We start from the raw sequence: 109,994 nt of genomic DNA, 5'->3' as shown, positions 1-109,994 counted from the left end.
TTAAAAAAGAAACAAAATAAATACAATTCAACAAACGGATTTAAACAAACAGTGTTGGAAGTTGCAGTGATCACGTGGAAGACCCAGATAGAGAGGGCAAAACAGAAGAATAACATTCATCAAGAAAAAACCCTGCAACATGATGAGACCTCATAGTTCAAATAGGGTTCCCAGAGTAGAATCGGTTTGTTTTCATATTCAATGTACATGTAAGGAAGCACTCTGGTAAAATACACAGTTCACTATCTGTGATATGACAGGATGGAGAAAATAAAACTTCACTTTAAAGTAATAATAGTTTTCAGGATTTAATTACAAAGATCAATGAGTCTTTTCCACGAGATGTGTTTCAAACGGACAGGAACCCATTTAGTTTGGAAAAGTTGTGACAGTGTTATGTCTTTTTTTCAGGTTTCACGGTTTAGAAAATGAAATTGTGACCTCGCTTCTTCTTCTTGTTCAGATGCGACTTGTGATTGTCGGCTGGTTCTCAGCTACTGAGCCTGAGAGGCAGGAAATAACAGATTGAAGAGTTATCTTTAATCACGGTGGAGGGACGTAAAACTGTGATGGATTATACAAATAGAATTTAAATTAAAAAATATATATCATGCTGGAGCTGAGATCAGTCATGCGGAGCTACAATAAGTCCAGTGATCCCCTTGATAGTCAAACCTGATGGAATCTTTTATTTAGATTCTCTAATCACAGCTAAGATTTACAATGATAGCTTGTTTCAGTATTGATGCAATACACCCCCTTTAATTTAGATGATACAACTTCTACATATTATTATTTAGCATGTTTGGCTTGTGTCATGACCTTACAACTGCAGAAGCTGCAAAATGCTAAATAATATATATTCCCATGCTTAAAAAAAATAAAAAGTCAGGAACACTGAAATAAAACTAAACCCTTCTAAACTAGATAAAATTTTAGGTTGCACGGAATTTATCTAAATCACATAATAAGAAAGGGTCGGGATCCATCTGCCCTTTTTCATTTCGGGGAATTCTTGGATTCCTGCAGCCCTATCACAAACGCTGGGGGGGGATGGGGGGGGGGGATGGGGGGGATGAGGAGCCTTCTTCCTTCATCTTAGGTCGGACTGACCTTGTTTTGTCAAGAGGTTCCTCCTTGAGTTCCATCCATTATCCATTATCCATTCAGTTCATCCTTTCATAGTCATGGGAGTGGGTGGGTGGGTGGGGGGGGGGGGGGGGGGCAGGAGCTGACATTGGGTGAGAGACTGGGGAGGGCGGGGGACCACCCTTGACAGGACACCAGCTAATGACAGGGGCAACATTTTTCTCCAATTAACCATTTCTTTGGAAGACAGAGTACATGAAGGAAACACACACAGGCCCAGGGAGAACATGCAAACTGGGATTTGAACCAGGAACCTTCTTGCTGTGAGGCAGTAGCGCTAACCACCAACCGCCATGTGACCATATTTCATTGACATGTGACGTTCACTGTCGATTATTGGAGTATTTGGTTAAAGCACCAGTGTAATGTGTCTATGCCATATCGTTGTGTTTTGCTGGAGAGGCGGTGGACTAGTGGCAGAAAAGTGGACTATGGGCAGAATAGGTCTCTGGTTCGTCTCCACGGAGAAACAACAAAAAGATGGATAGATCTGTCCAAAAATCCAAGAGGATTCTCCCTTCCCTGTCTAGTGCCCCTGAGCAAGGCACCTTACTCCCCCAACATCTGCTCCCCGGGCGCCGTACATGGCTGCTCACTGCTCTGTGTGTCCTGCACCAGATGGGTTAAAAGCAGAGGTTAAATTTCCCTACAATTGCATGAGTGTGCTTGTGTTTGGGACAAATAAATGTATCTTAATCTTCAGAGGACTCAGAAGCTCAGAAGTTATTTCTCTGTGCTGCAGAACATGTGTATTGGAACCTAAATGCACGAGAGAGAGAAACCTGCGGTGCTGCCTCAGTCCGACCTGCATGTTGCTGCATTGCCCCTGCAGTGGGACCAGGCCCCGGCCGCTGGAGAGAGGAAGCAGGAGTGGCACAGCTCTGCAAAGCCTTTTCCGGTCCATAAATGCTATGTTTATTTTTGAAGTTCTGGCCTGATGTGCTTTACTTCCTCAAACACCATCTCGCTGAAGAACGAAAATGTTTGGTGCACAAAGCCCGTGACAGCTCTGTCAGGGATGATCAGGCCTTTTATAGCCCTGGGAAGCAGGAGCCGGATGCTCAGCAGTTCAAAGAGCTTCGAGCCACGTGGAGCTGTGCAGGCAGAGTGATCATGTCAGCAGAAGGCTGAACTTCTTCCCTTTCTTTGCTGTGGAAAAAAAGAAAAAAAAAGTTATTTACGACATTGGTTTCTTTTCATGCCACAATGTGCTACACCGCTCAGCTCTGATGTACGATGGAAAAACCTTCTCAGCAGCACAGCAATTGAGTAATGTATAATTTCTCTGAACACATGAATATGGATATTTTTTTACTATTAGTTATTATGTTTTAAGCTTTAATGCGACGCTTCAGAGGTTTCCATTTCTATTTCGCGTAAAACACACACTTAAAGATTACACACTTTGCGCTTTCTTTTTGGTGCGACGGTAAATCACGAGGCTATAGACTCTATACTTATGTGTACTTCTTCCAGTAAGATGCCAGTCTGGATGTGGATGGAGATGCTGGGTGGCTTCCAGCGAGCTCTGTTCCACAGCTGAAGCCAGTTTACCGAGCCTGTCTTCACCACAGTGCACCAGAGGCCCTCCTTTGAGGTCGCCGTGCTTCCGTTGCACGCCGCTCCGAGCTGCTCGGGCCCTTTTAAACAATAACGCCACGGCCCGGCGCTGTCGAGAGATCAAAGATCACCCCACGCCTAACCAGCAGCTCGACACTCGGCCTATCAGAAGACATCTGGGAGCGGTTGGCTGCAGCTGTTGGTGCATGTCCACACCCCTCAAACAATCAGGACTCGGGGGGCCAGATGTGGAGCCCATCTCACGTAAGGGACAGATGTTTCTGCTCCTCGGAGCCGCTCACCACAAGAAGACGGAGGATGCTTTCTGAAGTCCTATTAAATTTAGACTGTTTGTGCAGCACCCGGGTTGGGTTTGGTGTCGTGGGATGTGCCACCGGCTTGTGGGTTGTCACTATTCAGCAAAGCTAATTGAAAACAGTGCCGCTTCCAGAATTGCTTATGGAAAACAGTACTCATCTTGTTTTGTTTTTGCCCCAGAATGGATGAGTGAGAACCACTAAACATCACCCAGTCTGACCCCGACTGATGCTATCGAGGCCGGGATGTTGTTTCTTTCTCATCTCGTACATAATGAGCACTCATATTGCAGCTCTAGGAGTATTCTGCCAAAATCGGATTCCTGCTAAAGCAGTTTTATGTTCACCACAGGGCAAAGCCGCGACATCTCATAACCTCTCAGTGACAAGTCTCAGCTGCTCCCCGGGGGTTTGGTCTGGGAGATTGTTTTGTGCGAAAGAAATACAGAGAAAAGTGACAAAACCACAGCAGAACAATGCTCCTATTGGACAGTTTAATGTGAAGCAATGCATCTTATGAAGTGATATATCCATCCTATTATCCGTGCTGTTTATCCTCTGGAGGGCCGCGGGGGAGCTGGAGCCAATCCAAGCTGGCGTTGGGCAAGAGGCTGAGTAAACACTGGAGAGGTCACCGGTCCATCGCAGAGACAGAGAGAGACAAACAACCATCCACACCTTCAAATTAAGAGTCTCCAATCAACCTAACCCCATCCTGCATGTCCTTGGGCTGTGGGAGGAAGCCGGTTTACACAGAGAACCCACAGCACACACAGGGAGAAGATGCAGACTCCAGTTATGTACAGGGCTATAACCACCACAACATGATTTCAATGCCAAATCTTTCAGAATATGTCACTATCCTGTCAGATTTTCCCTTCTATAAACCCACTTAGATTTGAAAAGGCGACTTTTAAAAATGGAATAAAATACATTTTTATTTAAATGTCATTTTAACAAGCTCTTATGGTCTTCTTATGTTCTTTTATATGAATTACACTTTAAACATGTATTTATTTTTATAAACATGTTTTTATTTCTATCATAATTTTATGTAAGGCACTTTGAGCTGCATTTCTAGTATGAAAGGAACTTTATACAACTAAGGCACAAACATATACCGCTTGCACAATGATGAAAACCTATTTTTCCATCTGACATAATACAAGCAAACCACAAAATAGAAGACATGCATGCAGGTGCATAACGGCAGAATTGCAATAGCGAGATAGAGGGAGACGCCAGCAGACAGTGAGAGAGGTTCATCACAGAGAGAATGTGCTTAAAAAGACGAGAACTGATCAACCATTTGTTCACATAAGTAATATAAAATCGGTTTTCCAACAGCTGCTGTGGATGGAGCCGCTTTAACTGACGATGTAGAAGCAGTGATGTCGTACACAGAGTGTAGTGGAATAATTCAATCCCCTCTTTCGCTCTCGTGAATGAATGTGCTCTTGTTCTTGTGTTGCCGGAAAATGGTTTGAGCAGAGAAGCCGGGACGTGAAACCATTTATAATGTTGTGCTTAAGACAAACATCTGCGTTCATAATCATGTTTCCAAACACAGCAACTTTTATTACCCGCTAATATTCGATATCAGCCAATCCGATCTCCGCGCCTCCATTCATCATGTCTCTGTCCCACGCAGAGCGATGAACATTGGTGCCGGTGGCTTTGTGTCCGTGTCCAGCCTCGTACCCGTGGACATGTAAAGTTAATGATACATAGACATGAAGATACTCACAGAGTGATCGCCGGGCTGACATATTAATGCACTGGATGTGATTCTAATAGCAGACCCGAGGTTGTCTGGAGAGAGTCTTCCGCTCCCGCCGGCTCCCTGCGGTGATTAGAAAAACACTTTGGGGGGATATTACACCCTGTTATTCTTTCCCTCCGCTGTCTCTGCCTGGTCCCTCTCTCTGCACACCATTAAAACAACATCTTTGGCCCGGGCTCGCCGTGCACGACATCGGAAGCAAAGTTTAGAGGGGTACCCTCACTGTGACCCCCCCCCCATCCTCCCCCTGTTCTCATGAATGAAATGGTTTTGTTCCCTGCATCAAAGGGAGGTTTTCTGTTTATACTGGCTTTAACTCCGTGTATATCTCTTCCTCAGGTTTTCCCCTGCAGTGCGAACCTGCAGCCGTCTCATCAGACTCGCAGGCCCCCGACAACATCAGTGCCCTTGTCCTGCATTTGTCTCGAAGTCTGGAAGTAGATGATTGCGGAAGTGTTGTGTTTGCCACTACTTGTGTCGTCTCTGGGGAGAGGTGGTGGACTAGTGGCAGAAACTTGGACTATGGGCAGAAAAGGTCTCTGGTTCGTCCCTGGGTTCGACTCCACGGAGAAACAACAAAAAGACGAACCTGGATTGATCTGTCCAAAAATCCAAGAGGATTCTCCTTACCCTGTCTAGTGCCCCTGAGCAAGGCACCTTACTCCCCCAACATCTGCTCCCCGGGCGCCGTACATGGCTGCTCACTGCTCTGTGTGTCCTGCACCAGATGGGTTAAAAGCAGAGGTTAAATTTCCCTCCTTGCATGAGTGTGCATGTCTGTCTGTGCATGTGTTTGGGACAAATAAATGTATCTTAATCTTAATTTTTGACATAAGTCTGTCCCGCAGCTGCCTGGTGGTCCTCAAAGAGACATAACGTGGAGCCATGCCTGCAGCCAAAGGCCTTTAAATCTCGCCGGACGGTCACCTGTCAGAGAGGTCACTGCAGCACTGAATCTTGGCCTCATTACCTGTGAGATCCTCTCCTCTAAAGACAGTAGATCAATGCAGAGCTGTGAGAGAGGCTACACGAGGAGAGTTCAACTGCATCCGTCAGCAGATGTGCAGCAGCAGCTCTTAATGACAGTGATATATCTCTGTGGGCACATGATGTTTTAATTATCAATGAATCTAATTCATTTGAGGCACACAAGGAAAATTCACATCTGAACGTGAGTCATTCTTTCTCAATTACTTTAGAAATGTGTTTTTTCTTTCCACCTTAATTGAAATGTCCTGATGTATGAGGTTAAAATGTCCTGAAGACAAATGTCAAGATAAAATCGTTGTCATGGTAAACTAACATATAGCTCCCATTCTCTTTGATTACATTTAATTAAAAAATAATAAAGAAAATACCTGGCTCCACATGTTGTGTGTAACATTTTCCATATGAAAGCATATACCACTTTAAGAACCACCAGCCGGCCTTTATTTTTATTACTTGCTTTAATGGCGATGGATGTTAATACAGTATGTGGGTCTGCACTGTGGTAGCCAGGTTGGGAAGCTGGTCTGGGATTCAACTAAGTGTTTCTTGGCAGGTTCCTTGGGCAGAACCAACCAGGAGCAGACCACACAGGAGACTCAGAGGATCGTGTCCCCCTCAAGGAGATGGAGGAAGCTGGTTGGGATAAAAAAGAGGTTTCCACCAAGGTTAAAAAAGTCTGAAGTGGATTAAAAGATAAGAGAAATCAGTGTGATAACGTGGCAGATACGTTTTTGATGCCTTGTCTTGATTTTTTTTTAATTATTGGGCAGTAAGTTTTATTGTGTATAGGGTTTATTTGATTTGATCTTTTCCCATTGAGGTGCATTGATTGATTGTATTTATTCATTGATAAAAAACACTGCATTGCACACATAACACACTGAAAACATCCGAGAGGATAAAAACACAACCAAAAGCCCAGAGGCTCATTTCCTCTAGAATAACACTTAAAACACCACAAGATAGAAAACAAAACAAGACAGCAAAAGACAATACAGCAGGGTATAAATAGCAGAGGGTGGGTTAGCTATAACAGTATTATATGTCTTTGGTCGTATACAAGTTAAACCAAAATATAATTTAAACATACTTCTGGATACTTTGTAACCACTTCTAAAAAACACGTTGACTGGACTCAGTGGAAGCTGTGGTCAGATTATATCACTGTACTGCTTCACTGTTGAGAAATGTATTTTGGAGCATTAGGCATTTGGATTGAAAAGACGTGACGTTTGCCAAGCGACCCCTTGTTAAAGGTTCAGTGTGTAGGATTTAGTGACATCTAGTGGTGAAGTTGCATATTGCAGCTAGATGAGCTCCAGCTAACGTATGAAGATCATTTTTAACTTCATCTATTAAATTTGGTGACCTTACTTATTCTATTTTGACAGATAAGTGCGTCTTTGGTTCATACTAACATGTAGAAGTTCCTTACTATGAGTGTTTGAAGTTCATATGCTGCTTTTAAGTTATTCTTAAAAAAATAAAGGCCCCAGTATACCACCCTGTCATAGACCCACTCATGTCCAAAATGTCCACATGAAAGAGTTCAAAGCTGAGATTCAAAGTTAATCAAGTGTTTGCTGAGCGTCAAGTTTTGCACCAGCTTTCATATGATTTGAAAAACGTGGTGTTTGAATTTACTGACATGCAGAAGCCAGTCGCTCCCTCCCTTGTGCATCTTGAGCTTCCCCCGCCCAACTTTGATCACACTATTACTGTATCCCTGACGACAGCCTTGCCATTTGTTAATTAATTGGCTACAGGCGTTGGCTCTGGGTTGCTGAGCCGATGAGTCAGAGAGCTGAGGAGAGAGAGAGACGCTTCAGGAAGAGGAGCTGAGTTCAGAAACCTCAGGGAACCATCAAAGGCTGGAAGGAGGATGTGGTTATTTACTTCATCTGACATTATAAAATAATTTCTTTCGCCATTAAAATGATTACACCGTTATATTTATCGGTAATTTCTGATGTGCGACTGTGCCTAGGTATTTTTAGTTGTGGCCTCGGCAGCTGGTTTACAGAGTGCTACTGATTATAGTGCTTGTGCAAACCCAAGCACATGTGGCTCGGTATCATAGCAGCTCGCTGGAGAACATCTGTGCATGACTAACTCTGAAACATGACATGCTGATGTCGGATCTTCCCATGGGCCGTTTATACATTAGATTTACTCGCCCTCACCTTTATCCTCCACTCCTCCCAGTGAACGTGCTCTGGGGCTCTGTGGCGTTGCTCTTTAGCTTTGTTCCTAAACTCCTGACAAGCATTTATCATGTTCCCTGGGACCGGCTTGTTTTACACAACAGGCCGCGTTGCATGCAATCGCGGCTTTTTCACTCTGATGATTTAAAGTCGCGGGTCATAACGGACCAGCTGTCCGAACTTCAGAAAAATGGCTGTTACATGGTCACAGCTGCGTGTTATTGCCCTTTCATGTCACACTATTCCTGAGATTCTCACAGTATAAATATAAGATTCCTGCAGCCAACAGCTGAGCCAACGTGAAGGACAGGCCTTTGGAACTCGAAGCCTCCTCCCCCCCCGAGGACAAACACAACAGAGACATCGAAGACAATGGAGAAGAATTTTATAGTATTTATCAAACACTTTAGTATCATTAAAAATCACTCAAGATCCCCGCCTGATGTTCTTATGCATTTAGTTGAATATTAATGCTCAGTATATATTTATGTTCGATTTTTCAATGCTCTCTGATGGAGTGAAACTACTCTGATTTAATTATCAAAGATAATCGGGGGCGTATTTTCATTACAATTCTTTGTGAAGTCTTTTATGAAACTACTGCATCGTAAATTTGAAGGATTTTGCACAGGGGACAAAGAGTTCAGAAAACCTCGAGGATGATTTCAGTTCCTTCAGGCCAACACATTTCAAATGGCTTCTGTTACTTTCCCTCATCAGTGCTGATGAGGGATTAGCTCTGTTACTTAATTGTCCAAAAAGATGCATATTTCCAGCTGCACTTCAGCTCTTCTCCTTGATTCCCGCTGGTGATTCTGCTAATAGCTGAATGATGGTGTCAACAGTACTTTCTTCTTTGACTGTTAAACTGTTTATGATAAGCACTGTATATCAATATTGTCTTTTTATTCATCATAACACATATAGTGATTATCAATACCTTTAATATGCATTGTCAGGTTGTCCAGTTATGACATTGTTGGTGGTTCGATTCCCAGCATTTTCCAAATTGTCCTTGTGCAAGATTGGGTAATATACTGAGTCTCTAGCTGTGTGTAAGTGTGTGTGTGTGTGTGTGTGTGTGTGTGTGTGTGTGTGTGTGTGTGTGTGTGTGTGTGTGTGTGTGTGTGTGTGTGTGTGTGTGTGTGTGAATCATGTGTGATCGATAAAGCAGAGCATATTATAATGTTATGGATAAAGATGTGTGTGAATGGGTGAATGTGGCAGAGTAAATAAATCCCCTATATACTGTATTTTTAGAAAACAAGTTCTGAGGCAACATCTTTTTCTGAATTGCAATCCTATGAAATAATAACGGTATCGTAGTGTTTTCCATGTGCCTTTGATTCATTTTCTTTCTCGAATTTTCAGTAACATAAATAAAAGATGGGAAGACGATGTGTAAATCTATATTTTTTTGGCTTCGTGCTCCTCCTTGATGAAGCTGTTCTGTGTTCTTGTCTCCATAAGGAACTGTTTACCCTCCATAACAACTCAGCCCTGTTTCTTGTTATGTAAATGTTTTCTCGTGAGCACGACCATATGGATCACATGACCCTCATTGGACAGCGTGTTGGTGATTCCATCCCCCCTCATAAAAAAATACATAACTGGCAAATTTACATTCTTTGAACATGTGTGTCTATTTCAGGCCGCAACTGCAGCACAAAGCAAATAAATCCCATCGATATCTTCAACAAGGAAACTGCTCTGGGATCGTCAAGGCAGCGGCATTGCTCAAAGGAACCTTGGCAACCTCTGGTTCATATGGAGCATAATGAGAGTGACACTTCTTTTGGCCACTGTGTGCATCGGGTCTGTTTTCCCACATGGATCTGATTTAAGGAGGTTAACTACATACTCATCATTTTCTTCTTTTTCCCTGTTAACTCAAGCGTGGTCGTGTGGACGACGTGGCTACAAATCTTTATATACTTTCCCCTAGTGATTATTCTTTGTCTGCATGTTGACGTTGATTGACAAGAAATTGTGAAATCATCTTTTTGTTAGGAGGCTACAGGAGTATAATTTATCGGCGATAAGAGGGTGTGGGTCATTTATGTTTCCTGTGGAACCAACTGAACGTTTCACCTCTGCCAAAGTAAATGATCACAGCAACAGACTCACGGGCGGAGAAAAATACTTTCCACTGTTATATGTTATTTCAGTTCATCCTGTCACTCCATATGTGTGATGTTTTGAATGAGCCCTTTTTTATTTTAGTAACACTGGCTGTGATCTGCTCGTGTGGCAACGCAGGGCGAGCTCAGTCAGCCGCTGCCCTGGTGAGGACATGAAGGAATTCGCCGAGGTTGATACGTGCTGACCCTGATGCTGATTGTTCATTTCAGTGCCAAAGCTCATTGCTATGGTGTGACTCAAAACTCAAAAAGTATAGAGTCAAAAGTTTCTCAAGTGACAGCATTGTGAAGTGGTGGAGTAATGGGATTAGAGAGGTTTTTTTCTTCTTCTTCTTCTACTCCTCAAAGAGGTGTTTGCTTGAACAATTTAATTGTTTTGGGAATTCCCGGGCATCCCTCTCAATGCGCCGCATTCCTTTCCCCAACAGCATAATGCATTCCTGGAGACTCGCCGTGATCTCCATCAGAATAAGTTAGACTCCCTACAATGTCTGAGGAATGTCGTCCTGCAGGAGAACGACATGTTGGACGGCGTGATTGATAGCGTATTAATCAGAAAGCATTCACATGTGGAGAGCCACCGAATGGTTTTGATTTTTGCTGAAGTGGGTGTCATTGTTCAGAGCCAGACGGCTTTAAACTGGGTAAGAGGCCGAAGCAGATTTCCTCCTGCAGTGGTAGTTCCAAGCCATGACTTTTTTAAAGGAGAATGTAAGATAAGATTTTAAAAATAAAAGATAAAACTCATCCACACACCGGGGATATGCAGTTGTTACAGCAGCAGGCAGGTCAGAATGAGGTAGACAAGAGAAAACATATATTAAAAAGGAAAGGTTATAGAATAAAAAAAAAAATGTAATAAAAAATGCTGAGTATGTACATTATAAACACTTTTCACTGTAGTAAGCACATTAATGTGATCGACATTCATTTATCTAAAACCTCTGGAGACAGGTTGAGGTGGAACCCTCATTTTCAATGGTGCCGAGGAACAATACAAATAATAAATGGTTGTACCAAATAGAATACGTTTTAACATCTTTATATTTAGGTATGATACAAAATGTTATATAAGACCATTAGCCAAATTAAAAGCAGTGACAGTTACAAATACTTTGGTTTTTAAGTAATGGAATCACTGAGCTTTCACGTTAAAAAGCAGGAGCAAGGTTTAATACCCAGATCACAGCTGAAGAAATCCTTTTTGCTGACACGCTGAATTATTCTCCTGCTTTTTTAGCAGAGTTCAGTTCCAGTCTTCCACTTACAAGAGGAACTCTCCACTAAACGGCTTCTGGGAAAATGCCAGTGGTGTTAATTATTTTAGTTCTTCTTCGTGCTGTCAAAAATTTCAGATGTCAATTATTTTCTCACTGACTGCATTAGTTTGTACGATCCTGTTTTTGTCTGTCCAATTAATCAAATTTCTGCGAGCCAGCAAAGCGAAGGCACCTCATCTCAATCTTGTTATGCTGACTGTGTGCCTCTTCTTGCAGTTTTTGTTTGTTATTCAGCATCTTGCATCTCCGAAATCTGTCAGACTCCAGTAAAGTGGAACCACAATTCCATTTTCCAATCCCGAAGACAAACAGATGGAATCCTGTAATGTAAAGGACACATCACTGCACATCACTGCACAAGGGTCATTTGAGTTTATATAACATTCTCTGAGGGCCATGTTTGAACACAAGTTCTAATGTGACGGCTGGAACCGCTTCTCTTTGACATCAGGTGTCTGATGTCAGATGGTGTTGATGATGACACTACTGGCAGCTGGTTATTAAGGTTTGGATCTGTTAGTCTTTTCGAGGCATGAGTTGTTGCAAGAGCAAGTTTTGAGATCAGAGAAGAAGACGTCAGTGTCTCCTCAGAATGAGAGAATCCTCGAGACGATTATGTCGAGCGGAGGGAGGTTGTTGTACTCTGAGCTCGTCAACGCTTGGTAGGAGGTCAGACACATCAGCTGGTGCCTTATGAAACGTTTCTCAAATGTCGTCCTTGATGCCTGAAGGAGTTCTGCTAACTTATCGTTATATGAAGGCCTCAGACAGCTGAGTAGGAGAAATTAACAGCTTTTCAGGGGCAACAAGGCAAATATGACTTCTGAGTGAGGTTTCTGCTTCTTGTTAGCTTGCTCAGTGCAAAACTTGAGTAAACATAATATTGTCTCTTGATGAAAACAACTCTGCAGACTATAGTTAATTTAAAAAAAGAGCATTTGTGTTTGCAACTCATCCAGTTCGGCTGCATGTTAAACCTGCTGACGCTCGTGACTGCCCTCTTTCCTCACTGAGAGAAGATCCCAGCAAACTTTCTCACTAACTTGTCTTTTACTTCATCGATTAAAAACAATTGTATTGTAAGAGTTATGTGTGTGTTTAACCATGACAGGCAAACAGTCAGGAGGTAACACCCTGACGGACATGTTATTCTACTGTATCATGTTATTTACTTTAATGCAGAAATTGTATGGCTGAAAACATCCCATTTGCTTATATGCACATATCTCTCTGATTTGTGTCTCCACAGAATGTGAAGTTCCTCACATCAGACCCATTGAATTAAAATGAAACACTATCAAATACAGCGTGAGCCTCTCGCTGTTGAAGGTTGTTTTTCCTTAATTACTCAATAGATTAACATATTTGGCCCATCAACTTACAAAATACAGGAAAAGCAATGGTGTTTCAGGCCACTTGTAACAGGAGCACAATATTATATCATTGTTAATCAGACTTTTTAGGATTTGTAAGCCACACAACCATGTGCAGAGAAGTCAGGGTCATTTATGCTGTTTATATATATATATAAAGAATAGTTTTGAAGTATGCTGGGTTGACAGGTTTGACGCAGTAACAGCAGAGTGACGCAGGGTCACCTCTGTAGGCAGCTCTTTCAAATATATATATAAATATTTGTCCCTTTCATGTTTTAAATTCATCTGCAGGCAAAATATAAGAGATATGGGACACGGAGCACAGCAAACTTTTAGCTTTATAGTCTGTTAATCTACTTTAAGTCTGTGTCCGAGAATTCACCATCATCATCATCAGCTGTACTTACTCACTTTATACCACCATGGTAGTTTCCATACTTTTCCACAACCAACATATATTTTTGTCTCCCTCTTTACATTCAAGATCTATTGGTGTAATTTTCTGGTGTCAGGAAGCTGTAGTGACACTAAACAGGAATCTATATAAGGTCTTTTACATCATGATTAACCAGCACATGACAAAGAGCTGGTAGTCACAGAAGTTTTCTTGACCAAATGAAAACCACATGTGTGCAATATTTCATATCTTTGGTCAAAACCTTGCAGCATTCGTCTTTAAGCACAAAATAGTGCATGGATCAGTGTGCTTTAAACCAGTGGAAAATAAAGTTGCTATAACTTCATTGTTAAAAAGTGTGCAAAATAACATCTGAGCTCGTCCCATTCACAGATTTTAAAGGTAACGTTCATCCAGCCAAAGATCATGTTTCCTCAAATGCACAGGATCTGGAGGAAATGGTCGACTGGTGCTTCTGGTTTGTGTTTTGTCTCAGTGAAAGTACAAGAGACTCGAGCTCGAGCTCCACCCAACCCCCCCCAAACCCAAGACTTAAAAACATCACCGGTCCATTGGGTTTTGATGAGGCTGCAGAAATGTGTCCTTTTCAGACACAAACTGAGTCAGCCCCTTAACATTTTAGCAGAATGAACAAATATGAGAAATACAATTTTGAGAAATAAAATCTACTCTTTATTTGGCTGAGGAAAAACTTGGATCTTGTTATTGGGTTTGTCTTTTGTCTAATACAATTTTTAAAAAAAGGTTTGAATAAGTGCTTTGGAAGAATGATTTCTTAATTTTTCTTGGTAAGGTAGAAAACCTAGAGAGACAATATTATAGATAAACCACTCAACTGTGAATCAAAAAAACTCCCAAGTTTGAAACCTTGTGCTCAAGTTTAACCGTTTTTGTTATTTCCTTTATTAACTTGATAAATACAGATCCATTTATGAGAACATCTTACTCTGTGTTGTAAATCAGCACAAAGCGGATGAACTCCTGCTCTGCTTCAAAACTTTGCTTTCCATGTCTTTTATAAATATCAGATTCTGGTTCATTCATGAATGTTGTGAAAAGAAAAAACATTTAGAGATATTCTCTTTTGTTACAAGAAGGCAAACTTGCAAATGCAAAAAAACAAAAACCTTGTGAGTGGAACAAACATGACTCAGACTTCAGTGATCTCTGGGTCAACCGTTGTGCACGGCAAAATAGAAATCGATAAAAAAAGATCTCGAGAAAATTACAAGTTTGCAACCTCGTAAACACAAAGAATTAGAAGGAAGACGTAGGAACAGCTGAATCATATTTAGCTTTCCTCTATTAATAATGCATGTGATGGCTCAATAATTATGGACCTCATTGACTGTGCTGCAAAGCTGCACTTAATGTCTTTCAGAAAGCATGGATCACATATTTATTCTTATTTTATTACGCTGTGTGTATCAGCTTGTCTGCTCTTTTGTTCTGGTTGATATGAACTCGTCTGGTAAAATTGGCTTGTCACACACTTAACTTTAATCTCCATTAAACTCGATCTGTTTATTATTTCTAAACTGGACATTCAGCGAGGCTGGAGGAGCCAAGCTGTGCGGTTTCCCCGGCTAATCCAAGTCAAATGTCACTAAAATAGCCATCACAGAGAAATCACCCAGACCACAGCACTTGTGATGTGGAGAGCATCCGACCTCAAAGTAGAATTGCAGATTTATTGACCATCACAGCACCTTGTTTTTCAAAATCTTTTATTCTTTTATTTTATTCCGGATTCACAGGAGGAGTCAAGATGCTTTCGACCGGCAGAGAGCAGCCTGGACTCTGATAATTGGACGGACTCATGCATGAAATAAGAACATAAAAAATTCATTGAAATTGTGAAAGTTCAACTTGGGTAAAATGAATGTGAATTGTGTTTTAAGACGTAAAGAGTAAAACAATAAAAAAGTAAGTTGTACTTTTCAATGGCACGAAAGGACTGATGCCAAATAATCAACAGATGCTCCTCTGATGTGCCGATGCAGTTGATCCACAGAACAATAACACGCTCGCTGTTGTTTTTGCCGTCAGCGAATGCATCAGGTTGATATTTTTAAATTTAGCTTTCGAGCATCTCTCCATCTTTCTTCATTTATCACCATCAGGAGAAAAGTGAAGGGATTCTGAGCAGGATATTTGACGATCAATTGTCTTGTCAACAGGCCGTGTTTACTGAGTTTAGTTTTTAAAGTTTTTGCAAAACAATTTAAATGAATAAACCAAAAGATAAGTTGCAATATAAAATGCATCTTGATAAGGCAGATTATTTATCATGTGTTTTGCTGAATAACAAACGGTGACAGATTATTGCTCCAAGCCTCGACTCCTGTTTTCTATACAACCCTGTTTTACATCTTTGTGCACTGACTTTCATTAGATGACTCATTTCTGTTTCATGCAATCTACAAATATGAGACTCTGTTCAGTCGCCTTCGCACAGTTTGCACTCGCAGCTATGTCGTGCGTGAAGAACACGATAATAACAACTGAGCATTTCAAGGTACCAAGGCTGCTCTACAAAGGTGGGGAAAAAAAGAATAAATCAAACTAACCAAGGACAGAAGATAGAAGCAGGAATGCTAGAACTATGTCAAAGCCTTTTTAAAAAAAAAAAGTTTTTAAAAAGAGTTGAGAGTTGGGACTCTTCAGATCTCACTGTATGTTTTTTTGGGGGATAGTGAACAGACCTAGATCTGAGGACTGTAGGTTCCAGGATAGAGTATAAGGGTGGAGGAGATCAGACAGGTACTGGGGTAGGTGAGGAGGGGGAAGAGGGGATAGGGTGGAGTTGATATGCTGCTTGTTCGCTGATGGCGTGGCTGAGGGTCTCTGCCACGGTTTCTATAATTAGATTATTGATTATATTACCACCAGGCACAGGGCAATTATAATCTATAATGTCTGTCTCCTAGTTTCACCAGAGGCATTAAAACATTTACGGTTCAGATATTACATTTGATCAGTATGATTGTCCCAGTAGAAGTAAAGCTGTCGGCTATTCTGAGGACGTGAGAGAAAAAAAAGTGTCATCTGATTTTGTGTGTCCGTGTGGTGTGAGGTCTGTGAGTGTGTGGCATGTGTGTGTGTGTGGGTGTGTGGGTGTGTGTCTGTGTGTGTTTGCCTCATCTACTCTGCTGTCACAGTAATAATGAGTAGCTGCCAGCACTGGATCTCATTCCACTTGATGATACAGCCGTTCACAGAGTGTGGAGACATATCTAGGTTACGCGGAGGAGAGGAGAAAAAAAAGGTTTAGCCAGCGAAAATGTTGAACTGTGGCGGAGGGGATGACTGACCAATCAACTTTTACCCCCCAAAAAGTTTGATTTCACTGATTCAGCACAAGCAGGATACAGCTACGTCAGAACTCTGCCAACTGACTGCTATACACTGACAGTATTTGTCTAATAGGATTCTATCACATTCTGATTGTATGCCTCCGTGCAGGTGACAGCCGGGGGCCGAAGGGAACTTTGTTTCCAGGTGGTCCGGTGTCCGTCTGTGCTGATGTGAACACAATATGTCAAGAGCGCTGTGAGGGAATCTTTACAAATTTGGCAAAAATGTTCACTTGGACTCACGGACGAACCGATCAGATTTTGTGAACATCCCAGCAACACCTCGAGGAAATTTCTCCGTTCGCTTACTGAGTAGATTTTGATGGTTGATGGTCCAAGGTCAAGATCACACTGACGCCATGAACATGATATATCAGGAACACCGTGTCAAAACCATGATACTTCACAGAAATACACTTAATAGCTTTATTAATTCAAATGAGTCTGAAAAAGAAATGGATGTAGACTGGAACTGCGCTGGTTAGAGGAGGCACCACCACAGGGCAGTAATTCTAATTTAAATATAATTCTATATTTAACTAAATAAACCCTGCAACGGTAACTGCAAAAGCAAAATGATTAGTTCCGGTAATTCACCACGCTTAAATTAATAAAACTATCAACACAGCAGATCCTCTTTATTTGTTCTTCAGTCTCTTTATTTGGTTATTTGCTCTTTGTTCTTAAAGCTAATTGAAAATGGTTTTATAACTTTCACAACTTAAAGGAATGGACTTGAATCAGGGTCACAGCTCCAGCTCCGTCAGACCTGAGCTCCTCTCGGTCGCTGTATGGAGGATTTATGCTTCTTTAAAGACTAACAAAATGTGAGGGAACAGTTTGGGGCGATTGTCTCCATGACAAATCACCTCAGGAGGTTTCTTGTCTCCCGGCATCTGAAGGCAAACACTGTCTGTGTGATAGCTGGGCTTACTGGTGATGCTGAGGTTTAGGTGTAGGCGGACATAATGTGAGCCTGTGGCCCCCGAAAGATATAAGTAGAGAGTGTTGATGTCAATTATATATTTATATTCAAAATGTCACTAACACCACTGAGGTTAATTCATCTGCACTGGAAATCACTGAAAGCTTCTTTATTCTGTGTGAGGAAAGGATGTGCTCTCCAGTTTTTTTATTAGAGAAGCTCAATTGTAACGAAATGTAATGAAATCATTTTAATAATTTAATAATTTTAATTTGATAGATAGATAGATGTATATATGTCTCTCTCTATATATATATAGATAGATAGATAGATAGATAGATAGATAGATAGATAGATAGATAGATAGATAGATAGATAGATAGATAGATAGATAGATAGATAGATAGATAGATAGATAGATAGATAGATAGATAGATAGATACATACATACATACATACATACATACATACATACATACATACATACATACATACATACATACATACATACATACATACATACATACATACATACATACATACATACATACATACATACATACATACATACATACATACATACATACATACATACATACATACATAGATAGATAGATAGATAGATAGATAGATAGATAGATAGATAGATAGATAGATAGATAGATAGATAGATAGATAGATAGATAGATAGATAGATAGATAGATAGATAGATAGATAGATAGATAGATAGATAGATAGATAGATAGATAGATAGATAGATAGTTAGATAATAGATAGATAGATAGATATATAGATGGATATATAGATGTGTAGAGATGGATAGATAGATAGATAGGTAGATATATAGATGGATATATAGATGTGTAGAGATGGATAGATAGATAGATAGGTAGATATATAGATGGATATATAGATGGGTAGAGATGGATAGATAGATAGATAGGTAGATATATAGATGGATATATAGATGGGTAGAGATGGATAGATAGATAGATAGGTAGATATATAGATAGATATATAGATGGGTAGAGATGGATAGATCTGTGATAATTCAAGTGAAACCAGTGCATGTTGAATCCTGCTGCTGATCTACACTTCCCTCTCGGGTAGGATGGTGGCACCAGAGTTCAGCAGTACCGTGCATGTGCTGCTGGGTCTGTGCAGTGTCTCCTGGTGGCCACAGCAGCAGCAGCAGGAGCAGGAGCAGCAGCAGCAGCAGCAGCAGTGTGAGAGGAGAGAGGAGGTCGATCTCCGTCACGTGTTGAATAAATTAGATCTGGAGCAGGGGGGACGTCCAGCTCCGCTCGGCCTCCTCACTCTGTTTGGTCTCCGAGCAGACACACACAACTGTGCGAGGAGCCGATGAGCCGATAGCTGGAAGAAGAAAGAGAAGAAGAAGAGGAGGAAAAGCTTTTTACAAGTTTGTGCTTTTTTTATTACTTCTAATCGCTTCGCCTGGAGAGAGAACTCAATCGGAAGGAAACTAATTGGGTCCCACCGGAGTAATCTCCTACAGACACCGGGGAAGGACTCCAGCTTCTTCTTCTAACAGGAACCAACCTGGACATGGATGTAACTTCCACGTTGGGCTTCACTGGGGAATACTGAGGAGAGCCTGGTTTGTGCTGTGCAACACAGATGAATGTGAGTATCTACCCCAGCAGGACGCACGTCTCCTCACTCCTCAAGGAACCCATGCTCATCACTGCAGTTTATCCTGCTCTTTACAACTCCCTCTGATCCAGAGTCTGCAGCAGATACGTCGCAGTGCATGTGAAACTCACACCAGGGTCTTTTCTCTTTTCGTGCAACATGCAGATTCTTTGAATTGTGCAACTTTGCAAATGACTTATTCAGCCGTTTTAAAAACATCGTGCAGAGTTCAGTCAAAGAACCAAACGGACGCATATCCATCCAGTTTCTGCATGAGTCAGTGCCTCAGGTTAATGTGAGTGCACAGCTGTCATCTTTAATGCCTTAACACGCAAAACTCTCCGTAAGGAAATCACCGGTTTGTGCAGATACATACTCGTGTAAGACATATTCGTGTTAGTACCATTACGCACAAGCACCTCTCCTGCTTTTACGCACGGACTTTACGCAGCAGCCAAATATTCTAACCGCATGTGTCACTTCTTCTAAGCCTCTCGGAGACATTCCTCTCACATTGTTCAACCTCGGGAGTTATTGTATTGTGTTGCCTTTCTGTCTGTGTGTGTCTGTCTGTGTGTGTCTGCCTCATCACACTCTCACAGACCGAACGATCACACGCACGTCGCGCACCTAACGATGCTGCTCGCTGACCGTGAAGAGGTGTTCCTCTCCCTCAATTAATTAATTAATTAATTAATTAAGTCGCCCCCGGGTTCCGTCACCGCGCACTTCTGCTTGTGAATGTGATGGTTGCCATGGTGCCGCTGCGTAATTACGCCGCCTCTCTCTCTCTCTCTCTTTGGCTTTTTCTTTAGACACAACACGGGGCGCAGGCTCCTCCTTTCTTTCTCTCTCTCTCTCTCCCCCACCAGTCATCAGTTTGAGGAGAACTGCTCTTGTGCAACTTTTAGTTAGAAGATCTTTATTCACATTGTTGCTCTGGAGCCGGATACTCTTTATTACAGCGACATGAGGCAAATGGAGAAGATCATCCATTCTTTACGATGTTAAAAGTGTTTGTGCCCTCGATCCATCCATCCTTAAATCCCTCATATCCATGTCTATACACTTGCTTCATTTCAGGGCAATTTTAACAATGGTTGCCACTTTCTCTGTTGAAGCCTCTCAGCTTTCAAGGATTATTGTCACTCTTTTTTCCACTCTCTGGGTTGAGTTAAGATGTGAAATTCACAGAGAGAAAACAAACAAACAAAAAAACGCAGCACTGATGGATGAAAACTCAAATTCAGGCCACCCCAGCTTTTATGAGCATCCAAGGATTATGTCATAAACCCTCGGCGCTGTGCATGAAGTAATCATTTCGCTGGTCTTGTCTTTGTAGCCTGCATGTGCTGTTGATGAAGCTCGTGTTCCCGGCTCCTAAAAAGGCATGAGCAACACAAGATATGTTTCTCCCAGGACAGCTACACTAGCACCAGCACAAAAAGAGTTTTCTGGTTGCCTTGCATTTCTGGAATCGTCTTAGACAGTTTTATTAATCTTTTTGTAGCGTCATCATCAACCGAGACAAACTCTTGTAGACACCCTTTAAATCTTTTTCATAATCCCAATCCCTCCCCGTCCTCCTCAGAGAAAAATGCATTCATCTTTTAGTACAGTAGTATTTGGTGAACTTTGACCTCAGCTCTAGTAATGTTGTGCAAACACTCCTTGCACCCCTGCTACTGTAACTCCGTGCACATGTGTTTTTCATGATGCAACCGCTTGTACTGCAAACGCAATATCAGATGGTGTCATCTTCAAAGACCTAAGGTGTATTCCTTTTATCTGGAACATCTTACTCAAACAGCTGGACTAACCCATGCTGTTCTTGTTGTGGGAAAGAGATCATCCCTCTTGTCACAGATCCTCAGCAGCCCCGAGCTCGCCCATGAAAAAAGTAGCCAGTGTGTTTTCCCAATATCGTGTTTGTTATGGCCGGGGATCGCGTGCGTATCTGAGGCGTGTGATGGCTTTTCCTGGCCCTCGCACATGCCCTGGGACCACAGTTTCAAAGACTAATGCAGAGCACAGAAACGTGGCACTAGTGAGAGGCAATAGTCTGGCAAACATTCAGAGCCTTTTTTCGTTTTGCTTTGTGCTAAGCCTGTCATCCTCATGTCCAGTCGATCTGCAGTTTTGTCTGTGGTTTCCATTATGGCTCCGCTGAGCCTCAGGCAGCCTGGCATGTTTTTGAAACCGCAGAAGTTTTCTTTGAGTTAACTGGAGTCATGACGTGGAATTAGAAGCTGGTTTTTACGTCGTCTGTCACTACAGTCGTCCCCCTTGGTCTGTTGGGGGGTGAGAATGTGTTGGTTGTGTTAATTAAAGCTGATTTACAACATTTGGGGTCAGATTTGTGATGATTTAACCTACTTTTATAGATTCTCTGGTTAGCACCACTTTAAATCTGCATTCAACTTTCTCAAACATTGCGTTATTGTTGTTTAAGATATTAGCTCAAGATAAGTTATTTAATATGCAGCCATTTCCCTTGATATGGCATGCCTTGGCCTGTGGTATGAATAGCAAATCAACTTTATTAATTGTGATGTTAAACAGTTTCTCTTACTCTGCACTGTTTAAAAACTATATTAGCATTTCAGTAGAGGTTTTGTAACGTGGGTTCTGGCTCACAGTTGGAGGCAGCGGTGTTTATTCAGATGTATTGTCTATTGTTTTTTTTTTTTTTCCAAACCAAAGGCCAGCTCGTCTTCATAATGTAAAAGAGAGACAAATATTACTTCCACGGGGAAAAAAAAAAAAAAAACATAAAAAAGCAAACATATTCTCAGCGATTATGAAAAGTGGTTACGGCACATTTTGCCAAACATGATGGAGACCACAGCGGGGGGGGTGAGGTAGAAATGTGCCCGGGATGTTCCCAGCTCTCACTGCTGCCATGGATTTCTATGCTGATTCCAGTCATGCTACTAGCAAAGTGCCCAGAATGATATCCATTGTATTCAAACAGAGGTTTCATTCTGCATGTAAATCCTACAAACCTTGGATTTGGTCGGTTGACTTGGTTCAGAGGATTCGAAAAGAAAGTGGGTCAAGCCACGGCTGCTGCAAACAATGAGGCGCACTTGAGGTGTTATACACGTGTGTTCTGGTGTGAGAAGGGGGGAAAAATGCATTTGAAGTTCAAATAAAAGATATCGGACTGTCCCCGGTGAAAGCTCATGGGGGTTAATCCTCCAGCACTTACATCATCTTAGCAAAACTCTCCACCAGTGTTTAACTACCAGTGGGAGGGACTCGCCATGATCTAGGACAATGATGCAAGGAAAACATCTGAATCCAAGCCACAATGGAATTGGCTTACTAAATACAACAGCTTTCAACCATCAGCGGCTATTCTGAACTGTTTTTTTCCCCCCACATTGCTTTCCCTGAAGCCCCATATGCACGAATAGGTTGTTGCCTTTTATATCCCAACTACTTACGGGCCTCTAACTCACAGACATGAAACTCTTGGTGATAGATCCCAAAGTGTAGTCGCGCAGTGTTTGTTATATATTTAGCGAGCGTCTTAGCATTTTAAAGTGCATAAACTTCTCTTTAAGCTTCCAGCCGAATCCTTTTTTAAAAACCATGTGTCCCTCTCAACCTGATATTGTGCAATTAGCCTCGCCGAGTGTGTCTGCTACATCCATTAGTTCTCTGCGGCTCTGCAGAGGTCCTCCGCTGCAGCTCAACCAGAGAATGCATTATTTCAGTTGTGGCATTTGGACTCAGGTTCTGGCCTTGAAAGTGATTCTTCTCAGCTTCGTGAAAGTGCATCCCCCCCGGTGTAGCAGAAAAAAGATTTAAACACTGAGGCTAGGATGTTTTCAGGCTGTCAATGATGTATTTATGTGTGTTAGCGAACAGCAGCACTCACAGTGCAACACAACATATGGCATGGAAGGGTGACTTTGTAGTGCCTTGCTTTATGAGCCTGTCGTTTGCGATTATTAGGGCCTCTGTGCAAGTAATACGACTCGGGCAGGAATTCAGCAGATTGATCCAGGGTTTATTTTTTTCTTCTCCTAACTGTTGAGGAATGAACCAGGATTCGAAGATATGTTAACAACACCTAATTCAAAACTAGCAATGCTCCAGAGAGTTCCTCACACACCGGGCTGAATTCAAAGCAATTTATGAGATTTAGAGTCAGGATCTTTCGGCGTTGCGCAGGCTGAAATGAGCTCTGGAGTCTTGTGCGCCGATGGCCCGGGTCCAGCAGACCTCAATTACAACGCGGCAAAGCCAGAAATGGGGAGAGAGGTAGACTGCGTGGAGCCCTTCAACTACCGCCGCACAGCTCCGTCACTCAAACACACTGTCACCGCCGCGGCCGAGACGGATCGCAGCACTGCGCTCAGCGGCACATGGGAGACATTTAGAGCACACGCACACACTTACCTCAACACGGACACACACATGTTTTGTGGACGTGAACGTTCTCGTGCAGGTATCGGTTCAACCACTGGGGGGAGCCTGGCAGAGCTCTCACTAAAACAACAACTTTCTAACAGTACAATGTGCTTCTGTATTTACTCTGAATTAAAGTTAATTACAAACTCAAAGTAGTAATGAATCACATTAAAACACTAGACGGGAACCACAGACAATTGGAAGCCTTCACCGACACAATCGTTTGATGTGTGCCAGACACTTGGTGGTTTTGGATTCTTCTGCAGATGGTGACAGTGTTGTTGAACAAGTTCCACATTGCTCCACAGTGTCTCTCCTTCTGCAGTGGTGTCTTTCCGTTGCCAGAGGGTTCCTATTGTTTGTGCAAGGAATTCTAACACCCTCGTTCCTATTAAATATCAATATTTGGATTTGATTTAACACTCGCAGCTCTTAATTCTCACCAGTTCTGGCAGATAGAAGTGTTTTCTTGGGGATGGTTAAATATTTTAAATGGTTCCCGGAGATGTGTTTGAAAGCTGCTCATTCCATCAGAGCTAAATGTGGTAGCAGCACATCAATATTAAATCCAGGACTCCGCCTCCCAGACTTTCATCAGAGTGCACTGCCACGGTGAGCGCACCGGGTCGGCTGACAAAAGTGATTCCTGCACCTTTATAATTGGAATCGAATCTCATCAGTCAGAGGCTCCCTGTCTGGGGCGGAACGCTGCAGCCTGTGGTTTTGATGTTTCCTTAGCAAAGGAGAGCTCTCTGGTATGCAGCAGGAGCAAGGTGTTGACTTATTAGGTGAACTAAGAAGTGTAGGAAAAAAGTTATACGCTGGGCCTATTGTATGTTCTGCGGTTGGGAGGAGAGCCCATAAAACATATGGGAAAGCATTTAGGGGCATAGACTTATTTTTCTTAAACTAACTTACCTTGTACACAGAAATAATACACCTTTTCACATTTTCTGCCGTTGTCAAGTTTTGACATTGCTCAGCTTTTTCCTCTTCTGTGTGTTTCCAGGTTTAAAAAGGCGGAGGCAAAATGAAGACAGCTGCCAAGGGCTTTGGGAAGTCTATTATGGCCCCTTGGCATCGTGAGGGTTGGTGGAATACGTGGATAGTGCTCATGGTGTACGTGGCCCTGGAGCTCGTAACGGTCCATTCATCGGTGGTCCTCGGGACCCTTGAGCTACAGCTGGACGAGGAGCAACCAGCGGGCACAATCGTCGGGGACATCAGCGCCGGGCTTCCTCCTGGCATCACAGCCTCCCTGTTCTTCATCTCAGACCACGAGGGAACAGGTGTCGGCAGTGATTTGGACATAGACGAGAGCACCGGCATTATTAAAACCGCCAAAGTCCTTGACCGGGAACTGAGGGACAGGTACAACTTTATTGCCGTCACCATGACAGGCGTGACCGTGGAGGTGACCATCAAGGTGAATGACATAAACGACCACGCTCCAACTTTCTCAAAAAAACGGACGACGTTTAAAATCCCTGAGCAGACGGCCATCGGGACGAGGTTTTCTCTTGAGCCCGCCGTAGATGCTGATAAAGGCCAGTTGACGACCCAGGGTTACATTATCAAAGACGGAAATGTTGGCCAGGCCTTCACATTGGAGACCAGGAGAGGCAGCAATGAGGTTCTCTATCTGGACCTGGTGGTCAACGCCGTTCTAGACAGAGAGAAAAGATCCACCTACACTCTATCCTTGGAGGCGTTTGATGGCGGTTCCCCTAAAAGGACGGATCAGATGACCTTAGATATTACTGTACAAGACATTAACGACAACGCTCCTGTTTTTAACCAGAGCCGCTACCTTGCTATAATATCTGAGAACCTCCAACCAGGAAGCAACATCCTGCAGGTGTTCGCCACAGACGCTGATGAAGGGGACAACGGGATGGTGCTGTACGAAATCAACCGGAGACAAAGCGACCCCGACCGTTACTTTGTCGTCGACCCTCGCACCGGTGTCATCACGCTCAACAAGCCGCTGGACTTTGAGATGCGGCGAGTCCACGAGCTGGTGGTCCAGGCGCAGGACAACTCCACCCATCCGGAGGTGACCAACGCCTTCGTCACCATCCACGTCAGAGACTACAATGACAACCAGCCCACCATGACCATCATCTTTCTCAGCGAGGACGGGTCTCCCAGAATCTCAGAAGGAGCTCAACCGGGCCAGTTCGTCGCCAGGATCTCCGTCACCGACCCGGACTACGGAGAGTACGCCAACGTCAATGTGTCGCTGGAGGGAGGAGACGGAAAGTTTGCCCTGACCACGAAGGATAGCATCATCTACCTGATTTGCGTGGACAAGATTCTGGACCGAGAGGAGAGGGACACCTATGAGCTGAGGGTGATGGCGACGGACTCGGGCACGCCTCCTCTCAGGGCCGAGTCCTCCTTCGTCATCCAGGTGACCGACGTCAACGACAACCCTCCTCTGTTCGACCAGCCGGTGTACAGACAGGTTATCCCCGAGGTGGTGTTCCCGGGGAGCTTTGTGTTGCAGGTGACGGCCAGAGACAAAGACCAGGGGCCCAATGGGGACATTAGCTACAGCATCCTGCAAGGCCAAGGTGCCTATTCCAACTGGTTCAGTATAGACCCCGTTACAGGGATTATCACCACTCTCTCCCAGCTGGATTATGAAAAGAACCCCACTCCCAGTATAACTGTGGTAGCCAGTGACAGAGGGAAGCCGCCCCTGTCCTCCACGGCTGTGGTCAACATTGTGCTTCAGGATATAAATGACAACGAGCCTGTTTTTGAGAGGAACTTCTACAATGTCTCCATCAAGGAAAGCACACTTCCAGGGACCTGCATTCTCGAGGTAAGACCTTTTTCTTTCCCTTTTATTTCATTCACAGTTTGCGAATGGGTCGGTTTTGTAAACACACTCCCACACTTTGACACCGAGCTCATGCGAGAGTTTGAACTCGGCTCAGGGGCATTTGTGAAGAGCATAATAAATGGAAATTTATTAGATAAATAGCCGAGGAATTTGTCCGACTTTGCCGATTCCTTTCATTCCTCTATGACGAGTAATTTAAACGGTGAAGTTATTTAAATTGGACGGCTTTAGTGGAGATTTACCTGTGTTTTTAGGCCAAGATGATCCCCTCCTTGGCTGTCCTGCCTTTCACCTCTCGAAAGGTTTCCAGGGTAACGGAGGCAGTGCAAAGTCCTCTGTCACCCGAGGCACAAAGGGCTTTTTCACATATTCGACGGCAGAGACAAATTCGGGGGCTTTATCCAAAGAAATAGATGTCACTTCACTCTCAAAAGGCACCTTAATTAGACAAGTTGAGCGTGAGAAAAAATGGCCACAGACGACAGGATGAATTAAAGTTCAGGCAAATTACAGCACCCGCTGTGACTGCAGGCCTTTTTCATTAAAACCTATTGTTTTGTCAAGTCGTTTTTTTTGGCCGTCGTATTAAGGAGACATCAGTTAAGTCATTAAGTAATTTCTTTTCAGTTCACTTCAGTGTTATTTGTAAAGTGCCAGATCACAACATACGAGTCAGAAAGACTTTTTCATTCTTCTGGCCAACACAGAGGTCCATGCAAGCTCTATTCCACAAGCGTCTGCAGGAGTATTGCATGGATCAAGGAGTGCTTTTCACACAGAGGGCCCAGCAGACAGGATCTTGGCCGGGGGTTCGGCCTTGGGAGAGGGAGGGGTTGGAGGCAGACGTAGGTTTACACCGCGACTCTTGGCTCGAATGCAGAAAAAGAAGCTACGAGGGCTTCTTATGGGAGGTCCCCTAATTATAAATCATAGGGACCACAAGGATAAGGGGGAAAAAATGGGTGGGGGGGGGAAATGCACCGAAGCTGATTATGGAATTTGGAAAGTGAACCAGAGAAGAATTAAAAAATGTGTGTTTTGGAAAACTGCAAAGCTGCGACCATCACTCTTTCCAATGTGGGCTGAAGTTCATGTTCTGTGAAAATATCTGCAAGCCCTCATTTTTGTTTCTCTTTCAAACCGGAGATGGTCAGACTTTAGTTTTGCCTCCTCTGCGTCGCGTCCAGCAGCTTTACTACCTGCTTTCAAGCAACTCCTGAGCAGGACAGGAAGTAGTAGTTCTACTCGGCGGTTCTCCCTCCTCTCCCCGGTCGGCCTGGATGCTGCAGACGTGTGTTTGGCCGGCCGTGTGAGAACAGACTGCTCTTACTCCGGGTGCCAGAGCTACATCCAAACATCTCAGCAAGACATCTCATGTCTGCCTTCTTTTTTTCTTCCTCTCTCTCTCTGGCTGAAATTCCCAATCCCCCCCACCGTATCCGATGGTGTCCAAAAAGCCGCTACAATATGTGTACTGTGATCATTAATTCAAACATTTGAAGTGGCTTGATTTTTATATTTCTTTCTCCTCAGCAGGACACCAGAGCAGCAGGTCGTGATTATTCTAACGTAGTCTGGCTGCTCGGCGCTGCGCCTGCAAAATGTTGTCACTTTCCGCTCGACATCATTTGGTTTATGGTTGACATTATATTTAGATGTTTGGGGGGGGGGAAGATAACTAAAAATAAGGACTTAAGCATATTAACACCAATCAGTCTTGTAATCCAATATGCATGATCTACTGCTAAAGAAAATAGGTCATCCCTGAGAGGGGAAATCAAATACGACATGAGAAACAACATTTGAAGAACCACAAGCTCCGTTGTGGAATGCGTTTCATGAGCCATTAGTAATTCTAGTCGCCATTATTAGTTTTCAAACTGTGTCCAACTTTACAAGTTGTCTGGATTGTGCAGCAGTCAAATATATTTTCTCGCACCATTTTCTTTGCTCTATTTCAGTGTGGGTTGGGAGTGTGCTTCAACCTGGAGGATCTGTTTCATTGTGTTCTGCTGCTGGGTGTAATGTGTGAGGTTCGCACAGAACAAAAAGATCAAAAAACTAAAAACTCAAAAATTACTTCAAGCTCATTTAATTCGGTCATTAGGCTCAGAGGCTTTTGATTTCCTGACACGGAGGATGAAGAGTAATATTACATGTCATTAGGGATAATGAGACCCATCAGCCAGCCTTCGTATTTCCAAATTCTGTAAAACAAAGCCTGGCTGTCTTGGCTTTGAGAGTTATTCGTCATTTCATCTCTCTCTGTGTTATTCCACTTACGAATTAATATTTCCTTTCCTGTTGGTTATGTCCGAATCCCACGTTGGGGAATAATTTGCACCTCGTAGCGTTGTGGGTTTTTTCGGTTGGCTTGGAGTGCGTCTCGGCTAAGAATTGTCCCTCTGTCTGTTTTGGGGGGTCGCTCTGGCTCCAGTCGAAAGGCGAGAGGGGGTCTCCCGGCAGCTGAGGGGGAAATGAGCCCTGACAAGCGCTGGCATGAGTGGCGGAGGTGACATTAGCAGGGGGGCTTCCTTGTCTGTGTGTTGGTCTTTCCCTCTCCAAATTCTTATCTGATTTCCCTTCATTTCTCATTAGGCGGCTGTGAGGACAGGGCCAGACCTAATTTTCAAAACCTGCCTCCCCCAACTCCTTGTTCTTGACAAAATGGGCAGCTTGTCATCGCCGCGGCAACCTGAGACCAACCCTGATAGTTGCGAGTGAAGGAGCTAACATTAAGCTATTTTTCTTTCTTCAAGCCGTAACTCAGACTTTTGCATTTATCTGTTTCTTTGCCACCCAGAGGGCTTCCTCTCTCACATATGATGAGAAGATTCTGAGTGTGATGCATTCACAACCTAATGAAAATCTCCCAAATGTTCATGCGAAAGTATGGAGTCTAGATAAAGCTTCTGCATTCGGCCATTATTGCAAAAAGCTCTTCAATCGTTTCGCCCTTCTTTGGCGTCTTCTGGGTTTATGGCTTCTTTTTTTTAAATCTTGAAATACTTTTATTTTCATTCTCACATAGGCTCCCTCAGGAGTTTTTATTCTGGGGCTTGCAGGAAAGAATCCTGAGAACAACTGGAACATCTGCGTTCTCACATACAGCCTCTCCGGATCATTTCAGGATATTATCCTGGTGATATTGTGCTGGATTCTCATTCTTCCTGTGATCAACAATGCTACGAGCCTGCTAGTCTTTAGTTTAGATAACTATAGATGCAGTCTTTTCATGCAGGGTTACATACAGCACATATACAACTGCAACGCATTCATTATTTCACGGAACTTTTTAAAGGCAGCCTAGTTGAAAGTGGTACCTCAGTGAAGTGCTACTCCGAATCCCCTCCCCCCTCCAACATAAAAGCAACCCGTCTACAGGGGGAAAAAAGAATACTGATAATTGCCTGAGAGAGAAAGTATGAAAGATTGAAAGATGTGTTACTTTCACAGCCGAGTTTCCAGAGTCTTTTTGTAGTGTAGTGACCACCTACTGGTAACCGCCAGGCAGGTGCTAATAACTCGGATTCCATTACCTAGCGTCCTTGAGCCTGATGTGTTACCAGATGAGAAAAAACATGGCCGTGTACCGAGGAGAGATTTTAGGGAAGCCTGCATTTTTAAATATACCCTGCGTTTCTGCAATCTGTGCCTTTTTATTATTTTATGTTTGCAGGAACACCTAGTTTTTTTTTTGTACATTCCCCGAAGAACAGATTCATCCTTTTGTGTTTAAAACAGAATGTTCCCCTCTCAAAGTAAGTTGGTGAAGTCGAGAGTATACGGCGCGTGGGATTTGAAGCAGAAGTTAGTTTGTTGTTGTCTTCTGGTTTATTTAAACAAAAAAAGGCCACTCTTGGAAGAAATTTAATATTTATGTTTTGCAGCTCTCTGCTCCTCCACATAAGGAGTTGTAGCTGTTACTCTTAAATTTCAACCTTATGTTCCCAGATGTTCCCAGTGTGGTGCGTAAAAATAGCTCATTTTGACTTTCGCCCACACGAGATTTCTTCAAAACAACCGTGTAAAGTTCTGTGGTTTTTGTGACCGAAGACGACACCTGCCGGCTCCGGTTCTCTTCTCTACACGGCCACTTGTTTTCTCTGTCCTGAACTTTGACAATGTCCCATTGTCGCTGTGTTTACAGATTATCCAAATACGAGTTTTTGCAGATTAAGTGAGACCAAATGGAGATCAAAAAAACTAAATTGCCCCTTTCATCCTGGTATTATGGTACAAAAAAGTTGTAATAAATTCTTACCAGACATGTTTCTGGGGATGGTGTGTGTAAAAACAAAATGTTCACTTGTCTGTTTTAATACCAGACTTGCCCGTCTCCCTCTGACGTTGGTTTAGCTTGAGGCAACTGTGCTTTTGGTCTCCTCTGTTTCTCTTTCCCTTCGCTAACTACCAAGCTTTGCTGTGTGGCTCTGCGGTGTAACAGTATTTTCAGAGAATGGTAAAATTGCAGGAAACTGGATGTGCTACTTAATGTGTTCGCAAATGTAATACTTCCTTGAACACTTACTCCTGGGCCTAGCAGGGGCAGTGGAGCGAACATAAACACCGATGTACATCTGGATGGAGTGTGGGTGTTCAGGTCAAAGTTGCCTTGCTTGAGACAGCTGAGCGCATTTTATTGTGCTCGGCCGTCCATCAGCAAATCCACAGCATCGCTCCTTCCAACACGAGAAAGAAGAGGAGAAAGTTGTGGTGAAAATGTTAATGGCAGAAGGCTGAATAAAGAGTCCAGGAGGAAATGTCGTTCAGGAGAAAAAAACAAATCTGTGAGTTTGAACAGCGAATTTGCGGATTGAAAATGTTACAGCTGGATTTGTTCTACGATTCAGCAGAAAGTTGAACAAAATACCACAATATTAGACATACAAGACAGAATACAAGACATATTCAATTTGAAATAATATAAAGTAGAGAAAAGCAGCAAATCCACGTGCAAAATATCTTCCAGCAGCAGCAGCAGAAGTTCTTTATGTTAAATAGTTGATTGCTTTGGAATATTAAAAAGCTTTCTTGTACTTATTTATCATTCAAATACACCATTAAACAGTAAACTCAGCATATGTCCTGAAACTATCACCTGCTCAAACATGCCTTAACACTTCTTTATTGGTTGCGGTCTGCTGTGCGAGTGCTGAGGTAAAGCGAGCCGTGTTTACTTGACTTCAGAGTGACCGTAGAAGGTCAGTGCAGGCGGTGATGCAGCCGCGCAGATTGTTGACTGCGAAGCCAAAGTTGAGAGATAAAACGCCGGCTGGGGGGGGGGGGGGTTTCCTGCCCACATCTGGCGGAGAGGGGAAGATGGGCTTATGTATCTCTCCCACAGGACAAAGAAATTTCATTACGCTCTGTCTGCTGCAGGTGAGGCAGACGTCTCATCGCCAAGTTTCTCTGAAGGAGTGTGAGTGTAGAGTGAAAGGAGGGCGAGGGAGGGAAAGAAAACAGAGAGTCTCCAGAGGGACAGTCGGCCTCTGGCAGCTGTGACACAGCTTCGACTCAGCAGCTGGATCCAGCTGTTTGGTCCTTCCTCTAACATCTCTCCTCTGACTCTGTGGGGTTAGCTCTCCCTCACTCTTCCTGTCCCTTCCTTTCTTTTTGTCTCGCTGTTTCCCGTATCCCTGTCCATGCAGGCTTCTTATCTCTTACCGGTCCCCCTTTCCCACACGGCCGTGTCCTCCTACGTGATCCGATTACACCTCCTCACCTCCCTGCGGAGCGGTGACATGTGGATCGGAGCAGGTGAGAGCAGAACCTCAGCCTGCCTGGGGATGCTCCGGCCTCCCTGCAGACGGAAACACACTTCCTTGAAGGTCCCAGCCCGACCAGGCCCGGGATTAACCAATTTGATGATGCAAGAAAAAAGCGGGTTTGAATTACCGACACGGTGAAGTCAGGCTGCAGGTGTCTTTGCCTTCAGCGTCACGCGGCCACTTTGTTTTATTCCGGCTCCAGATGAGAACTTTGGAATGACCTTTTATAAACAGAGACAAGTATTCCCTTTGCCTCTTTGCTCCTTTTGAAAGGAAGCGGATGGGAAAGGGATGAGAGACCGAGCGGCTCGCTGTGACGAGGGCTGCCAGGCCTTCTGCTCTCGCAGCCCGTGGTCCCCCCTGCACATGTGCGCGGCAGTTGGTGCCGCCGAACAAGCTGGGCATCAGGAAGCATCATCTGCTCGCGATATTCATTCTGTTCCAAAGCAAATCTGTGCTAAATCATTCGTCCAGTCTCCAGCTGTCCGGCGGGAGCCACCAGACCGGAAAGCAGGCGCTCGGCGACAGATTGCTCGGGAAAAAAGAAAATCTGTAACCAGAAATGTAGATCCCGAACAAAGGGCAACAGAGCATTATCCTGTGGAACGATTAAGTGGATGTATGGTAATGGTCGATACTCAGTTGCCACTATGTTGCACATTACATTCACAAGAAAAGTGCCTCCTCCAAGAAAAAGCAGGCCCTATATATACACAGCCTTAGAATATCTCAACCGCTGAGCAAATCGTCTCCATATCCACAACTTCACTGTTACAAGGAATGCATCGCTTTCGTCTGCCAGCAACCTCAGCCCCCCCCCCTCTTCCCGCTGCAGCCATGCTGCTGCACAGTCTGCCAGTTGAAATAACGGCTGAGAAGAATGTTACTGAGCCCAACGAGCACATGGAAAGAGTGGTGCGTTCACTTACCGGCCATGTGGTCAGATCCTTCTATTCCTGCTCTCAATTAGATCAATGTTGGCGAACAACCAGGTCTGATTTGGAAGGTAGCAGAGTGTAGGGATTAGTCAAAACCTCAGAACCTCATGTGAGAAACAGGTGAGAGTGGGGAAGATGGTGGTAAACCAGAAAAGCTAAAATACAAACAAGGCCAGGGGTGAAGATGCAGACGCCAAGGCTTCTTCTGTGTGTGGTCGGGAAAATGTGGGACCCAAACGGAGGCTTTTTGAAGGAGGATGTTTTGCAGATGCTTGTTAGTAGTAATGATGCTGTGAAAGCTCTCAGCTCCTGTGTGGAGCAGATCAGTGTTCAGCGCTGGAGTTTGAACTCCGGTGCATCTTTGGTACTGACTCTCAGCAGGCTCCTTGTATCAGACAGTTTTTAGACTTTTTAATAATATTTGGCAGTTTCTTTAACGTGAATTTGATTCAGACAAAGTTCTTGCTGTTTTAAGATGATGTAACGTTTTTCATATTGGAGGTTATTCTCTTTTTTGTGGGAAGTTGCAGAAATGATCATTTAGATATGACACTCAAACTGCTATCAGACAGGCCCTGAATTCCTGATAATCTCAGAGTCAAATACTTCCTCTGGAGTTTCTCGGGCCAGCCCCCTGGTAAAACCTATAGGGTCATGTCTGCTTCAAGTGATGCATCACAGCAGGAGTTTCTCTGGAGGAGTCACCACGAACGAGTGGGCAAGTTGGTGATGATTCAAACAAGGGACGGACGCAAAACTGAAAACAAAGCAAACTCCAGACCCCATTGTGCTGACATTCTCTGGAGTCATGTCTGAAAACAAATCTACTTAAATGAGTCCTAATGGTAATGGTAATGGTATCGAGCAAACGTTTCCAATCATATCGCCTGAATTTAAGTGAGTAAGTGGTTTTTGGGACCTTGTACGACAGAGGGAGAAAATAGCAGCAACAGGGCGAGAACAACAAACCATAAGGAGAAGGAGGTTAGTGGCGAGAGACGCTCCACTTTTACATTGCGGTGAGTTGAAGTTGTCTGTCTTGGCTTCAGACTGAGAGGCACCCGGGCCCGCTCCAACCAGACTCCCAGTCTGTGTGTACTGATGCTCCACGGTGGTCCACCCTCACTGTCGGTTGCATATCTCCAAGCCTTCGCCACATCGACCAGAAACGCCCCTTGTGTGTTATGAGGCGGGACATCTGTTATGCCTTATCTATTCCAAGGTAATACAACCACCCCTGCAGATTAGTTGTAATAGGGAGACAACTGCGTCGCTTAGCGCTGACGTCCCCGGCGCCAAGAGCCCGGATGTTATTAAAGATTTAGCGGGAGAACTAATTACCACAGGGTTAGGTGCCTCATCAATAAGGCTAATTTGGTCTGGTGCTGCAGAGTTTATGTTGAGAGTGGTGTGCTGCTGCTTTCAACCGGCGTGTTGAAAGGCCAAATCTTTGTTTAGATTGTTGTGTTGCTGTGAGGAGCCCGGAGGGAGCTCGGGGAGCAGTGGGACTCGGCTGTAATTAGGCAGCGCTGGTATGCAGGAGTGCAGGACTCGGGACGTGTGATGTGGTATCAGAGCGGGCGAACACAAAGCCACACACCGGGGCAGTGTGCGTGTGCATGTGTGTGTCTTTGTGTAGACATGGTTTTTAGGGGTGGAAGAAATTCTCTAATCAGAGCCCTGAGTTCTTCCCAGATCGCCTCACAAATGCATCTTGTGGACTCCAACGTCTCAACAAAGGATTCTTAGGAGAAAGGAACTTTGTGGTGAAGATATGATTTTCTCTGCCCATGGATAAACTAAAATGATGTGCACCATAGTTTCCCCACCACCTTTGCATTAGAGCGTAAGTTTAAAGCTGTGTTTGCAGCCAATTCGATCACATCCGGTGCAGGATCGTATTGAGTTCCAGGGCCGAGGAACTGAAGAATTCGGACCTTACATCTCTGAGTTTGTACTCGGCGCGGCCTGTGCACGCCGCTCAGAGGCTCTCTCTTTCTCTCTCTCTCTCTCTCTCTTTCTCTCTCTCTCTCTCAGGCGAGGCCGATCACCCTCAGAGGTCGCATGAAAGAATACTCCACGTTTAAGTGCCCAGAAGAATGTGCGCACGTATTGTCTTCAGCAGCCTCAGCAAAGTCTTCTCGCCGCTCATATCGATGCAGACAAGGAGCTGGTCAGTGCAGTAGTCGGGAAAATGGAGAAACAAGTTGTTGATGCTTTCAACAAGCCAATGCATCACTGCCGGGGCTGAGAGGCTCCAGACATCTGGTTCCAGGAGCCTCCTCCACTCCAACCTGGCTGTGTCTTTATAGAGGATCCCTGGAAGTGATGCATAATGTATTTCCTCAGATCCCAGTTGCGTTTCTGTCTGGTGCTTACACAAAACAGTGTATCATCTCCTCTTTGAACTTCCATCGTATTGGATCTGTCTGCACCTGTCTGCAGCCAGGTGACCTTTTGAATCACCTGCTGGCGTTCAGAGGTTTACTCTCTGCGTCATCGTGGTGGAGTGGATCACCTGCAGCATTTACTCTCCTGTCATGGACAGAGATATTAGCTTGTAATCACCCTGAACGGGACTCTGGGGGCCGTGCAGATGTGAGTGATCTTCCTTCTCAGACCTGTGCAGATCTTTGGTTTCGTGCCTGGACAAAACTGAAGAGTCACCTGCTGCCAATTTTTACTATCAACAGCTTATTGCTCACAGGCCCTGATTAGGCCAGACAGCGGATATGGTGATTAATGGTGCAATTTACCTTTTGTACGTGAAGTCACGGCATGCTGCAATAACACAAGCTCATTCAAAGATCTGCCGTGGACTGAGAAGTTTGTCTCTTTTAATTTTTTGGTAAATCTGGAGAAGTTAAACTAAAGTTGAAATCGTTTTGGGTTTCCATGTTGTGTCTCATTTATAGTTTCCAGAACATCCAAGTGCTCAAGGGCAGTTAGACCTGGTGTTAACATCAGTCCTGAGTAACTGGATCAGAAGTGGTCCACAGGTCTGAACACCCAAGTGCATCCTGAATGAGTCCTGAGGGTCCATCACGCAGACCACATTTGGAGATGCTCTGGGACCAGGGTCGGGTATCGTTAGCTAACAGATATTTGTTTGTAGCCACCGTGATCACCACCTAATGACTGATACTTTTCTGAAATTGATTAAATCTTTCCTTAAATATATGCCCCTTAATTCCCGACAAACACAAACATAGGCATCCAAACACTTGTGAACTCAAACTGGGTAAAAAACAACATAATTTGGTCTTGGCAAACACAAATGACAAACCTGTTTATCTGCAGGGAAGTGAGATCTGATCACAAGTGGCCACAGGAGACACAATCAGGACGTATTTAAATGCCAGGTCTCTCAGGGTGGATTTTAATAACAGGTCTGAACAAGGCCTCAGTTATTGACAAAGCAGGGGGGGAATGAATTAGCTGAAGTCACATTGTCACTGACATGTTTCTCAGTCCATCAGGAACTTGAACCGTCACACTTTCGGTCACAAGTCTGTTGATCTAATATCTCTACAATCACAAAGGCTTTGTTTTAAAATAAAAAAATAAAAAAATACTGTTCCGCAGGAGGAAAGAAAACACAGAGTGATGTTGTAAAGTGGATTTTGACGAGATCTGAGAACATATCCAATAGATGATGTGGACTCCAAAACAAACAGAATATTTGATTAGCACGGTAGAGATGTATTGTGGAAGCCCTTATTTACTGAGCTGTAGGATAGATAAGACCCTCGTGCAGAAATGCTCATTTCACGGTCACAATTTCATGTTAAAGCTGCTTGGATTTTCACATTTTTCCATTTTGAGTGCCTCCCTGAGATGTGATGCTCTGCACTGTGGGCATCCTGTCATGGTCCCGGTGGTTCTCACTGATGCATTACAAGTGTCACTCATCAGTTTGTCAGAAGCAAATTTTAAACAAGATTTAAAACATCCCAACTCTGCTCATACAAAAGCACAAATCATTTAATTTAAACCACTCTGCAAACTCAGACATTTATTACCCTGTCACGGCTCTTTGGCAGTCCCATTTTTTTTAAATATACGTTCATGTCCTCACTATATCGTGACTGTTCATGGAAAGATGAGAAAATAATCAGGTTTCCTTTCTGGTTTTGAATCTCATCCACTTCCAGTCAGCGCTCTTCCCCTGTCATCGTTTCCTGTCATCGCTGCCGCTGCACCATTTTTTATTCATGGGAATTCTTCTTGCATGATTTTCTCTCTTGCTCAGGCAAATTAATTCTACCGTCTAATGGGCTTAGTGGTATCTGTGCAGTTTGTATCATGTTTGCAATATTGTCCTCCTCAGGCTGGAGATATACTTACTGTTAATTCTATATATATAGATATATATATATGCACTTGGCCGGTAGGGGCAGTGCAGCGGTAGTATTATGTGTGTGTTGTGGTGTATCACCAACGGGCTAATCCAGCGGAGCAAATCATCAAACGTCCTGGTGGATATCGAAAGTACTGTTGGGGTTTTTCATCATCAATTTCTCGCATTTGCAGAACGAAAAAAACAAACTCGCCATTGTCACGCCTTACAGACCATTTACCACGGTGCTGCTGTCTCTTTTTCTGCCGTGATCTCCGAATGAACAAAATAGTAACCTCTTCCATATTGTCTGATTTCTCCAGTGTGCCCTCTAGTGGTACCACGTGTAATACATCGGCAAGTTTGAAGAATATAGGCAAGAATATCTCCGGCATTAGCGTGAATTGAGCTGCGTGGACGTCTTTGGCTCACGTAACCTCTCTGCGTTAACAAGAGCAACGGTTTTGTCCTTTCAGGAACCTCATTTCAGATCGGCAGTTCAAGTTTCCTGCTGCCTCTATTTACTCCACTTGTATATTTCTGAAAGAGGGGCCGGGAGCCTCCCTCCCTCCCTCCCTCCCTCCCGCCGTTCAGTAAATGCCTTGTAAACAGGCTGTTTAAGTGTGAAGTCACCCTGTGCCCTGTTGCTTCCGCTCTTTATTCATCCCACTAACGCACATACACATCGAAGTATACTGAATGTTTTGCAAAAAGAGTTGGGAAGAGGGGGGGGAGGGCGCCATAGCTGCGGTGGGACTGGGCCAAGCTTTGCAGAACGTTTTTTTTCTGCATTAAAGAAAAAATAGACAAAGACGCTCTTTCCACATTTCCTGTATCTATTCAGTGAACATGAAGTTTGAGATTCTAAAACCGGGCGTAAGAACGAAAAGAAATAAGAGAAGTGAAGAAGCTGAATGAAAAGCTAAGATTAAAAAAAAAGTGAAAAGCACCCACACTGTTTTTTTGAAGAGACCAACCGGAGAAAGTGGAACATTTTTTTGAAACCAATGTGGAACGCAGGAGGAGGAAGAGTGAGAAAGAAAAGCAGATGCTGAGAGGGAGAGGAGGCGATTTACTTCATGCAGTGTGCGTGCAGAAGTGGTGTGTAGATGAGGCAGGAGCGATGGTTTGTTACCATGGCGATGTTGGGAAAGGACAGAGGGGAGGAGAGCGGCGTAAACAAGAAACGCCATCGATTTCACGGGCGAGTCGTCCTCCCCGAGTGCCTGCTCCTCCGTTATAATTGCGGAGGTGCTGTCCCTGCGTGAATCGTGGAGAGGTGAACTGGTGAAACCTTCAGAACTCAGTTACCAAACAGCACGAACCCGAACAGTTTAGAGACTTTTTGTTTGTTCAAGGTACCGGAGTTGGCCGTCCCCCTTTTTTTTGAGTTCACTTCTGTTTCTCTTTGGACCGCCTCACGGTCTCGACTATCGCCCGACGTTATCAACACATCCTCGAGGTCTGGGGAACATGCAGAAGGGCCTGCGGATGTTTGTTTGGAGATAAAAAAAAACCGTGGTGATCGCCCGGCGAGAGGAGGTACATTCATCCTGGCGTGTAAACACCGAGTATAAACTGGACTATCAGATGAATCCATATTGTATATCTACTGAGGTTTTCTCATTTGGACTCTGGGATCGAGGGGTAGCGGCGGACTGGCGGTGTTTATTCAACATGCCTCCCTCCCTCCGCAGAACCCTAACCCCCCCCCCCTTGCGTGTTGTCAGTGGCTGGGCCTCTGCATCTGTCATGAAACAGACGTGAGGGAGAGAGAGTTCCCGAGGCCTCCTACTCTCCAACTCCAGCTCAGACATCTTTTGTCCCTGCTTTCTGTCTCGACTTCCTTTCGCCCCGGCGTCCATCTCCAGTCGATAACTGATCGGGGGGGCATCCTGATGAAGTGCCAGCGCGATTAGATTGAATTTGCCCGTCTTTTTTTTCCACTCGGGCGAGAAGAGCTATCAGGCTGAAAAACACTTCCCTCCAGAAACAGACTTATCCCACACCTACACCCCCCCCAGAGTTGCCAGACGGTTGCTTACAGTTGGACTGTATCCCCCCCCCCGACATTTCAGCCATGTGAAGAAACAAACTCAAATCTGTTATCTCGGTCCAGACAATGCCGATGTGGGCACGGTGGAAAGTGATGTAAACACTCGTGGAGAAGTTTCACCGGGGCTGATGGGAACATGTCTGGGAAAAGAAGATGTTTGTGTGAAGATCCTAAATTTAACTGAAACGGTTAAAGTTAAAATCATGATATGAAGTTCTTGCGTAACTCTGTCGGACAAGTGGTGACTCCAGTTTAACCCTATTTGCCAAAAAGTTAATCCTGGAGATGAGTCACAGGAAGACATAGAAATAATATACATTGAGATAACGCTTTTTAGCAGCTGCAAGGGTTCCCCCTCCGTGTTAATATCTGTAAGATGTTTTTAAAGATTACAGTAAACTCCCCTTCTTCAGTTGGACCAAACACAATCATTAATCAATTCATCAATTAAGGAGGGATAAACTTTATTGCAGCCTGCGTGCCTGTGTCTTCTCTTCCCGCTCTGGGAAGGTGGGATGAAGCTGCAGGATTTGGCCTGTGTCTCTGCAGAAGGAGAAGAACGCATCACGATGAGGCCAAAGCACACAAGCTGAAAAGGTTTTTTTTGGGGGGGGGGGGCTCGGCCTTTAAGAGACAATGTTACAATCCCGGCAGATGCAAACCCCAGGGACCAGTAGGCTCCGAAGGCAATCCTGGAACTAATGAGCCAATTCCTTCATGTGTGAGTGGGATTGAGTTGAAGTCATAAAATGTTCCTGTTAATTATATTATAGTACTTAGAGATGGGAGCTCAAGGGGGGAAGTTGGGTTATGGTGACACACTTGAGCAGCGCTGTGGAGAAAAGACGACTAAACAGTGTTAATCCAGTGGGACGTCTAGGGACGATAACGTGTCCTCCAGTGGCCGGGGGGGACAGACAGGCTTATTGAGTGTGAGCGAGTCAATGAATCAATGAAAAAGCTCTTTACCAGACTGGTCCCGGGGCAAAAGGGGTTCACATCAGCTTGTGTGAAGAGAAATGTTGAAGGCAAATCACGTTAGGAAGGAGGGGGGGTGGAAAATCCCTTGGTCAACTATTGAGTTCCCCCATGTCTTGGCAGAGTCATTAATCCTGCCTCCTCCAGGTTAGCGGATGGAGCGCGGGTTGAATCCTGATGTCTGTTCAAGTGTTCAGTCATTGGATGCTTTAAAAGGGGGGGGAAACATGATTGACAGTTGAGACTGACTCCTGATTGGTTCCAGCATGCGTACCAACGATTCGCTTCCATGGCTCCAACCCCTCGATCAAAATTGCGCCGACTCTCGCTCCAAATGCACCAGATAACAAAGTAAATTTCTGGAAATCTTCATCTTCGTATCCATGTTATATAGTAAAAGTAGATAAGGTATAAGAGACCACGATGGATCGATGAGTTATCGACCCGGCAACATGAGTCTGCACCTGTGCTCCGGGCGTTATCGACACTTGCTCTCTGCTCTGTCCGTCTGTATTTTAAGTTTCGGAATTCTTTGGCCAATGTCGGGGGAGTCCTGCAGGATTCTTTGCGCCGCCCGCATCCTGGTTTGGCATCTGGCTCGCGCTCCGCCTGAGGGGAAGTGAGGAATGATCTCCTTTAGGTCCCAGGCCATGATTATGGGAATAAGTATATGAAGGAAGAAGTACTTCCAAAAAACGGTCCCGGTGGATATTCCGTGTAACTGTGGCAACTGCACGAGCTCTGCAGCTTCCAGGGCCTCGGAGGACCATTTTAACCACTTAGGTCATTTGTTATTTTCAAGGGAGCTTCCTCTCATCTGTAGGAGCGGCTCGACCATCTAAAGCACCGGTGCTTTGTTGAAACTGGCACTTTTTAAAAACTCTGCTGATTTATTACAAACAAGGTTGAAGAGGTTTCTGCCTTTTTACTTGAAGTGAGTTAGTGTTTCACCAGCGGCTCCATGCATTTCGCTCAATAGCGACTTTACTTTTTTACTTCCTTGACTACAAATCATCCCAGTTTAAATGTGTGATGACAGTTTTCACTTACATCTTGTACAGTGTTAGAATCTGGATGTATTTGTTCTCCTAATATTCCAGACAGCCTTTGTTACTCAGTCATTTGTGAAGGGTCTGGAGATCCGTCAAGTAGACACTTAGAAAATGCTTGAGATGTGTAATCAAACATCAAGTCTGGATTCATTTAGTCAGAATCACACTATTGTTGTATGGTAACGAGCTGATTGATGGGAAACAATGGAAACAATGGAAAACAAGGGAGGAACAAGTCAAAATACACATGCTTTTATTGAAAACAGCATTTTGAAAAACTGCAATATTGAAAATATTAATGTAAAACAGACCCAGGACCATGGACTGTACATAAAGATGGATGACATGACAGCTCACTCAAAAAGGAAAAACCAAGGAATCTGGATAGCCCCCTGGTGGCTGGCTGCAGTATAGGTCATAAACCTTCCCTCCTCCATGTAAGCAGATGGGACACGGACCAAAATGAAAAGTCAAACACACTTTTCCCAACTTGTTTAAAGTGGTTCTTATTCTACTGACGTTTGCTCAAGTGTTCATGTGTTTTATACGTATGGTTTTATTTAGTAATTCGATGCTGTGAAGGTGGTGAAACATCATGATCGACAGCTGCTGCTCATTGGCACAAGATGGCAGCTTGGATGCAGGATATTTTGGCCTCATATCTGGACAGCGGGAGGAAGTGGAGACACGTTGTCCATTTTAATTTAAAGTCTGTGTTTAAGATTCATAAAAGCTCTTGAGTCAAGACTTCATCTTTTGTTATGATATCCAGTTTCCCCGTGGGTCAATGCCGTCTTTCTCTCCTTTGTTGCTCACGAGTCATTATTATTTATTTTGAGCTGCTGTCAGTGGCCAACATTTGTTGCAGTTTAGTGACGACTTCTGCTTTTACTGGTTGTACTTTTCCTTCTGTGAAGTTCATTACTGGTTTACAGAACGTAATAAGCCTCATTAGGGGCCGACCCCAGCCGCTGAAAAGGGGGTGAGTGCAGGATTTGGTGTGGTCTCCCCCCGAGGGCCTGGGTGGTATGGTGAGAGGGGATTAACCGTGTGACGTCAGCGAGCTCGGACTGGAAAGAGTGGCTTGATATCCTCGCATAACTGTGTTCTCGCTGGACAGTAGGTTAGTTTCCAATCCTAGCTTAATCCTGGGAGTCCTCAGATGTGGGCACCGAAAGGAAGCCAGTGGAAATGAACACTGGGGCAGCGGTATGCTCTGGGGATGACAGAGAGGAAATTGCGTGCTCATACAGCACCGAACTAATTCAGGGTTTTCCAGATCCATTCCAAGTTAACCAAAGCAGACTTTATTATATAACCACCCCACCTTTTGTTTTCTACTTCTCAGCTCGTTGGAAATACAAAAACAAAGGGGAGACGGGAAACAGCCTCTTTTTTTTGATTTTCCTAAGGCCCAGTGTCAGACGAGATTGATGGATCAACCATTTCCCCATATTCATGCTATTATGCAAAGTAAATTATTCAAATGAATTCAACTCAGCCAGGACAGCTCATAGAATAGTTTGTGTGAAGCGCTTTATTTTAGAGATCCAGAGCTCATTTAGCTATGGCTGTTAGCAGAGTGATGGGTGATGCTGAGAGAAAAGCACATCGGTTCTAAATAAATCAAATCACTCCTTCATGTGTTGCCAGAGGACCTTCTCACTCCCAAGTGCTAAAGTTATATTAATAGTTCCAGGCATGTTCAAGTGTTTGGGATAATTGTGGTTCGTGCCCCCATTTTTTGTTTTTCACCCTCGCGCTTCTCACCAAACATACTGCAGTTACCGTTTGTCCCCGATCTGCAGCTCCGCTAATTGCGGTTTTATTTACAAGTACATCAGTATCCTTGTTGCAGTGTTTCTTTTAACCCGGAGCGCTAATGGGAAGCGAGGGTCTCTTTAGAGGACCAGTCTAGACCCCCTTTTCAACGAGCCAGCTCCACTGTTGCCAGGCTGTTAAAAAATGCCGGAGGAGTTGCCACAATGCGCTTGTATAGAATGGCTCATGGCACAAACCCGGCACTGTCGGTGTGGGACAGCCGCTTTATGATGGTAAACTCCTTTTCCCTGAGAGCCCGGGGACCCCCTGCTAACTTTGCCAGCATAACCACATTGTACGTGAATTGACTCAACATGTTGGATTAGCTGGTTAAATACAGTGATCCTTTTCCCCTCGAGAGTACAATTCTGACATTTAGGGGCATTGGAATACCAACAAAGACGGTTTAATCTTTCTCAGGGCTTGCTGTTCTTTGTTTATTCCTGGCGTGGTGTGAGGAAGATGGCAACCTGCATGTTAATCATGTCTCTCGGATGGAGATTAAATTAAAGTTTGATGGAGAAAAACACCAGAAACTGGACAGTTTTTCTCCGGTTATAATGCGTCAGCTGTAGATACAGATAAATGGCTCTTGTGCATAAAGGTTAAAGCACTTCGAATATATATACGCTGAGTGGACGCTGCCAAACCAGTGACAGGGAGCTCCAGCCATCTTGGCAAGTGTCTGCGCAAAAATAAATACAGCAAGAAAGAAAGGAGGAGAGGAGGAGGGGGAGGGAAGCAAGTGAATATCGGGATCCAAACCAGAAAACCAAGTCGTGTATAGGCCGTTTCATTTTCCTCTGTCAAGCATGCAAGGCTGAAACACAGCTCAGCGGTGAAGTGATAGACAGAGAGAGCAAAAGTGGAGGGTTAAAAAAAATATAAATAAGGACCTCAGAAAGGACTGAGTGGAGGGGGGGAGGGGGGAGAAGAGGAAGAAGAAGAAAAAAAGCGACTAAAATGGAATAAAAATAGTCTCATGATGGAGCTGGTGTCTGGATGAGGCAGCCCACTAACCTCAGAGGCGCCACACTCCCTGGCTTATCCCGGCCCAGTGAAAGAAGGAGGGGCCGCACCACAGATCTCTCCGGCTGCCAAGGCTCCAGCGCCAGGCCGACTCGCTCCTTCTGTCTGCTCGTGGGGGGGCCAGGGCATCTGAGCCGCTCTCCTTTCTATAGATGACACAGAAAGCTCTCGGCCAGGTGTCACTTCAGACCTGCAGGTTTCTTTTTCCTCAGCGTGTGTGTGTGTGAGAGAGAGAAACTGCACGGGTGGTTGTGTTGGTGTAGAAAAAGTTTGCAGACTCTGTGTAGGCGCTGGATGCTACTGAGTCAGAAGCCTGACATTTGAACTGCTCCGGCAATATGACTGCATGCGGCAGCGTAGCTCACATCAATCACAGCGAGACCGGGGGGGGGGGGGGTGACGGAGCGAACAAGAACCTGGCAGGACCTCGGTGAGCCAGGGAGTGAAATTCCTCAGGTTTACCATCACTTCCTGTCCTCCTGCGCTTGAAAACGAGCAGAGTAGACACTGTGATCTGCCTAAACCATCAGGTTTATTAGAAAAGTGAATCCAGAATCCAAAACGTACACAATTCGCAATTAATCTAAGCCTCGTCTGGGACTTGCAGATGTTGCCGCTTCCAGATTTTCCGAGTCGTTGGAAGTGAAATCGTATGAAAACAAAAGTGTGATCCATCAGGAAGTTACGCCGCTGTCATCTGGGAAATGTTGACGGACAAAGAGAGGAAGAGAAGGAGACAGCTCGATACGCTCTGGAGGATATTCAGGAGAAACAATATTTTCATAACTGTTTGAAATTGTACATATTAAGTGGATTAAGGGATCTACACACAAGTTATTTCCCCTCAATTGGGGAAAAAAAAGGAACATCTGGATTGAATTAGTCGCGTCTTTCGATTTGTCACTTTACAGCCAGACTAAGTTATTGTGTATAAACCAAAAGATTGTGTATCTTATTGTTTTTTTTCTTCTTCTCCCGTCTTTGCATCCCCTCCTCCTCCTCCTCATGGGGCCATGTGCGTGCAGCGTGCTGTAATTAACTGGCCACGAGTCCAAACCTATGTTTTCCAAAGCCACACAGAAGTTTAAAATTTGCTGAATGGTTACGTTGCTTTAGTTGCACTATATCAGGAAATTTGTAAGCTGAGTCTTCCTTTTGTTACCAAAGGCCGGCGAGATTACAGAGTGATTTCATTGCAGCTCTGCAGCTCACTTCCTCTCTGTGCAGAACAAAGAGGACGTGTTGAAGCACTGAAGGGGACGAAGTCAAGAAACTCTTGGTTGTGTGAAGTTCTGTTTTTCAAGGGAAACTTTTTCTTTACAAGTTTGAACATGGTTGAAATTATGAAGCTAGTATTTGAGGGTATTATGATGTAATGCATAAACACATAATATAACAACTTTCTTTGTTTACCAAGTCAATTCAGCCCATGAAGATGGAAAAAATGAGACAAGAAGATCTCACTTCAGAGTATTTCTGCAGCTGTGTCTTTGTCAAGTCAGAAGCAGATTTGGAATTTGGTGATTTTTCACAAAAGTACATTTTCCCCACAGGTAAATCAACTGGGAACCAAAACTTGAGTCTTTCCATCCATCTCACAAACTTATATATATTTCCTCCCGAATCATCAAACATCTGAGACAAAACAGAAGAAAGTTGAGAGTCAATATTTCGGATGATTGATCTTCATCCAATTCAAACTGCCTTGTCAAAACACTCTTTTATTATAGTTCGGACTTTTAAACTAATTGCAGGAAGTTGAAACCATAGTAAACGGTGAGGACATTAATTTTCCATGTAGTAAAACCATAAAGATATTACAGTGACAATCACATTAACCAAGTGAACCAGTATTTATTTTATTTTCTCCAAACGGAAAGATTACGAAGCACTTTACTCATAAAAGTGAGTGAATTCAATAACCGAACTGACAACGTTCCAAAGTCGGATCACGCCTGTCTATGAACCAATCATTGTCAAGGATAAGACTCCGCCCACGTAGGTGATGACGACAGAACTTGTCATACAAACATTTCCCTAAAATGCAAAGTGAAACTAAAACTAACTAGATCAAATTTAAACAATGTAAACAAAGACACTTCCAGGTGAAAAAAACAACCTTTTATTGTCTTTTAAAATAATTAACTGCAAACCTTTCAAGATCGCAAATTATACTTTAGGCTAATTAAGCCAAAAAATTCAGCATTTTCTTTAATTACACCTACTTTTATAACACTCGTGGGAGACTTTGGAGTTAGAGCTTAATTCAAAACCGCTCAGCTTGCACCCGAGGACCTTTTCATCTGGTAGCAATCTGCCCCTGAGCAGCCTCAGCCACCAACAGCCCAATACATCAGCCACTGTCATGTGCCGCAATGCAATGTGAAAGGGAGTGTAAACGCTGAGGCATAATGATCTCTTAAAATGGAAAAATACCATTTAAAACTTCATTTGTGCGTAATTGCTTTTTTGGGGGAAAAATAAGGAAATGAATTCAAAGTTCCCCCTTGTTTATTTTCAGATGAACACGGAGCATTAAATGAAACACGTCTCCTCTCTTTTTTGAAACCCGGCACTGCTCGTTATCCTAAAGCTAACATTGGGATTACGGTTGCATGTGCTGATTCCGCTCATACACAACAGATTGCTTTTAATTGGTTCCTCTTTCATGTTTCATGAGACTGTCACCGCAGCGTGTTTGGGTTCGACGTGGAAAACGAGCAGCAGATTGCACAGCAAACAGGGTAAAGACGTGCTGTGTGTGCATGCAACTCAAGTGATTGTTGCCAGATTACACGCACCATATGTATTCCTTCAAGAGACCAGACCGTATTTCCTTTTTGGTGAATTCCTCCCAAAGTCCTTGCATACAGCAAGGACTTCCTTACCTTCTCCTAACTGGTTCCATGCTTCTGGGTTCAAGTCGTCCTGAGCCTCTGGACGGATGATAGCGGGCGCAGCGGGTCACGGAAGGACAGAACCGCCTCCAGCTGTCTCCCACACGTAAAACAAATCATATCCGCTCAACCTTAAGGAGTAAGACACGGGATAAAAAGCTAATATTAACTGTCTGTTCCAAACTGATGAAAAGCAGTCGAGGAGCATGCAGCCTGCTCGCTTGCTCTGCCCTGAGCATCAGACGCTCCTGGTCAACGCTGCGGCTCGCCCCCCCCCCCTTGCCAAGGTCAGAGAAAGGGCTGCGTCATGGGATTATGGGATGCAGGATGTCTGCTCTTACTAGACAGAGCGAAGGAAATGAGAGGTGTCTAAATAAAGCCGGTTAAAATGAGTCGGACAAAAAGCGGCCGAGCCTCTCTCGCCGTTCACTCGTGGTTTGAGATAACGGATAAGTTGCACGTTGAGTAAGATAATGTAGGGATCCGGAGAGAAGGAAGAGAAAGAGTGACAATCTTGAAAATCACAGCTGCTGGAAACACGAGCAGACTCCACATTATTGGATGTCTCCTGTGTAGGAGCGAGGGCTGCAGGGGGGAAGCGACTCTCTGACGGAGACGAGACAGACACGATGAAGAGAGAGGAACACCAAAGGGACCGATTCTGAAGTTCTGCTGCTTGTTATTTTTAACCGAGTCTGCTGCAGTCAAATGTGACACTTCTGATAACTTCATTGGATTGATGCATTGGGAAGATGTCAGGAGAACAAAAAGGAAAGTTTCACGCTGGTTCTGGCGATTGACCTCCAGCTGCACAGATCAGGAATAATCAAGTTTAGAGAATGGGTGGGTGGAGGGATTGTATCTTTGACATCATCAAGATTGAAACCCTCATTTTACTGTAACTAGATGGAGAAGTGCTGCATGAATGTATATGTGTAACTGTACTGTAAAGAACATTAACTAGTTAATAACTCTTGAAAATAGCCATTTAATACAGTCCTTTTACCATTTAATGCTTTGGGGGAAACTCCTGAGCTCCAGTTGCTCCCTTAATTCAGTAAATCAATTTCTAACCAAGCTAAAAATAAATCCTGGGAGGCAGAAGTGAGATGCTGCATCAAATCTAATTTATGCCTCCATCACCATGTGCCGATGAAATATTAAAGATACAGTATGTCAAAGACAAACAGCGGCGTTACGTAATTTACCGCACAGACAGAGACTCGGAGGGAAGTGGAGGTGACAGGAATCTGACTTCTTCAGGTGACTTCAGAATCTGAGGTTATCAGGGGGGTAACTTTTGTTTGTTTCACCTGTTTTATGTAGATTCCATATAAAGAGGGATCACATGGCGGCTCAGTAAAAGTGAAGCCAAATTTTGATCGCCCACTGGTGGCTGTTTGCAGTATAGGTCATAAGCCCCGCCTCCCCCATGTTGTCAAATTGGACATGAAGTGGACAAATTACAAATAACAGAGGAAGTGGAGATTCGTCGTCCTTCTTTAAATACAGCCCATGGTTTTACCAGAACTTGCCTCACAGTCCTGTTAAGAACCTGGTACCTGGTACGTTAGGCTGATGAAACGGATTGACCTTTCCTCTGGGGGTCCTCTTTGTTTTCTCTCACTCACGGAGCTGTGAGGGGGTTTGCACCAGGTTGAAGTGAGGCCCGAGCAAGTAGCCAGCAGTAAGCAGCTGCTTCTCATCTTTCTCCGAGCATGTGTGTTATGGCTCTGCTCTGATTGGGTATCACATAACCTCCTTGTATCTCCTGAGCCCTTTGAGGCTTCGGGCCCCGGCCGCTTCGTTATTGCTCCACAGACGTCACTGCACTTGAAAGGAAAAGTGGTGGCAGAATATATTTAAAATCTAAAGTCGTACATTGTTTTGTGAGGTTAGACTAAACACTTCATATATAACACGGCCTGAATCCAAATTCCAAATACAAGTAATCATAAAACGTGTGTGTGTTGAATTTGACGTCTTTTCCAATCTTGCAACCGGGAAACAATGTTCATGAAATTCAAATTTAACTCCAAACTTCAACTGAAGCCCAGAGGAAACATGACTTTGTGAACTTTGTTGTGTAAATTCTCCGCTATTGGACAGCAAGCGTTCAACATGTCATCATCATCATCATCATCATCATCACTGTCAGTGATCCCTGCTCGCAAAAGCCTTCCTCCCTCCCTCCCTCCTGTCAGGGGTCACCCGCCGAGATATAAACCTGGTCTCGTTCCAGACTGGGACTTGTATCTGTTTCTCTGTTTGGAAAGCGGGCCCGCTCCACGGCTCCTCCACTTCCCGCATCCTGCACGTCGGTCCTTAGCTTGTTTGTGAAATGGAAGTAGCACAGGATTCCTCTGGGACGTAACAGAGAGGGGAAGGACTGTAGCCCCCTTCACCTCTGTGTTTCTGCAGAGTCCCCAGTGGCTCAGTGAACACTGGGCTTCCTCTCCTGGTCTTTAGGCTTCTCGTGTGTGTGTGTGTGTGTGTGTGTGTGTGTGTGTTTGTGCGTTTGTGTGTCAACGCTGGGCCCTTTTCTTGCCTTTTTGCATTAGGAGACGATGTCAGATTGAGTTAGTCCAGCTTTCCGACGAGGTTCGGCTAGACTGGAGAACAATATTGTTCCAAGATTGCCCGAGAGTGGCAGTAGCTGAGCTGACGGGCTGCTGCCGTTTCAGCTTCTGATGTTTCCTGTTGCTGCTCGGCACGATCCTGTCATACTCAGACTTTTAACCATATCCCTGCGCTAAGTTACAACGTGCATGTATTTCAGTTTTGTGCAATAATTATACACCGTCCGTGCCAGCCCATCAGAACCACTTTGCTCCTGTGAAGCAGTGAGCTGCAGTGAGGTCTGCAGGTTGTTATCCTTATCTGCAGGATGCACCGGGCAGACTGCAGGAATACAGTCCGACTGATGGGTGGTGCATTCACTGTGGGAGACGATACAGTGCATCTCCAGCAGATCATTTTCTGTGGTACATCATTTGTAATTCACTGCAGTTGTGCTTTGTGCAGCTTCTCATATTACACCCCCGCTACAGTTTCCCCTCCCTGTCTCGGGCGCTCAATTACCTTTCAGGCTCGTTTGAGCCCATCACATGGAGCTGTGCATTTTTTCTTTTCTGGAAAAAATTAAGGATTCCATTTATAACAATAAACCAAACGTTTTTTTGGGACGAGACATGAGGCAATGCTTCACTAGAGAGAAATTAGCCCGTCTAATTTGTTCTCAACAAAAGATCAGGGACGTCCCGCGTTCATTCGCCAAGACACTGAATCCCGAGCACGTGAAACCAAAGAATGTATTTTTAGTAGCGGGTATGAATGAGGTCTTGTTTTGAACCGACGCTCTAATCACGCTGTGAAATCCAATAGTTCCCAATGCATGTTTTTTTCCCCCCAGTTTTTGGAGAAAGTGAGAAAAATGTCACGGGCACTCATGCACACCTCCGCCGGCTGATTGAGTGGGTTTGGTTTGGTGGTTTCTTCAGAGGCTGTCCTGCACAACGCCTAGGTGGGGGGGTTTGGGGTTGGGGGGTTTGTATCCGTGACCAGGCCGGGGCGAGTGTGGCACACTTTGGGTCTGCCAGCTTTAGCAAAAATTCCATCAACACCCGCATGTCGCATGTCAGCTGCACTAATCTGAGGCGGACAGTTGTAAAAATAAGGCTGTTAGATCTCCCTTCACGGACTGGGTCTACGAGAGCCCCCCCCCCCCAACCCCCCCTACCTTAATCCCACAGTTGTTCTCCCTGATTGAAAACAAATGCTTCCTTCATCACCGCCGTCATTAAAATCCCTCACAACCTGATTGATCTATTAAGGGCACTTTAACATACATGTCAAATTAGTTACCTTTATTTTGGGTGTAAATTTTAAAACAAAGTTAAACTAGTTGTTTAAGATGCACAGTGCAGCACCGGCAGCAGCAGCTGGTTTTAATGGATTTTTTTTTCAAAACAAGCACCAGGATATGAGAAACACAGCAGAAGAACAGAAAGTCTCAACTTCTGGCAGTGAAACGTGCATATTTTAGGCGTAACAATAAACACATGACATTTAAAAATGCATGAAATAGTCGTTTGGGTGGCAAGAATAGAATTGAGATGCCTGTATTCTGGTTTTGCCTGGCTACAGGTCTTCAGGGTGGGTAAGGTCAAGGGTCAGGGTTCACAGAGTGGCCAACAGGAGGTTTGCTAACCTCCAGGGGCTTGAAACACTAAGTGAAATACATAGTCATGACTTAGAGCTCCATGATTTCCCAATCTTCCTTTTCTCCAAAAAGAACCATAAATAAATAAAACACAGAGAGGTTCTCTGCCCTGCTCCTCCGACGCGGCCGCTCCCTCCAGTTTTCCCTTTTCATCTGAATCTGCAGTGATCTGGTTTATCCATTAGTCCGAGGAGGCCCGCAGCTCTTTGTCTAAAGGGATACGTCAAACTGTTAGCGGTGCATGGTCTTCTGGCAACATCGCGTCACGCAGAGAGTTGAAAGACAAAGGGAGAGAAGGTTGCATAAGCCAATAGCCCTGGAGACAATTTACCCCTGCGTTGACATTCAAAAACCTGACAAATGGTGTTTGTTTGTAATTTTCCAGATTATGCATTTTTAAAACGGTGACAAACACTGAAGATAATGAAGCGTTTAATTTGGGAACATGGATACACTTGAATTCGACCTCTAGACCATCACTGCCTTCTCTACTTCTGAATTTCCAGTAATCTGTAGCTTTCTGCTTAAAATATATAAACTTATTTTTAAAAATGGGTTATACAGAAAACAGTTGAGGACCTTTTTGACGGATTGCAGGCTTTGAGCGAGGCCTTCCACAGAGGAAGTCACTGAGCTGAGAGAGAAGATGGCAAATGAGTTGAGTCACCCAAAGGGAAACCTGGACGTCCAAATGACTCTACCAGAGGCAAAGTGGGAAAGAGAGGTCAAGATGTTACTGCAAAACTGATTTGACCTTTGAAATAGGCTCTTTTCAACATGCCACGCAGTGTCTGCAAACCCAGCAACTCCCAACACCTGTTGTCCACATACATTTGCTTTTTGAGAGAAAACAGAAATACATGAAAGGAGGTATTTACGCTTTCATTCTTTGAGTCAGTGGCATGAAGGATTAAATATAACTCGACTTTCTGCAGTGAGTTTAAGCGATGGTTGGGCCTTGGCTTTGTTGGTTCATGTATGGGTGGTTTGTTTCCCCCCCCCCCCTTCCCGTCCTTTCCAGATCCCCATCCTCTGCCCCCCCCAGGCTCAGTTTGGCACTGCACATTGTTGCGTCGCTCGTGGTGTCAAGCAGCAGGTCCACCGAAGTCATCCAAGAAGCCAGGCCTGGAACCGTGAGAAAAGACGGCTCTGTGATTGGATTAGCTCTTGAGCGCCACGTTGCTTAATTAATGAAAATGACCCGGGAGCCCAGAGTGAAGCCATTGTCTGCCCGGCGACAAAGTCCCTGCCCATCAGCAGTATCTCTAACAGGATTTCACAAAGTACGCCAGGCGTTCTTAATTTGTTGGCTTAGACCTCGACAGAAAGGCCTTGGCAGCGAAAGATGTTGTCTGGCCTTTGTTTTGCGGCGGCGGAAAAGTAGTTCAATTGAGGAGTATTTAAAAAAAAAAAAAGGGTTGAATATTCAATGGTATTTGTTCGTAGACGTAGCAAATTTTGACTTTGCTAAGCGGCAGCAGAGAACTTTCCATTTAACAGCTTATAGCCCAGTTCAATGCATTCACTGCACATGTGAACAGTAGCTACGGTTCACTTGACTGTGAGCCCCTCCCTCTCTGCATCTGCCTTTCACTCTTCTTCCTTTAACCCTCTGTGGAAGGGGGGGGGAAGTGGGCTGGTATTACGAGGGTGACGACCCCGCGGGGTCTTCTGAGAGGTTCAGCAGAACCAATGTGACCAGATTACTTTTGCATTCCTCAGTGCTGAATGGATCTCTGGAAACTATTACCTGGAATTACCTCAAATCAAAGACTTCTTCCTATTATCTCTGCAGGATCAGTCCGAGCACACCAGGCCGTGACTTAAAATAACAACGCCGCTTACGCGTTCCCGTGACAACCACACCACGTCTTTGTTGAATTAGTGAACTACAAAAATAATTGCAGCGGTACATTTATCGGAGAAAGTATTTTTACAAAGGATGTGAAGATAATGAATTAATCTTGTTAAGTTTTACACGTTGCTTGTCAAACTTCTACAACTTTCCTAGTGTTTCGAATAGTTCCATTAAGAGTGATTTAAATTCTTCCAACAACACACCCACACACACACCCACATGCTCAGACCACCAGGGCCCACACGTGTCAATCAACGCAAACACGTACTGACAGTGGCAAAATATTGCAGATCGCTCAGCCGCTCATCATGTGGAGGAAGATGTGTCGGACACAGTGGTGGGCTTTGTGTCCTGCAGTCACATGACAGGAGGCTTATTCCAGAGCAATGGCTCGGTCCAGTCAGCGGGAATAAGAGCAAGCAGCAGCTGTTAATCTGAATAGTGTCATTTTCAGACGAGACCCTTTACAAAATGTGGATTTTAATATTATCACCCCTGCGATGGAGGATATGTTTTCAGTATATGTATCAAGACATCAAAATGTGTGTACAACTACAAAAATCTGGATCTGGTTAATTTAAATGTGGTTTCATTAGGGCACTGTTGGATGAGGAATGCGATCGACCGAGTGCCAGTCTCATTACTGTGGTTCCAGCAGGATGCCACACACTCCATCCAGTCTGAGGTAGAATTTAACTAGATACCAGAGACAGTGATTCATTTCGCAGTTACCATAGTAACGTCATATCTATACATGGTGTCTCAGTTTTAAAGGGAAAATACAACAAAGATATGAGCTGAGTAATCCTATATCAAATTAACCTTTTGGTGACTGAATTTAAGGCTTTGATGAGTTATACTAAAGGAAAGATTCACTGTGACTTTTAATCTGCCTCCTAGGAAATAAGCATATGTTCTAAGTTCTTCTTTGGTGTTTTCACGTCTCATCTGAAATTTGGTAACGTATGAAAACTGCCTCCTTCTTCTTCCCAGTGCTTTTCTCCACCAAGGCCTTTTGTTATTTCTAACCCCCCAGCCACAAGTGTTTGTGGTGTCACATTTCTCCACAACTTGGAAAGATCTGGAAATCTCTGGAATCCTCTGGAAGATTCACTCCACAAGCCCCAAGATAAGGATTTGGGTTTTGTCAATTCAGTGGACTTCTTCCTCACAGCTTGATTTTAGTTTTGATAATTATTTTTGTTCATCCTTTAGGAAGAACATGACAAATCTAAGTTTTGAAAGTATAGAAATCCGTACCATGACAAGGGGAAGAGTAATAAATGAATTAGATCCTCCACATTAATTCATTAAGACCATTTTGTGGCTTTTTACAGTCTTGGTATTGAACTGGTGTTTAGTCCCAAGCTCCTTATAGCTGGGCCTCCCTCTTTAGGGAGGGGAACAACGGCTCAAAGACAAATGATCTACTCACTCCATAGTACTTCCACCGGGGTTCCTGGGCAGTTTGCCCGTACAAGTGAATTTCTGTTTTCCTGAGCGTAAGAGCGTTTCATAAGGTGTTTGTGTGTGTGAAGGATTTTGAATCTGACGAAGGCCCAGGGCTTAGCGTCGATGCTGTGCCGGTGAACAAGAAAACACAGCGAAAGTGAACTTTTTACCTTATATAAGCCGATACTGCGAGAGTGAAACAATATGTGGGTAAATCACCATCTTGCTTCCATTGTTTCGTCCTCTTTATCTGACTTTAAAATAAGTCAGCATAGAAACTGGAATAGTCTTTAATTTCCCCTTTGATTAGATTGGCGGGGGCGCTCTCTTCCTGCTTTGGTCTCCCTCCAGTAGGCATGTGTGATAGGAAAGGTCCTAATCCCCCAGAATAATGGGCTGGGGGGGGGGGACTCTTATGAGAACATATGGTCACAAAGTGTGCGGTTCCTGGGTCAAGCCCGGCAGTTTCCAGCAGGATCACCAGAGCACAGCAATCTTTTATTGTATCATTTGCATAAATCTTAATATGTTGAGCAGATTTCATGGATCTCATCACGTGTGTGAGTTTCAAGAAGCATGTTTTTGTTGCACAGTTTTTTGATCCTGTATGAAATAACGTGGTCGCTGTGTTTTTTCCATGAACTACTTTGAATAGCTTAACTGGTTCACTGGCTCCTTGAGAGAGGGCAAGCAGCTCCCCCCCGCCTCAACAGTTCTCTGTAGAATCTGTTGTCAGGACAAGGTGTGAAAATATGTTTTTACTGCAGGAACTCCACAGGCTGTGTCCAACACTATCAAGATTGGAGGGATGCTACAGGCTTTATATTCCCCTGGTGGTTGTTCCTAACTCACACCACACTCGGGGGGGGGGGAGAGCATGTAAAGGCCGGCAATGACCTACTGTTTGAATTGTAAATCATAAAAACGTCAGTCAGCGGAGAAGCATATATCATTCTGACATATCAGAAACAAATGGGTCCAGAAACTGGAGGGATGGAGCCTCACACTTAGATGCCATGTTCTTGATGCCTACAGTAAAGCCACTCTCATAACATACCCTAGCTACCTTTACTCCACGTTTCTAGCACAACCTACCAAAGCTACTGTAACGCCACATATCCACATACTACCAAACCTACCCTAGCTACCTTTAATCCATGTTTCCACCTACTAGCACAACCTATAGCTACATATATGCCTCTTTTCCACATGGCTTTGTGTCCGGTGGATTTGTGCATCAGGAAGAAAGGCTATTTCCTTCAATTAAGTTTGACATAGTCGATAGTCTCAGAGTGCAATCGTATCATAAAGGATAAACTTGTTGGTGCGTACTTTATATACTGTATGAAATGGAATTACAGGCATGAAACAAAACTGCGTGGAAACAATAGCTGTTAGTTTCCTTAGTAACGTAGCTAGTTGACAAATAGATACATTGAAACAGAACTGTTAGAATAAACTTTAAACGACATGTGAAACTTGTGAGGGCGACTATGTGTCTCGGTGAAAATGTTTTATCGAGCTGAAAACAGTTTAACAGTTAGATACACTCCAGGAAAATTGATCTTATCTCTTATCACCTTTTTCATGTAGATTTCAATTAATTTGTCTTTAAGTCTTCTGAACATCCATAAACGCAGACATGTTTTCCGTTTGCTTCATTTATAAAGAACTGATCACCAGATTCCAGACTACATGTTTACTAGATCAATGTGGATACGCAACCGTTTCCTTCTCATGATGTGTCATAGTCACTCGAACGTAAACAATTGTCACAGCTAATGTGCCCAACTCGCTGAATTATAAATAGAGAAAACGTAAATATTGCCGTTAAAACGTAAACTCTATTTATCTGCGATCGCAGACATAATCCTCCTCGGGCTACGTGATTTACAAGACCCCTGAATAAATACATGTACCTACTGTGTGTCTGATCCAACATGGATCACACTGCACTGTTTATAAGATGCTGGAGATACTCTGGGCTCCGTGCTGAAGTCGCTTTTCACTGCTGACTTGGGGTCAGCGTCCCCAGCTGCTGTTTTAAAGAACCCATCCAATGAAACGTTTTTAACCTTGTTAATAAAGCCATGTGTTTTTATTTTATATGATACAGAAAGTAGCGTGAGTGAAATAAGGAAAAGCTGAGTATTTTCATCTAAAGCTGCGATTCAATGAAACAGACTCAGAGAGTTTTTTTTATGTCAGGTTAAGAAACCAATCTTATTTATTTGAGGTATTATGAGGTAAAATATTTATTCCTGAAATCTAAACAGTTTACACTACAGATAAGAATATTCAGAATCCTCCTTATGGTGATTTATGGATTATTGTAAATCATTTATCATCTATACATCTTATCTTTCGAGGGCTGTGGGCCAATCCCAGCTGACATTGTTCGAGACATATATAGATAAAAAAAAAATCACGTTCCCATTCACACCACAGGTGAAAAAGTTGCATGTGTGTGGGTTAAAGTTAAGGTTTGAAGGAAGCTGGAGATCCCAGAGAAATCCCACACTGACACTGGAAAAACCCAGAATCTCCACTGTACCACTGGTGCAGCATCGTCCGGTGACGCATTATTGAGTGAGAACAGTATATAATTGATAATTGTTCCGTCTTGAAGCGTAATGCGTCACAGGTACCACAACATTCATAAAGCAGGGGGAGGGTAGGGGGGTGATAAGAGGCCACACACTCAGATCCTTGCCGCCCACTCTGTCAGCAGGTTTCCCCTCCGCTCCGTGTTCATTGCTAATATTCTCATTAGGACCAGTGGAGCAGCCGCCTAACATGTTTTCACAGCCGGCGAGTGACATCATCACATTTCAAAAAGCACCTCATAAACACGTAGTCGTCGGCCGGGCCCGGGTCTGGGAAAGCTTATAACCAGCCCTTCACTCGCCCTGTCTCTGGAGTGACAGTGATCCCAGAGACAGGGAGCGATGAAAGCAGCGGAAAAGAGTTGAGGAGATTCAAAAAAATCTATATTTCTAACAACTCTTCAGTGTCTGTTCTTTGTTCACTTGAGCTTTCGTTAACTAATCAGGTCCGAGGTGTTCTCGCTGAGCACCAGGGTGCCAGGCTGTGCTGTGTTGGGAAATTAAAATGTATCCTGCCATTAAATATTTCCTGGAATGTCTCCAAATAATCCTTCCCTTCTAAAAAAAAATAAAAAGTGAAATATCAACAAAGAAAAGCTTTAAAAAAAAAAAGAAGTAAGGCTCTAGTCAGCCAAACGGTCTTAAGTCGATTCACAATAATAAGAGCGGAGGCCTTGAACGTGTGAAGTGTGTTTTCCACCGGCGCTGTCCCTTTAAACAAAGGCCACACAGTGTGCAGGAAGAAATATCTCTACCACCGATGCTTTGAACTCAGAGAAATTGCTGTTTCCTCACATAACTGCTTAATGGGACTGAAAGAAAAAAGTACTAATCACCGACAAGCACTTAAAACTTAGTGAATTAGTATGTGGACGTGGTGCGATGGTGATATCCTTCCCTCATCGATTATTCATCACCGATCGAAACGTTGGTGGATATTTTTCTTGGTCTCACGAAGCCGCTGACACGAAGGGTTTTGATCCTGCGAGTGGATCAGATCAGAGATGGATGAATCATTTGAATGTTCAGAATATATCCTTACTGCATATTTGATCTTGCAGTAAATGAGGAGAATCTCTCTATTTTATCACGCTGTGCAGACACTGGTAACAGCGCCACATGTGGAGAGCACACAAGACTTTAATAGTTGTTTTTCTTCTGAAATTGTGATGTCTTCTGCTTTGTGCATGTAAAGACGTTGATGTGCTTCAGAAGAGAACTTCTCTTTTATCATGTTTAACATCACACAACACAGGATCGCTGGGTCATGTAGCCGTGAACCTGGTTTTCTCAGTTTGACTAGTTCTCCCTCTCTGAGCGTTTGCCCTCTGAAATGAGAAGTAATCCCTTCACATGGCGGTTGATCTGCTTATCGTTTTTTTTTTTTTGCTCCACAAAGAGCCGGTTTCTGCCGCAAGGAATCCGTCATGTGACATCAGAATTATGTTTTTTAACCCCCCATCAAATAAGCTTAAGTTGTACTGGCGAGGCAAAGTTTCAGAGATCCCATGACTTCCCAATAATCCATAGTCCCCATTTACCGTTGGGTCTTTTTGGATTACAATATGTTTTTCTTTGTGCCACTTTCCTTCCTCTGCTATTGACGCTGAAACAGCCACAGCCTCGGCTTTTTTCATTTTTTTTTTTTTTTTTATGAATGCCACATCTAATCCCTCATTTGCCCGCAGGCGTTTATTGAAATGCTTGCAAGCCTTGTGCGGTGGCGCTGCTAGATTAGTGCATTTAGTGAATTTCCAATGCATTTGCAATACACGCATGTAGATAAAAACCTCATTAAGAAGCTCTTTGCAATGACTTGTGAATTATCAGGTTATTTCACAGCAGCCACAGTTAAAGACACTTTTGTGAGATGCTGTAAAGTGTCTGTAGTTGAATGGGAATAGTCTCTGGTGCGCTGATGTAATCTGTTAAAGGGAAAGAAAACATTGTATAGTTGTTGCTGAATGAGCTCTGCAAGGCCCCAGCCTCAGAGGAAACTGGGAACAGGGGGTTGGAGGATTAGAGTGTTTTTTCTCAGACTTAAGGCTTCACTTTTCCTCAGGGCTTTCCCCCCCAACCCCACCCCCGTTTCCTTTTTTTTTTTTTTAAAGGCAACTAAATTTGCTCCTGGCCTCATCAAACAATGCAGCCTTTTTTACATTTTGACCGACAGATGCAAAGTTACCGTTTGATGTTTTGAATGGAAATACAATGGGCTGACCTCGGATCAGTTTTGCGCTCTGTGTATTTAGACCCCGAATCAACACAGAGGAGAAGATATCAACACAAAGATCCACATCACATTTCAGGAAAAAGCACCTCAGACTGAAACTGTAAGCACGCGGTCGCGTAATGGCCGTGCATTATCTCGAGCGTTGTCGGTGTTCTCTCATGTGGCTGAAGTTTCCAATCCCATCGCTTCCTGCAAAGATACAACGTCAGCAGTTTAAAAAAGGGAACAAAAAGCCATAATAGATTTCAAACCATAATTTTGCTGCCCTGCGAGCGAGATGCCTACGAGTCTCGAGGTCCAACGTTTGAGAGAATCCGAGAGGTTATCCACGCCACATCACAGATTTAAAGATTTCCTTAAGGCCAAAACCTGTAATAACACCAGTAAAGCTTCAATATCTCAGGCTACATCCACACAGTTTTAAAATGCATCACTCTTTCTACATTCATGTCCGACGTCCACACTACTCTGGAGCTTTCGAGAGCCTTAAACTGAGGAGATTGGAAACGTTGCATAAGAACTCTGGGGCTGTGTTGTGCTCTGGACGTTGTCTTGCTTTTCACCATGGCCTTTTCTCATTCGTAGTACTTTCCCCAGCTTACGAGAAGACTATTTGTTATTGATTGTAACTCACACAGAGCTAACAGGCTCATGTGGACGTGGATTGTTGTAATGAAGTATTTACATGGACGCGTCCCCAGAGGATACTCGACAACATGGGGTCTGTCACAGGGGTTGACAGGGTTCGACAGTTGTCATAAGGAGGAGTTAATCAGCACCACAGGGTTTCATGAGCGCCGTCTGTTTCCCCGGTACATTGTCTCTCCTAATGATTTGCTCAACTGCGTCACATTTATCTGCTCCTCAGAACGAACGTTCCTCATCTAGAGTGGTTCTGGCTCTGCTCAGTCTCTGTGAGAAATTAACCACTTACTTCTGAAGCCTGGTGACACATCAAATGAAAAATAACGCTCCCTTCTTAAAAGGCTGGTGAAAGAGTTTAATGAATCCTCGTCTTTTGTGTCACGAATGGGAAAAATAACCCGATACCGCTCTTATTTTCTTTTCATCCAAATCAAAAACACTGTGTGCCCTTTTTATTTGGTTGTTTATTTAGTTGACCTTGCAGCTCAGTCTGGCTGACGTGGATCAGCTCGGCCGCTGGCGCCAGCTCATCCACTAGACCCACGATACCAGTGACCCCCAGGGCGGCCTCGCTACCTTCATCACGGTCGTTCTCCCATTTCACAGAGGCACCAGAAACATAAGACACGGGTGCATGTGTCTCTTTTTCGACAGCTTACCCTCCCTATTAAAGGATGTGAATTGCACGGTAGCTCTTGTCATTAAATACACCTACAGGTCTCTTTGATCTGGTCAAGGTCCGTGGCCTTATACCCTCCACAGTATCTGCTCCACTGGTTCCTTAACCTCTCCTGTAGGCCTCTACTGAAATATCACAGTGACCGCTGGTTTCTCTCACTGACAATAAGCTACTGAAAACTTTTTCTAACAGTAATAGCCCCGGAAAAAAGCAGCGCCTTGCACGCAAAGGTTCGTGGTATCGTGCAGGTGCCGAAAGAATCTGTTCCAGATAAAGAATCTAAGATAAAGACATCGCGATGATGAATCTGCAGCCGCGTTAGAAGCAGTAGCAAACATGTGCGAAGAGAAAACACATTTGATCATAGTTAGCCCCTTGGTGGGTTTCAGTAGACGGAGAAGAAGACGGAAAGGGCAAAGAAGAAGTTTTGCAAGCTGTAAAAATACCGCTCATCAAAGAAGCTGTTGGAGCAAAGTCACATATGAGGAGTGACATTTAAAAATTTGCGGCAAAATACCAAACTGTCTCGTTAAATTGCAGCAAAACTAGAACTCCATACAAAGAAAGTTTGCTCTTATTACTTTGGTTTTTCTTTCTCGTGAAGTAAATCCCAGTTCACCTTGGCTGGTAAACAAGCTCTTACACTGCTTTGTACCAGTTCTGTCCGGTAAGGTACATTTACCTCTTGCAGTTTACAGTCGACTTGCTGCTGTTGGAATCTTCCTCTCGACAGATTGTTTTTTTCTCAGTTCAATTCAGAGAAACTGACCGGGCCGTGATACCCCGACCATCTTCCTCTGTCCCCAGTCGGACAGACGAGAAAGAGAAATGGCGACCTTTGACTGGTGTTGTGTCTGTCGGGTCAGCCGGTCCTTACACTCCGTGACACATTCCACTCGCTCCGATAAATCTTGCTCACTAACCTTTGATTTATTCCTGCCATTGTCGCAGGGTTGTAGAGTCAAAGCGCCCGACAGAGAGTCACGGAGGTTAGCGCTCCCAGCAAGATAAGATACATTAACCCATTGAATCCCTGTGTAATGTCCACTAACGCTGCTGTAACAGGCTCATTTGTTCCACGATAACGGCCGTGTATGAAAGACAAATTTGCATGACTATGAATAATTTGGTTGACTTGAACAGGATTTGACCGAATGTAGAATAATGTGTTTGACAACCACACAGAGGATCCACTGCCAGTTGGCTAAAAACAGTCAAGTGATTACGTTATTCTACAAAGTGTAACGTGCATGTGAAATTCCAAATAAAGTCATAGATAAATCTAGAATGTTTTGTATGACATGCCAAAAGCTGATTTGGATGCTGACTTTTTATGCTTTTTGACGTATTTTGGAGCCAGAGTCTGTGCAATAATTACAGTGGAGTGGAGCCATGTTATCAAAGTCCCACTGATACACGTCTTCGACCAATCACGCGCCAGTCTCAGCTGTTAATCATAAAGTTTCAACCCCTTTTTATAGCATCAAATAGCTAATTAAAACCAAACTTGTTGGAAAAATAAACACTTGAACATAAATCAGGGTGATAAAACCAATTTTAATTGGCATTTAAAAATCAATGGATCCATTGCTCTATTGATTCCATAGTTCAATCATCTGTGTGTGAGTTTAATTCATCAAAATATACTGTGTATATATATATGCATATTTATTTCATTCCTATTTATTCAATGTATTAACTTTTAATTTATCAACTTTTTTATTGTACCCTCGGCACCATTGAAAATGAGGGTCTTATCCCTCAATGTGTCTTCCGAGGCTTAAATAAATATTCAATCAATCAATCAAAATGACTTTAAAAGTATCATCTTTTAACTTTTATTTAAAAAAAAATTCTGACTGAAGGTGTCGAAAGGATCAGCCTGATTGTGGCTGTGAGAATATCCATGCTCTGCTCCCGTGGATCAAATACAGGAGGACGAGGAGGAAGAGGAGGAAGAGGAGGAGGAGGAGGAGGAGGAGGAGGAGGAGGAGGAGGAGGAGGAGGAGAGAAGATACTGATGTCAGCAGACATTAATCTTTTTGGCTTCCAGTTGAAGGTGTATCTGATGATGAGTGTGGTATTCACACAAAACTGATGATGATGATGATGATGATGATGATGATGAAGCTGTGCTGGCAGCTGATTATCTGTTCCCACACAGGAGAGGATTTGAGATGGACTGCAGCACCATGTCATATGTTTTGCTAGAATCGTCCGTAGCCAAGCCAACAGCAAAAACTTCAGATTGAACTTGAAGTTGAGTGCGTCTGCAGATAAGGAGATGATGCATTCCTTCAATTATTAAATAGATGTTTCTGGTGTGTTCCTGAGATCCCTGCTCAGCTCAGATTCTCTGGTTTCATCATTCATAACAACCAGCCACAAGTTCAGATGAGATGAAAACGCCGGCGAAGGCTGAAATTGGGGTTTCAGTCGAGCCAATGATGCGTTGATTCCAACATCTAAATGACAGAGTGTGAAAGCTGCTGAGTCGTAGCGCGACATATTAAAGCATTAGACGAGATGTTGTCTTTTGGCTCGACTTTCTGGTTTAATGAGTGGGTTTACTGCTTGTGGCTTATTTGAAGATCATGTGTTGGTCAGAGATGCCCTGTAATATCAGACCTCAGAACATCAGGGCAGTCTGTAATTACAAAGTCGGAACAACATCTACTCGGATCGTGGAAAAACACAAAAGGGCTCCAGGGAGATGTTGGGTGCCAATTTATCTGTGATTTATATTACACTTCCCTTTTCCCGGGCCATAAGTCACTTGTCTGTGATGAAAGCAGAAAGCCCCTCCCTGCCACAGCAGCGGCGGGTGGCTGGCTACCACATGAAAGACGGAATAGATGGTTGACCAGGCCGAAGGTCGCGTAGGGCAGCTGGACGTTTGGCTGACCCCTGACCCCGGACCTCACATGTTAGTCCGAATTTTCTGCTTGATTAGTTTAGATTAGATTTGCCCTGCAACCCTTTCTGTGTTAATAACAAACACACAGAAGCATGAGCACTCTCACAAACATGACATCGTATTGACATCAGTGGGTTTGGGTTGACACTTGATTCCTCAAAAGGCTGGAGAATCAGAAGTCAGTTCAGGTCGTTTGAAGATTTTCTACCTTTTCATCAGTTAGATGACAAACACCAGGAGTGTCAAACACAACACAGACTTTACAGCTTCCTAGATACTGACATTTCTGAAATTCCTGAACCTGCAGAACAGATTTGGTTGTTGGTTTTCGAAATACTCAGAGGATAAAGAAATGGGAAAATGGTGCAGAACTCCAGGAGAAACAGAGACAGACAGAAAAAAACAGCTCTGAGAGAATTAGATTTCACTCCAGGTGGTTTGTGATTTCATCATTTTCCTTCTATCATGTGTGTATCTTCACTTCAACATTGAAAAAATCTTTAGCCTTCCCCAACATAGATTGGTTAGAAAGCAAGAAAACCCCAGAGTAAGTTCCCTACTCCTCTCAAGGCACGTTACCCTGAGCTGATACACAGGAAGGTCTTGGACTCGTATATCCAGATATTCGTTACGGATTCACTTTCTAGTTATATATATATATATATATGTAATGTTAAGTTGCCTGGTTTTGCTTCAGGGTTTGGTGGAAAATCTCCCCTCACTTTCAGTGAAAAACAGATATCGGAGTGTATCTTGGCGTTAGAATCTTAGGAGTGGCCTGTGTCTGCCTTCATGTGCACTGTCTGCTGTCCTCATCATGCTCCCGCCCCGGTCGTTTGAGGGAATCATACTGGGACACTAACCAAAGGTTTGGTCTATGAACCATTGGCAACTCACCCACTGCCCAACTTTACCCACTGCTCTTTTAGGGTGAACCCGACTGCGGCTCCCCTGGTGGGAACAGACCTGGCTCCTGCTACAGGCCTCACTCCAGGAGTGGAACATTGCTTCAGGGATATTCAAACACATGGTCTTTAATTCACTTTCATTCTGATTCCTAACATGGGACCAAACCACCATGCAAGACCATAGGGGGAGCGTCGCCCTCAACAAAACAGAGACTAATGTTGACATCTGGCGACAGCAAAATATAATGCAAACCATCCAATGTCCTTTATGCTAATGTGTATGTTATTTCATGTAATGTATTCAGACTACAACAAAAAGGACTGAATAATCTGATTACACTGGAAGCAGCTGTTTCAGTTTAATTAAATGCTAATGTGATCATATTCAATTTATTGGAAATATTTTTAGGAAAGTTGTGATGACACCGGGTTTTTGCAACATCAAGACTTCTAATATTTCCTGAGAGAATCAAAAATACCTAAAACATACATTTTAAGCTTTCAACAATACATTTTGATACAAATAATGACAAATACTAAAATGTTGCTTGTTTTTATGATTTGGGTCAAAAACATTTCCTTACCAATCGTCTCCCGACAAATGCACACAGAAGACATTCTCTCTGCACAGCTGCACAAGCAATAAATACTGAAGCATATGTCCAGACACTTGACGGTAATAACCTCGTCCTATGCAAGGCTCGCTGCTTGGCAAAAAGCAGGAAATGTAATCACTGCACAGACCTCAGACCTGTGGCTAAGTGCTCTCGGGCAGTTTGCGAGGTGAAGTCAAGGTGTGTTCGAGTACAACATGAGGATCATCAGAGGGAAAAGGCTGGTTTGAGCTCAGCTTTTACCCAAATAGGTTTCTTTGTCTTTCAAATAGATGTAAAATGTTTGATTCCGACTTGTGTGTGTTCCTTTCTAGGAGCTTGCGTGAGTGTGATCGTGTGGAGGACGTGTTTACTGTGGAAGTCCCTTGTGCTGTGAGGAGCAGCTGAAGTGCTCACTGACTACCTTATGTATACTCAGAAGGGATTGTTTGAAATGAATCACATGAAGGAGGGGACTGGACATGTATACAAGATAAAATATAATTACGCTATCACCTAAATATTTTGCACAGAACTAAATAAATACGCTAGCAAGGAAATGAAACCCGCCTATGGCTTTAAAGACTCAGAAGAATTTGTGTGAAAAAAAAAAAAAACGGGCCCATGAATCAACAGCGGACGTCTCGGACGGTAAACACTCAAATATTTCATAGTAACCAAATTAAAATGGAAAACAGGCTTGATCATAACAGAAGGTTCAGGAGGTGACGTACTTTTACATGCGTGCGGAGATATGGAAAATCGCATTATCACATTTTCCAGCGAGTTTCGAAAACAAGCCGAAGGTGTAACGATGACAGAGCGCCAGCATCTCCGTCCGTCTCCATGCGACCGAGCAGGAGTTGTATGTGAAGTCCAGCTGTTGTTTGTTGTTGGCAGGGATCTGTTTGGAAAGTCAGCGTACATATCGCATGCGAGTGTGTCCGCGCGCAAACTCATCCGTCTTATCTGTCCGGGATTTTTCCGAAACGGCCCGGGGACGAAGCCGTGACGACATGCGCTCGCTCCGCGAAACAAAAGAGAGAGATATCTAAACAGACACTCATCTCTCCGACCCGTCTCCGCTGCCAGAGAGCTGTTGTCTTTATGTGTCCGACCCACGGCTGAACCAGAGAGGACTTTCCTTCAGGAACCGAGAGAGGAGCCACGTGCACTCCAGGGCCGGGCCCAGGCAGCCTTCATTTGTTTGCAGTGTTTATCAGTCGGTGACAGGGTGTGTTTATGTGCACGGATCCAGCAGGCCTCCGTGACCCCGGTGCCCAGACCCGCCCCCCCCCCCCGTCCCACGGAGAGTGACGGAGAGTGTTTCCGTCCTCTTCCCTCAGCTCTGATTACATTCCCACAGAGCGGTGCAGTAGAGCCGCAGCAGCTCCGAGGTTTTGAGCTGGAGGTGCGTTGATCAACCTCCTTCTCAACAGTTGGCTTGCTGTAATGTTTGCGTGCTTGAACGGCTGCATGGATGATTTAATTCGGAGGGTCCAACACTCGAGGACGTGTAGGATCTCTCTCTCTCTCTCTCCCTCGAGACCTAAAGTGAAGAACAAATGAAGCACGGGCCGTGACTGGCTTGATGCAGACGAAGGGCACTGATTGAAAATCTGATGTGTTCAGCAGCAGAGGTCACATGTGATCTCTCAGACAGATGTGAGGCAGACGAGTGAAAGAAATACTGCCTCGAATGTGTCCTGCAGACGGAGGAACAACCGTCACACACATGTATTTGTGCCTTCAAATTGTCAAACATTTGTATTGGCTTCAGACTTTATGACACGCGGCTGGAGTTGATTTAATACGACAATCGAACATCAACCTTTGACTCTTTGACTTTTAATGCGTTTTCTCCATGTGACTGGAAAACAAGATCTAACCCTTTTCTCCTCGGAAGAAAGGGCCGATATGAGTTTTTCACCGAGAGGACATTGAAGTGAGTGTCGTTGCCACATGGCCGCGGAATCACGGTCGAGTTAAATCGTCTCCAAGCTGCATCACAGCGGGAAGAGTCTGTCGGCTTCATCATAACGTGGAGCTCCCGCTGCCCCGGGTCGAGAAAACGGAGGAATGACCCCAGCTGTCATTTAGAGGAGACACTGCGTAATGCATTTAGAGAGAAAGCAAACGCTCCATAATGATGATCTATTGATTTATTTACATTTTACATCACTGCAGTAAGTGGCTCTGTCAAGCTGTTTCAAGCACCGACTTTAAAAAGACACCGAACGCATACAGAACATTAAATCTTAACTTCGATGCATACAAGATGAATGGCAAACTGTAAAAAAAAAATGTGATTTAGAAGACTTCACCGTGGGGTTAAAACTTCCTCGCACTAGATTTGCAGTTTGTTTGTGTGATCCTCCTCCTCCTCCTGGGACGGGACAGGTCTAGACACTCAGCGTAAGCAGCTGCACTCAGTGACACACACAGGGCCGCCTCTCGCTCTCCAAACTGTCTGCTTTAATTACTGTTTTGCAGCGAGTCTGAAATGAAATTACAATGGCACTATATGACTGTCAATAAACACGTCCTTCATACGAGATGACTCCGCTCGATTTCCAAACCCCTGAAAGCGTCTAGTGTTCTCTGGAAGCTGCCTCTGGTGCAATCGCTTTTCCCTCTTCTCATTACCCCGTGAAAGATGGAGGCAGATTGAGGGATGAAGTTTGGGTTTTTCATTAGAGCTCCACTGGTGAAGGCTGCAGAGCTCTGGGGGGGGGGGGGACTCTGGTCCCAGCCTCACTACGGATCTGGCTCCCTCTGCTGTGCTGCGGAACCCGACCGGTTCCCAGTCCTAACTGCTGACCTCAGCTGGTTCTCAGGAACAAGACTGTGAATGCACACAAAGTTAAAAGTGATTGTGCATTTTTTTGTGTGCGTGTCTGTATCGTTGTGTCCATATGCTTTTGCAAAGCCTGCATCTGTATCTGATTCTGTGTGTAGGAGAGAGTTCCTGGAGGAAATGTAATTCTTCCCTGAACAATCTTAAAGCAGAGCAACAAAAGTTTTGCGTTATGATCGGTCAAACTTCTTACACAGGCAAATTGTATCTGACGTCTCTAGTTTGTTATTCATTACTAGTGATGCTGGTAGCTGCTGTTAGTTGACCTACAAAGGAAAGCACTGCAGGGTAGTTGTTTTGAATGTCTCTATGGAGATCATGAATCCATGTCCAGAGCAGTTTGCGGTCTCCTGCAGGACTTTGGTAACTCTGACTCCACTGGGCCTGTAATGATGAATGCAGGGTATTTTTTGCCTGTAGTGATCAGAACTGAAAGTCAGTTTGATCACAGGAGTGAAGCAGCCTGTAGATCCTGTCACTCAGAGAAAATAACTACAAACTAACATTAAAGACTCCTCGTCAAACCAGATCATGGATTTCTGGGAACCAGGGTCTTATCTGACTCTGCAAGCGCATCTGTGTTGTGTTTGTGCGTGCCCTGCTCAGTGGGCATCCTCCCACCCACTGCAGACAGCTGTGGCGCTACAGCCGAGCCCACATCAGAACTCCTGCACCCCCACACGCTGTGCATGGTTGATATTAGCTCCCCTCCCACCTACCCAGACCCTGGGATCTGCTGCCTGGCTTGCCTCAGCAGACCTGAGCTCCGTGCTGCAGATCTCCTCACCATGGTCCATGTCCCGTGGGAGTGGATCTCCTCAGCCAGCTTTGAGCATCGGTTCACCCCCCCGATGGGTTTGGGTTAGAGGCTTGTAAGAGGCTCCACTGGGGACTTTGTGTGTGTGTGTCTGTGTGTGTTTTGGGTTTATTAGCGGTTACTCCAGCAGTGTGCGCTTATATTGAATCATGCGAGGGTCAATTGTTGTGTGATGTTATAAGAGATTTCAAACTGCTGCATTTATCCTTCATTTTACGGGAATTTGCATAAACTAATCAGTGCTGCGTCCTTTTGAAAATGAGTAGTCGAGTATGTTTTTGTTCCAGTTCGCCTACACATTTAATCTTTGTGTTGGATTGCTGAAAATATAATGCCAACCCAAAAAAAACAACAGATAAATTGGCAAAATGAAACAATTTTCCATTGATCATAATCATCAAACTGGGGTGGAAGTGAGACTCCTTCAACCCACCTGTTTATTTTAGATCTTCTAAACCTCCACAACTTGTTATGAGATTGTCACTCAGAATGATTATTCTTCATTAGGGCCAAGTCAGACTCGGGCAATTTTCTCTTTGTTTTCTTTTCCGTTGGCTAACCACTGGTCAGCGTGCATAAGAAAATACTGGCAGGTTTGTTTCTCCCATTTGAGCTTCGGGAAAATAAACAAGCTGAAGTCTCGCGCCAGTGTCTGGCAGATGGGAGACTGAGCTGCCCTCTGTCATCGCAGCTGGCCAAAGGGTTAACGCCACACACACCACAACTCTCACACGTCCAGTTAAGTTTGTTCTTGTTTATTTGTACTTGGAAATCATCCCCAATAGTGTGTGAGGAGATTTCCGTGGTGGCAAAAAGCTGCTTTGAGCCTGTGCACCAGGATTGGCTCCATGTCTGGTGCCTTGTTCCCAGGACCCCATGCTATGCTTCTCAAAATTAAATTGCCTATATTTCCCCCCCCCCCTTCTTCTCTGGACTGGAAGTTTTAAATAAGAGCCACAAATCACATTCTCCCAGTTTACCTGTTGGGAACATGGTCCATATCAAACACTGACTGGGTTAGCACACACCAGAGGCCCTTTAAAAAAGCCCTTAAAGTTGTTTTCAAGGTGCTGGAGTCACATTCCTTTGAATACACAGACACGTTTATAAGCAGCATGTGTGAGAAAGGAGGGGAGCTCTTTTCTCACCCTCAATTGGAAATAAAGTAGATCCTTAATTAACCTGCACAGATAGTTTAAAGGCTCGGAAATAGCATTGATGTCTGGTCTTGGAAGCAGCTTTTACTTCGTGCAGCTCTCTTAGCTCTAACTTTATTCCTTCACTTACACAATATCTCTCCTTTCTGCTCATTTAGCCCTTTTCTGGAACCCTTTTCTTCCTAAATGGTTTGATGCTTAATCACTTCCAGATGCGAGGTCCAGATGAAAGACAGGCGCTTCGGTTCTTTAAGTAGAAAGTCTAATGAAAGTTTTTTTTTTAGTTTTTTTTTAAGTGCCAGCCACCCAACTTCTAATAAATGAGGTTTGTTACAACTTTTCAAACCCCAAACTACAAAGGGTGCCTCCATATAGTTTGCGTGAGTTTTGTGAGACTTCAAAAATAAATGTGTTTGGAAAGTTGGCAGGTTCAGAAACACCTTGAAGAAAGTCTGAACTCTAAAGAGGAGATATTGAGAGATATTCTTTATTCTTAAGACTCGTGCTTTTAGATTCTGTCTTTATTTACACTACAGACCCGACGACAGGGTTCCTGCTTACCAGACGTTCATTAGCACAAATTTATGATAATGAATGCCGAGCTGCGACTTGATTAGGGCTTGAGCTTTTTAAAACTTTTGCTTTCTTGTGCTGGAAACTTTCCCCAAATGTCACTTGAAGGGTGGACACAAAAGAAGGACATCTTTTTTTAGAAAGCAATAGTTTCTTATTTGGATTTGTAGGTTTTCAGTGGTTTTCAGGCGGCAACAACAGGGATGTACCAGCAATCCTGGAGATAAGCAGAGCACCAAACCGACATAGTCCTGATCTTACAGATAAAAACACTAAAGTTTGGTAAATTACATTTTTAAACCTGAAAGAGGACAAGAAAATGTCCAAAATAAACAAATCAATAACTTTGGGTGAACTAGAATGTCACTCAGATCTGCACTTTTACTTTGATCTGCACCAAATTGTAGATTAATAAACATCTGTCCTCTGAACATGTCTGATTTTAATTTCATCAAGATCCATAATTGATTCTTTGAGAAATCAACAAAAATATTCTTGCAGTGTTCAAGAAAGTGATCATGAATTCCTGAATCCGCATTTGCACCAACATTAAATATCTTTATCCGTGGGCCATGTGTCACCTCTTCAAACAATTTCATGAAATCTCTTTTGTAGTTTTCCTGTCAACTACAAACACAGAGAAACAAAAGCAGAAAGTATCGCTTCCTTGGCAGAGGTGAAGAAACTGCAGCTGATAAACCGTGTTTTCTTGGAAGTGGATCTTCCAAAAAATTGTCCTCTGGTGACATAAAACACGTCCAAGATTCTGGCTTGATTTTTTAAAATTGTGTGTTGTATCACATCAAATCCATCAACGCCTCTGACCTTCCACCCACTTCAAACACACATGATGTTTTGACTCTTTTTTTCCCTTCTTCAGCGGTGTGGCCGTTACGCTGAGTGATTTGTGACAGGAGAGGAAAAGGACAGAAACCTTATCCTGTCCTGTGTCTGCACTCGAGCACTAAGTGTCATTATATCCCTGTCTGCTCTATTACCCCCCCCCCCTCTGTTCCTCTGCCAGATATGTGAACCTTACATTTATGTCGGCGCACTCCACGCCCAGCGAGAGATGAAAAGCTGCAGTTGGTGGAGCAATTGTTGATTTAGAAATCGATACTGCTTCGTCTTCCGGTGTCAGAAGCTAGTTTCTTTTATGCTGAGACCAACCCATTCCAAAAGCTTAGGACAGTAGGATCTGCCAGAGCTTTAAACTTGGCATGAAATTGCTTTCTTGCTTTCTCGCTGCAGACTAGTCAAAAAAAAGTTGCTTGGTTTTTCCAAAAGTCGCCAAAAGTTACTTAAGCTGAGCAACGGACTTATATTAAGTAACCATATAATTGTGGAAAATTGGCTGTAAAATGTTATCATGTTTATCCCTTGGCTTCATGTGTAATGGATCTTTACCAGCAGCTCCAGACCAGTCGAACCATTAGCCGTGCAGGGATAGTTGGAAACCATTTCCATAGAGAAAGGACAGTTTTGGATGATGTGATTTGGCAACTTCCACACAACTGTATATTTTTGGAGAAATCAGTGTGATTAAGATGCCGGCTGACCTTGACATTCATATGGTGTTTCACAGGGATACCCCAACATGTATTTCAATGGAAATCTGGAATGCATTGTGGATGTGAAGTCGTGCAGGGATATACCGAGGGAGGTCTTTGTAAATTTGAATTGCTAATGATGAATATAGTCCCGTATAACTTGTTTGTTCTGTAATCATAAAGAATGTGTGGCTGCGGCGATGCAAGTGTAACGTTCGAACACAAGTTGTGCCAAGAATAATCGAGACCTGATGTACAAATGTTCGTTTAGCAGAGTCACGCGTGGATTGCCGTGTTTGAGTCTTTCCTGTGAATAGAATTTATTTGGCAGGCCACACACAAAGATTTGCCCCCCCCCAACCAAAAGCGTGATTCCCACAATTCCCAGGGTTCAGAGCAGGGTGATGATGCTTAATACAGCCATCCCTCCAACACTGGCAACCCCCTGTGTCGGTTTTTTTAAATGAATGGCACACACAAAGTGGATCTCCTACATTGGTTACAATGTAATCTGATGGGGCAACTGCGACAGCTGCATGAAATGTCCACAAAAAGTGCCAAGTCAAATTATTATTCTGGGTCGTTACACTCGTTTTGCAACTGTCTCCTCAATTTGTAGAAACTCGTCATCCATGTAAGTAAAATTCTTCCTCAACATTGTCCACAACAGAATTGGATTCAGCCTCTCAGTGAAATCCACTCGCCAACGCTCTCTCTCTCTCTCTCTCTCTCTCTCTCTCTCTCTCTCTCTCTCTCCCTCTCTCCCTCTCTCCCTGTCACGTTTCCACCTTCGACTTCCCGCAACGACTCCTCATTGAGCGAGACAGCTGTTATGTTTCTAGACTCGTAGCATTGACCCAGAATAACAATTTGAGCCTTTTTTACTGGTGAAGAAAAACACTTTTTTGCAGACATTTCATGGACTGTTGCAGTTCTCCCATGAGATTACATTGTTGTTGTGAAGTACTGTTCATTTTCACCCCCTTTTATAAAGGCCCCAGGTTGAAAAGTACCACACTTCTCTTAAGTTCTATGGAAAATTGGTATTTGGAAATTGATGGCCCTTAACTTCACTGTGAATAATAATGGTCACCAGAGGTTGAATCATAATGTTTTTGATGATCCACCATTTCGTCACTGTCAACATCAGGCAACATTTAAATATGAGGACAGGAAGTATCATAATCAATCCAATAGAACCGCTGTGAAGTGGATTTTAAGCAACTCATCATCTTTCCCTAAAGCCACAAACCTCATTTCCACAGTTAAGCTGATGTTGTTGCTTAGAAATGCAATTAGCCGCTTTGCTTGTACAAAGGCAATACGCCTGTGTATTTTAAATGAGCCATTGTTTTCACCTTTACATTTTAAAGTGCTAGAATTACCATACATTAGAGGATACCTTCCCCCCCGAAAATACACAAATACCTCAAATTGCTCTTTAAGTTTTCCTTAGGCATCACAGTATAGTGTAACATAGCAAAGTTCACCCAGGTAATGGAGCCTCTTACTATGCAGATCTTCTCCGTATTCACATTAAGTCTGGCTGGGAACACAACAAGGTCACTGGGATGATATTTGGACACGTGTCTTACTCTGTTTTAGCTCCAGCATCTTTTTAAACCTATTAATTTTCATCACCCGACCTCACAGGCCACAGTCAGACAGTGTTTTCACCATTTAGCAGATCTCCCACGTGTCTTGAACTCTGCAGCGAAGATCTCAGCTTGTTGTCTGCTGAGTAACCACTCCAAAAAATCCCCTCACACATGTTTGGTCTCGATCCAGACAAAGACTCTATGTGGCGGCAAATGTTTGGAGTTTTGATATATTTGTCAACAGCGCGTGGGCGTCTTCCTTCCGCCGGGCCGGTGTGGTCTCACTCTGGGTCTTAGCTGTGGTGGCGGACATGTCGCAAACTCCCTGACCTGCCTATCTTGCTACTCTAGCGAGGAGTGAGAGAGGCCTTCAGGAGGTCTCCGCCTCTCCGCGTCTCGGCTTTCCTCAGAAGCCATGCCAGGACAATAGAGGGAGAGGAGGGTGCACGCGGCTTCACACCAGCTGTGGAAGCTCAAAGCAATTCCCAGTCCAGGTTTCTGCAACTCGCCCACTCATTTGATTTCTTTGAGCCTACGCTTTCCGCTTTGCCTTTACCGTTTTTTAATGATCTCCCTGTCAATCAAAGGGTCCGTCAGCCGCTGCCTCCGCTCACTGGTGCGGACCCTCGTGCCGTTAACGACTCAATTAGTCATGTTTGTGAACTTGTGTTTTCGATATTTATTGAACAAAATCTGGAAGGTTTCCTATTTTTGGGAGACTGTAAAGCTGTGAACAGATTTCCATGAAGTGCAGTTTTAGATGTGGGTGGAGCACTCGGACCTCTCACCTTCTTAACGAGTCTCCACCGTTCAATAAACAACGTTCTCCGTAATGCCAGATCCCAGGGGAGGGAAATGTGTTCCTGTTCAGCATCCACGCTGATGTGTCTGTAACTTAAGTGCGTCTTCGAACCCATTCAGCTGCCGTGCCAACTGGCCGGTGTGTCACATCTGGTGCTTTAAGTTCGAGCACTCTCCAAGCTGAGATAGAAATAGGATCAGTCATAATTCTGAGCTAAAGAGATTTAGGAAATGACATCCAGTATTTTATTTAATGTCACAAAGTTGCAGAGTTTAATGTGGGCCAGGGACACAGTAGCTGCAGACTCATCTGTGCTTGGTTTGTTTGCGTAGAGTTCCTGCAGAGCACAAAGATGGAGATCCCAGTGTAATCGGAGAGCAAAATTAACCTGTTTTCGCTCTTTGACTTCATTCCCGGTGTTTGTACGTTTGTGTCTTTGCTTACACGTCTAAGGTACACTCAGAGGACGGGTGCACCAGGAGTTTGATTGATGTGTGCGGTAATTTCCCAGTTGGCAAACATTTCCAATGCGCACTCCGTCATTTGTGGCCTATTTAGATTGGCAGAGGTGCGGTCCCAATTGGCTGGTTTTCAACGAGGACTCTACGTGAGACAGATTTGTTTGACTGGGCACTCGAAAAATACGGGGAGCATGATTGAAAACTGCATCGCCTTCATTTCACCCCTTGTTGGCCTCAGTGGTTTCACCTCTATATCATACATTTACTTGCAGGATTTAGCGAAAGTTTTAAGTTCCACGGTGGAGCTTTTTTGCATGGCTGCACAAGGAAGATGGGGAGCTCACCAGTAGTGTGGGCAAGTGAGGTCACACCGACACACATTATCCTCAAAAACGTCAGACCTGGAAAGCTACGCTGCTAAATCACATACGAGAATTGTCTAAATTTCTACTACTAAAAATAGAAACCACACAAAACCCTGGACTTGTTCTTTTCCAGGCCTGGCTCTCGCTCCCAGACCACAGAGCACGGATGTGAGATGGGCCAGAACACGTCGGAGCATCCAAAAGCCTCTGGATCATTATTCCATTTGAACAGATTATACATAAACATACATAAAGACGTGCTCATTCCTGTGAATCCCGCTCCCTTGATTGGACGTCCTCTCCGGACAGCTCCTGGAATCTGATGGGAGAACCAACGAGTGGCCCAGTTATCGTTGGGTTCTCCCAGCTTGTTTTACTAAAGACTCGGCCAAACGCTGCCTTTCCCCTGCTGATAAGACAGCTCCCATCATGCCTCACTCACAACATGGAGTGTAGGGAGAATAGTGCTGGCTGCTCCCGATGATCTAAGATTTCTCCAGCTTTTGAACTTTTAATCCAATAAAAATACAGCTTGCGTAATACCTATACGTTGCAGTGGAAAGAGGGAGAAAGAGAGGCCCCCTGGTATTCATGTCAAATGGCTTGAGCACAGTGCCCCCCCCCTGCAGGGGAGAACATTTCTTCACATGACTGACACATTTTAAATTACTTTGCGATGCACAAATAATTCCCTCTTTTTAATTTGCTACATGTCCATTTAGAGGAGGTTGTAACCTGTAATCGCTCTGTAAGCACATTTTTTAACTTGACAGAGCTCATAACTCCATGGTCCTCTTCAATTCATTGTGACTGCTCAGAAATTCACACACACTCATAGATGGTAGACTTCCCTTTTTCCTAAATCAATATACATGAATGATTCCTTGGAAAAAGGGTGTAAATGTCCCCAAAATACCTATATCTCATAATGTTAAGTGGAAAACAAAATCCAGGATCCTTCCACCAAGTGTCGTTTAAATCCATTCAGTTGTCTTTGTGTAATCTTTAAAAAAGTAACAAACAAACTTATCAACAAACAAATAGGATGTTGTGAAAATAATATATAACCGCCTTGGTGGAGGTAATAAAAACAATGAATTTTAGACAGAATAGGAGAATAGAGGAGTTTACAAATAGTCAAAGTGCTGAGCCGAGGACTCCTTGCTTTGCATTGTGGCTGAACTGCAGCGTTAACATCCCAGACTTCAATCTTCAAGACTCTGTGAGAATCTGGTTTCATCTGTGGAAATCGACACTCACCGTGTTACAGATTTATCGTGTTTTTTTGTCAAACCTTTACTGCAGAACTGTTGACGCCATCGGGTTGTGGTTTGTGGTCTGGCTAATTGTCCTGCTCGTTTTACATTTGCATATACGGCCTCGTACGAGAAGCTGGTGAATTATAATTGTCTCCTGCACAAACAAGCCTCTCCAGTTCCAGTGAGATGACATTGATACGCCGCTATTAACCTATGAGTGTGAGCAGAATCGAAGTTGCCGTCTCTGCAGATTCCAAATTTAGAGCAATTGCTCCCGGCAATCTACTCACAGTGGTTAAGATTCCTCAAAATGTGATTGTGTGGTTTATTATCTGACAGCAAATTCCCCCAAATAGTCACTCAACTCATGGAATATAGCGTTCTATAGGAATATAGGTTTTCAAACCACAGAGGGATCCAAATATCCAGAGTACTTTACTCAGCACTTTGACTACTGGGGAGAGCAGTGGATCCTCCTCATGTAAATGAATTTCACGGCCTGAACTCCGATGAACTCAGTATCTCTGCAGCACAAACTCTACCAACGCACTCTGCTCAGGTTGAAAGTTTTCGAGCGGGTGTTTTATTGCGTATCATTATAAATCATAGACTTTTAATAATTATGGACGACCGGGTTTCACCTCCTCCCACACTCCCATTTTTGGAATGAAGCCAAAAAAATATCCTGGATATGATCATTGCCATCTCGGAGCCAGAGTCTACTCATTAGTGATCTGGGGATGGGGGGGGGGGAATGCTTTCGACCAATCGCGAGACGCTCTCAGCTGTCAATCACCCTGTACACTGTCTCATCCACTAACTTGGATGAGGTGGGATTTATGACCCAGTCTGCGGCCGGGCCCCTTTGGGAGCCTCTCGTGATACATAGAGCAAAAAGTTATTGTCTTTTTTCTCTTTTACAAGTTTTTATACTGGAAACATAAATGTAGACTTTCTACATGTGATGTTTTTTTTAATGCACCGTATGCGATTGTACTTTGTAAAAAGAAAAAGAAAAGTTTTTTTACGATGGCTGAGGCTGAAACGGAAAGCAACATGGAGTCCCCTTCAAATAGGCTGCACGTTCACTGCCAAAAAAAAAACAGGGTGAGTCACAGGAGGAAATATTTTCTTACCGATTTGGTTTGGAACTTTTTGCAGCGTATCTGCTGCCTTTTTTTAACGTTCGACCAAAGTATTCACGCTAAAACGCTGCTTCGGGTTAACCTCCAGCCGACACTCATCACACAACTGTGGAGAAAACAAGCACATCACGCCGTGGGGTTGTTATAAATAACTTGTCCCCCTGCAAAATGATAAAATATTACAGTAAACTGCAGCCCTCGCACATTAAAAGATGGAGTGGCTTTCTTGTATTGCTCTTGGTTTCCCCTTTCCTCATGTGGTTTATTATTCTTCTGCTCGGCCGGCGTCTCTGCCAGCTTTACTACTCCCTCACTCCTACGCACCGCTCGCCCTCTGTTAGGAGTTAGGGGCATGCTCTCCGCCGCCGAGCCCCCCCGACTGCCATCTGCTCAGGAAAGAGCCGGAGCCTGAATTACCGCGACCGAAGCTTCATCACCTCGAATGAATGATTTCCATCTTCTCACACTCGCGGTGATGCCATCAGAGAGTCGGGCTTTTGATGATAAGCACGGCTTGCCTTATTTTTCTTGGCACCGCTCCTGATGACAACCCGTTTTTACGCAGAGGAGGCTCCCTGTTGTTGCATGAGCATGATTCGAGCTTCTATTGCTTTATCCCCTCCCGATTAGACAAAGATCCATTTATATAAAAAGGTGGGAAGAAGAATTCTAATCAACTTGTGAGGTTTAATCCAAACGTAATCTCCTTGCAAACTGCGATCCAGACCCAAACACTTGCAAACAATTACGCTGCTGGCACCTAGGGGGCCCGATCTGATTGGTCTGTTTGCCTTTACGCTGTCTTGGGAGATTCTGCAGTAATTGAGTCGGCACCCGGGCTGATGGCTCGTGAGCCGGCTTTTACAGCTCCAGCCGGTTCCAGGCCTCTGTCGATGTGCGGCGTGTTATTAAAACCAGACCGCGAGCGGGACATTACATTAGGGTATAATGTGTTGCACTGAAGCATGCTGTGTGGTATCCCACTGTTCCCCCAGCCGTCCCTGTCACTGCCCTCCGCAGACAGACGCCACTCCTGAAGCAGGCAGTTCCCCCCCCCCACCCCTCCACCCCCTGCTGGCAGCTCTCCCGGAGCCTGTGGAAGTCATCCTCCGCCCCCCCCCCCCCCCCCCAACCCCTTTCATTCCCCTCGGAGCCCCGTTCTGCCAAAGGGCCTGTTTGGCTCACGCTGTGGTTCAGATAAACAACAAGGAATTAGTCCAGAGATGCTTTCACAAGACACCTGGTGCGGCCGCTCTGGTCTCACATCCTCGGATTGAGTTTACAAATTGATCTGCTGTGCTGTTTCCAGTGATATTTATTAATGAACAGGGGGAACTGCTGAGTTTATTCACTCAGATTTGATCTATGTTTGACCGATCTGTGTGGTTTCCTCTCTGCAGGTGACTGCGACGGACGCAGACGGCGGCTCCTTCGGCTCCATTACCTACTCCCTGGGCTCTGGCATCAGCAGCGCCGCTCCCTCCCAGTTCACCATCGGCAAGGAGACGGGCCAGATCTGCACGAGTGCTCCACTGGACAGAGATCAAGGGCCGGCCGGCTTCGACTTCACCGTTACCGCAGTGGACGGGGTGAGCCACCACGTTTTGAAATCATGCTTAATGTGAATCTATCGAGCCACGGAGTAAAATCCTATAAAACCGGCAGCCGTACCTTTTTCGGACCGACGAGAGAGCGAAGCCGCGGCCAACTGTGCAGACAAACTTTGATTTGAGCAGCCGGGTAGAAAATAAAAGCTCTCAGCGGCAGGCTCACTCCACAGTCACAGTGTAGCATCCTGTTCGCATTAGGCCAGATAATACTTAGAAAATAAAAAAGGCTAAAACTGAAATAAAGTTACTGCGGTCATGTTAAAGCAATCAGAGAGCGGAGAACTGCCTCAACTGTCAGGCAGTAATATTTTAACAAGCCGGACTGCCGCCTCCCTCGGTTTTTTTGCCACCTGGTCCAAATGAAAAGCCTGCACTGTATTTTCTCCAAATGAAAAGCCCGTGAAACAGATTGTTTGGTTGAGCCGAGCCCTCTCGCCCTCCACGGGTCATGACACATGGCTCCTTGCCGAGGGAAACTATCAATCTGTATCCCTCCACCAACCTGCTGGGACTATATTTTAGAGGGTACGCTATAGGTTGAATTTTAACAGGGTTTACCGCTAGTTTTTACAGGCGCCATTAACGTGGCCTAAATCCCGCTTTCAGGTGTGTGTGTGTTTTTTTTGGTCCGTGATTTAGTGTGAAAGTATAACAAAAGAGCTTTTTGTTTCCTCTGCAGGGTGGACTGAGTTCAGTAGCATATGTGAAGGTAGATCTGGTCGACATTAATGATAACAGGCCGGCGTTCTACCCGGTGAGCTACGCTGTTAGCTTGAGCACGCAGAGCGCCCCGGGGACATCTGTTGTCAGAGTGACGGCCTTTGACCCCGACTCGGGAGAGAACGGACGAATTACATACAAGACCGTGCCCGGAGGGGCCTCCCCATTCTTTACCCTCAACAAAGACACAGGTTGGTACTTTTTCCTCTTCCTGGAAACACTTGAATGTACTTTTTAAGACTTAAGTGATTGATTTTGTTATGTCCCTGTGAAGGCAAGTGGCCGGAGGCACTTTGTTAAACCATTATCCATCCATGTCCGTCCTTTTTATTTTTGTGAACATGATATTTCAAGAACGCCTTGAGGATATTTCTTCCAATTTGACAAAAGCATTCAGTTTGACTCGAGGTTTGAATTTGGAGGTCACAGGTCAAGGTCAGAGTGACTTCACAAAACTCTTTTTTGCCTGGAGAGAATCAATTCTAATTTGGCCCAAATGTTCACTTATACTCGTAGATTAATTGATCTCAAGTCTGCGTCGAGGGAATTTCTTCACATTTTTGACAGAAACTGAAACAAACTGAAGCTGTACTTGTTGGCTGACACATACATTTCCATACAAGTTCCTTCTAAAATTGTAAAAATGTTTCTTTGGACCCATCTGCAGGTGTGATCTCCCTGTCTCGCTCTGTCCATGGAAAGGCCAACTCTGTCATCCCCGTGGTGGTCTCAGCTCAGGACGGCGGTGGTCTGGTCGCCCTGGTCAATGCCAGAGTCAACATCAGCGTCGTGGCCGGGCTGGTGGCGCCTCCTGTGTTTGAACAGACCCAGTACTACTTCATCGTGTCTGAGGACGTCCTGCGTGGAACAGTCGTGGGCATCGTCCAGGCCAGCAGCAAGACAGGTGGGGACGGAAGACATGTCCACGCTCTCATCTCCGTCTCACTCACTCGCTCGCTCGCCACGTTCGGGTCCCTCGGCCCCATATTGACCAGTTCACTGCACATTCATCAGTCACACTGGATCTGCTCTGCTCCCTGTACCACTTGAACAAACAGGCGTTGAGCCACTACACACACCTAACTTCTGAAATAACATCAATCAAAAAAAATTCCATTTCACAACTGTGTTTATATAATCGTTTTCTGGATTTTTAGGAGCTATTACTGTCGGGGAAAATTGAAAAATTACATCTTTGCAGGGTTCTCTGACTCTGCTGCTTTGAGTGCAGCCTCCCGGGATGTGGTGACATGTCTCTGCTTTGTGTCTTTTCAGGCTCCTCTAAAGATATCTCCTACACCATCAGCTCTGGGGACCCTGCGGGTTACTTCACGGTGGATCCAGACACTGGGGCCTTGAGGACGAGTCTGTCCCTGGATCACGAAGCCCAGCCAACCCTTGATTTAGAGGTGCAGGCCCGCAGTGGAAACCCCCCCGCCTTCGGCCAAACCCGTGTCCACATTACCATCGTAGACATCAATGACAACCCGCCGGTTTTCCTGCCCTCATCTTCGGAGTCTCTGCTGCTGCCGGAGCACACAGAAATGGGCACAGTGATGTATCGGGTCCAAGCTGAGGACAGGGACTCAGGAGTCAATGGACATCTCACCTTCGACCTCTCTTCTCCAAGTGTAAATCAGAGGATCTTCAGCATAGATCGCAGCAGCGGCGAGATCCGATTGGTCGGGAGCCTCAACTACGAAAGCAACCCTCGTTACGACCTCCAGGTGATCGCCAAGGACAGTGGCGTGCCCCAGCTCAGCGCCACCTTCATGCTCGTGGTCCACGTGCAGGCAGAGAATGATCAGGGACCCGTGTTTGATACCCTCACCTACCGGGTGGAGTTAAAGGAGGGCACCCCGATAAACACACGCTTCCTGCAAGTCCGAGCCCTGAACAGAGAGACCCCTGGCTCGGGCCACTTCAGTCCCCTGGCGTATCACCTGCGTCCAGATGGAGACGCTGCCGGGTTTGGCATCGCGGCCGACACCGGCTGGCTGTTCGTGAAGAGCGCCCTCGACAGAGAAGTCAAGGACATGTACCTCCTGACAGTGCTGGCGAGTGCAGGTCACGGGCAGTTAAAGAAGACGGGCAGTGCCACGGTGAGGATATCGGTCACCGACGAGAATGACAACTCTCCCCGGCTCACTCAGGAGAGGGTCTTCATGGCCGTGAGAGAGAACCTGCCGGCGGGAACGGGCTTCGGTCACGCGTCGGCCACGGACCGAGACAGCGGCCCCAATGGACGCCTCAGCTACCGCCTCCTGCACCCTGACCGCCACTTCCAAATAAACTCCAACACAGGTTAATTGGAAATGTCACGTTTTTTTACAGTCTCGACTGGTTTATTGGAATGAGAGTGTTGAAATATTAATGTGTAGTGTTGAGGATTGCTTCATTAGACAGGCAAAGAAACCGTGTGCATTCAAGCAAAACCCTATATATACCAAGATGTGGAGGAGGGAGAGCTGCTGCCTGCACAGGAGGAGAAGGGCAGCACAGCTAATAACATTTGTTGAATTGTGGATCTCCTCCAGATTATGTGAAATACCTGGAACATTTCTGACTGAAATTCTTCATTTATTTTTTTGGAAGATTGAGCGAAAATGAACTCAAACTCATTTCTTCCTTCATAAGCTCAAAGATTCTTTGCCCTCAATTTGAAAACCAATCAGGATTTCACACCAAACACTTGTTATTCTTTGTCATCGAGAAATTGAAATTACATGTGGACATTTTTAATTGGTGTTTAGTCAACCCAGTGAGTCCTCACTCCAGTTGCCTCTTCCCTATTATCATAAATTAGTCAGATGATGGTGACAGCAGCACTGAGGATCCTGCTGGGCCCTAATTGGCCTGCTGAGCCTGTTAGTCTGTGGGTGGAGACTCCGACTCTGATTTGTGATCAGTTTCTGGCTGAGCTGTGAGTCTCTACAGCGTCTGCCAACTTCAACCGTTCCTCTATTTGTGTGTTGAGAGAGAGAGAGTGTGTACGTACACATGTGCACAAACATCTGCGCACTGTGCGTGTGTGTGCTACTTGTGTGTCACTGATCAAAGCCTGCAGGCTCGTAAGTCTCTCATCATTATTCCAGTGCTCTGGACTTGTGCCTCTGCGTGACACTCCTCTCATCCACCTCTTCCTCTCCCCAGGTGAGATCAGCACAAGGTCGACTCTGGACAGGGAGCAGCAGTCGAGCTACCAGCTGGTGGTGGTGGTGCAGGACGGGGGTTCGCCCCCCCGCAGCGCCACAGGCACGGCCTTCATCACCGTCCTGGACGACAACGACAACGACCCCACTTTTACCCACAGCCAGCCGGGGAAAAACCTCATCATGCAGGTGATGGCACGAGACCTGAAGAGCAAACGTGCCGAAATGGAAAAAACATCTCTCACGTCCAAAGTTATAACCTTTTATGTCTTTTGATCATCAGGTGACAGAAGGTCAGTCCTCTGGGGGTTTACTGGGCACGTTGCAAGCAAAGGACCCTGATGAAGGAGAGAATGGCACCGTGTTCTACTCTATGTCAGGTACAGTCTCATCCATGCTAAATAACTAGTGATTTATTATGTGATTTAGCTGCACGTAATGGTTTAAAGATGTGGCAGAAGTTTATTTTATAGATTTGTTTTGTTTTTGATAGTTTACTTGTAGTAGTTGCAGTGTAAAGTATTTTAACCTTGTATCTTTGCATTTAACTCCTGTCCTATGTCAGGTACAGCTTCATCCATGCTAAATAACTATCAATGTATTATGTGAATAAGCTGCATGTAATGGTTTAAAGATGTGGCAGAAGTTTCTTTTATAGATTTACTTGTAGTAGTTGCAGTGTAAAGTATTTTAACCTTGTATCTTTGCATTTAACTCCTGGAGACAATATGACAACTTGGTTGCTTTGATCAGAAACTAGTCTAAAAAAAGACCTGCTGAATAGACGCTGCAACTTGACTTGTCTGGGTTTTATGTATTCAGGCCTCACACACACTTCATCTCCAGTGAAACTTTGGACTCTGTGTCTCCTCCTCCCCCCCCCCCAGGTCCCAGAGCGGAACGTTTCTCTTTAAACCCAAACACTGGCGAGCTGCGTTCATCGTCTCCTCTGAGCCACTCGGAGCGGGCCGAGTATTCGCTGACGGTGACGGCCACTGACAGAGGACTGCCCCCCCGCAGCACCTCCTGCTCCCTCGCCATTCAGGTCAGACTCTCCACTGGAGCCCGGCCAGCACAAACACCCTCAACCTGCTCACTTAGTTCATATCAAAGAGGAGACTCCGGGGGCCGGGAGGATCCGTGTCTCCGGGCCCCTCCGACCGGCTGCAGCCTCGTATCAGCCTCACTCCTGACAGGCTCTCCCTCCCGTTCCCCTCCCCTCTTTCTTCCCCCTGTGAATTTTCAAAAGGGAAAATTTCTATCTGAAATGGAAAAGTGGGTCTGAATCAAATACTCCCAGCTGGCTGGTGATGAGGCCCAGCTGTAGACCGCTCTGATCAAGGTCACATTCACTGACTTCAACACTTTTTTTTTTTTTAACACGGTAGCCATTTTTGCAAAGAGCACTGGGGGCTATATACTTATGTAGCATTGAAGGTAATTTGGTTAATATTTAATATAGACCAAAAAATTGACATAATGGAAGAACGCTGGAAGGGAACTGGGATTTATAGGTTCCAAGAAAACAGCGTTGCCATATAAACAGCTCTTGTGAGTGCCAGTTCAGTTTCCATTCTGACAATAAAAAAAAAAAAAATGAAAGACCTAATTATTAGTTAATGGGATTAAACAGTGCTGTGTGGTTTCTTCCCACTGACGCATTTCCTTCAATCCTCTTTTCAGACTGATTTATTAAATCCAATCGTTGATAGGATGGGACGATAGCAGTTTACGCTCTGGAATGTTTCTTTTCCATCTAACGTGGAACCAATTTACAGCGTGTCATGTACGATTCCACAACAAACACTGTGTATTTATTGAGTAACTATTCACTGTGGGAACTGTGCTGTAGGATGCAATGCTAGACTATCCAGATCAGCCCTTCAGCTTACTAAACACTGTCAGTAACGCTGCTGCAAATTTGATCAACAAAGCCTCTCCATCTCCCCCCCCCCCCTTCCCTTTTATGGCTCCTTAAATTTTCCCCCATCTTAGAAGAAATTAACTTTTATTAAAACAACGTGTCACTTGTTATTATGGCGCTCGTTTCATCGAAAGGAGAGAAGTAATAATGTTGTCGTCTTTGAAGACACTCGAGCTGGCCATCAAACGAAGTGTAAAGCTATACGCAGAACAGGAATTCAGCCCCTCTCCCCATAGTCCTCCTCTGATTGTGTTACTTTTATCATCCTTATTATTTTTCCTGGCAGCCGAGTTTCAGATTAAGTGTGATTAATGTGAGCAAGCGTGTTACTCAAGTCTATAAAAACCTCTTGTAACTGGTTTCACTTATTCCCAGTGAACGCTACAGAACAAGAAGTCGGAAAGGGACAACGTCTGGTTTTGCTTTGCCCTAAAATCCATGAAATATTTTCATCTTTGTTTTGAAAAATTCAAAACTGAAATCGCCACCGGGCATCTCAACAAACGATTAGATCCACAGACGTCTTCTTTTGTCCTCAAATACACATGCAGTGTTTTTTTTGTTTTCTTTCACCGCAGGTTCTCAGCATTAACAGACAACCCTCCAACACCAATTCACTCTCCTTATCGTTCAACTCTGTGGAGGAAGCCAAGCCCGGCTCCGTCATTGGCTCAGTCCGCCTCCGAGACAGAGAAAGCCTAGAGGAAGGCGAGGTGACCTACACAGTGGTTGGGGGAACTGACCGAGATGGAACCTTCGTTGTCGACCGTCTCACCGGGGACGTTTATCTGGCTCGCGCCCTCGACTACGAACGAGACGCCCACTACACCCTGCACATTGAGGTGGATGACCTCTCTCAGGACCCCCCCAGCAGCACCCTGGTCCACCTGGACATTGACGTAGAGGACAGCAATGACCACACCCCTGAGTTCCCCGAAGACCCAATCACCATCGTCATCTCTGAGAGTATGGAGCCCGGCTCTTCTGTCTATACTTTCCAGGCTGTAGACAAGGACGGCAGTGGCCCCAACAGCGAGGTGAGGTACTCCATTCTCCAGCAGTGGCCAGACACCCCGGGCCTTCTGCACCTCGACCCGTCCTCCGGGGTTCTCTCCTTGGGCCGGGAGCTTGACCATGAGGTCACCTCCAGCCTGATCCTGGTTGTAAAGGCGACAGACTCGGCCCTAGAGGTGAGCCAGAGGCGCTGGGGCTCTGTCACAGCGAGGGTGTACGTAACGGATGAGAACGACAACCTCCCAGTGTTCAGCTCGCCGACGGCCGTCAGTGTGATGGAGGACCAGCCGGTGGGCTTCGTGGTTTTGTACGTCATGGCCAGAGATGCAGACCAAGGGGAGAATGGTCGAGTGACCTACAGCATCGAGTCGGGCAACACTGGAGGAACGTTCAACCTCAACCCGAACACCGGTAAGTCTGGGCCAAGGCTGGAGGTAGTTTGTGCTGTATACTGACTCAACAGTCGACCGGTTTTCACTCAGGGCGAAAATTGTTGTTTGCTTTGTAAACTACAAATACGTTATATGTTGCTGAAATTACATAATTCGGCAGGTAGTGGTAAGCACCTTTGCAGCAACAAGATTCCCTGTTTGAATCTCGGCTTGTCTGGGTCCTTCTGTGTGGAGATGGCGTGGGTTTCCTCTGGGTCCTCCCACAGTCCGAAGACATGCAGATTGGGAGCTATGGTTAATTGGAGACTCTAAATTGTCTGTAGATGTGAATGTGGGAATGAATGTCTGGAAAAGTTGGCCCGAATGTCACCTGGGATTCAGCTGCCTCTGTGAATCTCTATGGATAAGTCAAATGGGTGGACGGATATTTTGGGATTTTATAGAATTATCATATTCTCTCTTATGAAAGCATTGTTAAAGTCATATATGAGAGAACTAGTTGGATGTGTAAGGTTCCCTTTTCAAAGTTTATTCATATGCACAAAGTTTCATTTTGAAATGTCAATGACTAATACATATTAGATATCAACATGTTGACAGCAGCAGATCTCAATCTGTTGATTTCCAGTACCTGACCTTAGTTTAATCGATAGAGAAAAACTGCATCAGTTCAGATCCCTCTGGGTCTTTCCATTGGCTTTTTAATGCAGTTATTCCACCTCTGAAGTGAACTTTACAGCACATGTGCACTCCCCTTTCCATGTGACCCCCAACCCCCCCCATAAGCACCAAGCCCCCCCCTCCGTAAACACTCACAAACATTTACAATCCTCTGCTTACTTCTAAGTGCAGCACAACTCTTGCTTCACCTCTCATGACTTATTTCTCTCAGTTGGAGACCAGACAGACAGAGCGGCCTGCCAAATATTAAAGACCCACGGAGACACACACATACATGTGCAAGCACACGCATGCACACACAGCCCATCATCTGTTATTGTGGATCTATTCCCATGAAAGACCAAAGAGCCTCCTGCTCCGGCTTCTGGGAACCATTAGAGAGGGGATCGGTTACGCGTGTTTATGTGTACGCACGTGTGTCTGTGTGTAGGCACGCACATGTGTGTGTGTGTGTGTGTGTGTGTGTGCTCGCATGAGACCCTGTCACTTACTCAGCACTGACCTTGGGCTATTTGGTCCTGTGGGCTTTGTTGTGGTGTTTGAGACACGTGTCGGCGATGGCTCCGCCTTCGCCTTCAAGTCGCCAACCGGCGTGCCCCCTGGAGCTGCTCAGGGATGGAAACATTCAGGGGCTGTCATGCATGTCACTTCTGGTTCAGCCCCGTGTGTGCACTCATCTTGAAGTGTTTTCACGCACACTGGTTATTTGTTAGAATCATGACAGAGTTAATCCTCTGAGCACCTGGTTTGCTTCTGTTTGGGGGTCAGCGACCAGAGACCTGGGACCATCTCCACTCTGTTTTCATTTCTGTGGCACCACAGTTAACCACAACAGAGAGAACCATCCAGCTATTAATAGGAGTCTATAATGTCATGGCGTGAGACATACTCTCATCACTCATTGTCAGAGGGGAGGTCATTAATTTCACTTTCTGTTCAAAGGGAGGCTGGACGGCTGATCGCCTCTCTACAAAAGGCGTTCAGGGATTAACGGATTAGATGTTGTTAAAAGAATAAAACCTCTGCATTTAGGACAAGAAGGATGTGTTTGTTGTCGGAGTAACCTCAGCTAACCCTGATACTACAAACCAAAGTGTTGGCGCCACAGACCACATAAGCTTAAGATGCTGGAATTGAAAACATCCCAAAAATAAAAAACTTTCCCCTGTTTCCCACTGCTTTGTTGGTCCTGCCCATGTGTTATCAGTGACCAGGGGTACGACAGGATCACAGCACTCAAAAGTTTGTGAAAATACTCCTGCCTGTAACTCTGACCAGATTAAAAGCTTGGGGGCAAATTATCTCAATCCAAGCAAAATACAAAGCAAAACAAAAAAAGTTAGAAACCACAACAGTCCGGGCCGACTCTTTCTTTAACAGTTGCAGCCCGTTTTAAAGCATGAAATTGAAATTGAATCAATGCAAGTTCTACCCTCTTAGGGCAGGATAATGAAAAGGCAAGGGTGCCCCTAATTTCTACAGAGCACGGCAGGCCTGGCCCTTGCGTGTCTAGAGCGTGTGTTTACTGCTCTGCTCTCGACGGCTGCGGCATTCCCCAATGGAAAATCTCGTAAACTGTGGCCAGACCGTCGGCCTGTTAGAGCGGCGGTGGTGGTGGTAGCACTCAGGTAGGCAAGACTGTGTGTGTGTGGAGCAGATTAACTCTGATTTGGCCCTCACACGGCAACTTTTCACACTCGCTTTTTATACCGCTCGACTACACACAACCGTGGAAAGTGGTGCGTTTTATTGCCTTTGATAGCATGCCTTTATACCGTAGCTGTCGTGTGTAACTGCCTCTGGGAAAGAGACTGTAATGAAGAACACCCAACCACACACGCACACACACACGCACACAGGAAATCTCTCCTCACGTTTCACCCCCCGATTCTTCTCTCCGCAGGCTCTCTGTCTATCTTCAAACCTCTGGACCGTGAGGAGCAAGACGTCTTTAACCTTACAATAATCGCAGAGGATCATGGGGCGCCGCGGCATTACCGCAACAGCCAGCTGCTGTGCGTCCATGTGATCGATGTGAATGACGAGGTGCCCTGGTTTGAGGAGAACCAGTACGAAGCCCAGATCTCTGAAAACCAGCCTCCAGGAACCAGTGTGTTGACGGTTTCCGCTTCTGATCTGGACCAAGGTGAGAAATAAACAACTTATACTCTCGTGGTTACTCCAGCTTTGGTTCATGTTTGCCTTTTTTTTAACCAACACTTGCAACGACTTGGTAATTTACTGTTCAAAGCAAGGTTTGGATAAAACAAAAATCTAAATTTTCCAAACAAGGCTTTAGGGATATAACTCACTTCTAACCCTTGTTACGTTAAATGACTGTTTTTGATGCGAAACAGGTCCTAAGAACATCTTGAAACCCAATCATGGAAATGCTGATTATACAGCGTGTATAGTTACATGTAACTGAGACATCTGAAAAAAAACGTTCGTCCAAATTTAGCCTGATCTTCTGAACCACAAATTACCTGAATCATACATGTACTGTTGGCTCCAAATGATGTTCTAAGTGGTCTTACCCTTTTAGGCCCGATCCTACGTGTGTCTGGATTAAGTGTCAAGAGATACCGAACTGTGCTGCTTCAGCAATTACTTAAACGCCTGCAATTACCGCGCGCCTTCATATGCTAACGTCTGTAACGTGTTCACATTACAGACGTTAGCAGTTGTTTTTAATTGAGGACTACACAGGAGAATGGGGGGGAGGGGGGTGCATTCCCCTGGAGTTAGTCAGAAGGGCATAAAACAGAAGGATTAGAAAGTTTTGCTCCAAAAGCAATTAGTGAGGCAAAACAGGTGAGGTTGCCAGACAACTCTGTGCTAGCACGCAATCTGGCATCCAGACACCTGAGGGTGTGCCGGCCCTGCCAAACGCTGACACGGGTAAAATAATGACCAACAAACAATTAACTATACATGCTATTGGCGAGAGACATTTAAATATTATCCTAAGGCTTGATCTTGTCAAGTGTAAATTAACTTTTTGAAGTAATTAATTGATTTGATTTCCTTACAATTATAATGCTTGGAAATAAACTACAGTCACTATGTGTGTTTTTCTGTAGGAACCAATGGGAAGGTGACGTATGGCGGTATCTCAGTGGACGTCTTCCACATCAACCCTGTGACGGGCATCATAACAACCACTGGGCCGCTGGACCGGGAGGTCCAAGAATACTACACTGTGACAGGTACTGCTTATGACTTTAACATACATACTAAAGATACATATCACAATTATTTATTATCATTATCGCAATTAATGTTGTGTTCTTTATTCTGTTTTGTCAGTTTATGCAAAAGACGGAGGCCTCTTACCCAACTATGCTAAAGCGACAGTGAGGATCAGAGTCCTCGATGAGAATGACAACGTCCCTGTGTTCGGACGTCTCTACTACAGCATCGAGTTGCCTGAAAACCTGGAAGCTTTGCCTCTGTTCACCCTCAGAGCCACGGATCAAGATGCAGGAGACAGTGCGGAGATAAAGTACAGAATTACAGGTGAGAATTTGTTTTAGATGCGCTCGCGGCTCTAATTCTACAATTTAACATTTGTATAACTCAGGGCAATGCTGCTGCAAACTCAGAAACTAAATGAATGTTTGCTTCCCTTGCAGCTGGAGACCCATCTGGAGACTTCCACTTGGACGGGCGATCAGGAGTGCTGTCCACTTTGAGGCCTCTGGATCGGGAGAGGATGGCTGCTCACACCCTAACAGTCACAGCTCAGGACCAAGGCCACCCTCCCCTCAGCAGCACCACCACCGTGGAGGTTACCGTGCTCGACATCAACGACCACAGCCCCCAGTTTCAGAGCAGCAGCTACACTGCAGACGTTTCAGAAGACGTTTCCATTGGCTCCTTGGTCCTTGAGGTGAAAGCCACCGACCTGGACACGGGCTCAAACAGCCAGGTGATGTACTTTCTGAGCCGTGGCTCCCAGAGTATGTTCATCATCGATGAGAACACGGGCCGCATTATCACAGCAGCGCCGCTTGACAGAGAGAGAACCGCTTCTTACACCTTTGAGGTGTGTGCCACCGACTCCTCCCCAGCGAACCCACGCAACTCCACTGCTCAAGTGACCGTCTACATTCAAGACGTGAACGACAACGCTCCCTTTTTCATTCTGGACCCGCTCATTGTGAACATCTCCGCCACTAGCGTGTCTAGCCGGCGAGTGCTGGCCACCATGAGGGCGGAGGACAAGGACTTTGGGGCAAACGGCTCAGTTTTCTATCGTTTTGCAAACCCTGTGAGGGGCTTTACCATCAACTCGCTGACAGGAGACATCCAGGCCACGGAGAACATGCAATCTCTGACCCAGAGCCAAAGGACTTTGATCATTCAGGCCATGGACCAAGGCAACCCGGCTCAGTCCTCCCTCGGAGTGGTTATCATTTACATACGGGAGCAGAGCTACAGAGGGATTCGTTTCTCCCGCACAGCTCGAGATGTCAGTCTGCAAGAGAACGCAGCCAAAGGTGTGCATGATGTTGGACAATTTCCACCTTTTACCTCTTTTTTTTTAAATTGAAAAGTAGAGTTAAAATATTTGACCCTGTTTTTAACTTTGCAGGTACAGTAGTAACACAGACTCAGGCCCAGTACCCTGATGGCTCCCAATCTGGCATCAGCTACAGTCTTTTCAGTGGAAACAGGAAGCAGTCTTTTGGAATCAACGCCATCACCGGTAAGTGCCGAGACAGCAGCACCGACGACAACATGATGTACTCTACATGCACAGTGACTCATTGTTATTTTTGTGAATTAGGTGAAATATGGGTCCAGAAATCCGAAGTCCTAGACTATGAGGAGACCCCGAAACTCCGCCTTGTGGTGAAAGCTGAGACGGCAGCCTCCAGCTCCTACATGGCTGTCAACTTAATCCTGCAGGACGTCAACGACAACTTGCCACGCTTCCAACTCCAGAACTACGTAGCCTACATCAGAGAGGCACAGGGATACGATTTTCCCATTATCCAGGTGCAGTAGCCGGCCCCCCCACACGTTTATTATGCTTGGCTGTGTGAAGTTGTTGAACAAAAAGCACTCAAGCCTCAGAAACCTGGACAGCTTCGGTGGAGTAGAGAAATGACCTCATTCCTTTGACTTTGTTCTCAGTGTCTCTGCTGAATATATGAAAACCTTTTTTGTCTTGAAGCCAGATCCATATAGAACTTTATGTGAACTCTTGACTTGCATGTCTGAATTTTACTCACTAGTAAATCACTACTGTTGAATACTTCTACATTATTAACAGTGGGTTGCTATTTTCTTCAGGTTGCAGCAGACGACCTGGATCAGGGTCAGAACGGTCAGGTGACCTACTCCATCAGGTCGTCGACCCTGAGCGGCTTGTTTAAGATCGACCCGCTGACCGGAAGCATCACCACAGCAGCCATTATGGACCGAGAGATCTGGACGCAGACAAAGTGAGTTTGATATACTTTTCTTGAGGTTCTTCTCCGCTTACCATTATTATTTATATCAATTGTCTCTCTGTTAGAATAGATGTTTCCATGTTTGCCCTCTCTACTCTGAAAATGCTTTCACGTATGGAAAAAATGAGTTTATCATGTTTATCATCAAACTTATATAAAAAACATATTTCCCCTTAAGCTTGTTTTGTTTGATTTATTTTCAATCTGATTATTTTTATTATTTTTAATAGAAACAATGACTCTTATATATTGTATTCTAAAACAAAAAACAGGCGGATCTTGGTGGGGGGTGGAACAGTGTGCAGCCATATGTTATTCGTAAAGTCACAGACACTGACACAGATTTTGTGGCACTAGGCTGGTTGTTACGGCAACAGACCGGGGATCCCCGCGGCTGGCTGGCTCTGCCACTCTCACTGTGATCATCATCGACCTCAACGACAACAGTCCCATGATTCCTCTGCATCGAGAGATCCATGTGCCCGAGGGTAAGTCGGCTTCACAGGGAAGTTAGTCCAGCGATCTTATCGGGAAGCCTCACGTCACTTTCCCCGGCAGCTCACACAGCGCAGCTCAGTGAGAAAAGTCTGACTCTGTTATGAAACAAGTTTTTGCCAAGTTCCTCTGTTCATTTCCTGTCTTTTAGGTCAATGCTTTTCCAGAACAGGATATTTTTTTTAACACAGAAAAAATCTAGAGTCTCTACAACTTTAATATTTCTTCTTCCTCTCTTGTCTTCCCGCTTTCTTCTCACACATACAGACACGCTGATTGGCACAGTCATCACCACGGTGACAGGGAACGACGTGGACTCGGGGCCGGCCCTCTCCTACACACTACACCTGGATACAAGCAGCCAAGGCCTGTTTGGAATTCACCGCTACGGAGGAGGAGTATCTCTGACCGGCCCTCTGGACTTCGAGGAGCGGACCTGGTACACGCTGACCATCCGCTCGTCCGACTCCAGGCATCAGAGCGAGGCCAACCTCACCGTGCTGGTGGATGATGTGAACGATAACGCCCCCACCTTTACTCAAGACTTGTATCAGGTGCGGCTACATCCACACATCTGTCTGTACAGCACTGGCATGTTTGTTTAATTGCATCTGTAACGGCTATAAATATGTCCGTGTTGTGTTTTTATGAACAGGTGACCGTGTCAGAGCACCTCCCAGCAGGCAGTGCTGTCGTCACGGTAACAGCCACTGACCGAGATTCTGGGGAGAACGGGAAGATTACCTACAGGGTCATGTCATCAACTAGGGGCGTCTTCTACATTGACCCAAACAATGGTGAGATCACTGTCTGCACATTTATGTTTGTTCATAGTCATTTTCTGACCAGAGCTCCCAGTAATCATGGGTTATTCCCTAAAGCTCTACTTATGTGCACATTTGGGGTTTGGAGATAAGCCATTGCAAAAGATATTTAATGATTTTGTTCATTAAAAGTCATTGAAAGACCAGATTTCATGTTATTTGGCTCAGCTGTTTTGCTTGAGATAGCATCTGAAATAAGTGTGTTCGCCTCAGGTTATCCTGTCTCCTATTCTCAAGTGGAATTCCTTTGCTTCGAATAATATTCCCTTTTAAACAGAACATGCTCTAACCTGTTTGGTAATAAAGTAAATTCAACAGCTAATCACCCTGTGTATTGACTGGCATTGCTAATTAAGGTGATGAGGTATAGACAGACGATTTAAATGAAGTTGCTCTTTTCGTTCTGCTTCCTCACAGGGACTTTGTTCATCAACCAAAAAACTGAATTTGACCTGGAGAATCCCTCCATCCTGGTGCTGATTGAGGCGAAGGACCAGGGCACGCCACCGCTCTCATCCATCGCCACCGTCCAGGTCCAAGTGTCTGATGTCAACGACAACACCCCCATCTTCCACCAGTCAGAGTACAGAGTCACTGTGTCTGAAGACGGCCTTCCTGGATCAACTGTTCTGATCTTAGAAGCTGTAGACGGAGATTTGTCTCGGGACAACTGTGGTTTCGATTTCGCTATTGCCAGTGGCAACTCGGGTAATGCCTTCCAGATTGAGAGCAGCGTGCGCTTCTTGGAGGGCCAGGGCTTCCAGACGGTCGGCAGCCTGATCCTGGTGGAGGAGCTGGACTTTGAGGCGGTGCCCAGTTATAACCTGACTGTCGTGGTGTCCGATCGAGGAATCCCTCAACGTAGCTCCAGCGTGCCTATCCTTATCAGCGTTTCGGATGCCAACGACAACCCTCCAGCTTTCAGCCGGTCGGAGTACAGCGTGGTGCTGAGTGAAGGTGCGGCAGCAGGGACAGAGATTTTGCATCTATCTGCCACAGATCCAGACTCTGCTCCCAATGGAGAGGTGCAGTACTTCATAAGCTCAGGGGACGAGACGGACATTTTCCAGGTGGACCAGTGGACCGGAGCCTTGAAGCTGCAGAGACCTCTGGACAGCGAGAGACAGTTGAAGCATATCATTGTTGTTCAGGCCACTGATGGCCAAGGGCACTATGCTCTGGCCCCAGTCAGAATTGAGGTGAAGGACATCAATGACAACCGCCCCTACTTTCCCCTCAAACTTGTAACTGCAAGCATCAGGGAGAATCAGCCCCAGAACGCCTTAGTCACCATGCTGCATGCAATCGACCATGACAGAGGTGTGTTTGGACAGTTGAGGTACTACATGTTGGACAACTCTCAAGAGGGAAGAGACGCATTCCTCATCAACCAAACTTCCGGGGAAGTGCGGACTCGCTCCACATTTGACTTTGAGAAGGTAACCTCCCTGGATTTTGTGGCTGTCGCCATGGATGCCGGCAACTATTCTGCCAGTGTAACAGTGCAGGTCTATGTCACGGGGGAGGATGAATATGATCCTGTCTTCACATCCCCGGAGTTCCTGTTTGAAGTGCCTGAGGGAGCAAAGAAAGGTCAGATTATTGGCAAAGTACAAGCCAGAGATGAGGATGGAGGCGTGGACGGCATTGTTCTCTATTCCCTCGCAGACAGTTCGCCTTATTTTGAGGTCAATAAATCAACAGGAGCTGTCTCCTTAAAGATGGACAGCTATAGTTCACATACGAGTCGCTCTAAAAGAGACGTGCGTCTGATGACACTGGACGTGACGGCTCACAGCCCTCTGGAGACATCACGCAAAGCTGTGGCGAAAGTTTCCGTAGACGTGACCCACACGTCCTTTGGTCTCACAACAGACATGAACATGCTGCTCATCGGTGTCATCGCAGTTTCATTAGCGGCCATCGTCATTCTAACCGTCATCGCCGTGGCTCTGTTTTGTGTGAAACTAAGACGTCGGAAGAAGGAGAAAAAAGCCAACAAACGAGCACCGACATGTGGCACGATGCTGCACAAGTTCGAAGAAACAAAAATAACGGCAAATGAAATGATTTACCACCAGGCCCTTCCAGGATACACAACGAGTCAAAGTGGCGGTGGTGGGGGTCCGTTCCCCCGTGGTGGATCGCTGGATCCCTCCCACTCCAGCGGGCGTGGCTCTGCAGAGGCCGAGGCAGCGGATGATGATGAGATCAGAATGATTAACGAATACCCACGAGTGTCGAGCATCTCCTCATCCATGCAGGAGCGCATCTCAGCCCGGGGGCCGGACTCCGGAATCCAACAGGACGCAGACCAGCTGTCGGACGTGTCCTGCGAGCCGTCCATAGACTGGTTCAAAGGGAAGAAACTGGGCAGTCTGAATAGTACTTTGTTAGCCGGCCAGGTGCCAGTGTACAGGGACGAGGGGGGAGGGTATGTGGGTGTGGGACGGGGACTCAGCATCTCACATCCTAAAGACTATACCTTTCCAGAGGATGGGAAGCCAGCTGTGGACGGCTCCCTAACAGCCATCGTGGCCAGTGACGAGGAGCTGAGGGGAAGCTATAACTGGGACTACCTGCTTAACTGGTGTCCCCAGTTCCAACCCTTAGCCAACGTTTTCACTGAAATAGCGCGATTAAAAGATGAGACCGCTCCCCCTCAGTCCCGCAGGTCATTTCATCACAAAGCGAAGCCCGAGTCGAGAATCGACCCCCCGCCTCTCATAACCTCTGTGGCCCACCCGGGGGCCAAAACTGTTCCTACAAAGCCCGCCGTCACGAGGACGTTCCCACACTTGTCTTCTTTCCGACGATCTCCCATCAGCGCTGAGGGGTCGATCTCCTCGGTCGCCATGTCTCCCAGTTTCTCGCCCTCTCTGTCTCCGCTGGCGGCTCGTTCTCCTGCCATCACGCCCTTCAGCGTCTCGCAGGGACCCTCGGCCTCCATGATCAGCGCAAACGAACACCATTTGGAACACAGCGAGGAGGCAGAGCTGAGGATTTGAATTCTGGAGTATGAATAAAAACTGAGGTCAGTGCTGGCCCGGACCTATTCTACTGTATGACCACAGGGGCTGCAACTTGAGATGAGTCAATCTCATTCTTATTCTCCAACTGCAGAGAACAAGTACAAAAGGTTACATTAAGAAGTCCAAATAACTGAAGTTGTGGTGCTTACTGGAAAAACTGAACTACATGACTAACAGGCCAAAACGGACCTTGCCTTTTGTGAATGTGTGGGTGTGTGTGTGTGTGTGTTTGCGTGTGTGTAAGAAATTCCTTATTCCTCTGTTGATCAGTGTTAATTTGCACATTCGAATAGGGATTCATAGATGATGTCAATATTTTGTACAAAAGCATTGTCTATATTTTTATACTTACATGTGGTTTCTGACAAGAAATGGCATTGAAGTGTCAAAAAAAGGTTGTTAAAACCTCAGAATATATTTCTATATTTGTATATTTGTAGCTTGTACTGTATACTTGTTTTGTACTGTATGTTTTATCTCCTGTAATTCTTAACCTTGTGGTTTTAAATGAAGCTCTCCATTAATGCTTTATGAGTTGGGATTTTTCTTTTTACAGATTATTGTAAATATTTATAGAAGAAGAGGCATCCGTGTTTGACAAATGAAACATCAGTCAGAATAGCGCTTTGTGTGATCAGACTTTCTCTGGATCCCGTATTTGATCTCATATCAAAAGGTAATCATTGAATGTGAATTGTTGGAAGAACATTGTCTCGGTCCTCGACACGTCACTACATGTTTCTGCAGAGGATGATGAAGCTTGACGTCCGATGATTCCGTCCTTCAGGTTCTCTGGCTTTAATTTTCTCACCATGGGCCTTACTGCGTTTTTCCATTTTGCATTGTGAAAGAAAATAACTCTCACGAGGCAGAACGATGAGCAGCTATGTATGTAAATTTGCTCCGTCATCAGCCTTATCATCCCAGAGAATGGAAGCAGGTCTCAGTTGTTTCTTTAACTCATCTAATTTGTCAGTAAAATATAAAAGAATCCCGTTTCACACTCTAAGGGCACAGTCACACGCGAATGCAAATGCAAAGCATAACCAAAGCTGAACTCCAGGTGAAGCCACGCTGCGATTTGCCTGGCGACTGGATGCAAATGTATAATTTGCCCACTCGCTCGCGCTGACTGGAAGTGAATGGGAGGCTGAGGATCATCACTGAAACATTGGCTTATGTGAGCTTGGGCACTAGATCAGCGATATCTTGACACTAATTTCTGTCCTGATCATTTTAATTGTATAGATTCACAACCAAACTGTAATGAATGTTTTTCTTATGGACTACAATTCACCCCAGCCTTTCAAAGGCACTAAAAACAATACTGTGTGGATGGAAGTATGTTTAAGTGCATCTATGAATGTTCAAACACTAACAGAGAATGTTTCCTCGTCAATCAGAAGAAGTTCATGTCATGTACATGTTCAGCCATAATATTTTTTAACACAGATGCCTACACCATAAATGTATTCATGACCGGAAGTGTATTTTTGGCAAAAATAAAATAGCATGTAAATTTGTATTAATAACTACCTAGAGCTCTGTCTTTGCTCTGTCTGTTTGCTTCTTATAATTACTGTAAGTATTTTTCTTTTTCCTCAACCCCAGTTTTACACTCGTATATTAAGCAACACTAACATTTTACAGTAGTTTTATTTATTATAAAAGGTAAACCTCTGACAGATTTGGTAAATTATTTAGGAGGACGCTATTTTGACCACGGCCAAATACACATGAACACTACCTATCTGATAGAATGAGGGTACCGTTGTTGTTTGTATAGTTTTTTTTAGCATTGAACAGTTTTACATGCCACTTACATTTCCTTTCCTGTGTGTATTACGGTGCCATAAAGACGAGAAATTCCTCCAAATGTTCTCATGTGTCGTTTCGAAGCCTGTCCAGTTTGAGCAAAGTGCCTGATTAAAGTACTTATGTGAACACGTCGTCCTCTCTGTCGCATCTTTCTCTGCTCAAAGTAACGGTGAAAGCTATTGCATAATAATCCATGAAGGTGTTTTGGAAATTTCAGGTGAAAGATCCAATACCCAACCCGTGTCCTACCCCGCGGGCTTATGTATCGAGCTCCTCTGAACACTGATGCTCCGCTCAACAGTATTTTCTGCAGTTTCAAATGCAGCTAAAGCCTCCAGCACTACTCTTGTAACCTCAGGCTTATACCTCTGCATAAACATTACAACTCAAACCCCCCCGAGTCCCAGGGGCAACAGGATAAATGGAGAAATGCAATCCCTCCATCAGCCTGCAGATCAGTCCCGGTGTTGTCCCGATCTTAAGAAAACATCTCTTAAATGGACGATATTGGATTTAATGATAGCCATTAAGTGTTATTTAGAACTCGATAGGTGTGTATGATGAAACTCGATCACAATACGAAAACCATTTGCCCTCAGATGCAGTCATTAAAACAGCCATGAAAACAATTATATTATATTTTGTCTGACATTCTGAAAGAAATGTATCTCTCTTTCGCTCACATTGTGAGATTGTTTTTATAGTATTCTTGTTGTTTTCTAAGAGAATAGTTAGTGGAGAGTAATGTGAAATATTTAATGTGTGTGTGCAATTTGGGGCAAATAAATAATAAATATCTGGATTTAGTAATTTCAAATGTGGTTTCAGTGCCATTCTAGTTCTACCTTTGAGGTGTTAGTTCAAATTATCTCCATATTAAAATCTAATACCCCTCCTGAAATTTTGGCAACAAAGAAAAATCTGATTTGCATTTTGCTTTGCGGCTCAGAATTAATTATCATGTTCTACCGACGACACCAAACTCCAGGTCACATCTCAGGTTCTTTACATCTGTATGAAACTGTATGTTTATGCATGAAGTTGACATTCTCCCAATTATTATCCCTTCTCTGTTACTGTTTGTGCACTTATCTTCATTATGCTCCAGCGTGAATATCAGTCCTCAGCTGTTTTCTTACTAATTTCTCATGGAACATGTAAGAGCAGCAGGGGTGAATACAGAAAAGAATTTAAAGAAATCCACGTGCCAACAAACAGGCTTTATCTTTTCATCTCTTTTCAACCTCTGTGGTTGTGACTCAATTCTGGCTCTCAAACGATACGGTGAAAATATCGCTTGTTTTACCCCGGTGAACTTTTCAACATCACAAAGTTCAAGCAGGGTAATAATCCAAACTTTTCCTCCGGAGAAATGCATTTATCAGAAAACTGTTTGAACCTATTTTATGATTAATGCATGGCAGTAATGTTTCTAAATAGTGTAATTTTTTGGGTATCCGCTCCCACCTGCACATTTGCATCATTCCCGTCTCGCCCAAGGCCGGACGGCGCTGCTGCTGCCTGATGAAACCGAGCTGAAACCGGACCGGCAGTGTGTTCCCGCTGCGAGGCCTGCCTCCAACTGGTTGTGCAGCTGAAACCCAAACCCTGTAGTATCCTGAGCAATAACATAAACACCGAGGCGAGTTCATGTTGGTGTGTGCTTTTCGTTCCCGGGCTGGAAATATGGGCGGAGATGGGCCAGATTGGACAGTTCTGCTGATGATACACACGGGCCTTTCCTCCCAGACTCAGGTTATGAGGTGAGCGGCATGACCCAAACCGAGCACCTTGGATCGGACGCCAGTATATACACAACAGAACTCAGATTATATATGAGTGAGAGGGCAAAAGCCAAGTCATTACTCAAAGATTAAATTAAAGGCTGCGAGCTAACCAACTGAAATCTATAATTTTCCCGTCAACACAAAGTGGATACGCAGGAGGCTGCTCTGCTAACATGCAATCATCAGAGCCGGGCGGCGCTTTTTCCCTTCGACCGACTCGACCTCTGCAAATCTCTCATAGAGCCGTCACAACTGTCATGTTTTCATGATACTGAAAAGTACACTCGCTGTATTAGTTCACCTGGATATTTATTTCATCTTAGCATTATCCAGACTATTTTTCAAGATCACATCAACCGATTCACACAAAGTTAACAATTGATTGAGGAGAAACACCTAAATCGCAGCAAACAGCAAAATTACAATTATTGCAAAGTGTATTCCCTCTATGTCATGAGCTTTAGGTTGTGTCTATGGTATAAAATAAGCTATAAGATGCAGAGATACTTCAAAAAATGATGGGGAATACCTTTCTGATCAACATAAGCTTTGGATTTAGTGTTGTTGTTTGCAGACACACCTTTTTGTTGACCTTCTCTTTTGACTTGGAGTTTGGTGAAAATCCATCAAAGCTATTTTGTACAGTTTTGTATATGTACACACGTTTGTATACTTTTTGTTATACGCCTGTAGCACAAGCCAAGTGCCAGGTAAGACATAAGACTACCAACAAGTTGCTGTTACAATTTGAAAAAGATTTCAAATAACTTCTGTGTGTTCTTTTTCAACTTTAGGAGGTAGTGTCTGTTCTTGTTGTAATAAAAAACGATTGCATCGCTATGATCAAAAAGAACACGACGATAACAACCAATTACAAACACCATTATTTACCTTTAAATGTTTTAGAAGCAAACTCATTTGTATTCAACTGCTCAAAGCTGCGTTTTCACAGAGAAGGGGCTCGTGCCTTTGAAATCCTGAAACCTGTTGGAGAACAAAAGTGTTGTTGTTCACATTGATCAGTTCCACACTTTGATCAAAGAATATGGTAATCTACTCATTTCATGCATTGTTGAGTAGTTTGCCTTTGTCACCGGTGTAGCCGCCTCCTGGATAAATGCAATATTCTCTGTTCTCACGCATCAAGAGGAGAATGACTTGTTTCTGCTCTGGTAACGTCCTGTTTCCTGTCGTATATCTGAAGGGTTTCATGTTGCTCAATAATTCATGGGCTGCTAGTTCCATCAAAAAGCTGAAGGAGTTACGTAACTACATGATTACCTGGTTCCACATTGGTAAACATCTTCTAGGTTTGGCAAATCCCTTTTCCTTGTTTTATATTTCATTTAAAAGTGGCTAACTCTAGGATATATAGTTTAAAATATGCATCCATTTAGTATGCAGTGTAGAAGTCACACAAAATGTGTACCTCAGCCCTATTTAGTCACATGCTGGTCTTGAATTCTTTCAGACCAAGCTTGATATCTGGCAACTTTAAAATTATATCAGAAACTTATACAATCAAGTGAGCAATTTTTATATCAAAAAATATATTTCCTTCAGGTAGATTAGTTTTCCCAGTGAGCAAGAAATTGTTTTATCTTACCAGGCAGCAAAACAGGTTAAACTTTTAATATCCACCAAAATGATAATGATCTTTTAATCATTTAAAATTGCCTTCTCGCATCTAACAAGTCAAATATGTTTTATTTCAGATAAGTCGGCTAAACAACAGGATCGTGTGTTTTTATTACAAAAAGCTAATACTAGATAATGTAGCATGTGTTGTGAAAAGTCCTTTGACCTTTTTGCATAGTTTAAAATGTTTAAAAAGTAAATTGTCCATTCTGACTTAAAGGGAGACATAAATCTATTTGATTGCCGAATTATCGTCCCTTCACAATCTTCAGTGTAGAGCTGAACTGGAGATCAAACCACCAGCAAACATAATGACTGGACTTAAACTGGTCTGATTGGTGAAAAGTACTGATCTGATGTGTTTAAAGCTCATTTGAAAAAAAGCACAGGGACTCAGGATGGGGACCCCCATGTCACAGGTTTCATGCCTGCTCGTCGTTAAAGGGTTCCAAAAAAAGATTAACCCTCACTCAGATGTTCCAGTAAACTCTCGTGCTCCTTCGCAGTGGAAGGCCCGTGCAGCCTTGAAGGCATAATGACTATAACGACTGGAGGATATAATGGTTTTAACATGGCTTCTGCAGAAGAGCTTGTGCATCGAGCCCTTTTCAGTGTCATGTGTTCAAAAGCGCTTTTCTATAACGAAGGCACCAAAATAGGCAGAGCTTCAAAGACGGTTACCCAGGGCCTGATAATGTCTCTCTCGTTCTTAATCTCGTCAATGATCTCATCTTGATGACATAGTGTATGATGATGGATGCAGAGATGAATACCAGCTGCAGAGATCAGTGGGTACGGTGGAGTGGATGGCAGTGAAGGAGGTGGCCTGTGGATAGAAGGACCGGGGAGTCTTTGCATTGGCGATGTGAGCTGCTGTGTCTGCAGGCCGCTTGGTGAGGATCAGACACTTCTCTGGAGAAGCCCCGGCTGCCGTCCAGCCGAAATGAGGCCAGAGCAGAGAGAGGTCTCTGTGCTCAGGCTTGGATTACCCATAAACCCCTCATACCTGCGGCTTGCACGGAAGTTTCTCCTCCTGGTTCCCTCAGCGCACAGGGCCAGGCTCCAGGGATGCTCCATCCTCAGCTTACCACAATCCTTTCTCCAAACACTCCATAGAGACTCCCTCCGCCCCCCCCCCCCCCCTTCGCTCTGTTTCTCTTGTCTCGTACGAGTTGTGTTTTTTTTCCCCGGCCTTTTCCTTCGAGGTCTTGCCAGGCTACTTGCGTGACTAGAGGGAGAAGGGGAAAAAAAAGTTTCGAAACCCATTGGCACGCAAGCCCCAAATCTATTTTGGGGAGAGCGCACTTTTTTTTCTTTCTTTGAAAACAAAAAAAGCCACAGGGAGAAATAGGCAATGCCGGGGTGAAGGGGGTCTGTTTCTCATTTGGCCGGGGCCGGCCTCCTGTCCTGCTCCGCCAGCGTCAGAACCACAGCGCTGTGGGGAGAGAGGGCGGCTCAGTCTGGGGAGGAGAAGTGTTTTTCCTGCGAGAGCGCGGCCAAAACTGCGGACCCTCATCTTAGCCCTTGTCACTTAGCAACCATCCCAACCTGCTTCCCATTACTACACCATCTGCTTGCGATTCGGGATTTGCTTTGTTTTGATTTGTTTTTCGCCCCCTTTTTAAATTTTTGTCTGAAATTAAATCACTGCATTTCAATTTGCCCTTCATTAGTAATTCATTTTCATCAGGGCATTGTTTGCCGGGCCTGCTGCGGAGGCATTAGCTGCAATCCACACCGCGGTTTGATTCCCTCTCTGCAGCTGTGATTTGTTGTCGTTATTGTGCTCAGCGGTTTTCAGGAGGAGAAAGACAATGACTCAGGAATTGAGTAAATAATGAATGAGGTGTTTTCCTTTTTTGGAGAAATCGGAAAATCTTCTTCACTGTTTTTGTTTTGATTGTCAAGCTGTAAATTTTAACAAAGTAGGGTCACAACAACTGGGGCTGTGATGCTTTGAATAAACATCGATGTTTTCGCACCCGTTCCTTTGAAGCAACTGTCGCGGCTGCAAAAAAAAAATCACAACGACGACCTTGGCGGCGACTAAACGATCGGTTATAAGGCGGATTCAGATGATTCAGTAAAACAAAAATTCCGTCCCCCCGATTTATTTCACAATGGCGCAATTAACATAATCTTAGCATTATTTAACAACTGGCATATGTTTTCTTTTTGGGATTCTTAATGAGGCTGTTTGTTTATGCCAAGTTAAGATTTCATTGTTCTGGTAAGAGGAGCCTAAGAAGATGGCATCTCATCTGAAAGAAAAACCCGTAATAAATTAAAAACAATGATGATGTAAGTGCTTTTCAAGTCTTTTATGTCGACCTATTACGTCTGACAAACTAATCTGAGATTATAATGACAACAGTTGTAATTATACCCATTTAGGCGAAAGATGCTGCAGTCTGTCAGGCTGACGGGCCAAAACATTATGGCATGAATGAAAACGGAGAGCTTTGTGGTTGTGGAGGATAATGACTCACAGCAGTGTGCTGCTGCGCTGATGATGAAGTGTTTCCCATCACTGATTCTGTGATGGGAAATTTCTCGTAGAGACTTAGGGAAAAAAACCATTGTGCCTTCGACCGATTCTGTCAAAACAAAACCCTCTTTTCCTATATTTCAATAAACTGTGCGGCAGCAGAGCACATTGTTACATATCCAGTCGTCCTAGCCCAGTACAGTGGCTCCTTGTTATACACTTGAAAAGTCGCAAATGCAGTGTTGCTGTACACACTCTGAAATCAAATATACCTAATGATATCAGAGACACTGCTATTATTCCCTCAGGGGTTAAAGTGGTTGTCGTCTAACAGGAAGGTTGGCGGTTTCGATCCCTTTCTGCATACAGAAGTGTCCTTGGGCAAAATACTGAACCCCAAATTGTCCCTTCTCAGAGAGGAACTGTATGAATCTGTGTGTGAGTTGGGGAATATAAAACTGTAAAGCACTTTCAGTCGTGATCAGGAATAGAAAACTGCTTTATAAATACAGAGCATTTATTTCCTAGTGTGGTGAGCACACGACCGACATCCCAGCTGTCAATCATGAAGCTTCAGACTGCGTTTAACCATCAAATAACAAAAAATGAGCACTTAAATATACAGCAGTGGGATAAGAGCCACCTGAAATGACAGGAAGCATCTTTGTGAAAAATACATCATTTTTACGAGGACCTTTTTGCTTCAACTTCAGATGTTCAAGGTCTGAGATCTATTCGTTCTTTCTTCTGCATCATATGTAAATGAGCTTCTCCGTCCTCACTTTCCAATTCTCAGCTGCTGCCAACTTATCTGAATAATCGGATTTTTATAAGAAATATTTCTTTTCTTGGAGCAGGATCAAGTGAATCAAATCAATCAATCCTTTGCTATCGGAGAAATTGAATTTGATTAAAAAGATGAAGAAGAGTACTCTATTGAAATTGGATTATGATGAGAGACAGAGTTAGATGCCCCGTGACAAATCATCTGTGGGACCATTTTTTTAAAATGGAATCGGTTTTTTAGGTCCAGAACCCAAAACTCTGCAAGGTCAATATGAAAGTCATGGTTTGTTGAGGTTTTAAAGACAAAACGTTTGGGGGGGAAGCATTACCATCACTGCCACCTCCCTTTCTGATTGTAGCACAGGTCAAAATAAGAAACTAAGTATTCTCTTCTTGCACAATGTAGTCAAAAGGATTGCTCAAAAACTACCGAACTGATGAAATCCATGACATTAAGTGGAGGGGTGGGGAATGACACCAGGAAGAACCCATTAAATGAACTCACTTAAATTTAGGAGCATATCTGGATAAACAGGCAGCTCCAGGAATGTATTTTATTTCATATGGTGATTAAGTGAACTTGTTTTCTTTAGTTCAGTATCTCTCTGGGTGTCTGGCTCAGTTTAGGGCAAAACCTTTGGAGACATAGGTTGAGTAACTGAATGAAAACAAATCCCAGCTCCACTGACTGAAAGGAAACGCTGGTAAGTGTAGCTCTGCTCCGAGAAAAACCTGCAGGCAGTTCTTGGGAACTTGCATTTATTGGAATCTCCGAAGTTTCCCCACATAATGATCAGTCAAACGACCTCTCCTGTCGAGTATACAGGTGCTGAGGGAGAAGAGATTATAAGATATCCAGGTGGAAAGGAGCCTCATATAGTGGCATATAAACATACCTGATAGACAGTTTCAGCCTGATAAACCAACAATGAAGTCCAACTGTTGTAACTGAGGAACTCGGCGCTCAACACTCGCTTTAACAGATACCTCTACCTCCCAGTACTAAAGGTCCAAGGCACATAAATCTAGGACTATGAAAACACTCGCTGACAGGCATAAGTAAGAAGACCAGGAGAAGGCATGATTTATTTTCATCTCTTTTCTTATTAAACTATCATATGTGACACTGTAACATATTTTACTGTAAATTATTAGCATCACAGCGCCAATGCCTTCTGCATTCAGGTTTAAGTTTTAATGACACCAAAATATGATCTTGGGTATCAATCAAGAAGGGTTGAATCAAGGGCGACTGAAGAGGCCTCGTGATGAGAAGTGAGAGGTCTTCAAATATCCACAAGCAAGTCCAGAGGATCTTCGTTCAATTGGAAACTTGGAAAATTGGAAAAGAAATTGGTCAAGACTGAGAAATTTCACAGACATTTTGAGAATTCTGTGAGCAAATTCACTAAAGTAGACAGACTATGGGAATCTATATCGCAATCCTTCCCAAGGGGAATCAAACTGTGGCTCCTTGTGCACAACCTGCTGACAGTGGAAATCAATGTATGTTGCTTAGTCTGGTTCAGTGTAAATCAGCACAGGTATGATCTCTCACACTGGTTCCCGTGCAGCAGACAACAGATTAGTTTACTGCCGCTGTCGTCCCTCCGACCCCCAAGAAACCTCGTTGAGCTGTTCTCTCCATCGTGCTTTGCTTGTGTTTCATCACCCTCCCTTTGCTTTGCATGCTTTTCTCTCTTTACACACGTGTACGCTCACTGACACGCAATCACACACACCCCTGCCTGTTCAGATATCATGCTAGCATAACTCGTTAGCGAGATCACACCTTTCCTTTGGCTTCACACTATCTCGCCTTGAATCTCTGGGACAGTGCGACCTGTCAGTCACACACTCCACTCCACAAGCCACGTTCATGGTGACTTTTTGTCATAGCTGTGATGGAAAACTGATATTTATGAAGGGTAACATGGATTGTTGAATAATAGTACTGTTTTTATTTAATTATATAATGTATTCAACAGTCTTGCAATAACGGTTTTCCGTACTTGGATGCAAACTTCCCTGTTCCCCCTATAAGACTGTATGTAAAGATGGAGATTTTAGCTCCTCAAAAGTGAGGCTAGACATCTGTATCACCCCCTGGTGGCTGGCTAAAGAATAGGTCATAAACCCCACCATCTCCATGTTAGCAGATGGGACATGTGCCAGGAAAAAAGAACTGATGATGGTTTCTTTCACTTTTTAGCTCTTATCACACTGTTGTATGTTCAAGTGTTGTATCTGATTAGTTTGGTTTTAATTAGTTAGTCGATGCAGAAGTACGTCATGGTTGATTATCCCTGATAATAATTGCTTACTGTATATCTGCTAATAACCAAACCTGCTCCCAGAAGTACACACCATGGCCGCTAAACCAATTGTGAATAATTTATATGTTTCTGTCATTTTATTGATTCTCTCCAGTCACCTGATTAAGAACACAACGGAATCCCTCAAGCTAATTAACCCCCTGACATCAAAATACACTATTCCTGGCCATTTGAGTTAAAACCTGACCAGCAGACTGAAGAACACATTTCTGGATCCTTGTTCAGACCTGTTGCCCCTCCAGGGCCTGTCTTCTAATACGTGTGTTTCTGCTCTGTGTTGATGCCACGGAGCACAACAAGGCACGGCTCTGTTTTTGTTTTCTCCCGCCTGAAGGATTCCAGCATGGTCCCACCAGACACCAGCGTAGATGCAAGTCTTGAAGTTTTGAACAATGAAACTTGACATACTTAACCTCATCAGTCACTAAACACATTCTGTCATTTGGGTTTTAAACTTGGCAGCGTCGAGAAAATAAATGTGGGGTACAATAATAAAGTTGCAGCCAAGGGGGCAACAATAATTTATGATGATCCCTGATGATGTTTATATCAAACACACACACACACACACTCTCTATTGCTTTGAGGATTATTATGGCACACACAATGAATTGAGAACATATGGCGGTGCTTAGCTGCCAAGTGTTTTTCTTTTCTTCTTTTCTGAGGGTTACTATCCTCACAGCACAATGAGAAGTGGTGAGGCTGGTAACACTGAATGCGGATGCTAGCCTAAAGGTGCCTAGTCACAAAGGAGCTGGTGATTAGCATGCACTCCCACACTGAAGCGCTTACATTTCGTTTATTGTCACTATCAGTTTTATCCAATGCGGCGCAAAAATATCCTAGCAGTAAAACTTTATGCAAGTTTCCACAATTAAAGTTTGACACCAAACTGCACAATGATTCCTCGAAGCCTTTTCAGCAGAAAAACAGATCAGCCTACAATTACTGGGCAGAGGTTTCTTTATCCCGCTGCTCTCGGGAAACAAGAGCTTTGTCTGTTTTCATTCTAATGAAGGACTGAGACACACGTGGGATGCCAAGCGATTGCAAGTAACTGTAATTAACATCCTTTTGTTCTGCAAAAACAAACTCTTCTCTCGAGCCTGGATTCTGTGGACTGGGCTCTGGTAGCTCCCTCGCTCAATGGGGACTTCACTCAAACCTTTGTGTTTACCACCGACAACCTGCCGCCCGTCTCTGTGTCTCTGTGTCTCTGTGTGGTCAGACGCACTTTGAATTGGCTCTTTTTAGATTCTCTCAGAAACAGCTTTTTGCATTTGGCCTGTTTTGCATTAGCTTTGAATTTCAGACCAGAACATTTTCACCTCACTTTTATCCGTGTCTCTTTCCCCTGCAGCTGGCCAACTTATATTGTGCGACTAATTGGACCTTTTCCACATGTGTCCTTTGTGGGCGCATGTTTCAACTTTGCGACCATGTTTTCTGTCATGATTAAGAATCCCACATCGCTTTACAACCCATTAAGAATTTAGATTTAGTTGTTGGTCTGGCTGTGTAATGACCTGTCAACAACATTCTGAAGTGATTGAAGGTTCCAGTCTGGTGTTTAGATTTAATATCCTCCTTCCTTATCTTTTCTACATACACCTTTCTGATCCACTGTGAAAATCACCCTCAATTTCTGAGTCCAGATTTTTCACTTTATGACCATCTAGGATTTCATCTTTGGCAAAGCAAAATGAAGTGATCAATCATTCCCCTTAGAAAATGATTTGAGGCAATATGGCTGCTGGGTGAATTGCTTATGACCTTGGATAAGGATTTCTCTATTTCCTGACATTTTAAATGGAAACTGGGCCGAGTT

The 109,994-nt window shown here is 44.4% G+C and overlaps 1 protein-coding gene across 1 annotated transcript; it reads left to right on the top strand.

Moving 5' to 3' along the window:
* The first annotated feature begins 24,605 nt into the window (after positions 1-24,605).
* Positions 24,606-97,286, top strand: LOC133003797 (protocadherin-16-like). The gene is made up of 20 exons (XM_061073609.1): positions 24,606-26,405; positions 79,405-79,593; positions 80,294-80,525; positions 81,002-81,238; positions 81,610-82,638; positions 83,488-83,675; positions 83,770-83,866; positions 84,374-84,531; positions 85,989-86,835; positions 89,401-89,643; positions 90,581-90,706; positions 90,807-91,016; positions 91,133-91,999; positions 92,095-92,208; positions 92,290-92,501; positions 92,799-92,950; positions 93,317-93,447; positions 93,722-94,008; positions 94,110-94,251; positions 94,696-97,286. The coding sequence occupies exons 1-20, from the start codon at positions 24,606-24,608 to the stop codon at positions 97,284-97,286; spliced, it is 9,852 nt and encodes a 3,283-aa protein (XP_060929592.1).
* The last annotated feature ends 12,708 nt before the right edge of the window (positions 97,287-109,994 follow it).

This window comes from Limanda limanda, chromosome 6, assembly GCF_963576545.1.
Source record: "Limanda limanda chromosome 6, fLimLim1.1, whole genome shotgun sequence".
Classification (NCBI taxonomy): Eukaryota; Metazoa; Chordata; class Actinopteri; order Pleuronectiformes; family Pleuronectidae; genus Limanda; species Limanda limanda.
This window is presented reverse-complemented; position numbering and strand designations above follow the sequence as displayed.

What these genes read in the sequence shown, in the direction of transcription:
- LOC133003797 (XM_061073609.1), top strand. Translation starts at nt 24,606, where the DNA reads ATGAAGACAGCTGCCAAGGGCTTTGGGAAGTCTATTATGGCCCCTTGG. An exon ending in TTACTCAAGACTTGTATCAG is followed by an intron (nt 94,009 to 94,109) that starts GTGCGGCTACAT and finishes TTTTATGAACAG; the next exon opens with GTGACCGTGTCAGAGCACCT. An exon ending in CTACATTGACCCAAACAATG is followed by an intron (nt 94,252 to 94,695) that starts GTGAGATCACTG and finishes GCTTCCTCACAG; the next exon opens with GGACTTTGTTCATCAACCAA.